The sequence below is a fragment of the Vidua chalybeata genome, chromosome 2 (genome assembly GCF_026979565.1).
Source record: "Vidua chalybeata isolate OUT-0048 chromosome 2, bVidCha1 merged haplotype, whole genome shotgun sequence".
Classification (NCBI taxonomy): Eukaryota; Metazoa; Chordata; class Aves; order Passeriformes; family Viduidae; genus Vidua; species Vidua chalybeata.
The window spans coordinates 75159104-75260435 of NC_071531.1; the positions used below are offsets into that span (position 1 = coordinate 75159104).

The window sequence follows — 101332 nt, forward strand, 5'->3', positions numbered from 1 at the left end:
GAATTGTCTGCTGCAATGGCATCCAGCCAGGATGGCTCCACAGCCAGAAGCCATCAAGAGATGACCCAGAGAGCCATCAACATGAAATCTAGCAAGCCTTGGAGAACTACAGGGAGAAGGAATGGGCTGGCACAGGGCTTAGGTCATGGCAATATTGGCAGAGTAGAAGGGGACAACCAGAAGGGTGAGCACCATCAGTTCTTAGCCAAACAACAGAGCAGGTAATTTGGGATTTCATCGACGAGTTTGCAATCTGGACATATGCCTATACACAGTCAGATGGCAGAGCAAGAAACCTTCATCAGCATTCATCACACTTCAGCCCCTGAGCCTCTGCTGATAAACGCAGCTGTGGCAATGTCATACCTTGCTGTTCCTCCAAGGTATTCTGCTCTTTTCTTCTAAACTGCATTAGATGAGATTAACAAAATATGCAATAAATGGTGTCAGAACTGGCCTCTTGACAGATCTTGAAACGTGTGTGTAAAGGGATCGGGTTGTAAACCTTTTCTTAGAGAGAAGGCTGAGTGTGGACAGCCATGGAGAAGCAGACAGAAGCAAGTCCAGGCATGGAGGATTAGAGGGTTCAAAGCCCAGAGGCAGGCTCAGGAAGATGGGTTGGAAAGGAGGCACTGAAAGGAAGTGCAGAAGCACTTTAAGGGGACTGAGAAGCAGGTGGGGTTTTAAGGAGCAGTTCAAAGGTCTGTGGGATTGGAAATGTACTGGGCTGATATATAGGTACATCCAGAGAAGGAGAGAGAGTCAATAGGATGTTAATCTAGGAGACAAATACCCTGACAGAGGCTACTTCATCCCTAAAGGGTGAGAAGCTGCCTTGAACTGCAGCAAGTTGGGGATGGATGTGTGCCAGCCAAACCGATGTGCCAGAAGAGGCTGACAAAGATCTTGGGGCATCCAAAACAAAGAAAGGTCTCACAGAAAGGACTCCTTCCTGCCTTAGTAGACAGCAGGCAAGGGCTGCTGGGATGTGATGGGTCAATTCTGCTGGCCACACACCAGGGGCTGGGGAACTTACAGAAGGCCAGAAATTAGCTGCACACATGTCAACATAAAGGTTTAGGAACATAACCTTATTCATCAAAGAGAAGGCTGAAAGGGATCACTACATATGGGTATTTACTTAGGGAAAAGCTGTTTGATAGTGAGGCAGAGAAGGGGAGGTTCTTCAGCTGTGCTGATAAAGGGAACAAGACTTGATAGGTGGAAGATAGAACAAGATTAATTCAGTCTTTGAAGTGGACACCAACTCACTGCTATGAAGGTAATTAAATATTGGAAAAGCTTATCAGGGAGGCTGCCAAGTCACCAGGGCTTCCTATGTTGAAATAAAGATTAGATATCTACAAAAGGAGATGCTCTAATCCAATTTCTGAGAAAAGTCTATTTTCTGTATACATAAGGTCAGATAAGATGATCCTCGTGGTGCCTTTTGAAAGTGCAGTCTGTGAATTCAGGAAGCATAAATTCCCCTGTGTGAGGAGCCATCTTCATCTGGTACATGACGTGTCAGGCCAAGGGGAAATACATAACACAGGCTGAGATCCCAGCTCATAAAGCCAAGAGCGTACAGCCAATGGTGGGAAGAGAGCTCAGAAATTCCTGGCTCTTTTCCCATTAGCCTACTGGAAGACAGATAAGCCTCCACATTTCTTCAAACCTCATATGAATTGCAGAACTACTTAGAAGGGGTTGGTTTTGCCTGGTATATATACATTGCAACAGCAACAAAGAGATGCAGTCTGACTGTGCTGAATTGATAAAGGCTGGAAAGGGTCCTCTACCTCAAAAAAAAAAAAAAAATTAAAATCTTGATGAGGATATGAGCAAAAAAGACCTCACCTGCCTCTTGGTAGGACAGCACCAAAACACAGACCACAGGGAGTCAGGGGTGGTCGCCACACAGGGTGACATTAACACATGAGACCTTGGAGGTCAGGTGAGATGAACTCCAAAGAGCCAGAAGAGGCTCAGACTGAAGCAGACATGGGAGATAGATGTTTTTCTAAGACAAAGGAAACTTCAGGGAGGCTGAAACTGCCTGCAAAATCAGGTTGTTGTATGGTCTTCTACACTGTCTGACTGGAAAGGATGCTAAAAAATCCCAATTCAGCAGTCACAGATGAAGTGTGGTAGCCAGAAGTCCAGACTGGTGTTTTTCCCTTTTTGTTGTTTCTTTTAATGATATATCTCAGAAAGAAAAATAAAAAACACAGGGGGAAAGGTAAAGATAATACAGGCTAAACAATGCAAATTAAAGCCAAAATGTTTCATTATGGTCAGAAAGTGAATACCAAGCATTAAGCCACAATTAAGTCACTTCCACTGGTTTCTATTATTTGGTAGATTTTTTTCAATCATATCACCGAAACCCCTTTAGAAGACCCCTCTTGCTTCAAACAGAAGGGAATTTTTAAAAATCTTTTTGATATCAGTCAGTGAAGCACAAAATCCAATTTCATTTCAGGTCTCCCAGACAGCCCTGGGCACTGGTGGTGCAGAGGCCCCTCTTCACTACACAGCCCTGTGCAGGCAGAAGCAGAGAGGGGATGGAGCCATCCTAGTGAGCACACACACTGCAGGACTGGGTTTGCAAGGGGCAAATCAGGCAGGGCTTCAACCTTTCCCTCCTCTTCTGCTGTCTCAGGTCCCTGCTCCCAGTGGGAGCAGGATTCTTTCAACCCTCTCTGGCATGATTCCACACAGATCTTTCTCCCATGGGCTGAACAGACTGCAAGGTGACCCTGCTGCCAGTAGGGCCTGATCCAGCTCTGCAGTGACAGGACAAAAGGGACCCTGCAATTGTCAAGGGCTGACCATGACAGATCCCCAGGGGTGGGCCAAGCAGGAGCAAAGGACAAATAAGAACACATATTGGCCAGATCAAAAGTCCCCTCCTACCCACCCGGAAATGCCCCAGAAGAGGATAAGTGCTGTTTCCCAGAGTGATTTCTTTGACTCCAGACATACTCCTGGATTCTGACCAGTTTCCCATGGAATTTATGTGATTTTGTCACATTGCCATGGTTCTTCAGCAAGGAATCACTCACTGCATGAAGAACCACCTGTGTATGGGAGGGAGGGAGGGAGGGAGGGAGGGAGGAAGGAAGGAAGGAAGGAAGGAAGGAAGGAAGGAAGGAAGGAAGGAAGGAAGGAAGGAAGGAAGGAAGGAAGGAAGGAAGGAAGGAAGGAAGGAAGGAAGGAAGGAAGGAAGGAAGGAAGGAAGGAAGGAAGGAAGGAAGGAAGGAAGGAAGGAAGGAAGGAAGGAAGGAAGGAAGGAAGGAAGGAAGGAAGGAAGGAAGGAAGGAAGGAAGGAAGGAAGGAAGGAAGGAAGGAAGGAAGGAAGGAAGGAAGGAAGGAAGGAAGGAAGGAAGGAAGGAAGGAAGGAAGGAAGGAAGGAAGGAAGGAAGGAAGGAAGGAAGGAAGGAAGGAAGGAAGGAAGGAAGGAAGGAAGGGAGGGAGGGAGGGAGGGAGGGAGGGAGGGAGAGAAAGAGAGAGAGAGAGAGAGAGAGAGAGAGAGAGAGAGAAAGAGAAGAAAGCAAGCCCCTGTCACTCTCTCTCTGTCCAGGGCTTTCTGCCACAGCAGAGATGGAATTACAGTGCTGGAGGAAACTCAATGAAATAATGATTACCCTTTGGATTTAATTAGCACAGAGCTGAGGCGGTGTTGAACAAGCATGTCTGTACATCAAAACATTCCTCGTGGCGCCAGGGAGCTCAGACCCAAACCACTCATGCCTGCCAGGCTCAAACCAGGAATGGAGGGCAGAGACCTGGCTGTTTGTTCCCTACCCATGGTGCCAAGTCAGGCCAGGGCACAATGCCTTGCCAAGGACATGGGGTCAGGGGTAGCCCTTCACCCTCCAGATGGGTCTGTGGCTGGAGGACCATGGCTGATCCTCCAGGAGCACTTCATCATGCTGTGCACTACACAAACTTATCAAGGGTGCCATCTCCACTCCCAAAAGACTGGGTGGTGCTGAAGGGAAGACCACCTTATGTTAGGGCTTCATGTCTCCTATCCTTCAAGGTTCAACTCCCACAGAGATATAAATTCCCCTCCCCGCCCCATGTCAAAAATCCACCTGTTACTGACACTTCACAGGGAATTAGTAAGTACAGAAGTATTTCCATGCCTGAGATATGGGAAAAGCATCTCTGAGACATCCAACCATCTCCAGCAACCAGGTGGGGAAAGGACAGAGGGACTGGGAGGGCTGGAAGAAAGCCTCAGACATGGAGCAAGGCTGTAATGGAGGCTCAAGAGGTGATTACAAACTCACCTTCTGTCTGAGCATCCTTTTACGATTTGATTCCAAGAAAAACACTACTTGAAAAGCTGATTTCCCTCTTCTTTTGGCTACAGGCTTTGTTTCTGGTGCAGGACAAGAGCTCAAGTGAAGAGTGCTCAGGGAGGCTGAGAAAACTCAGCATGACCAGGGAGTTCACTAAAGCTGTTATCCCCAGGTGCTTCATACCCCACGTTTTCCAAAGCCACTCTCTTCCTTTTCCCTCTAGGGAAACAAAGGCAGAAAGCACAGAGCTAGGATCATCATGCACCCATAAGACTTCCCACTACACCAAACAGCAGCAGGAATAAGATCCTACCTGTTCATTCACAATGGACACCTTGCAAGACCAACCCTGTAATTATAAGGGCCAGTAATGGGAAGGCGTTGGAGGTGAGTAAATTAAGGCAGCTTTGATTCACTTGCAGACAGAATACAAACACTCAGAGGGAACAGCAGGTCTTGAGTTTCTCAGCAAGGTTGCTGAGATCAAGAGAAACACAGCTCTTTTAATTTTAATTAACGCTTTTAATTTTTAAAGATTTCATGTTAATAGGTATACTTACATCAAGAGCTTCTGCTCAGCCACAGTCAGGGAGATGTTAGAAATTGCTCCTTTCATACCTGTGGAACAGGAGCTCATCAGTGATGTGTGAGCAGCACTTGACCACTTCTATCCTGATTTCTATCCAGTCCCCGTATCATAGAATCACAGAATCATAGAATGGTTTGTGTTGGAAAGGATCTTAAAGATAATCTTGTTTGAACACCTCTGCCATGTGCAGGGACACCTTCCACTAGACCAGGTCACTCAGGGCCTCATTCAGCCTGGCCTTGAACACTTCCAGGGATGAGGCTTCCACACCTTCTCTGGGCACCTTCCTCTTCCTTTTTATTACAGCTACATTTACTTTGCATGTGTTTTACTTTAATTCTGCAGGTATTTGTGATGATTTGGGCAGCAGTGTACAAGCACCATCCCCTAAATCCAAAACTTCCCCCTCATCCTTCCATCACCTGGACATATTTCCTAACAGCATGGCAAGGTCATTACAGTATAAATTATGCTGCTTAGCTATATGTGCAGTCCCTGAGATCCTTACACTATGATCACAACAACAGACAAAATCCATAGGACCCTGAAGCTACTTCTTCATCCCTCTTACCACAAGGGATTTTCTTAAGATAGGCAGAAAAGTAATTAGGTGGTTCCCACAGCTGGTTACCAGGGGGCTTATAGTAACAAGAGACACACTATTAAGTCTAAATGAATAACATTGTTGGTTAAAGGGTCTGCTGAGTACTGGCAGCTGATCTCAAATAGTGTGTAGCTGTGGTCTTAGGAAATACCATTTAAAAAGTGTGAAAAAAATTACAGCTAAATGCATTGTCACAACATTAGCGCTGTAGTTTCCAAACACATAAAACTGAAGGCTATTGTCACTTCTGGCAGCATCCAGCACCATCAGACAGGGCAGAAATTTCCAAATTTTCCCATTTAATGGGGCTCTATAGAGTGTTTTTTCATAGCCTGGGCAAGCATGACTCCTGCTGGCTTGGAATAGCCAGGGGCCAAGTGTGATTTCTTGGTCTTTGTTGCCAGGGAAGACATGCAGCCTTACCAGAAGGAAGACAGCCAAACTCAGTTCCGGAGAGATTAAATGAGCCAAAATTACTGACTTTTTGGTGGGTAGGAAACTAACAGATTAAGGAACTCACTCCATTGTCCTCTCATCTGCATGTCCAAGAGATGAGCCAGTCTCTATTAAACTCTTCTATATACAGATTATTTTTCCTCTGTCCCATGGTCTGTAAGCAGAGGACTTGGAGCTGGAGCTGTTTCTCCTCCTTCAGCCAAGAGAAGGATTTTATTCCTTTAAAACAAACAGCTGTCTGCCCTATTTTCCAGCTTGCTATGCTCCCCCTTTTAGAATAAATAGGAATCCATCCTTATCCAGGATGGATCTAAATATGCTACTCCTAATTAGAAATGTGTTCAAGATAAAAGAGGAGGCATTAACTTCCTCATAAATCATTTGCAATGAAAGGGGTGGGGAGGCTAACAATTTTAAATGGATATTTTGTCAATTCCTTTAATGAGAAGGAAGAGGTAATTACGTTGACCTTGAAGACCACATTCTTCTCCTTGAGCCAGAGGAAAGAAGATATGAAGGATTGCCTCAGCCTCAGTTCTTGCTAAGCAAGGGATGAAATTACTGAAGACTGACACGGTCAATAGCTAAATAGGTATTTAATAATAGGTAATATCTAAATGAGGCATTTGCTGTGTTGTCTGACTCATTTGCTACCACCTAAGTGAAACATAGAGTCATAGAATATGCTGAGTTGAAAGGGAACCACAAGGATCATCAAGCCCAGCTCCTGGTCCTGCATAGGACACCCCAAGAATCACACCATGGGCCCGAGCGCATTGTCCAGACAGTTCTTGAACTCTGTCAGGAAAGTGAGGAAAGTGTTTGTTCTTGTGCCTGGTTTTCCTTGTCTTTTATTTTATGGATAGGTTAGGGCCCTTGGGTTTGATTACCATTCCTTCTTGTGAAGGCAAATGCATTGGATTTGAGGTAGGGATCTGAGCTGTCTTTGCACCCAGAATTTTATCCAGAAGCCAGTGGGCCTTGGTGAGAACTGCACAATGCATAGCCACAGGAGTTATGCCCTCAAACCAAGATGGTCCTAGAAAGCAGCCTTCTGTATTTTCCCAATGGAGCAAAGTAGAGAGGTCCTCCAAGGTTTCCCCCTCAGCCTGATCCGACGCTTCATGTAATCCCAAAGCTGAGTTACACAGAGCAGAAGTGTTTCTGATTTAAAGCCATTCTCAGTTATTTGAGAAGACATCCTAATATAACTGTTGAGGATCTCTATATCATGAGAGAGCTGAGCATGTTGGACCAAAAATAGAGACAGCTCAGGAGTTGGGATAAGAAGTAATGGCAGAAGGCAGGGATTTGTTTTATCCTATGTAGGTATGCCCATTCAAGCTGGCAGCCCAGACTCAAGGGAAGGGACTGCTGCGTGTGAATTAGTTCATCCAGGGTTGAAGATCTGGAGGGAGGATCATACCAGAGAAGTATTTTTTTCTCTCCACTGACTATTAAGGAAAGCAATGGTGACCAGCTCCATGATGATCCAGAGAGATGAATCAAGTCTCAGCATGTGGCTGTTCAGAGAAACAATTTCTTTCAGAGCAAGTGCAACAAGAAATTACTCCCATTGTCCTTCTGATTCCACATAGTTTCCAGACTTTTCACTGTTCTACCTGCTTTTCCCTGTGGAGAAAAGGCACAGGAAAAGATGGTAATGGGAATAAAACTATGAACAAAGCCAATCTGTTCTGTCCCTAATTGGTCTCTGCCAACAGTTGCCAAAGATGGCAGACTGGAGAAAGAGCAATTTAAGAATTGAAGGCAAACTGTTCAGAATCTCACTGAATGATTGACTGTTTTGGAGACTGATACTCTGGGCAGGTGCTGTCAGATGTGTCTTAAAGGTTAGGACTGAAATTCTCCTCCAGAAGAGCTGATTTACAACTTGTCACACTGAGTTCTGCTCTTTCCCCTATCACCTGGAAAAGGAGACACACATCAGCATCATCTGTCACCTTTGCTCATTAAAATAGCATCCAAATGAGTTGGAATATTTGGGCAGCAGTAAGGTCACTTGTAAAAGGCTGAGGCTCTGATGGAAACAGTATCTGCTACAAGACAGTAGAGCTTGTCACACAGACGCTTGAATGCCAGATACAATTGAGTTGTAAGAAAGTCTGCTGTTAAATGTATGTGAGAAGAAGTAGATCCTTGCTCTTCTGCCATTTATTTTCTCCCAGGTTGCCCCATTTATGCCAGAAACTTCCTAGAGAAAAATCCAGTTTGGTCTGGTACAGACAAATGCTATGATGGTCCACCCAACATTTGAGCTTTGTCTAAATTTGCCTTCTGACCCTTCATAGCTCCATCCAAACAAATGAAATCCTTGCTTGGCAACATCCCAGTGGGAACCACTGCTTGGTATAAATAAAGCCCAAAGGAAGTTGTTTAAGAACTGGAAAGGGAAGGTTAAACAAAACTATGCCATTTGAAGCTTGTGAAGGAGATTGTGGGTTTGATGGGATAAGGAGCTGCTGTTCTGCAGTGCAGGTGGAAAAGAAGACTTGGATCCGTGGGAATGTGAGCTTGCCTCTTTTCTTTTTCATTCACACCAACCAAAGCTCAGAGATCTTGCTGTGGGAAGATCCCCGCTGCCAGCTGTCAAAATATTGAGCACTGAAGACCCAGTAAGACTGTGCTCAGGTCTTTGTCCAAAATATGGTCTCTGAGAGGTCCACAGAAGAAAGAGGGGGCAGAAAAACTGTGATTAGCTAAAGCATAGGAGCCTGAAGCAGAGAGAACTGTAAGCACACAATTCATTCATACTGTCCAGCTTCCTTCCTTCTGGGCTGGACATACTCTAAAGAATGTCTTTGCTGACCCTGGCCATAGTCCAAGGTAATTTAATTGACTGTTAACACAATTGCAACTGATAGCAGAAGGCATTTTTTGGTCTCCTCTGAAGGTCCTATGGCTCTCACCCATCTTCACCTACCTACTGCTGTATCTGGGTGGTCACACTAGCCTGCAGCCCCCCTCCAGAGGTCTCTTGCAGCAGAGCTTGGAACAAGAGAAATTTCCCCATAAATCTCCTTGTTTGCAAGTGTTCCGATGATCAGATTTTGTCCTAACAGGAAAAGAGCCCAAATATGTGAGGGAGTCAAACTGGCGGGGGGGGGGGGGGGGGGGGGGGCAGGCTGTGAGCAAGAGAACAGAGCAAGGCTCAAGAGTTGTAAGAGAGGAGCAGAAATAGGGTATGCAAAGGTGTGATTTGTGTATGGTAGGAGGGAAAGGAAAAGAAGAGTGAGAGCAAACACATGACTGTGGGAAGGAACAGCATAGAAACATGTGTTTGAAGGAAAGCAATCCCCAAACCCCATCCCAATTTGTTTAACACAATTTTCTCCCCACGCTTGTTAGAAGGGAGTTGCCCTCCAGGACATGGTGGCAACCAGCCACTTACACTGAATTTGTTCAGCAAGCCACCAAACAACTCCCCCAGGGAGGACAATCATTGTGGATCTAATTAAAGCTTGTCACGCTGCTCTGCTCTGCTGACCAGCCTCTGTGTGAATGAGATGACCTCCATTAATCTTATCTGACAATGATCATTGCATCAGGGCCAAATCCCTACATGGGACTTGACACCTGCCAAGAGATGGACAAAACAGCCAGAGCTCTGGAGGTTCAGGAGGGAAGAGGGACATGGATACCCCAGTTATGCACTGGATAGGTCTGGCTGTCTCCTGTCCCAGTGGGCTGAGGACACTCCTGATGCCACATTGGTGAGACAGCAGGCTGCCGGAGCAGAGCAGGCAGAAATGTCTGGAAAATTGGGTCTTCTCTACAAAAAAGCATCATCAGCCCTCCTCTAGGAACATGGGACCAGCTCACACTGTCATTCACCTCCACCAGAGCAGTCTTTCAGAGAGTAGATGATCAGTATTAAATGATAAATCTACTTAGATGTGGAACAAAAATCTTAAGGTATTACCTACACTTTGTTAATAATCACTGGGCAGATGTTTCTATCTCCTACTAGCTTTGGGAAAGGATTTTGAGGCAGATCTTCTCCATCCATGCTCCAGGGACTCAAGGAGTATAGACAGCTGTGTTCCTGTACCTATCCCCAGCACAGAGTTGTGTCAGGGCTCAGTGCTGTGCTAACCATGTCCTGGTGACAGCTGGGAGCACCAGTAAAATAGGAAAAAGGCTGGCCTAGGAAGAGCTGTCCATCATGACAGGCTGATAAAGAGACACTGTGCTACTGCCCCTGCGTCTGCTGGTGCTCCCTGATGGTCAGCAACTGGAAGGTTGAATATCACTGCCCTCATCTGCCTATTGGGAATGGTTTCTGCCCCTTGCTATCTCTTGAAACCTGCTCAGAAACTGAGTAGAGATATGAGCCAAGCCACAGCCCAATCTGGCAGCACAGCAATAGATAACTGAATAGTGGCCCAGGCCCCAGAACTGGTTAATTGATTAACATGGAAAAATGGGAGCAGATTTTTGATCAACTTGTCCTTCATAACATCTCTGAAGGAATAAGTCTTGTGAGAATGAGAGAGGAATCTCATTAACCAATGTTGTTTATTAGTAGCATTTAAATAATCCCTCTGAAGACACATACACCCCTTCGGAAAATCAAGGAACCGGGAAACTGCTGTGGATTTTCAGGTGGTGAACATGGGCCTGGGTGACTGCTGGGAATTTGATTGTTCCATGGTGCATCTAAGATTGAATCAGTGTGATTGACTTTAAACTGCTGTAAATTCACAGATAAATAACCAGGAACACACACACACAGACACACAAATTGCTCTGTGTGGCAGCAAGACCAGAACAGTACACCTGACAACATGAGATCTCAGCTTGTCACTCTCTTGTTAGAATCTAATTCCCTTTTTAATATAAAAGCTTTTAAAATAATTTTTGTAGTCACAAATTGAAGCCCCTGTAACTCTCTCAGGATCATCCTCCACATCACAATCCACAACTCTCTCCAATCAAAAAAAGAATATGCATTGCCAAAATCCAACATTCTCATTAGTGTGAGCAGTTAATCAGCACTTATGTCTCTGTGACTAATTTAACAAGTGCCTGTTGCACAGCAAACATTCCGTCTGCACTGATTCCTCTCTGCTTTCAAGGTCCCATTTGTGGAGGGGCTGGGCATGAGGGCCATGAGCTGCTCTCCTGGCTCACAGGCTTCATCTCTGAGCCATCATGCCAGGTGGGTGCTCAGATGATTTGTGTGACTTCCTTGGCCTGGGGATTTTCAGCGCAGCTTTAAGTATGAGAAATTGCAGCTGAAGCTTGATTGAATTTGCTTGTTTCTTCTCTGTGTCCATCTCTGCTCTCATCACTGAGGGAAACAATTTGATGCTATGGCATATGGGGTCATTATAGGTATCTAGTCTTGGAATCCAGAATCTGTGGAGAAACTGTGGGGGCTTTTCCTTTCCTTTTGAGCAGACACTCAGAGCAATTTGGTGTCAGAATCCACGTTTCATCTGGTGAAGCAGCAACTGATCTCATCAAGACATAGGCATCAAACAGTGGGGTCTGGCCCATCTAGGATGTGAGTGGGTGATTCCTTGAGCTCATTTAAGACGGTACAGGAAGATGAGCGCCATGTGAATCCCTCAGGAATTACCTGAAGACCAGAATTATATGAATAAGACCTTGGAAAACCACAAAAACCACAAGGTGAGAGGCAATATTCTAGTCGCTCAATTCAGTCAAAGTCACTTGACTATAGCAAGAGCTTTCAGACTCCTGATAGTCTATCTGAGAGTGAAATAATAAAATATTTCAGAGTCAACAAATCTGAGATGATCCTTATGCAGCCATACAAATCCAGGTATTTGTGAGGCAGAGAACAACTATTAGTGGGTGCTTTGATGCTTCTGAAAGGCATTTTAAGAAGGCATGAAAAACCTGTTATTGAAGAAAGTTTCCTGAGAAGCCAGCTTCCAAGAAGGTAGACTTAAAGCTCATTTCTTGGTGATGGTGATAACCAAGACAGAAGACACCCAAGTTGAGTGTTTGATATGAAAACAAGTAAACAATAATAAAAGGAAAGAATTTATGAGGGAGGCAGAGGGTTGTTTTGTCTCTTTCAGGCTGCTGACTAGGAGTTGGTCTCAGGCAGGAGATTCAGGGTTGCCACATTTTTAGTGTAAAGACTGACTCTGTTCAATACCACCTTGTCTAGTAGCATCACTGAATCTTTGTTTGCCTCCCTGAACCTGAGGAATCTGGTTGTTTTTCCTTGGGCTACTCTTTTTTCCCCAGCACCTCTGCATTGTTTATTGCACTAATTGTCTCCGATGTCAGGCAATTTGATTCTAACACTGATGATGTGTTGCATCACCTCAAGATAACTTTACCAAAAACAATGGGCAGATTCTTTGTTTAATGAGAGCAAGAGACCCAGTTAAACTAACAGCTGTAACTTTTACCTTAGTGGTAAATCAACCAACTTACCCCATGTGCAGATCCAGCCATATGATGCTACATGAGGCAGCAAGCCACAATACAGCAATGGAAAATCAAGGCCACTTAATACTATCAGGTTTTATTACAAAAAACAAAAAAAAAAAAAAAAAAAAAAAAAAAAAAAAAAAAAACCAAAAAAAAACCAAAAAAAAAAAAACAAACCTCCTTTGAGTTGGAATTACAACAAAGATATTCATGTTCTGATCTGACTCCTCCAGCTCAATGTATTATCTCTGGAAGATAGAAAGATAATAATTCTGTGTGTAAAGAATGTCTGGCAAACTGCCAGGGTTTTTTTGGGTTGGCTTTTTTTTCCTTTTAATTACTGGAAAGTAAGATGGGGCTCCTAAGAACTGGAGCTAAAAGCATTTCATGATGAGAAATAACTTAAGCAAACATCCTTCCCCTATCTCTCACAGTTTCTTTACACTCATTTTGATTTATTTTTCTTCTTAAGACCAAATTCTGTATCGTTAATAAGCAGAGTGATAAAAAGAAAGCAATGCTCCATATCCAAAGTGCTGTATTTCTGCTCTGAGCACAATTTTACTAGCATATCTCTTAAGGTGTCATTCAACTTCTCTCTCTGATTTTTACTTCCTTTGGTGGTTGCACATCAAATAAAAAGGATAAAAAAGAAAATCAGGCTGAAAGGTGGGATGTCAGATGTGAAGATGTAGAGAACGAAGGGTACATGGTATGGTCCCTGTAGACAGGCTGAGAGAGAGGCAGCAGTGGTCTGCAATTGGCATTGGTTTGACTGTGTAAGAATTTTACAGTCACTGCACTTACCTCCTATCTCAGTCCTGTCCCAGTTTTAAGGTCTCAACCTGCCATGAGTCTGCCCTTGGGGTGAAGAGGCGCTTTATATCATTATTGATGCTATTGATTGAGCCCTGCACATTTCAGCTTTGAGTTCCTCTGTTTTATCAGTGCTTGCATGAATAATACTTCCTCTAGGAGCAGAAAAAATGTCCAGGCTCCTACATGGTGTGAGGAGATCACCCAATTTGCTGCTGTATCTGTCTACCATGAAGGCTACCACGAAGTAGTTATTGGTCTCAGAGCACATGAGCTAGGACCCTTTACATGAGGACTTAGACTCCTTCTTTGCTGTAGCTTTCAATACCCAAATAAACAAGCAGCACAGATGTCATGTTCCTAATGCCTCAAGACACAAACACAAGGTCACATTACACTGTCTTGAGATACTGCTCATCAGCAGCCTGCAGATAATGAGAGGTAATCTAGTTGAGGCTCATCCCCTCCACTCGTGAGCTAAACTGAGACCAATAATAGTGCTTTTGCCTGGCAATGAGTTTACATCCAAGAAATTGCTGTGGCTCAGCTCATTTGTTGTAATCTGCTCATGCAACAAACACCAACCATTTCCAAGGCTGCTGCAACAGCTTGCTCCAAGGACAGCAGTCACAGCTTGGCAGTGAAACCATTTAGCTTTAAAGCAAAGACACCTTGAAGAGCACCACTGCCTTTAAGGCTGGAAGCAATAGGCTCTTGACCTCCATTTGGTTCAACAGCTATTGCTGAGAAGAAATAGGACTCTGTAGCAGGGATGTTTATTAAGCAGGGGGTAACAAGTGGAAATGTCACCTCTAGTTCAATTCAGACCATAAAACCAGCAGATTCCTGCTTGCCTTTTCCTGAGTAGGCATTCCTGACAGAATTAATGAGTTTCATATAGTTCTCCTGCATACTTGATATTCCACTGTCCTAGGGCATTTAAAGGAACTAGATTGGGTGCTTGGTTTCGTGTAATCCACAATATTTTCTTTATATTTCTTTATTTTAGATTTCACCAAAGGTCTCCATTTGTTCAGCCTATTAAACCCACCAAAGGGAGACATTTAAAAATGCTCTTGTGCCTTGCAGAGCTCAGTCACAATGGATTTCACAGGCCATGATGCCCCTATTACAGAGGAACAGGATCTGGTCTCACAAGACCTTGCTGAAATACATCCATTTAATTAGGTAATATTTTGCAAGGGTGGAAAATAATTATTCTGCATACAAAGTAGAAATGACTAAAACTTGCCTCATTAATGTTGATTCACTGTAGCCAGCACACAGTGAGTAGAGACTGGAGCTCCCTGATGAATGGGACTCCCTTTATGCCAACGTATTCCGCATCCATAATAGCTGAACAAGGCTCATTTTATGGGAGCAATGGTGTGGAGAGGAGGCAGGTCCATGGGCACACAACCTGTACAAGGACCAACACCTGTGCAACCCCAGAGGCTGGAGCTTGGGGCGCCCCTGAGGAGATGGCACTTCCTACTCACTGCCCTCAAGCCCTTCCTGGATTCTGTTCTGGGAATCAGGCAAGAATGGCAAACTAAGGGAAGGGAAAAATTTGTGATTAAAATTGGGAATTGTCTTCAGTGAGGGCCTGGCTGCCCTTTTATCGCCACTGGTCTCAGATAGAGCCTTTCCCTAGATCAGGTGTCTCCCATCACGCTGTGAGTCTGGGCCTCTGTTTCAGGGATGGCACATGATCCACAGCACCTTTCAGCAGCAGACACAGGGCACACATGGGAGGACACAACCCCACCCCAAACATGCTTCTCCCAAATGGACAAATCAGTGTGTCCTGGGTACATACCTGCAATGAGAGGGAGAACCGACATCACAGAATCTGAATCCTACGGAGGAGAGTGTTTGCTGTCATCAACTGACTTTCATGCATATGTCAGGACAGCGCAGAACGGGACACCTCTGACAGAGGTGTTCGACCTGTACCAGACAAATTCTTTCATGGAGCTACAGACCCATGTACAACAGTTGAGATGGCTAAGCCTGCTGTTTCTGCTCTCCACCAGCCCTTTGGGGAGGTCACATGAACTCACAAACATCAGTAGGCCAGATGATTAAATTATTCTTCTTGTATACCACACAGAGGTGTGCAGAGAGAACCAAAACACTGCCCAGTACCTCTGGGGTTCATTGTTGTGCTAAACTGATTTTTGTCTACATTCTTAAATACTTGGGAGAAAATCCTCTTGCTGCTTCGGTACATGAGGCTTGGAGGGGTTGTATCTCAATCCTTTATAACTGGCATAGGCAATCCAAGTCAGCGAGGGGTTATCTCATTTTATTTAGAGCCACAATACATCATCTGAAATATCCTAAGGCAGGCACCTAAAATGGGTCAGGAAATTACATTAGCAGTGGCCATTTCTTTTCTGTGACTAAAAATGGGAGCTGAGGATGGCTCAATCAAATGGAGGGGGGATGTTTGCATTTAGATGTGTGAAGGAAATTGAAGTTAATCCCACCCAGTGATGGATGTGGCTTGCATATAGTTGCATGAGGATGCAGGAAAAGGAGACTCCTGTATTGTATGTATACATCACAGAAAAAGATGGAGATTGTGTCAAGAAAGCAGAGGAAGAAGCAGGAAAGAAGACAGGAGCAAAGCCCATGCTATAGGTGACCCAATGAGCTAATGGATCATTTTTGGAGTCCTTTGCCATTCAAATAATTGCATTTGAAATTCAGTCTTAATAACAACCATGGCATCTTTATGACCCTTAATCAGTGGTTGCTCCTTTATTCTATGAAATAGTGTCACCTTCTGCTGCACCACAGAAGGAAACATCTCTATTGCAAACTGATTTACTGGGTACCAGTTTTCCTCCTTCTTTCTCCTGAATTTAATTCAGCAAGAGACATCCCAAATAAAGACTTGCACAAGTCTTGAGGACAACTGAAATAAGCAGTGAATTGTATTCTCCTCTCAGTACCAAAGTTCATTATACTCAGAAAAGGCAAAACTGGAGGGCCATCTTTTCCTAGGGACTGAGTGTGATCTGAAAGACTGGATCCTTCACAAACCCAAGTAAATGCCAGTCTGTTCTGACAAAGAAATCTTTAGTAGTAAAATAAAATCTTCCCTGAGAAAATGTTCCCTATCCAAGGAGAGAACCACTCATTTTCAGTCTAATGGTACCTTTTTTAGTGGGGTTTTTTTGGTTTTGTTTTTGGTTTTTTTTGTTTGGTTTTTTTTTTTTTTTTTTTTGTGGTTTTTTTTTTTTTTTTTTTGGATATATGTAATGGCAAAGAAGAATAAAAATAGGGAGAGCTTGGTGGCTGCACTTAGAGTGAGAAGTTTCTGATCAGCTCTCTGTCTGATGACCTCTTCAGATGGATATGCCCTTTTGGAAAAAACTACTTTTTCACTTACTCCAAGGAATGAATCAGAACAGAAACTCCACTTTAAATCAAGTTCTTTCTAACTTCCTTCCTCTGGAGAAAAGGAAACCAAATTCTTTGTGTAGGCCGTGATTTATATACACAGAGACATCCAAAGCAACAAACAATAACCCAAATATCTCTAGTTTTCAGGCTCCAGACATCACGGTCATGTGTTCAAAGATATCCATGAAAAAGAACAATTTTCCATCTTAGAAAAGAGCTCTCTTTCTGACCTGTTAGGAGTCACATAGTGCGGGCAGGCCAGCAAGGTTCTTTTCATCTCAAACATCTACGTTTCCATCTCTTTGCACATGTAATTTTGCACCTCATTGCTCCTAATTGAGTGGTTTTGAAAACCCACCCCATAGAGCTATAATTCTCTGCCATGACCACAGTGTGAGAGAAAATAAGTTCTCAGACACTTCTTTCTATAAATAATTCTGCTGCCGTGAGGTTATCCACAGGGAGTGTTGACAACTATCTCATTACTAGTGTATTTCTCCCTTTTCAATCAAATTGCTTGTTTCTTCCCCCAGCCTCTTCCCAAAAGCAAAGGTGCAGGATTGCAGGGCTTCCTAAACACCATTTTCAGCATCTTCTCCCTCCCTCAATGAATGCCACAGCTGTCATGGGAGCTGTCATCTCCAGGATGGGACTCAGGAATGAGATTCATATTAACCTGAAATTTTTCACAGCCGTTTTCTGGAATGAAAGGATGTCAGGTCTAGGTCTAGTCACAAAGCCAAACTCTAGCTCGGGTAATTATATCTTGCTAACCCGAAGTCCCTCTTATAGTTTCAGCAGGACATGAGTCTCCTTGCTAACACTCTGCTGTGGTTTATCTCAGAGACAGGTGCCTTTTGGTGGGGAAAGTGATTTATGTAGATCTGGCCATCAAAACCAGTTGTGAATTTTGAAGCAAACACCATCATGTCTGTTTTTCTCAGGTGAGAATCACCTGAGGCTTCCAGCAAGGAAGAATTGTTACTGAAATGGGAGCTTGAAGCAACAAATAATTCAGGTATTCATAGCAACTACTGAAGAGGAAGCTGAAAGTAGATAGATTTGGATTGGATATTAGGAAGAAATTCTTTACTGTGAGAGTGGTGAGGCACTGGCACAGGTTGTTCAGAGAAGTTTGTGGATGATCCATCCTTGGAAGTGCTCAAGGTCAGGTTGGATAGGACTCTGAGGTCTAGTTGGCAGGATGGTGTTCCTACCAGTGGCAGGGGGGTTGAAGCTAGACAACATTTAAGGTCATTTCCAGACCAAACCACTCTATGAATCTATGATGCTAGGCTTCAAGGTCACAGTTATTACTGTCTGACCCAAGCAACCATGCCCCAGGCACTGCAGGCAAACCTTCACCTCTTGCTGTCACTTCCTCATAAACCATCACCCTGAAGCAAATAGTAGTGCAGCACAGATTTAAAGGTTCTACCCTGCTTTTGTGACAAGTTATCAAGTACTTGCATGCTCTGGTTTCTACCATCTTTATATTTAGTCCATAATTAAACAAGCAAGGGACATAAATAGCTGACAGCTTAAAAGCACCATCTTATATTTTTCCTTGCTTTGTAAACACAGACCTTACTTCCCACATAAACTACAGAGCACAGCTATAATTCACTCTCCCCAGCACTGATGGCTTTTGCCTGAGTCCAGGGTATATTGTAATAGCTGAAATGCTTTTATTTTTTTGCCTTGGAATTCATCTTTTTGAGCCAAAGAAAGTGGCTTTGCCCATCCTTAGGATTGCTGGGTACATACATCTCTGAGCTGGAACAGAGTCTCATCAAAGCACTATGCTAAGGTCAAGGCAGTACAAGAATTTTTATTCCAATATTATGTGAGCCACAGTTTTTTATGAGTAAGTTAAAGGAAAGAACTAATTGACCTTCTCCAGAGCAGACCTGCTCTGATGAAAGAAGTTAGTATGTTTGTCTTAGCTTGGACATCCCCCCTGCCAAGGAAAAATTCTGCTGATACAAAAGGCCCTGGAGGATGGAGGGAGGGGTGAATGGAGCTGAAAGATGTCAAAGTGAACATCTAACTTTGCAACACGGTCTTGAGCACTTGGCTCTACAGAAGATTCAAGGTGCAGTGCCTAGAGTGGGAAAGCCGTGACTAACGAAGTGTTTGTGCCAAGGTGCCCCTGACCTGGGATATAGGGCAGAAAGCTAAATTTGGGATCTTTGAGCACCATCTGCTGGCACATTCCCCAAGAAGGAGCTGAGGCGGGATTGGAGATTTCACCATGGCCAAGTCTGGGAGCAGAAAGAGGCTGCTGAAGGAACCCCAAGGTCTCCTTTGAGCCCCCATGGGGGAATGGAATAAGGGATTCCAGGATTTAGATATCTAAATTACCTGCCTACATGTGCTGTGTTGGCCTTTAGGTGCGTCATAGCAGCTCATTCTCCACAGGGCATTCTCAGTACCTCAACAATCTTTTCGCTCCTTTGTTGCCTTTCCATGCATCTTTCACCTGTATCCTATTTTTAAAATCACAAACCCAGAGGCCATAGTGGCCTTGAACAGCAGCTTGGCTCTTAAGTCCTGAAATAGTCTCCTTTGTGGCAGATCAGATAGGAGAGAACTGTATAGGGGATTCTTGGCAGCTGGATCCCACCTTGTCCCCAGTCATGGATCTCACCTGTTCTACCACACCTCCAGGACAGAGGTCCAGCAACACCTTATAACTGAGCTGTGCAGTCAAAATTTTGTTCTCTGTACAATCACAGAATCATAGAATCATGGAATATCCTGAGTTGAAAGGAAACCACAAGGATCATCAAGTCCAACTCTTGGCCCTAGACAGGACAACCCCAAGATCACAGCATGTGCCTGAGAGCATGAACCAAGTGCTTCTCAAACTCTGTCAGGCTTGGTGCTGTGACCACCTCCCTGGGGAGCCCGTTACAGTGCCCAAACACCCTCTGGATAAAGAATCTTTTCCTGATATCCAACCTATACTTCCCCTGACACAGCTTGATGCCATTCCCTCTGGTCCCATCATTGGTCACCAGAGAGAAGTCTGTGGAACTAGAAAGGATATCTTTGTCCATGGGGACCAGTACTATCTTTTCTTTCATAAATCCTTTCCTTGCACCTATAATTTAGACTGGGACACAATATTGGAGCTTTTCTCATACTCATGCAGAAAACCTCCTTTGCTGGAAGGATGTAAACGATCTGCATATAATAGCAGAGCAGAAGTGACTGAGATGACAGTCAGAGATATGTAAGTCTCATATTGAATTTTATGTGCTGCAAATAGCAAAAGGCACTTGTCTCTTGATACGCTTGGATTAACGAAGTGCAGCATTTGGCACTGGAAGTCTTGCTGCCACAAAGCAGAAGATGGGACCATAGTTTCTCAGACTTAGACACAAAGCAGGCTGAAGGAGCTAAATGCCTACAGTCCTATGGAAAGCTGACTGTGAGGCATTCATCAAATGAGAGCCACCAAATCATCCTCTATTGAGCCTTTCACTGTTTTCAGTTTTCTCTGTTCTACCATGAATCTAACTCTGTGGGAAGGTTAGGAAGCAGTGCTGGAATTCGGGTGAGTCCCAGCTCTTGGGATTGTTCAATAAGGGGATTCTTAGTCTGAAGTTTTAAGCACATTTCTAACTGTCTTAACTTGGAAAAAAATTAAAGAAATTCAAGAACTTGAAATACCTCTTTCAGGGAAAAGAAAAAGGAAGAAAAGTCCCAAATAGTTTATTGGCCCTAAACCAGAAAGGGATAATGAGCAGCAGGAGGAATGCAGGGTGGAAACCACAGCTTCAATAGAGAATCACAAAATCACAAAAAATGGCAGGGGTTGGAAGGGATGTTTGGAGTCCAACCTTGCTGCTGAAGCAGCCAAGAAAAGAAAGTTCTAGAGATGCAGAAGACATGTCAGAATGTCAAAGATGCCCTGAGATGCAGAAGATGCCAGGATTCAGAACCTGATGTCTGAGATGAACCAGCCCTACTGTAACATATACATGTTACAGGATCCTCCTGCAATATGGATAAGATACTTGGAGTTCCATTGAAACAAAAGCCCCATACAATAGGAACCTATTGTCCCAGGTACCAAGCAATAGGACATGAGTAAACGGTCTCAAATTGTGCCAGGAGAGGTTTAAATTTGATATCAGGAACAATTTCTTCAGTGAAAGAGTTGTCAAGCATTAGAACAGGTTGCCCTGGGATGTGGTGGAGTTAGCATCCCTGGAGGGATTTAAAAGATGTGTGGATGTGGCACTTGGATAGATTGTTTAGTGCTGGGTTAACAGCTGGACTTCATCTTAGAGGTATTTTCCAACCTTAATGATTCTATGGAAATAAAGATCCCCTGTGGCAGCTCCTTGTTAGCAACAGCATGTGCAGCAAAAGGAGGAAATTGCAGGGCATTGCTCTTAATTTTAGACACCCACACGGCACAGAAAAGAAGCTTGAACTAACTACATTTTCAAGAACTTTATGTAGGAGCTAGTGACCCTACAAAGAACCATAAAGACACAGGTGAGCAGAGGGACCTGGCAGTGCTGGATTAGCAGTTGGAATTGATGACCTTAAAGGTCTTTCACAACCGAAATATTTCTATGATTCTATTATTTGAGATCTCTTTTCAGACAGCAAGCACAGCTTAGAAACTGCTTCAGTCTTGGAGCCAGATCTGTTGAGCACCTCTCAGCACTGCTAAAATGAATGCAATCATAAGACAGGTATGAAATAGAAGGGGGCCAGTTTGGGGTGTGAAGCACAATGGTACCTCTTTGGTCTGTGCAGTGTTGTCCCACCTTTGAAAAAGAAGTAGGTCTGCTCATTTGGGCCCATGAGCAACCTGGTCTAATGGAAGGTGTTCCTGTCCATGGCTGTAGAGTTGGAATATGATCTTTAAGGTCAATTCCAACTCCATCCATTCTTCCAGTCTATGATTAAGGAGCACATTATCTTTTTGAAGGGGCCACTGCAAACTGCAAGATAATCTATTTTCTTATCTTCCCAGAACCCCTAGAGAATAAATCTTGCATCCCAGATTGCTGAAACAGGAGGTTTCCTGCCTGCTGGCAGCTATCTCCTCCCTCCCTCCCTCCCTCTCACGACCAGTCTCTCTGGGATAAGAAGTCAGTCCCACTAAGAAAATCCCCAGACTCTGCTTCCTTGAGTCCTACTTGGTCATATAGATGAGCTCTAAGTCCCAACCTCTACCTGCTCAGTTGAGGGCAAACCCTACTGTCCATGATCTAAGGCAAAAATAAAAACTAGTTTTTATACCACAGTTTCACCTTTCCTCTCCCTCCCTGTACCCACGGTTCCTCTCTGCACTTTCAAATCAGGAGGTATGTCAGGCTTGTGGAACCAAGCCCAAACTTTCTTGAGAAAACACACCAGAGTCAAAGGCATGTTTTGAAAATAAATAGCAAAGCTGGCAAGCAAGGGTGATGGAAGACGGAACCGACATTGTTAGAAGCTGGTAGGAGTAAACTAAGAGGGCTCTGCATGGCAGTTTCACACAGGACTAAGCCTCCTGCCAACAATATCTGGGGAATATTGCTCAAGGACCAAAAGAATGAGCATTGAGTCTTGTGAAGAAATTAGAAGTACCTGTCCTGGCCACTCCAATAATATGAGGAATAATAGTAGAGTGGGAGAAATAAGTGTGGAGTGAGGGTTGAAAAAAAATACAAGGAGAAACTGGGCAAGAGAAAAGCACATCAGAGTTATAAAAAGAGACAGAGAAGGGAATTTTATTCATGAGCTTTCCAAACACATTTGCCATTATTGCAGGCATGAGAATATTATTCTGCTGCTGTCAGGGGGCATGTGATGGGGCTCCAGCCATCAGAAAATCATTGCCAGCTGTCAGAGAGCCAAGCCATTAAGGGCCATGGGCCAACACCAATCACACTGTCAAGAAATACACTTGCCTGTCAAGGGATTAGCAGACTGGCCTCCAAAACCTTCAGAGAGCATTGGCTTCAAAACTGGAGACAGTCATGTGAATAGCACAGTCCCTGACAATGGAAGCAGTGGGTAGAAACGTTCCTTTTAAGTACAGGGGTAAGTAGTACAAGGAGGAAGGTGTTCAGCTCTTTCTGGTTGGCTCTGGTACGTAAAGAACTCCGGGTAGTAGAGAGGATCTTTGATTTGACAGCATAAACAAAAAAAACAATTAAATTCATCCAGAAGCACTGCTTAGCCTTTGACCAAATGGGCTGATGCATGACAGTGACCTCTGAGTGCACTGCAGCTTTCTTTGGGAAGACTGGCATGAGAGACCAGCAAATCTGTGCTGGAGTCTCACTTAATTTTATTCCTCTTTCATTCAAGCATCAGCACTACTCTAACCCATGACAGCTGTGTCTGTATGCGAGCAAGGTACTGGGTTTGAGTAGCAAAACAGATGCAGACAATTCAGTCCCCATCCTTGTTCAGCAATGGTCCCAGAGAAAAGCCAGTCCTAGAATCAGCAGGGCTTATTCTGTGGGTGCTTTTCTTACTTTACAGATGATGAGACTAGACTTGGCTTTTGAAGCCTAGCCTGCAAAAAAGTCACTGTATCCATTTCCCTGAGACAGTCACACTCAAGGTTCTACCAAAAAGCTACAAAGCTATATTAATATAGATCACAGAAATCACACAGTGTTTATGGAGGGTGTTCTACGGTTTGTGTTAAGCATATTGGGTAAAGTTTAAATCATATACAAGCATTGCCTAACTTTTAGGTCCCACCTACTGTGGCATTTGAACTCAACCACTGAGTGATTCAGACTGTCCACAGCTGCCATGCTCAGCAAACAATTCAAGGAGAAGCTGCCCAAGACAGGAATTCAGTATTATATCATATTGACTTACCATTGCTGTCATAATGGTTTAACACAGGCAGAATTCAGTATATTATTCATGCCCATTATATAACTTCATATGTTATAATCAGGTAATTCACATCGCAATGAAATAATTATGTCACACTTCTGGATGAAACTTTTCATAAAAGTGTGTCATGATGGACCCACTCTCTCCTGAAGTTTTTATGTGATACACCTATGAATTTTGGTGTGTCATAGAATCAAAAAATTATTTAGGTTGGAAAAGACCTCCAAGATCATTGAGTCCAACCTTTGACCAAACATCACCACATCCACTAAACCATAGCACTGTGTGCCACATCTTGTGGTTTCTTGAACACTTCCAGGGATGGTGACTCAACCACATACCCTGGACAGCCCATTCCAATGACTGACAACCTTTTCAGTGAAGAAATTCTTCCTGATGTCCAAAATGAACCTCCTCTGGCACAGCTTAAGGCTATACCCTCTTGTCCTGTCACTAGTTGCCTGGGAGAAGGGGCTGACCCCCACCTGGCTACAACCTCTTTCAGGTAGTTGTAGAGAGCATAAGGTCTTTCCTGAACCTCCTTTTCTGCACGCTCCCTTAGCCACGCCTCACATGACTCATTCTCTAGACCAAAGATTCACTGCCCTTCCCTGGACACATTCCAGCATCTTAATGTCTTGTCCTGAGGGCTTCAGGACTGAACACAGGATCTGAGGTGCGCACAAGTTCACGGGGGTAATCACTGCCCTGGTCCTGCCACTGGTCTTCTTGGTCACCCAGGCACATGCTGGCTCATGTTCAGCCAGCTGGCTGTCAAACAGCAGCTGCACATCCTTTTTCACTGGGCAGTTTTTCAGCCACTCTGTCCCCAGCCTGTAGCCCTGCTGGTGGTTGTTGTGATCCAAGGGCAGGACTCAGCGCTTGGCCTGGACCCATGGATCCAGCTGGTCCAGATGCCTCTGCAGAGCCCTCCTATCCTCCAGCAGATCAACACTCCCACCCAGCTTGGTGTCATCTGTGATTTTACAGAGGATGCCCTCGATGCCCTCATCCAGAACTTCAGTAAAGGTATTAAACAGGACTCTCCCCAGCCCTTTCCCCTGGCTTACTGGGAGTCTCTTCTGTTTCCTGTCCCTATCTATCAGGTCAGGGGGCCAGTTGTCCTAAAGATAATTGGCCTTTCCATTAAAGACTGAGGTGAAGAAGGTATTAGGCACCTCAGTCTTACTCTCATTCTTGGTGACAATATCCCTCCCCGCATCCAATAAAGAATGGACATTTTCCTTGGCCCTCCTTTTGTTGTCAATATCTTTATAAAAACACTTTTTATTATCTTTCACAACAGTGGCCAGATTGAATTCTAGCTGAGTTTTTGCTTTTCTGATTTTCTTTCTTCATGACCTAATGGCATTCTGGTACTCTTCCTGAGTAGCCTGCCCCTTCTTCCAAAGGTCATAAACTCTCCCAGAGTCCCAGTGAGAGCTCCCTGTTCAGTCAGGCCGGTCTTCTTCCCCAGTTTAGATTAGATATCAGGAAAAATTTCTTCACCAAAATGATTGTCAAGCTTTGGAACAGGCTACCCTGTTCCATCACAGGGAAGTGATGGAGTAACCATCTCTGGAAGGATTTAAAAGACATATAGGTGTGGCACTTAGGGACGCAGTTGATTGGTGGGCTTGGAAGTACTGGGTTAGTGGTTGGGTTTGGTGATCTTAATAGGTCTTTCCTAGATCATTCTGTAATTCTATGATTCACTTCTGTGACATCAGCTCCGCTTCTTGATAGCTGATGCCACAATAAAGTAGGGTCCTTAGTAGAAAAGCTCCAGAAAATGTCCTTCTTTCTCTTTCTAGTAATGAGCTCTCTTACTGAGGCAGCTCATCAACAATTTACTGTGGAAATGGAGGGACACAAGTCACCCCAGAAGAAAGTGGGAAGTGGAAATGTATTTCTTTGTGTTTCCTTTTATCCCCCTTTAGTTCATAGGTCTAAAATACCCAAGTAAATTTGAATCGTCTAAGCAGCCTCTTTTATTAACGACTTGCTAAAGAAAAGAGTTTGGCTGAGGTGTAAGTTGATTAGCTCACTGGTAATTAACTGATACCCAGAAAAGTAACAAAGGATTTTGTCAAGTAAATAATGACTTGATCTTTCCTCTCCTCCTCCTTCCTGCAGTAAATGAAAGAAATATCACATTACACAAGCAGGCTAAATAGAAAAATTTGCATATGCTTGAGGTAAATATGCCATTTTCCTAGAGATCAAAGAAAAGAATAGCAGCTGCCTTCCCCACTGCTGGTGCAGTACAACTGAAGATATTTCAAATTTTAATTTTTTTTTAACATCTGACATTTTAATATACGTGCATCTGCTTACCACTGAGACTTCATTTGTTCCTAGTGGTTTCCTCCTTTTGTTCCAGAGATTTTTTTGAGAGTAGCAATATAAGAAAATTGCTTTTGCTGTCCATGAGACCAAGTGACAAGCAGTGCACAATTGAATAGACAGGGCTTATAGAGTATGATAAATCACCTTCCATGTTCAGACACTAACTAATTCATTATACAAAATACAGGTAATGAATGGTTTATGGGTGCTTTCTTCCTTAAACTGAAAATTATAAGAAAAGTGGAAACACTGGCAACAGCTAATTATTCCAAATCCATTCCTACTGCTGCTTTCTGATAAAAAAACTTTCAGCCCTTCTTCCTCACAGACCAGATTAGCCTGTCTTCCAGACAGTTTCTCGCTTCTTGACAGTATTTTTCCTTTCAAATTTGTCTTAACTAACCCTTATATCATTGTGACTTCCATTTCTGAAGTAGGTGATCACTGAGCTGTCCTTGACCAATCTCCAACTGATCACAAGACAGCTGGGCAGGGACTTTTTACACGGGCATGCGGTGATAGGACAATGGGAGATGGTTTTAAACTGGAAGAGAGTAGGCATAAATGCATAGTAAGAAAAAATTCTTTAATGTGAGAGTGGTGAGGCACTGGAACAGGTTCCCCAGAGAAGCTGTAGATGCCCCATCCCTGGAAGTGTTCAAGGCCAGTATGGAGGGGGCTTTGAGAAACCTGGTCTAGTGGAAGGTGACCCTGTCTCCCATGGCGGGGATGTTGGAACGAGATGATCTTTAAGGTAACCATTCTATGATTCTAAGATTCTGTGATCATACACTCAAATCGTATGACTGGGAAGGACAGATACACACCAGGAGTTCACACTTGAAATCAGTGATACCAGAAACTTTAGCAGTATGAATGTAGATGGGAGAAGGCCTCAGTTTGAAGAGCCTTGGCAGGACAAGTTAACAAACTGATGTTGACACCCCAAAGCTTGCTACTCATGGCAACCTGCCTGCACAAGGTAGCTGCTTTCACCAGGAAATTTCTGCCTAATCCACCCAATGGCTTTGAACACTGTCAAGTCACATAAAACATGAACATTACAGAATATTTCCTGCAGGGTTGAAAACACGTTTGTTTTAAGCTTGAAAACAACTCTCTTACCTCTGTGCCACAGCAATATCATGATACTATGTGTAGATTCCTACCTCAACTGCAAGCTGCTGGTGCCCTCCCTTCTCTTCCCCAAGAGGAGCTGATTGCAGGACAGAACTAGTGATGTGTTCTCTTCCACACTCCTTCTTGTCTCTGTTCATGGCAAGGGAGCTAGGATAGGAACAAAAAAAGAGAAGCGCTGCTCCTGTTCTTTCCTTCCAAAAAGTGCTACTGTCATTTTGTGTCCCAAATGGACTCAGTGCTGCCTGTTCATGCACTGTAGAGAGCCCATGTTTCATGGCTCTTGTCCTCCAGGATATCTCTCCTCCCAGATTTCAAATAGGGAATTTATAATTTTTCCTAACGACAGGCAACTCCAATGAATGGTATAATATACAGACGCAACAGGCTGCCCAGGGAAGTGGTGGAATCACCATCTCTGGAAGTGTTCAAAAAACCTGTGGATGTGGCACTGGGGGACATGGCTTAGTGGTGAGCATGGTGTTGGTAGATTAACAGCTGGACTCAGCGATCTTAGAGGTTTTTTCAAACCTTAATGATTCCATGATTCTATGATTCTAAGTGAGATTGCTTCCCTTAAATGCCTCAATTCCAGCCAGCTGAGGTCAAAGCAAGTCCAAGAGTCAATTAGGTATGCACCTTACATGGATGCTGTGAGTACAGAAAACCTAATAGGAGTTTCATAGCTCTCAAACCAAAGCAGTTCTTTTTCAGAAGAGAGTAAGGACCTGGGATTCATGACCTTACCTAACCTCAGCCAAAAAAGCCAGACATCTAAGCTTAATTCAGTTCATAAAATCAGACATTTAGTGCTCTTGGAGACAAAGCACCTGAGCACCATACAGGATACGACACTGGATGTAGAGAAGTTCCAGTTATCCCAGGGCATCCTGCCTGGCCTTCAGCTGTTGATCTGAAAGAATCTCCAATGACACAACATGCCAGCATTTATGAAAGTGAACTGAGCCTGTAAAGCAAGATTCAAACTGAAATAAACACACTTAAATATTGTTACAAACTTTGTGTGAGTCTCTTCATTTTGAGATATGTGTATGTAAATTAGCAGGCAGAAAAAGACAGCTTGCTATGCTTTTTCCTATAGAGAAAGCTGTTTACAAGTGTAAACAATGAACTGTTATGGCATTTGCTTTTGCTATTTTAAAGCACTAGAAGAATTCCAAAGCACAAAGGCAAACCAATTCCCAGACTCCTTTGAGAGTCAATGAGATTGAGGCACATGCCATTTGTGCTTTTGAAAAGTCTCCTTCCCTTGACAGATTTTCATTTGATGTTTCCGTTTAAACCAGTGTACATTTACCATAGACATTTTACAGCTGGCAAGGGCTCTGATTCACATATAAGGGTGAATTAAGCTCTGATAAGTGGAGAAGAACTCTCCTTTCACAATTCTCCCTTGGGAATGGATTAACAGCAGGTTTCTCTCCTCCCTTACCAATTTCAACCCTGAAAATTAGTGCAAAGTGACATGAATTTTACTCCATACTAGTACAATGGGTTGAAAGCTGCAGGTGCTTGGAGACACCTACACAGGCTGTGTGCTTGCAGAGCAGTAACCACCAGGTGCAGAAAAGCTTCAGCTTAATCCACTGCTACAAGAAAGCAAACATTCTCATTTTGGTAAAATAAGGTCTGCTGTGCATGGTATCACCTGCCTCAGCTTTTGGGTTTGGGATACATCTTGATAGAACTGAGCAGACAGGCTTTTGCTGAAAAAGGGTGGAGAGGAGAAAATACCTCCCTAAAATCTGCTTTGAGGATCAGTTCTAGGGCTGAACCATCCTCTGGGAATGAGAATCCTGAGGGTATGTTCTGTCGCTTGTAAGTCACACCTCCTTCCCTAAAATCTGCACTCAGGAGCCCCTGTTTCCATCAATCCTTTATAACACTCTTCAGATGGTTGCATTAATATCTGAGCCCATCAGTGCTGGGTGCTCACAGCATCTACAGAGCTGCAATCTGTGATCCTGTCATTCACCACAGCAATCAGTTGCCAAAATGCAACAATAACCTTGAGAACATGACTAAGAACATCCATATTACACTGGGGAAATTGTGAATATTTATATGGCTCTAAGGCATGAGTCCCGTTCATGATAATTTACATCCATCTAACTCCAGCATAGGCATTTCTGCTTTACCTAGCAATGAGCAGGCAGTCAGATCTGTTAAAGTCCATTAGAGTTTCTTGGATCAGATCTTTCTTCATGTCAGGAAACAACTTCTCTTTTTCACTCATTCAGGTGCCAAATAACTTACCATGATATTACTCCAGGTGTAATTATAATCATCTCAGCACCAGTGCTCATAAAGAGCCCTCAAACTTCAGGGCACATTACTAAGAGTCTGATTCAACCTCTTATAATCCTATTTTTAGCACCTTACTCATGATATTTGCATATAAATCAATGGGATAAATTACATGTTACACAGGATTGGGCTTGCAGAATCTAGAGGTGTTGATGCCCTTTTCCTCTAACTGGTATAGACTAGGCAATTCAGAAAGCTGTCAAAAATGCAGTATTTAGAAACCAACCTTATCGTGGAAAGTAAGACTTTTGAGCTGAGAGTCATGACTCAGGATTCTATACCTAAGATGGTGTAAATACTACAACCCAATTAAAAAAAGGCCTTAGAAGAGGGACAAGGTCATAAGATGCTTAGAGGGCTGGAGCACCTCTTCTAGGGATTGTTCAGCTTGGAGAAGACTCCAGGGAGACTTTATTGCTCCTTCCAGTACCTAGAGGGGCTCCAAGAGAGCTGGAGAGGGTCTTTTGACAAGGGCATGGAGTCTTAGGACAAGTCAAAATGGTTTGAACTGGCAGAAGGCAGACTCAGATTAGCTACTATGAAGAAATTCTTTTATGTGAGGGTGGTGAGGCACTGGAACAGGTTGTCCAGTTAAACTGTGGATGACCTGGAATTGTTCAAGGCTTTGAGCAACTTGGTCTTTTAGAAGGTGTCCCTGCATACAGTGGGAGTGGGGGGTTGGAACTAGAGGATCCTTAAGATCCCGTTCAACCCAAACCATTCTGGGATAATTATCTGTAAAATATGAGCAAGCAATATGTAGGAAAAAATTCCGTTTTATTTTTGTGACTGATATCTTTATTTTAACATCATGAGAACCAAGCAGTGAAAACACCTTCGGGATTTTATATCAATTTTATCTTCCCCTTTGTACACATACTCTGATGAGAGGGAATAAGTACAATCTTCCCCAACATGTGTCTCCATAATGAGTTCAAAACAATCTGCTTATTAGGTCTCATTTTATGCAGAAATAAAACAACCAGCAGCACAAGCCATGATAAAGTGTTTGCACAGAGCAGAGAGAGATAAAAGTGTTCCTCAGGTGTCATTCCCTGAATTTACCTGATCACAAGGAGCTAACCACGTGCTATTCTTGAACAGCAGTCTTTCCCCATTGCCAAGCAAAATACTACTGGATCCACACACTGAAGTGACAGGACGTATCCCTCTAGTGGTGTAAATTGACATGATTCAATTACCCAGGGATCAGTTAAGCCATAAGGTTTCAAGGCAACATTAAACTGTATGGAAAGAGGATCCTTTGCCACAGGCAACCTGAGGCCACAGCAAAATATTCCATCAGCATGACAAACACGTTTTTAGTAATACTGAAAATAGGCATTTCAGCAGCTCTGCTTGGTTTTTGCTATTTGAGAAACAAGACATTCCCTCCATAGGTTGTACAGATCAGACAAAGAAAACCCAATGCCTGGACAGAGGTAGGTTTGATCCTTTAATCAGGCAGACCACATTTAGATGCAAAGAACTTCAGGCTGTCACATTATATCCAGTGGAGTATTGGACAGGACAAGGCATAGCTCAAGGTTACAGAGGAAAAGTTCTGATTTTAATATGTACTCTTGTAACAGCTGAAGCAGTCAAAGTTGGTTTTGTGGAAATCAAGTTTACCTCTACAAAACATTCTCAGGAGGAAAGAAAACCATCTATTGTAATAGTTTGAGGCTGCCTCTTCAATACTATCCTTCTGAGTGCAATGACTGAAAGGTTTGTCAGAGTTCAAAAGCAGAGAACCAAGCCACAGAACAAGTCGGAAGTAAATGCATTTTGTGATGAAGAATACTCTAGAAAAGTGCCAAATAAATAAAAATTCCCTAGTGATTGGCCAGAATCCTCCTCACTGTTTACAACCAGTTTTATGCACCTTGATCAGTCTGGTACTCTTCCAGACCCAATCTTGAAAGTCTAAATCTGTGGAAGTAATCTAGGTCTGAAAAATATAGGAAGAGAAGTCTGCATATAAAAATCCACAGGGATTTTGATGATGTTTTGACAATTTAGGTGTATTGTCATTGCATCACTAAAAGAATTTATTTTAGTGCTTTATAGCATGATGAAAAATAGTGATATATGTCAAATACATCTCTACCTGATGCTGGAAGCAATTATATACAAACAACTTCAGAAGGTAAGATGCTCTTGAAGATAGATGTATACATTCTGCCATGTATGTACAGTCAGAAAGGTCTGTGTTTAGACTGGCATTTCTTAGCTTACAGAAGGAAAGGTGAGAAGAAATAAGATGTGGAAAAAGAAGTCTGTGTGTTTATATGCAGGTATAATAAATTCTGCTGGCCAGCAGGGTATAAGCACTGCATACAGTCCCCAAGGTCTGCCTGAAGCTTCTCCTCAAGTCTTTGGATCACCTTCTGAAAAACAAAACACACGCAGCATTATCAGGCCTTTACTGGTACACTTTATTCTTTTCTCTTACGTCTCAAGTCTTTCCATTTTTAGATTGTACTTGCCTCTGGATACCAACTGTGCTTGAAAAGCAGTTTGCATATTATGGGTGTAAGTATAGTACATGTAGTAAGCACTGAGGAGACTAAATAAGGCATCAGAGAAGAGGAAAACCCCCGTTTAGTAGGCAGTGCTATAAAAAATCTCCTTCCTTCTCCCAGCCCACGAGTATGAGGAACACTTGCCTCTTCATTGCTTTCAGGAAGAAATTCTTCAATGTGAAGGCAGTGAGGCACTGGCACAGGCTGCCCAGAGAAGCTGTGGCTGCCCCATCCCTGGGAGTGCTCAAGGCCAGGCTGGATGGGGCTTTGAGCAACCTGCTCTAGTGGAAGGTGTCCTTGCCCACAGCAGGGGGTTGGAACTGGATGGTCCTTAAGGTCCCCTCCAACCCAAATCATTCTAGAATGCTGTGAAGCCGTGTTTCAACAACATGAAGGCAGCACGCTGCCCTGCTCGCCTTACAAACCTCCCACGAAGTGTATAAGGAAAACCGGAGTGGAAAGCTGAGTGAGGAAACATCCTCACTGCCCCCAGACCGGCTTGAAAAGTGGGTGAAGAGAGCGCCGTGATGTTGCACATCCCGCCTTATCCTCACAGGGACATCGCGCGGGTTCCCTGAGAGCCAAACACGCTCCGCACCGGTGCTTCACCACAGACTCTCCCCACATCCACGTTTTTTACCACAAGGTGTTTCTCCGCCCCCATTTGCTCCGTCCGACAGGCCGCAGCCCGTCCCCATGGCGACCGCGGCTCCGCCCCTCGGGGCGGGCCCAGCGCCGGCCCCGCCCGCTCTCCCGCCGCCGCCGCCGCCGCCGCTGCGCTCCGGGCCCGGCGCCCTTCTCTCTCCGCTGCCCCCGTGCCCTGGCTCCGCTCTAGCCTGCAGCGGGCGCCGCGATGGCTCCGGCCGCCGACCGGGAGGGTTACTGGGGTCCGCCGACCTCCACCCTGGAGTGGTGCGAGGAGAACTACGCCGTCTCCTACTACATCGCCGAGTTCTGTGAGTGGCCGCCCCGGCCCCGGTTCCTGCCCCGGCCCCGGGTGCCGCGTCCCACCGCCACCTCCTTCTCCCTCTCCGCAGCTCTTCGTGCTCTCTCCCCGCAGCGGGGGAATCCCTCCCCCTCCTTGGCCCCTCTTTCCTGCGGGGTGCCGGTGCCGCTGCCCCTCAGCCAACCCTGGTGGGTGGCAATGGGTGGTTTTTACCGCCTTCCCCCACAAATACGTGTCGGAAGCGCGGGATGGTGTAGCCCCTCTCTCCCCAGCGTGTTGTTTGGGCCCCCATCCCAAGCGTGTCCTTTCGGCCTGTGTCCATAGGGATGGCAGGGCTGGAGCGGGGGCGCCGGGGGCCTGCGGCGGTGCCTGGGATGGAATGGCCCGTGAGGTGTGTCCTGGGGGTTATCACGGGAGCTGGGCTGGCCGTGTGGCCCCGCAGGCACGGGTGTAGAGAGGGGCTCTCGCTGGAGTCGTGCTTGGGGTGCCACGCTATGCCCACCGCACCCTTGAGGCGGAACCATCTGCCCAGCCTGGACGGTCAAACCAAGTGAAACTGCTCAGGGAGAGAAAAGGTTATCTTCCTTTGCAAAATACGGCTTCATCCGTGGATGACACCTTTGCCCAGCTGGTCTTTGGTGCCTCGTGATGACCATCATGTATTAGGTGGCTCTGCTGCCGGTGGTGGGAGTTAAACGAGGCTTGAAGGGTCGCTCTGTTTAATGTGATTGTCTTTTAGGATAGCTCAGAGCATTGGCAAGACAACAGGCTATTGGTTTGACCTTGAAACTCTGTTATTCAGAAACAGTCATGATTTAGCATGTTTTAGGGAAAGAAGGGGCTCCAACTACAAGCTCATCCATCAGGTGCTTGAGAAAAGAGTGTCTTGCAGATGATAAAAGATCAAGCCCTATGTCAGAGGTTTTGTTGAAAAACTAAATATTTTTGTGTCCTGGGCAGCAACTTTAAAGGGTGTAGTAGTTATAATTATGTGCTGCTGCCTGGCATACGCCCTGTACTACAAAAAACTTTCATACACATAAGGTAGGTACTGCCTTTGAAGTGTTAGGGCCCTGGGTGCTGAAGTGACCAGGCTCACCTACCCTGAAGTGCTTGAAGTGGGCAATCTGCAGAGGCCTTTCACATAACTAGGATGCTTCAGCGGTGGTTTGGAAGAGCTTGGCATGCAGAAGATGGAGGGTTCTGGGTGTCCATGCCAAGCTGTAACTCCTGGTTGCAAACACTGACATAGGTGAGGATCCAAAATGAATAATTGTGAAAGAGGCTTCAGAGTGTAGGAATAGGAAGGAGAACCAGCTCTGAAATGAACAGCAGCATAAGCAGCTTAGAAGCTCAGAGGAAAAAGGAAGTTAGTGTGTAGATTTATGGCTGAGAAGAGACAGGCTGGCTGAAAAGGAAACAAAATTAAATACTCTTAAAAAGGAACAAACTTAGAAGTTTAAATAGAATGAGACTTTTGCCAAGTATGTATATTTGGGTTTTCCTTTTTGTCAAGCATAATTTGTGAGATAATTCTCATAGGGAAGAGGAAGTTCTGTTCCTTCACTAATGTAAAAATTAATTTGACTAGCATGTAATTTTTTAAAATAATCCCTCATTGTTTGCCTTGTTAACTGATACTTTTTGTCTACTTTTGGATTATTCAGGAGAAGGAAGATGATGATGAGAGTAATGGGAGGCAGAAAGGCTTGTGTTCTGAAGAAAAAGGGAGTAGCTATACAAGGTCTGGTCCCTCCTTATGGTTTTGGTATTTGGGACCACAGTTTGTTGCTCTGTCAGTTGCACTGGAAAAAACTGTATGTAAGGGCTGTGCTGTAATATAAAGCATTTAAATCGTCTAAGTTTAAAATGCAAAACAGTAAGTAAGCCTGCTGTGGTGTAGGGTTAGCTTAACAGCAGCTAATTTCAGTCCAGATGCCAAGATGGGTTAGATTGTCTTCAGCAGTGGTTCTGTAACAATGCTTTCAGGGTCTGAGGCAATAAGTGTTCTGGGGGTATTATTTGCAGTTTTACCTTACAGAAGAGTGAAAATCCGTTTCTGACTTGGTACCACTCAGGTACAGCTGACTGTATGTAAAAATTTTCACGTTAAATGTTTGTTGCTAATAATTTATAAGAAACTTTGGAGGCCCAAAGATTGAAGAATATTGGCAGGTCCAAACCAAATAGGTTGCAGGCTGAAGAACCAAACAGAAAGCTTGTGCAAATTACATTTTTGTGCCATTTAGCAATTTGGCTTTCACATGCTACTTTTAGTACAAAATTGCTACATTGTGTTCCAAAAGCCCACATGCAGTTCCTTGCTCTTCACTCCTTAAAGAACTAGTGTAAATGATAGCAGCTTATCAATTGTATGTAGTGAGAGATGTGGAAGTGAGGTAAGGTGATGGTGTAGCATTTGATACTTGAATTCCCTTGATGTATCCCAAACACAATGGCATGTATTCAGAAGGTCATTTTTTTAATAATGAAAAATGCTTTTTCTTGCCTTTCTGAGTCTGCACCTAGTCAGTTTTTCTCCCCTGTGGAGGTGGATGACTAACTGCTCTTCATCCGTCTGTAGAATATTAAACCAATTGAAATGGTAAACCAGTTGAAAAGAATTGTTTTGCGAGCTTAACTCTGTTAAGCCTTAAAATGAGTCTTATATCCCCCAGTGATCAAACCTATTGTATGATGTAGTAATTCCTTTTTCAGGGTTTCTCATTGATTGACTCCTGTGTGCTGGAGGGCACATGGGACTTTTTTTCTTCTTTAAAACTAAACCTTTCCAGGTCCTGGTGCTTGAAAGCTGAATTATCCAGACTTTTGTACACTTGATTAAGAAAAATAGTAAAGGATAAACCCACCATCTTCCCACATAAGTAAATAGAAAAAGGGCAAATATAAGTTCTGGTTTTTAGCACTTATCACTCAAATGCTACAGCTTACTCCTTATTTTAGCCCATGTAGCACTGAGTTTTGGGGGTCTGTTTTGATGTGAATGTCTATGACAGGAGCCTTACCCTTCTTGTATTCAGTCATCCCTGTAAGAAGAGTTTCTCTTGTACAATATGATGAATGAATATAACTAATCTTCACATGTTCCCTTTGCTGAGAGCATGTAGAGTAGTAATAATTCAAACAAATATTTTAGATTCAAAGCAGCCCTGTGTGGTACATGAGGGCTTATAATTCTCAGTCAGGAGAATTGTGGGAGTGAATTTGTTGTTGTTATCAACAGAATGCTGTGTTCCAGTTTGGATCAAATTTGAGTCATGTTTCCAGTTATGTTGCTTTGAGCTATCATTGTCCATGAGTAATATGCATCATCTACAACATGACAGGTTTAGAGATAGTATATCCTTATGCTGGCATTTACAGCAGCAAGCGTCTAGAACATCGCTTCAGGCTTCTCAAGGAATTGGTCAAATTATTTCTTTCTTGGCTTCTGGTTTTGTCTAAGCATGTTCTGATATCTTCATATAAGATTTTTTTTTTATTATTATTATCATTACCAGAGTTAAATCCATTAGTTTTTGTTTTCATTAGAGAGCTGGTAAGTGACTTCTTGTAACTGGGAATTCCTTATGGGACTCTTATTTAGGAAAAAAACGTACCCATGTCATGAGAATCTGCCCATGTTTCTAGCTATTTTTGTTCCGTTTCCTTCAAGCCTCTGATTTTTGCCTCAGACAAGAGATTGAGATAAGATTATGGTGACTTGTGTTGTTCAATGTGAGATATCTCTTTATCTCACATCTTGGATGGCATAGAGTACTGTCCAAGCATTCTTGACATTGTGAACAGTGACAGGAAAATACTCGTTTCCTTTTAGGCATTGCTCAGAGAATACGGCTGCCAAAGATGCACAGATCTCTATTTTCCATGGGGATCATTGCTTTAAAACATAAAAACTGCAAAATTTACTTAAGCTTTGAATAATGTCATTAATGTTGAATTTGTACTGCCACGTATGGATTGTCACTTGTTCCTCGTGGGTGTCCTGTTGCATATTGCCTTTTTTGCCAGAGGCTTTGGAAAGCAGCCAGGGACTGTTGGGCTAGGTACTCTCTAAGTGAGAGTAAGAAAACTAAAATAAAGCCAACTGTCTGCCTTCAAGAACTCTTCCTGTCCTTTCCGTGATAAAGTGGCAGATGAAGGAAACATCATCAAGTTTAATTGGGTGGGATCAGCCCAGCTGCCTGGCTGCGATGGAGCAATTTAAAGATGAGTTCTAAAGAGTGCTTTAACAGAAGACAATGTCACAGACCTGTAGACTTTAAGACTGAAAGGGATTTTAGTGTGTAAATTTAATGACATCATTGGAAGAAACCACATCACAACTTTCCTCTGGAAATTTATTTGGCTTCTTGAGGGAGCTCCCTGAACTGAGGAGACATTCTGCAAGCAAAAAGGTAAAGGAAGCATTAAACTAATTGATGATGAGTGTAAAGTCAAGTGGAATGTGCAGAACAGTGCTCAGCTGTGCAGTGCATTTTTGGATGAACACTTCTAGCTTGCTTTTTGTGCTGCAGACAAAAAGAAGTTGAAAGAGGGGTTCCTTTCTCCAAAAAATAATATAGCAGAAGCAAAATCATAAGCCAGATGGTCTCTGCTGTCACTTTTTTTTATTTCTTTCTATTTGGTTTTGAATCAGTGGCAAATACTGTTGCATTAACTTATTTCCTTTCCTAGACTGTAAAACTTATTTCCTTTCCTAGATCTTGTCACACAGTTTTGATGCATTTTGACACCACTAATGATTTATATAGTATTTTTAATTCCTCCTTGTTTTTTATCTTCCATCCATGATGCAACTCTACCTTTGATCTCATGACAGCTTAATTTTCAGTTTTCCCATCAGCCTTTGTTGAAAGATGAGGTCAAAGGCTCTTGGAAAGTTGATTTCTCCAGTCATCAGTTCTTATGTATCCATCATGTTATGGATATGCTTAAAACCTGGCAGATGCTGTGCTAATGGACCACATGTGTGTTTATCTATTAATATGTGTGTAGTTATTAAGCTACAGTAAAATTCTTAAATATGGTTTAACAAAGCATTTGATGACTCTATAATTAGTGTTTCACATTCAGTACTTGTACAGCTGGCAGTTGGACATCTGCCACTCCAAATGGTAACAGAGCAGTGACATTTGTACAATTTAATTTTTCTTATGTGCAAACTGAGGCAGACAGGTTTATTAACTGCATGATATGAATTTACAGAATATATATTTGTAGATAGAAATAGGAAGATTAATGTAAAAGAAATGATTGTAAGGGAACACTGTTGATTTTAAAGTTACTTTTAATGAGCTTTTAGTCACAGGTTAAAACGTTTGTCATAATTGAAAGACAAAAAGTATTCAGTCTGGGGTTTGTTATGTCTTGTGTGTGTGAAACTGCTATTTATGTAATGCATTTTCTATATTTGCTGGTGCCTTTCACAGATAAGTAGGATTTTTTTTTTTAAAAGAAGAAAGATTTAATTATTGATGCAAAAATGTTCAAAGAAAGTCTGGGAATTGTCTCCAGTCCCAAGAGCTCAGCAGAGTATGGTTTTTTTGTCTTGCAACATGTGCGAGTACTCACACACTTGGCTGTTTCTCCGATCCTCCAGAGGATCATGGAAAGGTTTGTGGCTCATGAAAGGTTATAAAATGCAAAGAGTTCTTTTAGTCCAAAGTGTTATCTAAACGTGACATTATTATGCTAGAAGAGAACCCACTTGCAAGTTACCAGGGCAAAGCTATCTGTCTTAGATTGCCTTCTAGCTGGGAGGCTCTTTGTACCTGCCTCATTAATTACACTCATTCTTCTGTCCATTAACAGAGAAGCTGAGCTGCTGCATGAATTAAAGGTGCTTGGTTATTCTGTCTTTGTGGAATTACTACAAAGAGCAAAAGAATGTGTCAGGAAAATAGAAATTCTAGAGAATGTTGCAATTAAAAAAAACCCAGAGCAACCCTGCTTTAGTGTCAGTCATTTACCATTAATTGATCTGAATATGCCCATATAGGCAAGCTCAGTGTAGAGGCTCAGTGACTTTGCTGGGTACTGTTTAGATTTAAGCTTTCAGGCACAGACCCTTCTTTGTACTTGAAAATGCAATTATAAATTTTCAGAGTTTTTGTGATAGCTCAAAAAAATGGAGTGTCTAACCATGATTTTTTTTTCTGTTTCTAAAAATTAATTTCCTTGAAGAAATATGCTGCATGTGCACTGTGACCAGTGACTAAAAAACTGATGTCTCTAAATGATCACTACAGTCAGCATCTCCAGGATCATTATCTCCTTTACAGTCAGGTCCATCATCCTCTGGCAGAGTACACACTTCAGTGTGTCTGGACTTCAGGAGACATAAGTCATTCTCTCTGTCAATCTCAGTGGAGTGATTGCACCCTTTGGGCCCCTTCCTCAGCCTTACAAGATTCCTCTTCAATTCTTTGCTTCTTCACCAACTGGTGACTCAACCTGCCCTGCACATTGCAGCACTTTCCTGAAGGAAATTCCAAACTTTATTTCAAATTTGAGATTAGTGTCCAGCAGTGTGTCTATTTCCCAGTTGTGTCCTGGGGCTTTAGTTTCTTATATTCTGTTTTACATTGTTCCTTGATTCATTTTGATGTATTTTCTGAATGCAGTGTCCTTGGAGTGACCCTGAAATGGTATGTACAGAGCGTGTGTCTCTTAAAGAATCTCTGGCTGGCTTTGTGAACAGGAAGGTATTTTTCCTTAGCCAACTCCAGGTAATACTGCAATTCTCCTCTCTAAGCAGAGGAACTGGAGAAGGGGACAAGAGTGTGGCCTGATAGAGCTGGGCAAGGCTCAGGATGTTAGTTTGAGACTTAACTTTTACATCTGAGAAGGTGAGATTTAGGCTTCTTCAGACAAGAAAGCAGACAAGCAGAATTAGGAAAAGATGTGGTGTTAGGGGTGAGCTGAACATCTGTATGTTTTGTATGAATTTGATATTAATATATTATATGTATTCCAACTAGCAGGATTTCAAGGTATCAACTGAATAGTCGTAAGACATGACCCTAGAAGCTCTTGATTTATACAATGCTTTAATGAGTTCATTATTTGCAGTAAGCTCATGATGCCACTGCTTTGTAGGCTGGATTTTTAGTAATTGCTAATTCCTGTTGGATAAGGATTTTCATTTGAACAAGAATCAGCATCTGGGAAACAGACACAGTATTAGCTCAAAGAAGTCCTTTAGAGCACTGAGCATTAAAATTAGTCTGGACACTTTCAGTCTTGAGACAGAGGTATTTCTGTGTTAACCTGAGGAACAAATGACATCTCTTTCTTCATCCTGCCTGGTCAACACCATTTGTTTGTTCAAGCAAAGACCTGCTTCCTGACTGGAAAGCATGCTATTGTGATCCCTTCAAATGAGTATTTTAAGCTTCATTGAGGAAACCCAGGGATAACTGAAAATTTACTTGTATGTCTTTGAGAAAGAGGATTTGCAGATCTGGCTTGCTCTGAAATCAAATGGGTTATCTGCAACAGGAAGCTGAAATGACCAACATAACTGATGAACTGATTTTGTCGCAGAGAGGACTTTACAATACTTCTAAGTAAAATGGGTGTATTTTTCTTCTACAAGTACTTAGCCTTTCTTGCACAGCAAACCTTTTCATGTTTGTGTGAGTCTCATTACAGATTTGATTGTTCTTGGAGGGAGTTTGTAGAGCTGCTCTCCTGCCAGAGACTTCCAGGTCTGGTGCTGACACCAGACTGCAGCAGCCAAGCTGCTTTGGGGGTTATTGCATGCAGGTGCAGGGTGTATTTCTACAGATATTCCTGCATTCTTTCCACAGGATAGAGACAGTTGTCATTTTTTTTAGATTTTAAATCCTATAGAATTAAGAAAAAATCCACAAATATATAAACTCAGAGTTGCTCCAGGTGATATTTTGTTCATGAATGAAAACTGATGTCTTCGTCTTTTTTTTTTTTATTTTCTTTTTTTCTAAGTCTTTTTCACAGCTGTGAAAATGAGCTGTATAAGCAGAAAGAATAAACTATACACAATTTGCTGACCCCACTGTATGAGTAAACTGCCTGGAAAATCAGAGAAATAAATTTTTTTGCTTTATTTTTTCAACTTAGTAGCAAAAATGTAGAAAAAGTGTTGGCAATGCACTTCTGTTCATACCAGTTTAATGCCATCTCCATAAGCTGCTGCTAGCAGTAGCAGTGTGGAAGTTCAGGGCTTTCTTTAGCAGAGCAAAAACCAGAAGATCCTTGCTGGTTTGTGCTACTCTTGAGCACAGTGTCTCTCTAAGAATCGGTTCAATTGAATTGTGTCAATGCCTTGGAAGGCAGCAGAGAAATGCACTGTGGTAGTGAAATCATACAGCAGATGTTGTTTTCATTCACTTAAACAAACTGCTATGCCTTTGTGATCTGTGATACCACAGTTGCTTTTCACTCAGAGTTTTGGTGGCTGTTAAATCTTTCAAGGCCCAAGTTTTATAATCCTGCAAGGCTCCTCACAATACATTCTTCTGCACAATGCATAACATCAGTGCAGTACTGAAATGCTGAGACTCTTAAGTCTATCCCAATTTAATGTTTCATGTCCTTTTTTCCTCCTCTATTCTGCGCTGCAGAGAAATACTGTAAAGCAATTTCCGTTTCTTAAACACATTTCCTTCCAAGCTCTTCCATGCTGATTTCCACTTGACTTCTGTATTATTTTTTTTTTTTCTACAATTGTCTCAAGCATTTCCTCTGAAAGATTTCCTCTGCCAGCTTTTGGGCCACATTTTGTTGGGAACATGTTTAATTTGTATATGGTTTTCAACTATTTTGTATCTTATTCAGTAAATCAGATTTCTGCCTAAATTCCTGCCACCCACCTTACAAACTATTATTGAGCAGGTACTATATTAATTTATATTTATTTAAAAAAATAGTGTTTAAAGTTTGAACCTTCAATGTGTTTTATATCTCTTCCTTTATTTGGCTTAGACTGTGAGATACTTAAAATATGGTCTTTGACCTTACTGTCTCTGTGGAGAAGCTTAATTTTCCCTCCAGAAAAATAGCTTTTGCCAAGATTTGTGGATCATAGATGATTGTTAATCTTTTTTTTTTTTTTTTCATTTTTCAAGCATGAACAAGAAGGTTGTCTTGAAATGACAATTGGACAGTGACTAAAGAATACAGTTGGAGTTACTTGTAGACTAGGAGTGACAACCTTTGATTCTTGCATTATTGAATTAATTGGGTACTATTGAAAGTTTTTGCTGGAGGTTGTTATATTAACTGGAAAAGGTTATGAAAACTTTGGAGAAATGAAGTACCTACGTAAAAGAGATAAAATTAGATATTTAGGAGTGAAGATGATGATACCATGTCATTTCTGTGATCAGTTGCCTGTCATCACATGTTCCAGATAGCCTTAGGGTTTTTCATTTATGGCAGCCCTGAAAAAAAAAAAAAAAACCAAGAAAAAATATGGTGATTTGCAGAAGGAATTTTTTACTACTACTGATGATAAGAGGGTGAATGTCACCAATCAGTATTTGAGCGGCTGCGGTGTGTCTGAATAAGGCTGTGGTTGCTGACCAGTTTCATTATCCTCATGTGTTCTCCTACACTGGTCACATAATATTTCACCTTTAATTTCCTGCCATCCAAGTAGGGCAGAAGAATGGCAGGAGTCATTAGTAGAAGAGGCTTTAATTGTTCTGGACACCCCAGGGAAATCCGTATTGATAGTAAGAAAGGGAAAAAAGTGAAAGCGAGAGAATTTGGATTTTGAACATGGACTACCCAAGCTAAAGCTACAAATACCCGGACAGAAGCACTGGTGCACATTATTTTCTGCAACTCACCATCCAGTGAGCATGTTGGACTCTCCTAAGGCTCAGCTCTTCTCTGTCACTGCATAGTGCCTGGGACAGTCCTACCAGAGCCTCTGGGCTGATACCCACAGCTTCCATACCTCAAGTTGGTTTTTCCATTGTAGTGGGGACTGACAGATTTTGAGTTGGATGTACTTGGTAGCTCAAAGATATCAGCTGCTACAATCTGTGCTTTCTGCTCTGGACAGACTCTTTGACTTAGAAGAGTTGGTGCAGACACTGAACAGGAAGCCAGGATGCTGATGCCACCATAGGAGAAGAATGGCTGGAAGGAGTTAAGAATGATGAAAATTACATGGATGATCAGTGTAATATGCTGGTCACTGCTTAGTTTTAGCAGGGGCTGAACAGTAATCTCCATGTCTGTTATTTTCTTCCAGTCTGACATCATCAACTTGCCTTAAAATAACATTTAAAATAATGTTTTATTTTGTTTTCCAGTAAAGGATATAAAAGAAGTGAATCTGCCCTTCAGCAACAAGCTTATTGCATGTAATATTCTAACTTTACATCGTCTCAGCCTAATCTCTTTAGACTTTGATTGCATTTTCCAGATATAAGCACTTGCTTTTAGCGAGCTTTCTAGATTGGTATTTCAAATGATCTGCCTATGTCAACTGTTTTTACTTTAAATTTGCTTTCAAAATCCTTCCAGGTGTACTTCAAAGTAATTGGTGTGCTTACTATCATCTTAGATTCACGTTTATTAGAGAAATTATGCTTTCTTTTCCACGTGGTTTCCCATACCCTAGGAAATCAATATTAAAATATGACAGGATGGCATAGTATCTGGCTGTAATGCACGTTTATTCCTTGCAGTCTGGTTAATTGTGAATTTCTTGGATTGAGAATAAAATGTCCCGTAAAGAAGGTGTGTACTATCATATTTGTCCAAGCTGCTTCCTGCAGTCTCAAAAAAATGGTCATTAATAGATTCTTGCATCTTTATTATTACAATTCTAAATACTGTCACTTCTCATGTTATGGTACATTCAAAATGCAAAAACCATTTATTAACGTTCCACCGTGCCCTGCACTTGTGACAGGCATTGGTATGATAAACATACAACTACAGTAAGATAATAGGCTTCAAAAGAGAAGACAGTATTTGGCTTTTTAATTTAAGTGTTGTAGGTACCCTTATTCTGGCCTATCACCTCAGAATATTTTCATTGCAAGTGCTTTCGTAATTATCTGTTAAACTTCACAGCTGGTCCTCCACATTTTAATCTGCCCTTCTAATGCTCTTCTGGGGAAGAGAAGTTCATGCTGGTCTCAAACTTCACTCATAAAATGTTTTGAGACAGATTGCTTGGAAAAAATCAACAGTTACCCTTCCTCAAGAAAAAAAAATCAATACAAGTTCTGGGGCTTTAGGCACTTTTTCTTCACTTGTGGTAGCCTTTAAGAATTCCAGGAGGAGAAGTTCATTATGCTAAATATGAGAATTGGCAACAAAAACATTGTTTCTGGAAAGTACTCAGCTCTTATTGTGACCGTAATTTCTACTTTGAAGCTTTACTTATGAGAAGCGGTGTCGTGAACTCATTCATTTTTATTGTGGCAGCTAAGGATAGTCAAGTGGCTAGAGGAACACTTTGGTGTTTGAAGGCCCTGACTTCAGTTTTATGCAGGTTTCTTTGTGACTCAGGCAGCTTTATCCAGCCTGTCTTGCAGGGATATTGAGATAGAAGACTGGGGTTGCTTAGACTCTGCAGTAAAGGAGACTAAATAGGTGCCCAATGTATTTTAGATTTGAGGGGAAAGAGCAAAAATTTCTTTGTCCCTGCAATAAATGTTTCACTGTCTAAATCAAAATTTGCACTATAAACACAAATGTTGTATTTCTGGGATTGCAAGGGTATCTCCAAGTGTATTGATTTCTTATGAAGAAATAAGTGGAGCTTTAAAATGTGAATTTGTTAAGTATTAGCTTTCATTTATTTTTACAAGAAGCAAGGTCAATGTTAGTATAGTCTTCTGTTAGGTTGTAGTTTTTGAATGCCTTTACTATACAGTAAAAGCAGATTGCAGAGATGAGGGTAAGGAAAAGGATAGCTTAATTGTAACCTAGGGCAATTCAGAAGCAGTTTATAATAACGGCTTTTGTAGGTTGTGCATTCCAAAGAGGCTTGTGCATAAGAAAATACACCCACACTTTACAGGTTTGAACTGAGCTTACTTGTGTGTATTTTGTTAGTCAGAACTGTTGAGAGCTTTCTATTCTAAGTACTTTTTGATTGTTTTGAAGAACACAAGTGTAACATGAAATAGTGTAATCAGACTAAAACCATCTGAAAATATTAGCTGGACTAGTATTATGAATGTCAAGGGAATGAATTCTGCAGCTGGAATATAAAGTGTGTAAAACCATAAATCAGAATGTATCACTTGACACAGCATGTTGGAACCACTTAGAAATGTACACTGGAAAGAAAAATCAAACTGTGTTGTTAATAATGACTTTTTTTCCTAAAATTTCCTCTTTACCCTTCCCCAATCCAATATATCACTGAAATGGTTTACCTCTTCAAAAGGATATCAACTTGCATATCTGTGCTGTGCTATCCTGGAGAAATAGAGGCCCAGCAAGGGAGAAGCAGCCTAGAAGGTCTAGAAGTGCTGTCCTGCATGCCGACTTTAATCACTTAAACCTTCCAGCTGGCCATCAGCTCTGCAGCAGCAATGTTGCCTTCAGTTTTTTTGGTCTTGTCCCAGCACTTGGACTTATTGGAAGCAGCTCTGCTGCTGCTGGGGCTGAGACACGTGCGACTGGAATGCAGTGTGCTCACACCAGTGGTATGCATCTGAGCTGGTGCTGGCCTTGGGAAGGAGCCTGTGTTCCTGCCTCATTTGCCACCTTTCTTCACCCACAGTGTGCTGTTTTCTTCATGTGTCTTGCAGTGAGTTGTCCATTCTGTTTGAAACTCTCCCAGGATTCATGGTTTCTTTTGGGAGACGTTGATGCTGCCAGATGCTAGATTTCTAGATGTCCTACTGAAACTTCCCTTTTCCTTGGCTCAGCCTATTAGTGCTCATCAGAATGCTCTTCTTTAGTAATTAAAATAATATTTCCTTTCAATCCTTTCCCTGTGTAAATCCTTTGGATTCCACATTGCTTTCTGGTAGCTTTTGTCTGGCTGAGATTTAGGTAGCTGTTCTTTCCCTTTTCAAGTCTTCCTTTTCCTGTGTAGTACTCCTAGTTGCTGTATCTACTCCCTCCCTCTCATTTGTGCCTTACAGTTTTTCTCCTAATAGTATGACAATTTCTATCCAGAGCTAGATTAATGCAGCATTGCTCTGTAATGTACTTCATTACGTCTTTCTGTGCTGTTTTATCTGTCTTTTAATTTTATGATTCCTATGATCTATGTGAACTTGCTCTATAGATTTCTGATATTATTTTAAATACCTAGGAAGATCTAGTAGTCTCAGTAAAGATCCATTTATTTGAATTGTTATTTATGTGTACTCATTTTTATAGTTCCTCAGGAAGCCTTGATACACCACTTATGCAGTTCACTAGTTCCTTCAGTATTTGGTCTCTTCTGTATGTTTCCCATTTTGTTATTAGAAATGTGGTGGCCAGTACAAGTTGCAGCTAAATTGCTGAAGTTGTAACTTCAATTAATGTCCCAGTAATCAAAATCAAGGGCTAGTTTAGTATTTGGAAAGGAGAATAATAGATTGTAAGAAATGGATCTTGCAGCTTAAAAACAAACACCCCACACTTCAATTTTTTAAATTTTTATTTCATAATTTTTTTAAAGTCAGCATTGGTCCTGTATTCCATCCTGCAGTAAAACTGTATTGTATTTCAGTAAGTGATAGGAAGTTTATATTGATCCTTCATGCACATTAGCAAGTAGGGAGTCCAGTAATTACATATTGGCAAAATTCCTGTTGGGATGACTTGGTTTTCTCCCCTTGAGGTCCTTCTGAAATATCAAATGGAAACAGGAGTTTTCATTTCCTGCCACTCTGATGTGCAGTTATTGTAGACTTTGAAGTGGAATATATTAAATCTGGCTGGTGGAAGTGAAAATCTAATTGCTGCTCTGCCCTCCTGGTGATAAGCTGTAAGCGAAAACAGCACAAGGCTGAAGTTAGTGGCCAAACCAGGTGATTCTGTGTAGTTGGCTCTTCTGAGCAAGAGAGCATACCTAATGGTAGATGGTTATGTTCTCAAATGTGCATGAATTGCATTGCTTTGCAAATCCTTGAAACTTGGTAAACTCTCTAATAATGAGCTGTAGTTTGCACCAGAACTGCATGAGGTGATTTCAGAAACAAAACCATGAAATAGAATTCCTTATATCTGAAAGCAGATAGAAGGATGAATCAAGTTCTGCATGATGCCATCTGACAGGCTTTGTTTTTTATAATTATTTTTAATTTCTTCCTGCAGTGATGTAAAAAGATAAAGCTACATGATCCAGGAATTGACTGTGCAGAGCACCATGATATCCAGACAATGAAATGGATGTTTTCAGCCCCAAAACTTTGTTTGCTTGTGTGTTTTACTTAAAGGGATACTTTGACTCTATTACAACTTAGAAAAGTGGCTGCTATTTTCTTAAATATATACCTTTCTCCTCTTTCATAGTGGGATGCAAAAATCTTACTATAATGAAAAAATCTTACTGTGGTGAATGTTGTGTTTGTTAGACCTGATATTAAATTAGCTCCTTATGTATAGTCGACTTTTTAAACAACAAATGTTTTCTTCTTTTCTCTCAGAGGGTAACATTTATTTCTATTGGTTTGAGTCTTTTAAAAACCATAAGAGAGTGAACAGTCTTAATTTGTTTGACAGAGAGAGCAAGAACATTTTAAAATCTGAAAAGATCTTTGTGCTTGGTCAATCTTGCTGTCATTCTGTATACAAACATAGGAGAAAGAATCTCTTGACACAGGGTAAATCACACTGATCACCTTGTCAAAAGTTGAACTAATTTTTTGCTTCTTTTTTATGATAGCACTTTTCCTCCCTCACCAAAACCACCATCTTTATTCTAGCTCCTAGCATTTTTCCTTATCTTTTTGCATCCTGTTTATTATTCCTTTATGACCATGTTCTTTTACAACTTATTTACAACTTTACTTTTTTTTTCTCTTTTGACTCTTCATCCAAATTTATTGTAGCACTTACTTTCTAGTGTGGAATTAACTACATATTTGGAAAAATGGGAATTTTATGAAAGGCACTTCAAATTTGTGTCCTTCCCAACTGTTTGCAATGTCTGTGCAACAGTAAGCTGTATATTGTATCTGTGTCTGCCTGTAGAAACTCTTTTCCCTTTTAAGTTATTTTTGTTTGTATTTGTAGTCAGTCTTTGTATGGATCTTTGTGTGTTGATGATAATACACATAATTTTTAGGGCTTGAAGATGACTGTGAATGTACATGCATTAGAAAAAGACTTTTCAGGTTTTGCTGCTGTATTTGTAGAACGGGAAACAGATGTGGTTTAACACTCATACTGTTCTTCCTACAGACAGAAGCTTGTTGAAAAGATGTTTTGCATAAATTTGATTTTGTTCTTGTACCTTATCGCATTCTCTCAATAAAGAAAACATTACTTTGAAACAATGATTTGCATTAAAACAGTCTTGAAAGACTTCTATGGAAATTTGTGCAGTCAGTCACATTGTCATAATTAGACCTTAATTTAGCCCTGTACCAAGTACCATGTGCAGTCTTTGTGGATGTGCTCTGGTTTAGTCCTCTGGTAGGCTGCTGCATCATGTAATCTGATTGTGGAGCTTCCTGAGCTCCACTCTGAAAGCAGGTTCATCACGCTGCTCATTTCTGTTGGGGAAGCACTTGTAAATATTTCCTCTCTAATGGGAAGCTTTCCTCTTTATTCTAGCCTGCATTTATTTGGGGTTAGTTTATACTATTTAGTCATTGTCAGTATTATCCTTCAGTTCAAACAGGTCCCTTTTGTCATTGGCTTTGACACACGATGTCTTTACAGAGCACAGTCTTGTTCTATCCAGCCGTTGCTTTGTTCAGTGAGCTGAGCAATTTTTGTCCCTTCTGAAATTATAGGCTCCCATTCATCACTCCCATCTGAGGGGAGCTTCTCTGCACCTGATGAGCTTTCTTTTTTCTTTTATCAACAACTAGAGAACAGTGTATTCCACTGTTGACTTGCATGAAGACATAACTATTTTCACTGCTTCTATTGGAAATAAATTTCAGGGGTTTGGTGCGTACAGTGATGGTTTTTGGTCAGTTACCATACAGTCTAAATTCACTTTTCTGCCTCTTCAAATAGATTAATTCTACATATGGAGTAAGGATTCATATTCATATTCATATTGAAAGGTGTGTTCATGGCTGTCATATTTAATCCTGTTCTTGTCATTTCAGTCTGTAAATTCATTCATTTCTCCCTCAGATAATGTGATTTGCTTTTCTTTTGATGGACATGTTGAAGATAAAATGTTGAGTAGCAGTCTTTGGTCACTAACAGAGTTAGGTCACTCCCTGGACCAGTATTCAAGGAATCCAGTAGTCAAATATAAGAATGCTGTACAGAGTTAAGCCCAGGTCTATCCATGTGCATTCGTCAACTTTCTGATGTACCCTATTTCTTACAGGCATAACCAATAATTTGGTCTTTAATTATTTTACATATCTTTTGCCTCATGCCTTAGTTGCAATTTCTCTATTCACTAGTTTTTCCATAGGAAAATGGGAATTCTGCTGCATTGTCTCTCACCTTTTAAAAAAAGGAAATTCAGTGAATAAAGATGAGAATTTTTTTTGACTTTTTGAACTGTTTTCCCATTTTCAGCTTCCATATTTATTCCCTTCAAAGCTTGTTTCACTTCCTTGTTTGTTAAATAACTTTAGAGTTGTGGGTCTGCATTTTGTCACCGTTTTTTTCTTTCTTGGTATTCTTTGCTAATCTCTGTGCATATCCCACTGCCATTTTTTGATGGAATTAGTGAAAATCCCTTTTAATGAATTTATGAGCTATTCTGTGTGAGGATAATCCTATAAAGACTAGACTTTTATGAAATATGCATTCCTGGGGACCTTGGGTTTGCAAGAGGCCTTGGAGTTTTGTTCTTAAAAAAAGTAATTTTGCTAGCAGCATGCCAGAGGACTTTATTGTTCCCCTGCCCCCATTTCCTCTTCTAAAAAAAATGTACACTACTTTCAATAAGTATGTTTGCAGATAGGCTTGCCTAATCCATGCTGCAAATGTTCTGAATAATATGGGCCAAAAAGTGCAGAGAAGGAGTGGCAGGAATGTACAGCTAGATTAGGTCTATGGTATTTCCTCTCTCAGCAAGATGTTCCCAGATTAAATGCTCATAAATTTTCAATAATTTAATGTAATTATAGCTTTACAGGAAGTGTTCAAACCTTCCCTTCCCTTTCCTACAGAAGAATCTGTTTTCTGCATTCTTACACGCATCTGAAGTTTGTTATCCTACTGCAACTCTCTTCCACAGTCATGTGCCTTCCCAATTGTGGATAAACATGATGGTATTTCTTTTGTTTGGCATTTTCATATTTGAATTTTTGCCAGGCTTTTGACAGTTTCATAATCAAGTGACCTTGAACAGTGACATTTATATAATGTCTACTGACTTCTCTTAAAAATGGGCATAGTTGAACACTGCTTTAGAAAGCAGAAGTTTTGCAATCCAGACTATGTAACCTTTATTCTACTTTTCAAGGCTCAATGACATGTTTGCATGGTTTACAGGACGACATGGCAATGGTCAGTGTGTCACACAACAGCGTTTTTGAGTGAATTTCTTCCAAACGTGGTCTCTGTTGAAAGTGAATCACTACCCATTGCAACACTGTGGGAATGTGGTAAAAGAGTAATGATTCCACCAAGAATTTAAACACAAAAAAGGCCTTTTATATTGGTATAAGCTTGTATATCCTTACAGAAGGTTTTTTGTTTTCAGCTGGGCTTCTTTTACATGGAGAAACTTACTTCAGAGCTGACTAGAAGAGTGAGATCTCTGGCACATTTGATTTGACTTGTTAAAACTTGGTGAAATTCATGGTTGGCCAGGATATGATGTTAAATCAGTAAGGAAGTGATTTAAAGAAGTTCTGATAAAAATCAGATGAGATTTTTAACTGGTTGAGAAGGCTGTTTCAAAGTGAGATTTGTATGTACTTTGTGAGAATATAGAAGAGCTACCTTGTTCAAGGGAACTAGGTACACTTCTGCTACATGTGTTCTGAAATAACCTTTTTTCCATTTGAATTTTCTTTAAAACTGTGAAGTATGGATTTTTGTTTTTAGAGGTGCTGCAATACCTTCGGGTTATATGAATATATTTTGGTATGTTTTGCTTTTCTTTTGGATGGAGCTTGGCAAGTAGGACTCCTGAAAAATAGCTGATTGAATTAGGTGTGTGATTCAAAAAGGACCTGTTCACTCTTGTTCCTTGTTCTAGAATGTGAAATGCTTTTGGGATTTTCTGCTGAATAAAAAAATACAGAAAAAGGGTTTTTTTGGTGTCTTAATAGCCTCATAAATTGTATATTTCATTGGGATATTTGCAAATTAGATTTCAGTTTTATATATATTTAACTGATGGTGTGTGAAAATGTGCAGTTTATTTTGTATAAGCCTTTTTTTAACAGATTTGCTCATTTCCCCAAATTGTATGGCATTTAATTCCCATAACATAACCTCTATTCTCAAAATTATAATTTGTGGTTAAGTGAAAAAGCTGAATCTGCATCCCTTCTGTTGAGAGATGCACCATTTCCTTTTGTTTCACTTAAACTTTGCAGGATTTCATTGCACTTTTGCTTAGGTCAGCACAGTTGGGAAAAGAAAAGCCAAATCTAAATCAGTGTACAAGAGCTGGGCTCTTGGCTTGTATTGCTTTCTCTGGTCTCTGCAGCACATGTCATTTCTTTGCATTGGGTAGAATGTAGGATAGAGTCCTAGAAAGGTTTGGGTTGGAAGGGACCTTCAAGAACATCTAGTTCCAAGCCCCTTGCTGGAGGCAGGGACACGTTCTGCTGGACCAGGGATGGAGAGCAGTGGTGTTTTGCTGAGTCACTTTCTGGATGAAAACTGTTTAACCTGTCTCTAATGAATGAATATAATTTTGTTAGATTTAGTTAAAATGCATAGTACCCAATTCTAAATCTCTGCTTTGTGTTTCTGTCCTACAGGGAACACAGTGAGTAACCTGATTTTCATTCTACCTCCAATCTATGGTGCGATTCAGACCTATAAAGATGGCCTTGAAAAACGGTATTTAGCTGCATATTTGTGTCTTACAGGTATGTGTAAAACTTAATTTGCTCTTTCATTACAAAGAGAGCTCAGCTATACAATGGAAAATATGTCTAGATATTAATAAATCCAGTAGTTAAATCCAAATACTATGTGTGTGAAAAGTAGACCTCAATTTGCTACACTTGTTAATGTTTACAGAAAATTTCTATCTGTTGGAGGAACATGAAATTAGAATTCACTAAATAATTTGATCAGATTTTAAAGTGATCCTTTTCTGGCTTTGGGTCCTGCTCAGTGCATCTTAGCTTGCTCTGTACTTTTCTGATGATTACAGAAAGAGTCTTGTGTATTCTACTTGTAAACAGTTTCACACTATATTAATATTTTTATGACATTTGTATGGGAGAGTAATATAAGAAGTTGCCAAGATGTAGAGGGAACTGGAAAGGCATTCTTTCATAACTTCAAATTTGTTTCCAGTTCCTCTTTGGCATATATCACCTAGCCATCATGTCTGGGAAGTTTTGCAAGAATGGAAGAACAACATGATATTCATGTTTCAAAAGGCAACTCAAGGGAAGTCTGTCCATTCTAAAATAACATAATTCAGAAAAGAACCAACTTCCTTTTAAATGTTAATTGTGTGACTAGAAGTCTTGTTCTTTATGAGAAAAGATGTTTGAAGATGGTTCAGATGCGGCAGTTGGGTCTCAAAACTAGATTTCAGAGAATTTCTGTGTTTCACAGGATTTCTGTATTTGCTATAGCTCCTGTCTTTATGGAGATTTTTCCCAGTCTTTGGAGTGGTAAGGGATTGATAAATGTGACTTTTAAGATTGGCATGTTATGCATTTAGGCGGATGTTGTTGAAAAACAAATATCCACATGCTAAATGTATCCTAGATACCAGTTAAGCTGTAACATACACAAGGTGCAAATGGACAAGTTTTCAGTTATATCAGCTTTGCTGATCTATTTGAAAGATAGGCAGCAACAATGCACGGCTTTGCATATTGTCTGAGCACTTTCTAATAAGCCATTTATAGGCTTTCTATGGTTTCACGTAATTACTAATTTTTGTCTCAGTATGAAACAGAGAGAATTGTTAAATGTCGGGGTTTACTTTTAAAAAGATATTTACACATCATTAAGAAATGATGTGTAAATGTTTGCTGAAGTTGACTTTGGGTGTTCTTGAATCAGTGTCCCATACTGCAATTCTTTTAAACTATGAAAAGGAACCCCTTAAATTAAAACTCAGTTTGAAACTGTCTTCACCATGATTTGTGGCTACCTCTGTCAGTGGCAGTTTATGATGGACAGAATGTGCGGTCACTATCTGACAAGAATGCCAGGCTGTCACACCAGATGGGCATTTCTCATATCCCATTTAATGTTTAAAATATTAAAAAAACAAGAACACACAAACCAAACAATAACCAAAAACCACCAAAAAAACAAAAAAACAAAAAAAACAAAACATACCCACTGTCTTTGATCACAGTAAATACCTTGGATTTCAGTTTTTCCTCTCTGGTGTTGCTGAAGGGGAGCTCAGCCTGTATTTAGACAGCAGTGCTGGAAGGCAGTCCTGAGTTCCATCTAGGCTCATCTGCGACTGAGTTGGCTTTGATTCCTGTGTCAAGTGATAGATGGCTTGATTTTTATCTCATATGCTGGAACCTAATATTAAAGGTCTCTCCCAAAAGTGTTTCCCTTCTGCTTTGTGTCTGCTTCAATATTTGTAACCCTGTTTTACAGCAGTTGAAAGATGTAAAGAAATGTAGAAGACTTTATAGTTTGCAGTGAAAAACAGGAATAAGATTTGGAATTTGGAATCACAAACCACTTAACATTTGCTCTACTACAGGATAAAAGTAGTGAATGAGAACATAAAAAGAATCTTAAATATGGTTGAAATATGTCCGGAACATTGCCATTCTCTCTGTGCATGTGGCTGAACAAGAGGCATACTGAAGTGGAGATAGAATAAGTGTACAGAAAATTATTTTTGTAAGAAGTACCAGACAGAATTCTTTCCATCATATGAATTTTGTTTATTAATAGGTTTCAATCCATTTATTTAATTTGTAGCAAATAAATGTAAACTTAACCTGTGAAAAGACAGTGAATTTAACAAACTTGTGATTTCACTTGAGGCAGCATGCTTCATTAAATTTCATGCAGCAGAGCTTCTAAGTGAGGGTTGTTTTGTCAAAGTAGAAATTCTTTAACTGTTCTGCTGTGAAGATGGGGGTGGAAGGGAGGGTACTTTAGTTCGGTTTTAACAATTTTGAATAGTTACTGAGATTTTACAAGATACTAAAAGACAGCTGTCAAAGCCAACGTTAAAATTAAATCTGTTAGCATTTGAGAACATGAGGTGTTGTTTCTAGACATTATTTTGATCCAAATCAGCTGCTTCTTTTGCATGCTTCCAGACATTTAGCTGATTATCAGTTTCTTTGTGTTTTACCACGCCGTGTTCAGTGCTTGCCTTTTATACCCACAATCTCTTTGGTTGACATTTATTTCGTTTTTGAAGTACATGCATTTTCCATTATGGAAGCTCTGTTTCACGTACATGGTAAGATCATGGCAGCACAACAAGGGGTATTTCGAAATAATTGTTCAAATAAATTTCTTGTTCATACTGGTGCCAATACTGAGTTACATTTTTCAACAAGGCCTTTGCGATAAAGCACACTGTTCTCATTCCTTTTTTCTGCTGCCTTTCAGCATAAAGTGCATGCTCTCAATTAACTCAATAGGAACTGGATATGATTTTTAAGCTCTGGAGAACCATTTAACCAACATAGAAATGATGAAGAATAATTTTAAGCCAATCTTAATCTTAGTATGTTGCATCACCTGAAGTAGGTGGAACAAATCATCAGACCATTACTACCTCAAGGAATAAGCAGTTGGTTTTGAGTAGTTCCTTATGATTCTGGAGTGTTGTATCAGGTTCTACACATGCCAGTTCCTCATACATCTTGGGGAACTGTAATTCTGAAGTGGTTCATATTCTGGAAGGGTCTTGATTTTTTTAAAAATATATATTTTTTTAAAAAATATATTTTTTAAAATAGTGTGTGTATATATATATACATATATATATATATAAAGAAGTGTAACTTCTGGACCTGAGGAAATAAGAAAACATTCAATTAAGTAATGTTTGTTAGATACTTCACTTGAAATTTGGAAGGATTGTTCTGATTTGTATTTCTTTGGCCTGTTTAATAAGGGCTCAGTCATTCAAGCAGTGCCAAAGTGGAGGAAAGATAAAAGATGTAAAAATTTTTCTGTATTAGGCATAGCCATAGGAGCTCTTTAGCAACTTACTAAATCTAATTTCCAGTGAAACTCTGTGTCTGTGAAAAGAACCTCTTCAGTCAGAGTTAATTCCCTTCCTCTTACCTAACACCTGTAGAGAAGCTCCCAGGGCTGTGTTAGTGGTGGTAAATCAGCTGTGGTTGGGAACATTCCCGAGTGCTGAAGCCAAGCAGTGTGGAACAGCCTGTGTCTGTTCCTCTTAGCCTCCAAAACAAGGTGACCGCATACAGATTCCCTGCTGAGCATGGGCCCCAGACTCTGCCAGCTGCTGGGCTGTGCCTGGAAGCTGCTTGGGGAAAGTGTTCATTGGAACAGGCCAGATTCATACCACAGACTGTTCCAAGAACTCACTAGTGCAGACACTTGTACCGCAGTGTCTGGGAATAGTACCAGCCAGGCTGGAGGTTAATTGTAGAGCTGTACCTCTGGAGTAACCAGTGTCTCTCCTGTTTCTTAAGCTGTGGTGGGAAACCATTACAACACAAAATAATCCATTAAAAATAGTTAATTTAATTCTTCTTCTTTTTAATCTTGTTTCATTCTTTAACTTTTAATGACACAGTGTGTTGTTGGTTATCTTTAATTAAGTTCTAGCATTGTAAAAAAAATAGAATGGAATTCAGCTCCAAATTTAAACACCTAAACATATGTGTCTAGCTGTGCAGAGGGTTCTGTCTGCCAGTGCAGTCAATAAAGCCAGGAGAATAATTTGACTTTTTCTAAAATACCCATTTGGCCAGCTGCATTGCTCTTAATAATGGCATTCTCTTAGTGGAAGCTTTGACACCTAGTTCATGTGTAGATACCTAAATAATGGTGTTTATATCTGGAGCATCCTTCCTTCAGAATATTTTCAAACAGTGTCTATATAGTTACCATTTCTGTGAAATCCTAATAAACTGTTTTTTCTGTAAAGAATTTAGGCTCATAACAAGAATTTTGAGTGCTGATGGAATAGTTACATCAAACTAAATTATCATTGCTTATATGATGCTTCTGATGCTTCCTAAAACTATTGAAAAAATCCCTCTAGAATTCAAATCTTGGAGGTTTATAGGGTTCATATGTAGAGCTGGATCTGTTGTATAATATTCAATTATTTCTAGCCATAGGTATTGCCCATAAGTTTTTTGACAGTATGTGTATGAAGTTAAGTTTGTAGATGCATTGTTTTTACATCACTATTTTATCCACTGGCAGTAACCACACAGGGTGTTTGCTGCAGGGCAGAAAAAGACCCTGTTAGTCTACATAGAGCAGCAGCCCTGACTTTGCATTTCTAGTCTTCTGAAGTGCCATTTTGATCTCATAATATTGTGATTTAATGTGTATTCTGTGCTTAGTACATAATTTATATACATCCCACATAACTTGGGAGGTTCACTGATGTAAAAATGCCAAGTGACTTGTAGTATTTATGAAAAGTGAGTAACAGTAGTTAGAGAGGAAATGGAACTTACTGCTTCAGATGGTGTTAAAGCTTCCCAACCAATATGCAGCTTTTAGTCAGTTAAGCTCCTTTGCAAAAGGAAACACCTAAAATATGAAAATTGCTTATAAGGTAAGGAGCAAATTTATTGTTCAGTGTGTCAGTGGCTGTATGGGAGAGTTGCTTGAAAACTTGTGTCATTGCAGTGATTGTGATCGCTCATATTTTGAAAAGTACCAAGCTGGCAGAAGGTCTCATTGCAGATGGTTTTTGTGAAGTAAATATTTTTTAAAAATGTCTTGAGCCTGGAACCATAAGATTTATCCCTGTAAGCCTTTCTTCTTCCAGATACCTATTTCATATAGATACTATGAATAAAACATTGTTCTACAATGCATAGTAAAATTTCATAATCAGAGAAACTCCTGGAGTGATTATTGCGCAGGAGAAAGAGGGATTCTATCAATTTTAACTGTAGAAATTAACTATAGTCATGGAATTAATGACTTGAAAAACTAATATATGCAGCATTCTAGATTTTTTCAAAGACTGAAGAAGAATTAGTTTAGAAATAATTGCTTCTTACTGTATAGGAGGAAGGAAAGAAGCTCAGTTGCTGATTGTTGAGATTTATTAACCCAAATAACATTAACAAAAACAAACAAGAAAACCCCAACCACATATTTAGTTAATTTAAATTCTGTTGAAATTTCTTATGCAGTGATTTTGCTCATACTTGAAAATTACATTTGTTACAAATTGTAAGAGTTTGTATTCTGTGACAGGATAATGGATGGCACTATTTTAATGATTATCTTAATGGGTTTTTTCCTCCAGAATGAACAGTTGTTGTCATATATTCTGTATACATAGAAAAATGGCTATGAGAATTTCTCATTAGAATCTCAATGAAGGTGAAAGCAATTGTGGATTGCTGTTTGGAAATTTTTTTCAGAAGCAAACTAATGTGATCAAAGTTTACAGAAGTGCATGTGGTTGTTTATTTTCTGGTAGGAACTCTGCTTAATTTTCCCAGAGAAATAATGACATTGAAGTGTGTGGTAATACATTTTGAAATGATTCTGTATTACAGTTTTGTATTTCAGTAAAGCTACATGCTTAGGTATTTAATTTCCTTGAGTAAGTGTAATAATCACAGTTCTACTTAATAACATCTAAGGAAGCATCTCCAGACATGTCTCTTGACTGTCTTGGCAATCCTTTACAGAGTGCACAGAGATAGAATTGTTTTTTATGCATCAGTGAAACTTGACTGGTGTGTGTAGACAAGGTGATACTCTAGCCACAAAATATGGCAGCACTACTTGGTGATCAAGGCTCGAGTGCAAAATACTTGGCTTTCTCTGAAACTACAGTCTGAAGTAAAACATAATTTCTTGAAGGAAGACAAGACATTACATTACTGTACTTGTTTTTGCAGTATAAAACTGAGCTAGTGCTTGATGTGAGTGTTTTACTGATAATATTTCAAAGTAATGAATGATGCATTAAATACTTTACCAGCTTTGCTCTAAACAGAGAAATCTAACTTCCAAGAAGCATTATTCATGCCTAACTGAAAAAACTGTATAGGCAAAGCATATGTCTCAAAGTAATTTCTGAAGTAAATTTGAAATGTGTGAAGAAAGTATTTCAAATAAATAGAAATAATTTCTTAGAAGCTCATCTTTCTATAGAGAAGGCCCAGAAATGGTGATCTCATTTCGCAAAACAAATCCATCCTATGTGGGGTTGGTTTGTTTACCTTGAATTTCTAGTTCTGAATTCTAGTAGCGAATTCACTTCTGCTTTTGAATCACAGAATTGACTTGAGTTGGAATCACAGAATTGACTTGAGAATCATTGAGTCTAGCTCTTTAATGACTAGCCTCTGTGGGTGTCAAACCCCAAATACTGGTGTTATTAGTGCTGTGTTTTATGGAGACAACAAAAAGCTTTTGGTAAAATACATGTTTTAAAACTGGAGTGTAAACAGAAATATTGAGAGGCTTTCAGGAGTACTAGTTATTGAATGATGCTTTGCCTTATAGAAGGGTTGGAACAGAGAAATCTTAATTCACTTAAAATTAAAAAAGGAAAAAGATAAATTGATATATAATATTCCATTTATTCTGGTTCTCTCTGCTCGTCTCCTCTTTGAGGTTATGCCCAATTCATAGGACACCGTATTAAGAGGAGTTAAAGAGGACACTTACACCCAAAGCCCCATAAATTCAGAGATTTCATTGGTGACTATATATAAAGTAGAAGGCTGTGGGAAAATGGGGGTTTGTCCCTGCTGTAGAATGCTGGTGTTCTAATTTATTTCTCACTGTTAAGCATGCATTTCATAAATTTAAGTTAATGTACCTGAAAATTTTACATAGATACCATTATGCTGATGATAGTTTTGATTTGTTTTCAGCTGTGGGATTGGGATCTTGGTGCTTCCACATGACCCTGAAGTATGAAATGCAGGTGAGTACTGATAAGTAGCTGTGAATCATTTTCTGTGTGTATCTTGCTGTACAGTCATTTTTCCATTTCTTGGCTCGATGAAACTTGTATAAAATGAGTTAATCTACCTTAAGTATCATTGTGCATGACTCCTGCTCTCAACAAGGCAGTAATGCAGGTCTTGTTTCAGTAGGTATTATCCACTGATTATATACAGAAATATATACTTGTGTCTAAAATAAGAGCTATCATCAATTGCTTGTGGTGGTAGAGGACACTTTATCCTTTTGGGAAATCATGTTATCTTTTTACACGAGATGTTATTTTAAAATTCTCACAGCTTTGGCATAATAGCAAGCAGTATAAAGTATAGTTATTACTATTTATTGTAACTTTTCTCACCTTTATGTTTCTGTTTATCTAGATGTACCTGTAGCATTAATTCTGAAATCAGTATCTTCTGAGTAGTGGTAATTGAGTCATTTTCTCTCTATTTTCAAGTAGACAGCATTCTGTAACAAATCACAGGACATAGGGATTGTCCTGGTATTTCCTGTTTTCTAAAGGGACACAGGAAGTCTTGTCTTGTTGTCCTCTTTTAGCTCTGTAAAGAGTAAGGAAATGCATCTTTGAATTAAAGTCAGGGTGAAGTGGGATGTTGTTCAGGTTTAAGAAACCTACATTTAGAAGTCTGTGCTGGAAGTCTGTGTTCCCACCACTGTCAATGGAAATACAGTTTAATCAGTGGAGTGGAGAGAGGCTGAGCTGAATCATTCTCTAGACTCCACTGGCAATCTTTGCACAAAAAAATATTCATTTGTCTAAACAGAGATGTTTAGTGTTATATTAGACCCTGTGAGTGTTCTCTCAAACCTTCAGTTTCCATCCCACAGAGGTGCAGGTTTCTTAGACTCCCTTCACATGTGCCAGTCTTGGATGGGTGTATTGGGAGTGACAGAGCATCTCAGGTGGCATTAGACAACTATGCTGTGGCAGCTGAATTGAGTCTTGCATTTCTGCTGATCACAGTGGGACCTACATATTGCTGATTGTTTGATGTTTGCTCCATAATGCTCTGTTTTGTATATCTGGCATGTGGTGGAGACTGTCAGCTTCCACAAAGCATACTGTTGGCACCATGCAAGAATATTTGGTGCTTTTCTTGGCATGAAAAAAGTGGTTTGTAGAACCATTTCACCACTCTCTCCCAAATTAGGGTGCCATTTTCCTGTATTTGGTGGTGAAACTGCCTTGAATTTCCACCTTTTTCGTATTACTTCCCTCAGCTGCTTGTTCCTATCATGGCCAGTATTTCAAATTCTCTTTCTCACACTGTTGCAGAGGTGAGCAAGGGCACCCTGAAATCACAATTATTAAAATGATCCAGACTTAAAACCTTTTATGAAGGGGGAGATTGTGTGTTTTTGTTTGTTTTGTTTCGGGTGGGGTTTTTTTGGGGTGTTTTTGGTTTTGGTTTGAGTTATTTTTCAGTTGTTGTTGGAGGTTTTGTGTGTGTGTACAGAAGCTTTATTTTAATCCAAGTCACTTTGCTGCTACTTGCCCAATAGTTCTGGTGTTGCATCAGAACAACTAATGGGCCTATGAACTGTGGTAAATAAAGTGGGGCAGAAGCAGATGAGAGGGAGGCAGGAATGTCTTGCATCATCTTGTCAACTGATGTAAAAGGCTTCATGTGAGGCAGAGAAAGTACATTTATTTTGGCAGCCAAGTGAAATCCACAAGTGGGCCATAATTATTCCAGTTGTTTGCTTACTGATCACCATGGAGGAAGCAGTTCAACCAGTAAATAAACTTTCCTCATTCACTTTATCTCTTGTTAGGGTTAAAAATCAGCATAGCTATTAAAGGAGACTTTTTTTTACATTTGTTTTGTACTCTTAATACTGTAAATGATCGATTCAATTTGCTGAATTAAAATAAATGTGAACACTTCTGTTATTGAAATCAGGTGTTTAGAATACTTCTGAGCAGTTCTCCCCTTTCCTGTTATTTTTATGGGAATTTGCTTGATTGGATTCTTGAGGAACACACAAAATGCTTATTTAGCCAGTGAAATCAGCTCCCTCAGTTCCCTTCTTTCCATAGTTCTTCATTGTCCAGGCATGCCTTTGACAGTACTCCTAGAAGCATTAATTCCTTTGGATACAGAAGTCATTGTCTTCTGCATGCAAATTCTAGTTAAGATCTTTTGAGAGGCTCTTTGTTGCTAATGTCCCTGAGATACTGCCAGCATATGAACTTGAGTGTAAGCACCTGTCCAAATTTGAAAGATTTTCCTGTATTTTATTTCTTGTTCTTCCCCCACCTTTTTCTTTAATGAGGTGTTAAATGACTCACACTCTTGAACAGCCACATGAATTAATCCTGTAGTTAATTCCTATCAGACTTGGAAAAGTACATCTCTGAATTTGTAAAATATATTACTATAAAGCTGAATTCAGCTATTGCTTCTATTTTGTCCCCTCTAAGGCATCACAACAATGCCACCGAACATGCCTGCTAGCTTCAGCTGCTACCAAAGTTCCTGATACTGTCTTTGTGCTGCTTGTTGTGGTACCTGACCATGTAATGCACAGGTCCTGGGATTTAAACCCTGCTCTGCAAGGTTGGTTGTGTGCTGACTCAGCACCTGGATTTGGCTCCCTGTAAGTCAGACCAGCCTGACCTCCCACTGGAGAGAAGCAGTGGCAGTCTGGGGGAAGAAGCAACATCTGCCCTATCTATCAGTGGTAGCTGGGCAGAGAACTGTTTAGCACTCTTGTGAAACAGTTCCTGAGCTTTATATGACGAAAATCACAACAAGCTAATACTTCACACTCAAGATAATACATCTTTCTCCTTCTGTAAAGAATTAGATCCACTTTTTTTTTTTTTCCCCACAATAGGAAATTCCAAAGCTAAAATGAAGTTTTTGACTGTGCAGTTAGAAAATTATCCCAAACCAGGCAGAATCAGGCTGGCTTTATAAAAGAGTTTGGGCAAGCTGCTTACTGCTCTTAACAAGTCTTGTTGCTCAGAATAACATGGTTATGAACTTGTTAAGTACCCTGTAGCAGTAGTAGGAAAGCAATTTATTTACAAGCACAGCCACCAAGAACTTTGAGTGATGATGGAAAAAGGTCAAAATCTTTTTTTGCATCTAGTTCTTGTTTTTCTTAGAAGTCAAGCTCTAAAAGTTCTAAAAGCCCTAACTATTAATGTTTGCTTAACATATTAGAAATCAGAGGCTGTGGATCTTCATTGATCCATTTGTATCCTTTTTCATTTCCATTATTTTCAGTCTTTCTTAGGAGGAGGTAAGTTTAACTGTATATTTATAATCAGAAATTCATGAAAATTCTTTTGTGAGAAGTTTTACAAGAAAATGATGCTATAATTCTTTTTCTTTCTAATGATAAATGGCAATTTTGAGTTTATCTGCTATTAAGAAATCAACTCTCTTGTGATTACCATTTTAATTCCACTCATTAAGGTGGCAAGTTCCTGGAGAAATAACTGTTTTAGCTGTAACACACCAGTCCTCTCCCAAAGTATAAAAATTATTTAAGATAAAAAAACATTATATGCTGCCATAATTTCTGGGGGAAAACCCAACAAAACAGCCCACAAGATTCCCACATAAACCAACAAAAAAACTTGTCTCTGAATTAAGACAATGTAAGAAATTTCGAAAATTAGGAAGTAAACATGCGAGCATATTGCCCATCCTAATAAGCTAAAATTGTATTTTATGCTATGGAAAAATACAACATTTCAAGTTCTCTGTCAAGTCAGAAGATGCTACTGACTGTAAGGCCACATATGGGATGGTCTTCTTCAGCCTGGCTTTACAGAACTAATTCTTACAAATATTTTAAGAGGTGTGAGCAGCAAAAATGTCAAGATTCTTTGAAGGTGTGGGCGTTTATGAAGCATAATATTCAAAAGATTCTGAGTTACAAGCTTTTAATGCAGCAGCTTTGGTAGCTGAACAGGGTTTGACAGTACTACGTGTCAGAGTACAGTCAAGAAGATGGATATCCAAATGACTTAAAAACTCCTGTTTATTAAAACTTACCCTTTCCTTAATTAACTTAGACAAGCTTGTGAGTTAAAAGTAGCTTTCATGTTTTGATGTCTTTGCTTTTTATAGCTGTTGGATGAACTGCCAATGATATACAGTTGTTGTGTGTTTGTCTACTGCCTGTAAGTATTTGTTAATTTTTTCCTTGAATATTTATGAAATGTTAACTTTTGAAATGTAGAGTCTCTGAAGCCAAATTTAGCATATATAGAGAGAGAGCTTCTACGGCTTTCAGGGAGATCTGTTTTTGTACAGCATTATGATATTAGAGTACTAGGCTGGCTTTAGTCCTAGTTTTTGCTAATTTAGATATGTTTTACCAGTGTTTTTTTTAGTAAGGAAAAAAATCTACTCATTAAAGGCTTGGTGTAGTATACAATCAGGGCTCAGTGCTACTTGTATAAAAACAGCAGACATAATAAAATCAACTAACTTCAGTAATGCCTACAAAATTAGCAACGTTATAGTTTATTTGACTGGATTTCTATGATGTAGTCTGGCTCAAAATGAAAATTTCAGATTTCTGGCTAAACCTGCTTTTCACTCATCTGTAAAATTAAAGGGACAAGATTTTATGAGGAGTTGAATGCATATTTTGGGGAGAGTGTCTTGGAACATGCATGACAGCTTAATGCGAAGCCAGGATATGTTCTCCCGTTTAATTGTGGGAGCAATGTAACATTTGACAACTGTAAAGATACCCTAAGTTGGCTTTTTCTTGCCTGTTGCTGCAAGGCCTGAATTCAATATAATTTGTTCTGTCACTTGGCAAATCCAAATAATAGATCAACTTGTTGCAGACTAAAAGAGAAAAAAAAAGTATTTTTGCTTTTGAATATGTCAAATACTCAGCTGTTGAAAATTGTGATGTCTTGGTGAAGATTATGGTAGCTTGCAATGCAGATGGGATGCTTTAGGACTAAACCCCTATCTATGGAAATTGCCCTCAGTTTGTGACTCATACATTAGTGTGATTTGTACAAACTCAGGACCAGAATCATAATGCCTCTTTTAGTGCAAATATTTCCATTGTAGCTCCTTATCTCCTTGAAATTGCCTTTGCATTTGTCTGATATGAATGTGATTGGAAAACAGGATGAGAAGTGGCTATAAAAATCTATCTGAATTTTTTTTTAGTGCAGTGGTTACTTTATCTTCAAAAGCACTGAAGTCTGTTGCTGCATTTATAATTTCAGTAAGATTCTGTGCATGTATGTCTAGTAGCAATTAAAATGCTCAAAAAAATGAGCTAATGTGTAGTTTAGGAGGCCTTTAATAATTGTTTTGGTTTGCCCAGGACATTCCCTTATACATCATTCAGTTCTGCTGATTCTCAAACTGTGTAATTACTTCAGCAAGCCATTTTGCAATGTAGCACATTGTGCTGCCTTTAGACTTTTTGTTTCCCAGATGTGTTTTTATTTTATTTCCTTTTATCAATTCATGATGGTGTCTATTTCTCCAAGTTTATAAACAAAGGAGCTAGACAGATTTAATTTGGATTTATATAGACAGCTTCCTCCTGACAATAATGGGCTTCTCAAAATTCATTTTTGTTGGGGTTTATTAGACCTTTTTTCTGATGTAGATACAGTCTGGGTTGTGTGTGTATTTCCATCACAGCTGAGACTGAGGTGTAGTGTAGAGATTGTGAAGTTAATTTTAATTGTTTGTTTTACATACTGGGAACAGTCAGGTACTTTTACCTTCCACTTTTACCAGTACCCAATCTAGCAAATGTTCTGCACTGCAACTGTAGTGAAGCCATAAACAATCTACATTTTAACAAATCTGAGTTCAGTGTTTTGTAAGGCAGTCCTTTTCCGACACCGCTGCTTGCTCAGTAATGTTTTTGACAGCTGTGTTGCATTTTAAACTAATTTCTAATTTGCCACCCATTATCACCCTGTAAGCACCATCTGAAAACACTTCTGCTTCACAAACTCTTTTCTTAGAGTGGGTTACTTCTTGACATATGCTTGAGCTTATTGATGTCAGGGGTTTTTTGCCTTAGATTAAAAAAAAAACATTTATTGGCAAGAGCATGATTTTTCTTCTTAAAATAATGCATCTTTATTTAAGGAGTTAGAATTTCTTGGGGGGCCTAAGACTAATTTGGATCAATTTTCTGACAAATTTTTTAATATTATACCATGGAAATTGCATCCATGATATGGTACATGATGAATGTTATCTCTCTCCTTTATCCTCTCTTCCAGGTATGAATGTTTCAAGTACAAGAATACAGTCAATTATGCACTGCTTTTCTTGTTAATAACATACAGCGTCGTAGTCAGCATAGTAAGTAACTTTTCTAATATGGCATTTTCACCCTTAAGTTGGCAGTTTTTCTGACAGTGGAGAAATGTTGTAGAGGCAACACTAAATCTCTGTCACTTCCAGTCAAGAAAGACAAATTATTCTTTTGTTGGGAAAATTACGTTGCTGGCCAGAGAAACCTAAAACCTTTCTATCTAAACCACTGTATAGAATAAATAAGGAAGAAAAGCAATAATCCAGTTGCTAGAACAGGAATGTGAGAAAAACAGTTGCCATTGACTTGATATGAGACCTTGGATAAGCTGTGTTCCTCACCTTCTCTCACTTTAATTCATCTGTAGAAATAAGAATAATTCTGTCTGACTGCAAAAAAAAATGAACTGTTATATCCAGTCCAGAATGCAGACTGGTGTTCTAAAACAGGCAGAATAAGAGAAGAACTTAGTTGTTAGTTAAAATGCTTCTAATTTTTTTTTTTTGTGTCACAGCTAACTTGACTCCCTATGTCAACGGAGTATTCTTCCTTTATGAATAAATTCAGTTTCATGCTGTCAACCACAGATGGAATTTGCTATGTAATTTTTATTGATAATCATTTCTTTAAAAATTAAAGTATTATTGTAAGTTATCTTCAGCTGCCAAAATACTTGCCTCTTCTCTTCTATTTCTCCTGAAATTTTTTACACTTGTGGCACATTATGCCTGAGGTCTAGGGCCCTTCTCTCTTAAGAACATAAATTAGCTGTATTACAAATAGGAAGAACTACTAGCTTTTCGTAAAATGAATTGAAACATTAAATTATTGTCAAAAACAATAAAAGCAAATCAGAGTTGAGTATGTTTTCTTCTTGCAATGTGTATTGAGAACATCTGGTAACTTCAGCAGCTTAATTAGTTTTGTGTGTAGTCAACTCTACTAAATTAGAAGCCTTATGTTAGTTGTTAATATTTGATATTTGTGCTTCTTAGTTTAAAATAATTCCACAGTTAAAACCTCAGGTTCTGCCAGAGGAAACTTCAAATATTTGATCAATTCTAATGGTGCATGGATAGGTACTCATGGCTTGATTCTAACAGGAGACACCTTGGCAATATTTAGATTAATAATATTATGATGGTTCTGATGCAAATTATTTCTCCTTTTGAATCTTTCCAGGTTTACCTAGATTTGAAAGAGCCTGTATTCCATCAGGTAAATCTTGTTCTCTTGGAGCAACTAATTTTGGTTTTCAACTATGCTATTTTAGTGGAATACATTACGGTATTTTACTGCTAGAAGAAAGATGGAGGGGAAGCGCAATTTGCTATTTGCTTTTTCTTTGAGCAGTATTCCTGCCTGTCATGTCACCATCCTCTTACTTAGTGACCTGAAAAACTAGAATTCTTCAATGTGTGTTGTCTTTTAGCTTGTGACCTAATATTTCCCATGTTTTTCATCAGTGGCAAGTGTAATGAGGTGACCCTAAGGTGTGTGAGAGAGGAACAGTTAAATGAGTCTTTCTGCTGCTTTCCATTAGCAGCTGCTTTGAAACTATGACCTTACATCATAAGACGTCTTGATTGACTTAGCACCACATTCTTCTCTCTGCCTTTACACACTTGTTTATTGGGTTTTTTAACTACTCAGTTTTACTTTGTGGAAATTCAAGGTGAGTTGAAGCACAGAGTGCCTTCCGGGGTTATGTAGCAGACTGCTTTGTAGAGGCTTAATGGAATATTTGGTACAGGCTTCTTTTGTAGCAGTCCAGGAGTATTAATATGCATCCCCTGGCTGTGGAGATAGGACTTGCATTGCTTACCTCTTCACAGGAGGTTAGAAATTATGCTCATTTCTGTATGTCATGGCTAGTTTTCCCTCATTTATGATTTTTTTGATTAGGAATAACAGCTGAAAAATTGCCAAGCAAAAAGCACAGAGCTCTTTGCAGGACATAGCTTTAAAGTCTTAATTTTTAAATTGTTAGTGCCACTGCTTGTCAAAATGTGCCTGCTGCATCAGCAGTTGTAAAAATGATAACTGGCTCCTGTTGGTGGATTAGTGAAGTGCTGATCAAGAGAATAAATTTTCATCTGTTCCAAATAGTCTCCTCTAGAAACATGAATTGTTACCATACCTGTAGATAAAATAGAAAATTGCAGTGTGGGGTTTTTTGATTATATCAATTAAATCCTTTCCTTTTTTTCCCGATTTACATTTCCAGCCGAAAGATACTGCCTGGGATTAAAGTGACAATTTTTGGTGCTTTTAGTGAGCTGGTCATAATTGGTTTTGAATGAAGCGTCTTAGAGTAGTTTTGTTAACAACAGTGGCAAAATTTACTATTTATAATGAACCTTTATCTCTTTAATCAATTATTTGCCCAAGCTGCATTTATTGGAACAAATACATCACAGTTTCACTGTAGTCCAGTTTGATGCATTGACATAGGTGTTGCCCCATTTCACAAAAACTAAAACAATAGCTATTACAACATTTTGGGAAAGAGGGTAATAGAGAAAGTTTAAACTGTTGTCCCAGACCTTTAATTTTCTGCATCTGGTTTCTCTTAGGTTCAGAATATGATTTCCCTGTTATAATTCATACATGAGGAATCAATGTAGAAAATATTTAGATCCCATAAAAGTGTTGGACTTTTTACAACAATTCTTTGCAAATTGATTTTTATGGAGAACATACATTTATGGCCATATTCAAAATGTTCAAGTACTGTACTTATTTTTTCACAGTCTATGCCAAATATGTAGTAAATCCTGAGGAAATATTTCCCTGACTGCACAACTAAACAAGGTTTTTTCCTTGATACTTATACATTATTTTATTATTTAAATTATTAAATTAAATTTAAATGTGCATTTAAAAAAGTTAAATAATTTCTGTAAGCATTTTCAAGCTGCTTTTCAAGTCACTTAGACTTGAAATAAAATTAAATATGTTAATGTAATCATAGTTTAAATCACAATCTTTCTGATTGGGTTAGAAAGTAGCATCAGGAGATAAAGCAGTATTTGGTTCCTCTAGGTGTTTGTCTATGATAATTTTAAGTTGTCAGCCTTGGAAAAAGAGGAAGAACTACAAGGATAACTTTTTATTGTTCATTGGTTCATTGTTGCAGTATGGATTGTGAGTTTTTTGGGGTTTTTTTCCCTCTGGAAGAAAGCCAGTAAGAATGGAAAAAAGGAACGTATTATATTTAGCAACCAAGATCCAGTCCTCATTTTTCCCCAAATTACTTTCTGTTTGTTTTTCCAATTTAGGCTCATAAATTGCCAGCTGCCAGCAGGGCACAGAGGTGATTTCAGTTTGTTATCCATGGCACAGTAGCAATAGAGACCAACTTCTTTTTCTGCATCCACATATTAAGGGAGATCTTTAAGTATTTTAGTGCTTCAACTGTAGGAGGAATGAGATGCGTGTTTTGGGCGGTTGGAGGTAGCACATCATTAGAAAGAAAAAAACAATTCCTGTTTGACAAGTGGTCTAGTATTTTTTGCCACGTCATCAATTAAATAAAATATATTAATGGCCTTTACAGGCATATATTGTCTTGTTTATGTTCAAATATCTCAGGTTAGAGTACTACTAGTCCTAATTTTCAAGGTGCTAAACAACCTTAGTTCCCAGCTGCCTGGTTGTTTTTAAGGCAGATCATTGTCACAGAAAACAGCTGTGCCTCTCCCCTCTTTTCCATCTGGCACACAAATTTATTTTCTGATGTGAATTTGATTGGGGAACTCAACAGGTTAAAACTCTCCTCGGAATTAATTTTAAATCAGATTAGTTCTTTATCCCTGTTTGCCACATGTATACAAGGAAAGGGGCAGGAGAAGAATGGCTGCTAGTGTGAAATGATCCACAGACATACAGAGAGAGCCCTGGAAGTAGAAGTAGTTACTCTGGAAGTTAAACTTTCAACTCAAGTCTTACATGTAGCCTTCTTCCTAATATGATGAGGTCTAGGAACCTGTCACATACTAAGCAACATGTTCCATCCTGATGAGGTTGCTTGCTGCATGCCATATCTGATCACTTGGAGTGATCAAAACTCTCGTTCGGCTAGTGGGCCAAGCTATGTGAATAGGGAAATAGTTCTAAAAACCTTTTTATTTGCGTGATGGTTTGAGGCAAATTTTAACAAATAGTTAAAAGATTAATGGAAAACTAGATTAAATAGCTGTTTCTTCTACATTAGGAAATGTGATGTAAAAAAACCAGGCATTCTAGAATGTTCTTGTAGTGTCCCATGAGAAACCAAGCCAGCTAAAGGAATAGATCAGTAGGAGAGTTGCAAATAGGGTAAGGTAGTGACTAGTGAAAAATGACTGAAGGAGATTATGAAAAAGCCTGGATTTTCTTAGAATCAGTCATGGAACTGTTTTGTTTGGTTGGTTTGTTTTTTTAACAACCTGTAGCAGGAAAAAGAAGAGTGTACTGCTGGTATTTGTGATGATACAAAGTTCACTGAGTACTGGGGAAAATGAAGCAATAACTGGGATACCTGGGGGACAACGATGAGGACTGATTCAAAATGGAGGACAAATGGACAAATACAAGCTATTCTTGTTCCAAACTGTTCACAGATCACCAAAGGAGGGGAGGGAGTGCCTGGATGTGTTCACTGTTTACAGCATAACAGCTTACCCAGAGATTTTTTTTTTTGCTTTTGGTAGATGTAAAATACAAGTATCTTATAATACAAGTATTGGATTTACTTCTTCTGGTGACTTTGTGTAAGAGGAAGAAAGTAAACATGGCAGGAAAAGGCATTTCATTTGCCTTAATTAAAAAAAAATATATATATATTTTTAATAGAGGTATTTTAAATATACAAGTGCAAGGAAGAAGGTGAAATCAAGATGAAACGTGTAGGAGTATGGAAGTACGTAAGGGAGCCTGAAACTGCATGAAGAATATATTGTGTCTGGGCACAACCTGTTCAGACTTGAAGGATTCACCATTTTGGGGAATCTGTGTGTACCCACTGGATATCTTACAGTTCTCCAGAGTTCCTCCTGCTGCTAAGGCAATAGTTAATAATTAGCTTGTGGCTAATATATTGTGCCTTTTGGTGGAATGTGTTCTTACTTTCTGTACGTTCAGGTTCCCCAGTATTCTGTTCAAAATAACCTTTTCAGGCATGTCTTTACCACAGAGCTTTTTCTGTCTGTCATTGTCCTGCTGATGAGCACATATAAAACTAACTTGAGTGACATTTCACTCTTACACAGTCTTGTGGGGTGTCTTCCTAAGCAAGTACAGCCTTCATTCTGGCTGGTGCTTCTACCTGCACAGTAGCTTAGGGAATGAGGAAGGATATTCTGACTCTCCAAAGGTTCAGCTCTACAAGTTGTTGGAGGGGAAGCTTGACTTTCTGTGGCAGACAGTGTACCAGAAGTTCTACAGCAGCAGTGACTTGTGTGTCATTTTGCTATCACATACATACATCTAAACAGGACCAAACCCAGTGAATCTGAGTTAGTTAATTCGGGAGCTGTCGAGGCAGCCTGTGGTACTACACAGTTGTAACTATGCTGAGTTTCTTGGTGTTTCAGTGTCATCTTGGGGTTGTCCTTCCTTTTTCTCTCAGCTCAGATTTCTTCTCCAGAAATCCAAGCCCATGTAGAATTCAGTTTTCTTTGTTGCAAATTGCAAATACAACTTCCACATTAAAGTATTTAAGTAACTATCTTTTAATAGCTGGTTAGAGTATTAGATAAGCTGGTTGCCAAGAACCCAAAATCTCTCAGTACAGTGCCCAATGTGTATACTAGTATTTGAAGCTGATAAATTGACTTTATTAACTAAAGATGGGTAGAAAGCCAGGAGCAGAGGAAACAGAGAAGTGGAAATAGCAGGCTATTGCTGCTTTCTGTACTAGAAGGGTAGATGAAGAGCCAGTTTTTTATGCTCCCCCTCTCAGTATGGAGTACCAGCCTTGCTTCTAACTTACGTAAGTGAATTTATGTATGATTTGCTTAATTGCCTCCACATTAAAAATGCTGCCAGACATGGATCCCATGCTTACTTCCCATTTGTGAATTAGGAAGTTCTTCATATTTCACCTTCTTATGAGGTAATCCACTCTGTCTTCATCAGACTTTGGGTTTTTCCCTCAATTGCAACGATACCTCCAAAGCTGAGATAAGCAGAGCTTTATTTGCATCTGAAACAGCAAAGAGGGAACTGTCTAGTAACAGAGGATTGAGATTGTGATCTTTCCTTTTGTTTCAATTGCAGTAAAATGATGTTCTTTGGCTTACAGTTTAAAGGTGGTGTGAGACAAAATAGCAGAAAACTTGCTTGGGCTGTCATCTGTCACTTAAATGATGTCTTAGTTAAAGAAAAGAAGGACAAAGGAAGTTAAAAGAATGGGAAAATTTGAGCTAATTTGAAGAAGGCAGATTTTTCTTTTTTTATATAATATTGGACTTTGTCCTTCTCTAGATGGATGGGTAATACCTAACAAAGTTTTACCATAATAAAAATAGTAAAGCCATGGATGGTAAACGAGATAAAGTAAGCACTGCTGCTTGACATTTGAACTAAGTTGTGCAGTTTGGTATGTAGCCCTCTAAGTAAGAAAGAGCTGAGGGAGGTGAGCAGGTACAGTCTCTGTATATCACATCAGCAGCTCCTGGGTGCTCACCTTCAGCAAGGAGGATTGGAGCATGCAGAGCAGAACAGTTTGTTGTTCCGGCTTTCACAGGCTTTTGAACACAAATGTGTTTTACTGCTAACAACCTGTTTGGGTGGGGAAGCAGAAAAGGCAAGAAATTGAAGTGTCAACGATGGGCATATTTTTCTTCAGTCACTTCAAGGTTCTCTTCCTTTTTTTTCCCCCCTTCCTTCCTCCATTAATACTCTCTTCTTCTACAAGCCATTAACTCAGCAGGAAATATCAAGCTAGAACCTCTGCAAACAAAGCTTTTCTTAGCTTTTGCTCTTTCCTGCTTTTAACAACCGCTGAAAAAGGTAACATTGTACCTGGGCTTTGGGCTGCCTGTAAGATCTGTTTCTCTAGGCAGAGTCTGACACTATCGAACTCCCTGTACAAAGAATCCAAAAGCAATTTGTGTACAGGCGTAAGGGTGGTCACAACCCCTAATGTGCATGACAGAAATTGCTCTTAATGGATAGGTTTTTCCCATATCTCTACTGCAAATGAGTATTTTAGTGATGGAAATTTTAAGAAGAAGATCAGCAAATCAAACTGTAATTTGGATCCTGGAGGAGCCTTTCTATGAATACCATCCCTCTCTTAGAATAAATTGCTGAATTTTATTAGAAAAAAAATGGAAAGGGCTGTTTTAAATGAGGCTGATACTGGTGGGATCTTTTTAGCCAAAATGTCAGTAATGAAAAATTGTACCAGCAAGCAGCAACCAAGCACACCTGAGCACTCCCCTTCCTACCCTTACCTTGAGACTGATAAGCACTTGATACTCAGGCTATGTCTAGCAGGTTGTATTGGTTTTCTTTTTTTCCTGGTTTACATGCTGTACCCCAACAAGGGGACTGGAAATAACTAACAGCTTTGTATAAATTATAAGGCAGAACCAATTAGCCTTGCAAATACTTTTGCTTTGTTTAGTTCTACAGAGCAGAACATACAGTAGTAGTAGCTTATTTACTGAAGTTCTTTAATCTTGTTCTGAATGCAAATGAAGAGCTGCTGTGCTGACTGACTTTGAATAGTCAGTATTGGAGCTCACTTCTACCTGTTGTTAGACATAAGGGCTCTCTGTTTTGTCCTGTATACGTGCCCTGATAATACAGTGTGTGCTACTAACCTCATCCTTTAAGCTAAAGGGAGTTTGCAAATTTGCTTTTACGGACTTTTGGAAGGAAGGTTTCACTTTGCATTATTACAGTAACCTGTTTTATGTGAGATGACTAGACATGCTTTCAGGATAGTAGGATCTGAATGCCCCAGTTACAGCAGAGTAAGAGGCAGTCCCTGTCTCAAAGACAATCAAAAAAAGGAGGGGTATGAGGAGGTCACTAGAACATGGTAAGGACATCCGTTTGTATGCACACTTATTTCTGTGAGGTTTAGTGGCTTTTGAAAAAAGACAGCAAAGGTTTATAATTTTTCTGTTTCATGTTAAACAAAGGCAGAATTAGATAGTAGCTAGAAACAAGATGAGAAAGTTAAGTCAGTGAACAAGGAAGAAAAAATACTGGGAGGCCTGTGGGCCACGGGAGAGAGGCAAAAAGAGCAAGGCACAGCTGCTTGGAACAAACTGCCTTTTGGCAGGGGGAAACCAGTGTCCAGAATAAAAAATATAGAAAGTAATTGAATGTCACCAGTGTCTAAAAATCCTCCCTGCTGCAGTGACTTCTGCACTACTCTCAGGCATGATTGGCCACATTTTTTCTCTTCTTTAATCTGCACATCTTGGAGGTGGTGTTACATGGATTTTAAGTTTGTGAATTAAAAAAAAGAGAGTGATTTAAAGATCACTCTTTAAAAGATCACTCTTTTGCCTTTTAGAAGGCAAAAAATAAATTATTACTTTGACTTTTTATAAGTCAGGTGATTGCATTCAAATTCATCAAGCCTACAGTGAGTCAGATTTTGCTCTTGGATCTTTTCAGACTGTGCAGCCTTCCCACTATATAATTAGATTGAATCCAAATAATTTGTAATAGTTGTTTGAAATGCTTCCTGGAAAGTTTTTCCCAATAGTGATGCTCAATGTGGGAATAGCGCATAGTCTGTTCTGGTATTTGCTTTCAAGAAAACATATTAATCAAGTATCAATGAAAGAACCATAGCTTTCAAAAACAGCTTTAGCTGATGCTTGTACAATCCTGGGCTAAAATGCACAGAGAGAAGAGATAATTGGGGTTAGTTACTGTTTTTTATTTCAGGATGCTTTCTGAGTGCCATCTAGTGTTTGCTTTCTGATTCAGAACAGTAGAACATTGGTTTTACACAACTGATGTTTCCTGTAATTGTATAAAGGACATGCTTTATAATCATAGTTTTATTCAAAGCTTTAACAGAAGGCTTTCTGGAGATGAAGTTAGAAGGAATGCTATTTTCCTGAGACATAAAAATAAAATAAAAAAAAACAAACAGAAGTTACAAAAGATTTTTACTCCTGTAGTATTTTATATGATCACTTGAACCCAACTGCTGAATTTTATCTCTTTTTTTATTTTCAGATCATGTATGGAACACTAGTTTCCATCATAGTTCTAAGATCTGTTTATATAGTATTATGGTAAGTAACCATTTAATTCAGCATTGTAAGTTACAACATAACATTTGCAGTTTTGGGGTTTTTTTTTGGTCTGCCTAGCATAAGAAATTGGCAATGGGAGAATTTCTTTAACTAGCTACATAATGTTAGCCCTGGGCTCCCCTGGGTTGAAAGGGATTAGCTCATCACCTTGTACTTTTTTGAAGCCACTGGGATAACATTAAACTAAACTGAGATTTCTACATTTATGATCAGTGTTTACTGTCAGGTGTTCTGCTGGTGGCTTCAGCTGTTAGACTGGGATTTAAACAGAAATGGAGTTTGTCTTCATGTTGCTGGGTAGTGTGAAATCTGTTGCTAGTGTCGAAACTCTAATGATAATACTGGGAGAGTGCTAAGAGTAAGACTGCAGAGTGGAATCATCACTTAGTAATTTCCTTTCCTCTTCCCTGCTCAAGTATTCAAAAAATAATAACATATGATAGTTTTTCTTACAGATTTGATGGATAAAGTTAGGCATAATGCTATGGAAATGGAAATTAAAACTGTAACAAACAAAAGGTATTAAAAGCTCTAGTAGGAGACATTGAGAAGCATTACAATCATTAGAGCACAGACTTGGTAGGTAAAAGGGAGGAAAATGGAATTTAATCAGTATTGGAGTAAACACATACCTTTAGCTCTCAGAGGCTCAGTTGGTTGCCCACTTCTGTCTATCTCCTGTGAATATTTGGAGTTCTCATGCCTTTGGGGATTGCTTCTGAAAAGAACTTATTTCTTTCTTCTGTCATCATTTTAAATGTGCTTTTTGTCAAACTTTGATTCAAGTTCCACATGTGTCTGTTCAGGAACACCAGGAAGAATTTAACAAAATGTGAATTTGAAGTATTATAGAATCCTTGAATTATTTGAATTATTGAATTATAGAATCCTATAGAATTATTTGAAGTATTATAGAATATTCTGAGTTGGAAGAGACCCACAAGGATCGAGTACATTCATTGAATCACCTTCCAATTGCCATTTCAGTTCACGTGGTTTGGCTTTCCCCAAGGAATTCCCACAGACCAAGTGCAAATGTTCACAGACTTTTTTATTAAGCAAGAACTTAAAACTGATAGTGTGTTGCAGCTTCAGAAACAATCGTCAATTTAAAGGCACTTTTTAAACCTATGGACTGGAAATTTTAATCCTCGCCTAGAGATCATAAGTGACACTATGTTAATTCACCTCCAAAGGGAACTAAACTGAATCAAATTGAAGTCATTTTAGTTTTGTTCTTAGTCAAGGATTTAAGACAGTTCTAGTCTTTTAGATTAAATTTCTTTTTGTCTATGTAGACAGACTCTTGGGCCTGCTATTTTTCTACTTCTGCAAATTCCACACAGTTATGCATTTTCATTATTTCTGAAGCATTTCATAGTCTTCTGTCTTTATCAATAACATCACCACCTTCCCTCCCAAAGTATCATTGATTATTTTGCTCCAGCAAAGTCTGTCTCTGAAGTCCCACCTACTTTTTCACTTCAGTTTTAAGAGGCTTGGAGTGTATATTCTTAATTAGCTTGATCACTTCATTGCATCAGAGCCCTACAAAGACTTCTTTCCCCTGTTGGTGTTACTATGCAAACTGGGTAGAAAGTTGGGATGGGAAGAGAAGTACGTTTAAACTACTTCTAAATTTTAACTAAACTACTACTAATTTTAAATTAGTTCTGCTAGAGAACCTCTGCCAACCTGAAGAAGGTACCCTTTCTTTTCTCTAAAATTTGTCCCCAAGCACAATTTTGGGTTTGTTTTCTCTGCATGGCTAGAACATACTCCTGTATATCCATCAGCAGTGAATATTTCCATCACTTGGCCAAGCCTTTTCCAGCTTATATACTGACCCTGATTTCTGCTTGTTTTTTGTTACTTCACTTCCTATCACTCACATTTCTTAGTGTGAACCTTGAAGTCACTCTGAGATTAGAGTGAAAATTCCAAAGAACAGCATGTTATTCCTTCCAGGCTACTACCTCATCCTATCCTCACCAGTTGTTCCTCTTCCTGCCTCTTTCCCCAATACTTTTCATCTCTTTCTTAGTTATGTTTCCTCCCAAGATTACAACTGGGCAAATGTTGTTCTCTGTTCACAAAGCATGTTCCCTTTTAATAGGTGATGCCAGTTGATTCCTTCACAAAACACCACTGTTTATTCCTCAATAATTCCAGCTATAATTACCTAATTACCAGCATGTTTAATATACCATTTAGTGCTCTGTCATGTCATGATCTTGCTTATGTCTCTGGAGCACTGAGGGGGTAATATTACAATGTAGTCTTTGCCATGTACTGCATGGTGCTCCACACATTTATTAGACTAAACAAATAATAATTTTGCTAGTTTATATTGACAGTCAATTTGTGAATATGTACAACTTGTATCTGCTTAGAGCTTCTTCCACAGGGCAGGCTACTTGTTGTGTTTTGCACATTTTGGTTCCCAGTGTTCACAGCTCTGAAATGTGCTGTAACACACACAGTGGAGGAAAAGGCAGCTCAAGAATGTGTTTTAACCCAGAATCTCAACTGTGCGTTAATAATGTTTAAAAATAACTTGAACTGTATTTCATGGTAACCTTTCAGGGTTGGATTCGGTTTTGCTCTTAGACTTGTCTTATTGGTAGGAAAGGAGCCTTCCATGTAGGAAGTTTACAATTTCATGGTCCAACCTGAATGTAGCTAGGGACAGTAAATTTATTAATGATGCACTTTCTTGCATCTGATTATTCAGTGTGTTTTCCATATCTTAAAGAATATTTTTTTTCTGCCAAAATTAAATTGACATTTTTCTATTCCCAGTACCATTCAACTCAAAGATGAACATAAAAGTACTGGGGTTTAATACCATTCATTTGGTTAGTTGTTGGTCATGGTGGTCTACATTTACAAAAGAGTAATTTTGAAAGACCATATTTATACAAATTCCCTAATATAGAGATATCTCTTGGCAAAGACCCTCTTCTTTTGGGAAAGAGAGTCTTACTTGGTAACAGGGCTTTTTTTTTTTTTCTTTTTTCTTTCTCTTTCTTTTTTTTTTTTTTTTTTTTTTTAATAAAAGAACATACACGAGACTGAAGAATTAGTACCTTTTAGCCAACTTTAGTTTTCCCACTTTTTGGTTTCACTCAGAGAGTGCAGTATTTAGGAAAACAATTATAGTTATAGAAGTAAAAGAACAGTCTTAGGGAATATGAGATCAGGAGAGAGGAGTAAAATACAATATTTAAACAGATGAAATTTGAAGTTGGTATTTGTTTCTTTTGAGGGAAAAACCAAATTAATAAAGAATTTTATTTACATATAACAGCATTTCTGTATTTACACATATTCAGTGTAGTATATAGTAGTATATTTCTGTATTTTAAAGCATTCTGAACTAAACTTTCCATTATTTCCCTCCATAGGGTATACCCATGGCTTAGAGGTCTAGGCTATACATCTTTAACTGTATTTTTAATGGGATTTTTTCTCTGGAATGTGGACAACATTTTCTGTGATAAGTTGAGGTGAGTTTTTTCACTTGTCTGGATAGCTCTTAATAGCCTTTAAGTATAAAGACTGGATTATTTCTGAGGTGCATATTCAAGTCCATCTCATTGTATGTATGGTATGCTGCCTACAAAACATCCATGAGATTTTATGCAGATTGCTCATGACTAGAGTCAGCACTCAACAGGGGTTTTTAAATTTCTTTTAACCATTTATAGATTTGTTTTGTTATTTCTCTTTTAACTTCAAATTAAATTGAGAGAAGTAATGTTATGTAATTTTGAGGACCTGTGGCTGACTAAAGCTACACTTGATTTCATCTGAATGTGTTTTTATCCTGCTCGTTTGGTTGGGGTTTTTTTCCCTGCTCTTCCATTTCCTACGAAAATAAAAAATGGTAGTTCTGCATGTTAAAGAAGACATGCAGAACTATTGCTACTACTGTTAAAGAATTACCTATTTCAATATCCATGTTACCAATAAACAGCACTTAGTTGCAATTCATGTGTTGTTCAGCAAGCTGGAGGAGATGGAAAGGTTAATTCCAGCATCAAGAAAAATACATTTTTGACAATTTGAATCACTGTTATGCCATGGAGTCTGTGTTGTACAGAATTGTCCTAGTAGGCTGGTTTGTCAGAGCCAAATAACAGTGTGCTATGAAGAAGTCTGAAGTTTTCCATCTCTTCTGGCTCTTCAATCCCTGTGCTAGGTTAAGCCAATTGAAAGTTAATTCCAACAGAGTATTTGTGAAACTTTTTTAAAATTAATATAATACATGATCTTCATCCCTGGGAGCACTTGATACAGATGGGATAGAGTAATTATTTGGCAGCACAAGTGGCCTGGGTTTACAGTTACTTTGCAAATATTGGCATCAGGGTTGATTTTTGCAGCTGCTTCACATCACTGGTGAGATCACAACCCTCAATTCACCAAACCTGCTGAGCTGCTGTGGGTCCATGGGGCTTTTGAACTGTTTTCTAGACCCAAAAATGACACCAGCTGCTGAGGCACTTTTTTCCATCCTCATTTCATAAGGGGAAAAAATGTTAGTGTCTTTCCTGTAATGCTTGTGTGGTTATGGTGCTAGAAAAAAAATATGCTTGTTTACTAGCTTTAATCAGACATCTGCAGAGCCTTGGATTTATCCAGGAGGTATTATAATTTGAACCTTTGGAGAAAATACATTTGAATAGATTGAAATTCTTTATTCTCTGAATGTCGAACTTGTGAATCATCCACCTACCTGTTCTGTTTAGTTTTAAAGTTCAAAACTGGGTTTTGTTTCAGGGTTTTTTGTTCTATATTTCAGTAAATCTACAGCTTATTAAAAAAAAAAAAAAAAGAAACAAAATAACAAAAAGTGTAGCACTCAGTTTCTCTTATTGGAACTACACAATTTGAATTTGAGCTTTGAAATTTCCTACCATCCAAAGGCTCAAAGGTTGTGCTGGGCTGCCAGGCTGCACGTTACACTGTGTCATTGCTGGGCTGACTCAGTTGGAGCTTTGTGCTAATATTTGTGACTGAACAGCTTTGGACCAAGCACTGTAATACCAAGCAGTAAGGACTTATTACAGGAGCTGCAGATTTTTCTTCCTTAACACATGCAATGGTTGTTTCCCATTTTTTACTTTGACAAGTGAAATTAAAGTGAAAAAAAAAAGACCAGCAGATGAAAACAGTTTCTCCACCATCAACAAAAATAGGCATTATCTGCAGAAGCCTAGTGAGCAGGAGAAATAAGAGCAATGTAGCTCCTTTTCTTCATTTCTTTATCTCCATCACTTAGCCCCTTCCCAAGTTGCTCATACCCCATAACTACAAAATGCAAAGCATGTTCGTGGAGTATTTCAGACCCTCTACTTTAATTGCTTCCTCACTAAACACCCATTTTGTCCCTGTTTTAGAGTCCAACAGAGAAAGGCAAGTTGAGCTTCCATGGACCTGCAGAATAGGTGGTGTGATTGCCAGATTTAAAGTGATGATGTCTGATAAATCTCATTTTCTCTCTTGGACCTTAAACTCAACATTTCATCCTATCGACAGTAGTTTGCAGGGTTTTGGGGAGGAGAATGGTAGAATTCATTTGGGACTGTGGGATGCCATAAATATATTCCCTGAAATTTGAGTCCAGAAGTAATTGGTCACTCATCATATGAAGAAATATCTGTTTTCTTTAAATGTATAAGAAAGTCAGTTTGCTGATATTTCTTTGTACTGGCAGTATAAACTATAACTGCTACTCCTCACCTGCTGAAAGCCTGACTTCATGAAGCCTCACCTGTCCAGCACATGCCTGAGATATGGAAACAATAATATGTGATCTGATAATCCAGCATTGTGATTTGAGATTGCTTAGCTGGGAAAAAATATTCCATTGCATGATATTTCTTTCTTTCAGAGCATTACGAGAGAAGATGCCTCCCGTGGTGGGAGCTGTAACACAGTTTCATGCATGGTGGCATATTCTCACAGGCCTGGGTTCTTACCTTCATATCCTGCTCAGGTAGGAAATGTTTTCTAAACTGGATGTTCACAGAGATCTTATGAGTTTTCTCAGGTTCAGATGTACTTCAGAATGTTGTACCATCCAGAAGAGCAGGAAAATGACTTACTAAACTGGTGTGTGGTTTTCTTTCTTCTTTGTAACTGATGTAAAAACTCTCTAAAACTAATCTATATTTTTCAAAATGTAATCATTAGTCTTTAAATAGTCATGGTTCTTCAAGAAAATTTAATTCAGAAATGGGAACCCCGTGGCAGTTAAACCAAAACTATTTGAGAGTATATTAATTTCAGAATGTAAGCCATTAATACTTGCCTGTTCCTGAGCAGCAATCCTGAAGTACTTAAACATGTTTAAATTTAGGAGCTTAACAAATCTTTTGATAGGCACTGTCGCTCCTGAAAACCAGCAGGCATCCTGCTGTAGTGCAGAAAGGTGATGGCTAAAGTAGTTGCAGAGGAGCTGTTCCCAAAAGGGCCGGGTATTAGTTTGAGGAAGAGACTTAAACAAGAATGTAAATTAGCAAGTCTGGAGCCAGCAGATTTTTGTCTTATTTTTGCTCTGTACCACCATCTAGTGGAACCAGACGCAAGAATAGAATACAAGCTGAAATCTGAAGAATTTCTGCAGTTTGTTCATCATCTAATGAATTCATATTTTACCACTTAACCCATAACAAAGAGAATGTCTGTCTTATGTTTATATCCTATGCAGTCAAGAACTTGCTTATATATTACTTTTTCTACATCTAACATGGTATTCACCTTTCTTGTCAGATGTTAAAATACCTAATAAAGGAAAAATGCAAGGAAAATAAGTACATTTCCATTAGATGATCTGATAGCTCATCGTTACATTTATGCGTATATATATGCAAACATATTTACTAACACATATGTAAATGTAGATATACATAGAAACATGGGTATATGGAAAACAGTTGCTCCGTTTTGGTTTACAGGTTGTCTGCTACCCTAAAGAGCTTGGGGTAATTTTTTTAAAGAAAATTCCTTGCAGGAAGCAAGCATAGGCAAGGTTTTCCAACATGCCACAAAGTGGCATTACTACTTAAAAAAGTGTGAGGTTGTTCACAGGAAAAGATCTACTGAGAGGAGAAAGCGTGTAAGAACAAAAATAAGATATAGAATCAAGCTATGCTGCTTTTGCCCCCCTTTAACATCTGCTATATTTTGTGGTACACTGATAGGGTAACTTATTTTGTTGATTAGTCTACTACAGGGGGATTTACTGGAAGTTAACGTCTCCTATATTGACTAAATCTAGGCAGAATGGGTAGCTTTGTAATCACAGAAACAATTCTTCTATAGTTGGAATATAGAACTGGGATCAGGACATCCTTATTTTATATGCTGTCTTATAATTGAAATTTTAAGCATACTTTTTCCTTCTCCTTAGTTTATATACAAGGACACTTTTCCTGAAACACAGGCCAAAGGTGAAGGTAAGAAAGCAGTATTTTGTATTTATTAATGTATATTTGGATATCTTGTGCTTTGAACTGTTGGTGGGGCTCAGTAATTATGCCTGTTAGGGTACTGTCTGTGACTTCTGCTTACATCCCAAGGAATGCAGTTGAAATTTTCTTAGAATCACCGAATGGTTTGGGGTGGAAGGGACCTCAATGATTATCTAGTTTCAACCCCCCTGCCATGGGAAGGACACTTTCCACTAAATTAGGCTACTCAGAGCCCCCAGGTTACTCTAACCTGGCCTTAAATATTTCCAGGGGTGGGACATCCACAACTTCTCTAGGCAACCTGTGCCAGTGTTCCAACACCCTCAAAGTAAAGAATTTCTTCTTAATATCCAATCTGAATTTACTCTCTTTCATTTTAAAGTGCTTCCCCTTTCATCCTATCATTAGATTAGGTTTAATAGTGTTTGGTTTCTGTTCCAAGAAACATAATATTCCAAGGAATCTTTCCCCTATTCCTATTTTTCTTTTGGCAGTTTGTTTTTGGAATATGGCCTGTTCTTCTTGTGGAGCCACCCAAGAACCTTTGACAGAGCCCTGGGCAGCCACACGCGATCACCTGGCCTGGCTGAATTAAGCATTTCAACAGTTACTCTGGCTGAAGTGTCAAAATTATGGATCAATCCAAGTACCATTGCTATTAAAGGACTTCTCTGTGCTACGAGGCCAGTCGGCCGGAACAGAGCAAAGAGCTGGCACACTAGGGAAATAGCACTTAGTACAGCTTTATTTTAAGTTGTTAAAACAAAGATTAAGACACAAGGATTTTATGTATATATTGTATAGCTGATGATATTGAGGTAATATTTCGTGCTGGTCACAAAAAACTAACCATTTTTGAAGTGGATTGCATACGTTTTTTCATTCAGTTTTTGTTCTTTCTGTGGTCTAAACTAATATTAGTAACTGAATGACAAAACTAGGCCATTGATGGCCAAGCTAAGCATCTGTGTGGCCTATAGTGAACTGAATGCTTAACCCAAACTACTTTAACCTTGCACTTTTATACAATTAATGAAGTATGTAATGGTTGATTTAGGCCTTTATTCTACCTTGCTTTTCCACAGCCTCCTTTGCAATTTATATTTTAAGCAAAATGGTTGGGATACCTGTGCCATTTAGCTCATTTAGTACCAAGCGTCCATTTTCTCTTTAGTCCAACTGAGAGGTTCATCATGGAGGATGTTCCAAAGTGTGACCAGCAGAAGACACTGAAATGGTGAAGCTTTATAGGTGTTCCTATTTGTGTCTGGGAGCTCAGTTCCTAATTTTTTTGACCAGTGATTTATCGCAAAACTGTGGAGTGACTGTAGAATCATAAGAAACACTCTTTTTAAATTTTTTGTAATTGTTATTTACATACCTAACTATTCTATCCCTTTCTTTAACTCTCCATTTCCCATTCATACTACAGATTGACAAACACCTTAGATGTGCTCTAGTTCAGCTTTGAATTAATCTTTCTCTTACTTTACAAGTCTTAAATATTGGTGTGACTTTCAGAAGCATCTTATTCAGAAACTTTGAAGGAGGAGTAAAGAACAAGACTGAGGCTGAGGATATGCCCAGATACAAGGGGCAGTGCTTTGCTTGCTTTTAATCTATCACCTGCTTGGTCTGTGAGAAAGCTGATCACCTTTTAAAACCAGACTTAGGGGATTAATGAGGGAGACAAACCCTGTTTTCTGCAATTTTTATCTACCCAACTGATGAAAGTTAATAAGTAAATTTAAAGAAAATATTAAACCAACACAGTTTTTCAAAATATACCTCATATGTAGGCTGTGGTTTTGATGCTTTTGATTTTGGGGCAACAGAGTCTCTGTGCCTACTTGCTGCCATTCTATGCAATTTTTGTCTGCTTTTGATGCTCTGAGGGATTTATCCTTGTTGCCATGAAGAAAAAAAAGGGAAACGCTCAGACTGATCCAGAATCCCATTTTGTACTGATTTACAACATGCTCACAGCAGCAAAGCATGGTAATGTAGCTGTAAAGCTGTCTCCCAGGTCTCAGAGTCCTGACTATTGAACAATCAGTGCTGCCTAAAATGGTCTCCTCCCTTTTCACTGTTTGCAGTTTCTCTGCATCTTTCACATCCATCAGTAACTGATGTGAACCTCCATATAAAAATTTGGCTTCTGTTATGTGACAACCTTGGACCCTTGAGATCAAATAACCCCAAACTGCATTGGAAAAAGATACTTAACCTTGCGTGAGTTCAATGAGGTTTAAGCATGTGCTGATAGCAGTGCATTTCAACCTGTACACCCCTATAAAGACACCTAAAGGGTAATATTAGAACAGCTTTGGTATCAGGAGGCTCCAGTTCCATAGACAAGGTCAGCATCTGTGCTGGGAAATTTCAGTGCTCTTCAGACTGAAGGGAGTTAGCATAACTAGCACAGAGGTAGGAAAAAGCTGTTATGGATCAGGTGTCTTTAATTATCCAGAAGACATATTTTTTGTAAAGAGATTTGAGAAGTCTTTCAAAAATGTAGCTTGAAAAATAAGTGCCTGCCTGTTCACCTCCAGGCTTTCTCAAGCATTTTTCTGCACACTGTATCCCATTTTCTTATTTAGTATGTTTACATGTGTTCATAAGTTAGGGAAGGAGTCTCATAAGAGAAGCAGTGCAGCAGCAAGACATATCAACAGTCACTTGTGACATCTGCTAGGTATGATACTATTTTTATGGAAATGGAAAGAAACTTTCTTTTAGTGGCCTTAGTTTTGTTACTGAAGGATTTGGGGGCTCTGTTTAGTTAATTAATTGCAAGAACCAGAGTGTCTTGAAAAGCCACTTTCTTATTGATCAGGCATCTCTACAATGGCATATTTTAAAGAAATTTGTTGAATCTTCTACACATTTGCAACTAGGAAGTCTATGATGCGGGGGGTTCAGATCTTGTTGGATTTGTCAGGATTTTAAAAAAATGGAAAAGCTTATATTTTAATTTTATAGTGCTGTTAGTTTTTCATTTATGTATTGTTTGTTGTTGATTTTTTTCTTTAAAAAAAATGCAAATTGGCTTCTTCTGACATTCCAAATGAGCAAAAACATGCACACTTATACCACCCTGGCAGCAGCCTTTCTTTCAACAGGCTATATTAGACCCTGAGGAATGTAATTCACCTGTGTATCCTTCTTAGCATAAATAATCTAAAATCATGGGTGCTTTGGTTTGACTGCCTTACTGATCTTGTGAGTGATATTGAAAATGACAAGCCAGTTTTAACTGTATGTCACTGAAATTCAGACTGCCTTTTCTAGTGCCTGGAAAGACATACATTCTTACTCCTGTAATGTGTTAAATGTCTGTTAATTGCTTTTTATTTATATTGCTTGTATGACAATGTCAATTTTTTTTTTCTACAGACCTTAGAGCAGTATATCACAAACTTTTCCTGCACTACATCTTAGCAACTCATGTGTGATCCTGTTTTTTGAGTAGGATTCAGACAGCAGCTACTTTAAAGAGATTTCTGGAATTCTCTTTAAAGAGAATTCTGGAAGTCGCTGTCATTTGATATGAATTCTACAGGATGTGTTGGACATACTTGATAACAATGAAATCTTCTATTCCTTAACATCTATGAAGAACCAGGAAATCTGCCACCATACAACCATCAATTTGACACAGATGAGCAGTAAGTAGCTCTGCAGTCCATGAGCTGAAAAATTCTTTCTTGGAAATAAGAGGAAAAACTTCAAAATTACTCTCACTGTACAGATCAAACCCATACCTTATTCTGGGACTTTAGATTTCTTAGATACAGCTCAAGATATGCATACTCCAGTAAGGAGGAATCTCATCTGTGTTTCAGCATCCATCCATGCTGTTGGCTAGCAGTATTAGTTATCTCTAAACTTCATCTTAAAGCTTTTCTGTTAGCACAGGGCTGCTGTGCTGCCCATGAGTGTTTAGAAACTCCCCCCAGTCAGAGCTGGAATATGCAGTGTTACCACTTGCCGGTCTACCTCTGTCATGTATTGTACCATACCTGTGCCCTTAATTACATTTGCCTGAATGTGTGCACATCAGAGCAGCCTGACTTAGACCATGCATCCCCTGGGGGTGGGAACAGTGTTGTATTGATTTGTGGCTGACTCTGTTCACTGCCTGTAAACATTCTCACTTGTTTGGTGTCTGTCACTTACAGCTTCTGCTCATCTGCCCTCTTCTTTGTGCAAGTCTGGCTGCTTTAGAGAGAGATTCGAGTAGGAGGACTTCAATTCAGACAAGTGTAGTGAAATCTTTTGGGAGGGATATAGTAGAAAATATTGCTCTATAATTAGTTTTAATTCTCTTTTAATTGTGTTCTGTGCTGTCTTGCTTGGCTAAAGCTGAATTGTATGATTTGAAATGCAGTTGATTCTTTTCACCATCATGGTTTGCTTCTAACACCTCATTTCAAGCAGCTCAATGTCTTTTTCATTAAACACTTCCATGTGAATCTCAGCAACAGAAAATCCTTCTAATACTACCAGTGTTTCTCACAGTCACTATCACCTTGTTTAATCTGCATTCAAGAATTTCAGTAATACTGTTTTTTAAAACCTGTTTCTCTCTGTGGATATATTACAGCATTTTAATAGCAGGTGGTGAAACAATTCAGTACAGAGGAGCTGTAACAGAGCAGCAATGCTGTTTTCTTTAGTAGACATCAAAATTCAGGAACACACATCCATTTTGGGGGATTGTGTGCCCTGTAATTTAGATTAACATATTCAGGTAAAACTTTCAGTTTACTTAAAACCCCATCTGCACTTTTTAACTGCAAAGTGCTGTTTGACTGTGAGACTTTACCATGAAGACAGATAAATGATGGTGTCTTTATTATACATGAGCAGAGCAAAGCCAGAAGGAGATTATGAAATCTTACATGAAAAGAAAATAACAAAAGATTAAGCACAGAACCCCATAGTATTATGTCAACCACCCTCCTGGTATCTGCACTTTAGATACTTGAATGTTTTCCTATTTATACATTTAACTTTCCATGTTGACTACTGCTCTCTTCACCACAGAAATGATGTAGTTTCTGTTACATTCAGTTCATTGTAGATTACTTAGAGGCTGTTTTATGAGGATGGAACATGACATATGTTTTGAAATGTTTTATACATGAATGAATGCATTTCTGACGTATCTGGAATGTCTTTTGCCAGCTTTGTTTGAGAGTCTGTAACCTAAAGACAGAGAACATTCTATGTAACTATTAAAATTGGGTTTGGGTTTCTTTATTCAGTTTCTCACACACAACTGCCTACCACTGCCAAGTGCCTGATCTCATTGTTACAAGGCTTTTCTGAGAGCTGGGGCTATGTTTTCTTCTGAAATTCTTTGGTAGGTGAGGGTCAATATTTTTTAAAAATCCTCCTTCTGCGGGAATCCCAGCACTATTTTTAGAGGCTTTCCTGTTAGTTATCCAATACATGTCTGCCTCTGACTCAAACTTGAGCCTGGCTACCCACCTTCCTGATGCCATTGCATCTTTCCAGGCTTTGAATGCTGGATGAGGGATTTAACCGTACAGGAGGTGTTTATTTCGGGTTTTGTAGTTCAGTGACAGGCAGTGTGAGGGCACAGCAGCAAGCACTTTATATGGAGCCCCCTTATTGGAGTTCACAGCCAGATGCTCTAAACAGGACTGGGGACAGGGGGATTTGTATGTACAGTTTGAGAGGCAGGTTTAATGCCTGAACCTCTTACTTTACTGCAGAACTCTCCCATTTTACTTCTTGAAAATTTTTAGGTTTGAATAAGTATGTAGTTGTAGATTTAAGAAGAACCAAGTTCAGAGTTAATGGGAGACCCTAAAACAGTGCCTGCAATTTTGTTTTTTTTTTTGCACATGTATCACACACATTGATAAGAGCAGATTGTTAAGATTTTTAAAAATGCAAACATAAAGGGTCTTTTGTTTATTTGTCCACAGGAATAGCTATAAGCACAATCTTAGATTCCTTCTTCTGTCCCCAAAGCTCTGGAACATATATATGTTTCTCCAAAGACAGTGCTGACTAAAATGGCTCATAGCAAGTGATATACCAAAATGTCTTCCACATTAAAGGTGTGGAAGAACTTTGTTTGTGTATCCTACTGTTCCCTGGATTTTGGAAGAGAGGGTTTCAAGCAGCATAAGCAGTAGTTACTCCTTAGACTGAACAGAAACTAGTTTTTCTCTTGATTTTCCAAATTGATGTTGACTGTTTCATGTTGATTGTTGATCTCAGCGTAATGCACAGATAATATTATAGTCTGATCAAACACCATCTGTCCACCTGGAGTGGACATGAAATCTCCTGTTCATTACCTGACCAAACTTTCTAACATTGACACTGAGTTCTAACTTGTGGGTTTCTCTTCCTGAAATTCAGTACATTGTTGCAGATAGATAATAACACTGTGACAGATGAGTAGCAGTTGACTTGTAGAACACAGCTACACTGACAAATGTTTATTGAAAATTTTGATACACCAAACTGATTCTTCCTACCAAACCAGCTGGTAACCAACATTAGGCTTATATGTATCAGCATATCTTGTTTTCCAAAGCACAGTAGCTTTGAAATACTTAATACGTTTCATTTGTTATTCATGCTGCAGTCAAGCACTAATTTGTCTTTATAGTACAAACTATTAAAGAATTTTGTTTTAAATACAACATTTCCCAGGTGGTTCTTGGCGTCTGTGTTGTACAGGGCTTGTTGGTTCATCTGGATGCTGTTCAGTAGATGGGTGGTTGTACATCTTGGCCAGTGGTGTGCAAGCAGAACACCGCTGGATTTATGTGTCCTGCATGGATGGGGAAGCTGCCTGCCTTCAGCCAAGAGCCTCCATGGCAGTAGAGGTCCCCAGTCTTTCTGCCTTGTGCTGGGGCCCTTTGAGCACTGGGCCTTGCTTGGGGGTGTAGTGTTGGCTGTAAACACTGCAGGACCATCTTCCCTTCAAAGGCCTTACCCAGCACACACCAGTTCGAAGGGACTGCAGGGTGGGAGAGGAAAAGGCAGGAGTCAGGTGAACATGCAGGCAGCCCAGAGCGTGCAATTTGCACACCCTTTGCTTCAGCCTTTTCCTATTCCTTTCAGTGAGAGAGGAGGATAATCACTGCAGGGCAGAACATTTCCAAGCAGGAATGTGGACAACCAGGCACTAACCCAGTCAGTGTCATCACACCCCTGCAGCCAGAGTCTGGTAATGATCATAAGGTGTTTTCCCCACTTCTGGCTGCTCTCCCAGGTGCTCAGAGACCCCATTTTCTCCTGCTTATCTCTCTCGAATAGTATGTCTGCAGGGACAACCTGGAGTTAACTATTCAGGAGCCAAGACACAGGGCAGCAAACCTCAGAGCCAGTGGTATAAATGGCAGGGGCAAGCTGTGCCATCTCCCCTCAGTGGTGCTGCATACAGAGGCACATCCAGACTCTGCAGACAAGCGTTGCCAGGACTTTGAGGCTGGGTGAAATCCAGCTTTGCATATTGAGCTTGTGGCTGGTCTAGAGCTGAGTAATACTTTGAAATTTCCCTGGGGATAAAAACATTGTGGTTCTCTCAAAGCCCTCATTCCAAACAGAAAATTGAATTTTGAGCTTGATGAGCTCCCTTTCAAGACTGCCAATTTACCTGCAGCTTTATTAATTTCTCTCTTTCCCCCCATTTCAACTCCCCCCTTGTTTTTTGTTTTTTTTTTGGTTTTGTTTTTTGTTTGTTGTTGTTTTGGTTTGTTGTTTGGTTTTTTTATTCAGCCTGTTCAAAGGCTAAAAGTGAAGGTCTGTACTTGTACCACTTAAATCCCAGTGGCTCTAATCATAGATTTGGCTGTTCATGGTGCTGTATGGAGAGAGTTGCTGCCAGTTAGCAGAGGAGCTGACTATCCAGCCTGGATATTTGTTCCTAGGTTCATGGAGATGGACAAGACAATGGAGTCACTAATGAAGCCATGGTGGCTCTGTCTCTTCTGTGGCTCACTTTTGAGGTATTCTCTCATGAGTCCCTATGGAGACATGGACCATGGTTGTGCTGGCATGGGAGAGGATCAACAGAAGAAGGACAAGGACAAATGTCTGGATTCAAACTTGGTCACCCAAGAGGAGATAATGTGATGAACTCAAGAAGAGGTCCCTTGCACCCTCAGCAGGAACAGAGCTGGGATGTCCTCATTCACCTTTTGTATGTGAGGGACACCATAAAACTCTGTATTTGCCAAGACAGAACTAATGTTGTGTGAAGCACTCTGTGCAATGGATAAAACATGCCAACCTACAAGCAGAAACTTTGTGGATTTACTTTAGACCTATTTTGCAATCACTATAGTTAATTTAGCATCCTGGCTCCTAAACTCCTTTCCAAGGTGAGTCACCCCCAAGCTGGATATCTCACCTGGCTCACATGCAACACCCAAGGCTCTCAGTGCATGACACTTTCCAGCTGCTACAGCAATACAAATAGATACTAAAAACATCCAACCTCATTAATCACCTTCACTCAGACTGACTTTATAATGCATGCAAGAGGCACACACCAACTTAATGAAATTAGCAGTAATTAGTGGCCCTGACACACGTGTAGAGCGAACACAGGGACCAGCTGGAGTGTGTGCAGGTCCTGTGGACCTTGTGCCCATGGCACAGCATCCAGCAACACCCTGGGACATCGAAGGTGCTGATCATCTCTCATCCTGGAGATCAGGTAGGTGAATGCTAATCAACAGCAGCTCACATGATCCCACAGAAATGGAATTAAGCAAGTTACTCTGCTGATGTCAAACCCCTAATATTTATAGGCTGGTCGAGTATCAGAGCTGCAGTGATTTATGTGGATGTCTAACCTCAGCACTGCTTTTTCCTCATAGCTGGTGTGTTGACTCAGTGCCGAACAGGAGAACGGAGTACATTTGTTAAAATATTGCAGTATTGTAGAAGCCTGGGGACAAATCCAACTTCTCAGGTAGGAGAAGCGATGAACAGAACAACCAGATCCCTCTGCAGCCAGGCAAACCTGTCCAGGCACTTCTGAGTCATTGCTTCACAGGGTTTTATTGCTTAACAGGGTTTTGTTAATTTAGAGTCCTCTGAGGGTTCATTTGTTTTGAGGTTTTTTTCTTCTATTTGTTTGGGATTTTTTTTTTAATCATCTCATTTTTAACATCCCACCTCAGCTGAAATGAAAGCAAGATTAAGTGCTAGTTACAAAATGAAAAACAACAATGAATGTGCAAGCCACAGCATGAAAACAGAACTGCTACAGAAGGGATATTTTTATACAGGTTATCTGAAAAGCAAACAAACTCCAGCTGTTTTCTTGCTGCTGACATTAATTAAAGCAGGAGGGCTGATTAATGCTGTGGACTTGTTTCTGCTGAAAATCTTTCTGCCACATCCCCCTGGATTTGACAGTTCACTATCAATTTGCTTTGCAACCGAGGCACTCATGCACATCCCTCCAGAGTGACTGTGGCTCTTCAGTAACACCCAGGACATCTGATACTAAGTGGCTTTGTCCATATGCTCACATCATGTGGTGTTCATGCTCAGGGTGGAGTAAAAAGCCTTTTTCCCATGCCATGAGCTGTGTTACATCCCAGCAGATCCCTACCTCTCCAGTAAGCATCACAGGGCACATCAGCAACCCCTTGTCCAGTTTGTACAACCATGACAGCAACAACCCCAGGTCAAACTTATGACGATCAGGCTTTAGGGGAAATCAATGTTTAAACATATTAAGGGCAGAACCCTAAATCAAAATAAACCCCTGGCCATTCTTGCCTTAATTAGGTTCAACAGTGCTAAACACAGTACTGGAGGCAATTACCTCCAGCAAGGGTGGTGATTTATATCTGGAGTGGAAATATCATCATGTTGGAAGGCCGGAGGTAAAGAACATCTCTTTACAACCTCTGATTTCAAAGGAAACCCTGGTGTTATTCTGCCTGAATCCATGCCCAGCTTGGCTGTCTCTTCTTAGAGAGCCGTAGTTTCATTGTATATATATACTGTCTGATAATATCAGAGATGGCAGCTTGAAGCTTCAAGATCGTGAAGCTTGAAGTTGGAAGTCAGCAAATTAGAGAGGGCAGAAGGAGTCTTATTTTATTCATTAAGGTGTGACAGCAGTTTTAAGTCTCATACATGGGTCCTGGAAAAGAATATATATCTGTGTGAGCTGTGAAGGTATGGTTCATGTCAATATGAAGATTAAAATTCTACTGCTCTTGCATTAAAAGGACTTTTTTTTTTCCCTTGGCTTAGCTGATGAGAAGTGACTGATTCTTGCAACCACTTGCACTCATCCAGATATGAGGCTGTGGGACCTCTGCTGACAGAGACCTCAGGCTGACAGCATTAATCTGTGGGTGTGACTGGAGCAATGTCTCTTCAATTAAGGTGCCCAGAGGAAAGGACAAGCCCTGTGTCCCTGGCTGAAGTGTCTCACTGGTTAACTCACCTCCAGATCAAAACTGGCACACAGCCACACTGTGGCAGTGGCAACTGTACCAAAAGCACTGGGGTGTTTGTGCCTGGGACTTACCCTGTTTCCCCTTGGGGGAATGAGATGAGCCAGAGAGGGCTGACACCATGCTCCATCCCTACAGCTGCCATGCCCTAGCACAGCTCAGCCTCTGTGAACCCTCTGGTGACAGGGATCCTACAGCATCCGCTGCCTGCTCACTCCAAAGCTAGACTTGGAAAGTATTCCCCAATAGCTCAATTAGATACAAACCTTGTCCCTCCTTTGGGCTTTTTACCTTGTAAGAAGCTGAATGTGAAGGAGAATTTCATCTTTCTTTTTTTCTCTAAATTATTGATGTCACTAAACTGGTTGTTTTGTTGGTTTTTTTAGAATATTTTTCCAGTCTTCAGAGTTGAATTAGAAACTTTAGAAACATTTTTCCTTTGTCTCTTTTTGGCTTTATTGCCTCCTTTTTGGCAAAGACATCTAACAATGAAAAGACATTAACAATGAAAAGACATTCTACTTGCTGTGTGTATCATTAGCCATTAAAACACCATATGCAAAGATGAAGTAATCTGGGTGCTTTGAGATGGATTTATATACTTGGGCAGTAAGATTTCCCAGCCTCATACAAGGTGATTGGTCTTTCTGTGCTATATGACTATTGCTGGGTCTGCTTTTTCTCTCTTTTTCCCTTTTAAAATACAGAGATGTGCATATTAATTATTTTTCTGCTGATTAAGAGGGAAGATAGCCAAGCTGTGAATCAGCCCTGCCTCCTCTTGCAATACCCATCATTTCCCTAGATCTCCTCTCCAAATCCCAGCCAGGTCTGGCAGCGCTTTGTTAATGAGATCAGTAATTGCAGCACGAGCCGTACAGATGCAGAGTCAGGAGACAACTGGAGTAACTCTGCTTCTTCCACATTGCAAGGAAAATGCTAACTGTGAGCAGGACATAATTTTCTCCAGAAGATGGATTGATATTTATTTTTTCGCAGGATCAGAGGGTTCTTTGCCATGATTTCTTTGCCATTGCATCTGACAGACTGTGCAACACCAACTCCTTTAAAAAAAAAAAAACACTGAGAATCCAAAACACAAAAAAATCCTAAATTCCCAGCTCCTGACCACTACCCAGCAGCCAATAAATGCCTCCTTGTGTTAGTGAAAGTAGATATGACACAGATTTAATGAGGCAACTGCTTCTTGGCAGCACCACAGCTAAGAGCTCTGTGGTCTCCTCAGAAACAGTATTGTTATTCATTTACTTGACTAATGCAGTTGTGTTGTGCAAAAAAACTGGGAGAAAGCTATTTGGAGGGCCAAGTAAATAAGGTTTGAAAAATAACCCCATAGCTAAATCATCAGGGTTTGCTGAAGTTTAGGCAGGCCTTGGACACATCATAGTTTTCAAGGTTGTGGAGAAGCATTTCTGGGAACTCTCTGAAAACTTAGGGGGCCTTGTCACCATGTCTGCAATGCCTGAGGCTGCACTGGTGATACAGAGCATCTAAAATTAGAATCATGGAATGAGTGTAAGGCACCTTCAGGATCATCTAGTTGCAACCCTGATGCCATGGGCAGGGACATCTCCCACTAGAGCAGGTTGCTCAGAGCCCCATCCAACCTGGCCTTGAACACTTCCAGGAATGGGGCAGCCACAGCTTCTCTGGGCAAATATTATTGTCATATTCTCCTCAAGACTGAAACATGCCCATTCTCTAAAACTTTGTATAAGAGGGAAATGGAGATATATAAGATGTCATTGGTTTAATTAGCATCCAGATTACGGGTGTGTGAGGGGACTGTCTGCTGGTAAGCACCAGTCTCATCAGCTGTGCTGGATAATTGCTGCTTTCCCCAGTGCATTTTTAAAAAGCATATCCGGAGCTTTTAAAATTATGCTTGAGTTCATTTCTCAGGCTGGCAGCAATGAAAGACTATTGGTGTCAAAGATCTCTGAAAAAAGTACATTTGGGAACTTCTTCTTCTACATAGTCTTTTTGGCTACAGTACAGTATTTTTCCCCTGAAACATAAAGCTTGGAGGGGAGGACATGGCAGAAGTCAATCAGACACTGCAAGAAGTGAGGATGATTTCTCAGCAAATGTTGAGTACCCACGTCAAGGCTCTTGTGAACTCCCAAGCACAGCATCTCAGTTACAGTTCAGAGCTTAGATGAGGATGTTAAGAAGTGCCTTGCTCCTGGGGTTTTCACGAAGAATTACATCACTATTGTTTTTCCCCCACAGCCTACTTTTCTAGCCTGTCTGTACTGCAGCAAATAAATCTTAACTGCACTGATGGTTTTATGCTTGCCTTGTGTTTGAAGCTCAGCCCCGATGAAGCTGAGGTGTGGAGGTGACCTCTCCAATTAATACCCAAGCAATTTCACCTGAGCTCTGTAATCACAGACACCTGGGAGCAGATTTTGGAGTTGGTTTCCTCACCAACTGCAGGAGTCAGCATAAGTACTAGAGTTGGCTGCACACTGATGTTAGGTCAAGGTCAGGCTGATAAACAATACATAGAAGGAAGTACCCTACAAGCCCCCAGGACATGTCCTACAGATGTTCCTTGCTGAAGAGAAGAAGGTTGTGGAATGAAAATATCTGCCTTGGAAGTGGCGGGGAAACTCACAAGTGTCAAGTTTCCGTGGATGACAGTGATGAAACCAGGAGGGTATGGTTCCTGGTGCAGGGGAAAAAAGGGACTGTTGGAACACATGGCCACCATGACAAAGTATCCTCAGCCACTCCAAAACATCCATTTCCTTGAAGTGCAATGGATGTGAGTGTCCAGTCCATGGGTTCTGGAGTATGTTGGAGGTAGCTCAGTAAGAAATATATTGCACAAAATTAATAAATTCTTGGGGAAATTTGTCCTTTCAGATCCATTGGCTACTCATCTTACTGTCTTGTCTTGCAGGGAATCATCTGAGTCACATTTGTCTTTTGGCAGCTTTGCTCTGCATTAGTGGTAGCAAGGACTTGGTCAAGGTGTTCCCATGAGATCCAGCATTTGCCTACTCCTCCTCCCAGGTATGGCCACTCCAAAAGCCAAGGAGGGCAGTCCAAAAGTAACAGCTGAGGATCACTGCCTGGAAGGACAAAGTCTTCTGCCACAGGAACCAGGCAGCGCTTTGATGTATCTACACCTTATAAATGGGCAATATTGCTAGGCAGCTGGGAAAGAAGGGGAAACTCAAAACACAGCAGGGTTTTCCAGAATTTCCTTAGGAAAAGCAAATTCTGCCTTTCTGCGAGTCCTTCAGGAACAAGCCACTGCTTTTGCACAGAGAGCATGTCTGCTAGGAGAGGGAAGCTTTTATCAAGCAAAACGGAATCTCTGTTACACCAGTGTAAATCCAAAGCAATTCAAGTGATTCCAGGGATGACTTAGGCTTGTCAAGCCAAGATCTTATTTGATCTTATATCAAAACAAGCTACTTATCTGTAAGATGAGTTTTGTGGAAGAGCCTTGATATGCAGCTCTGCCTTGCCAGCTGAGGAGCTGCTGGAATGAGGAGTTTCCATGTCTCTCTGCAGGGAGGTGAAGGAAGAGATGGTGGCAGAAGGGAAAAAAAAATTTTTTTTTTTTTTTTTTTTTTTGGTGAAGAATAGGAAGGGCAGGCAAATTGCCTGGAAAATGCTTGTCAGGACTGTTTGGAGTCAGCATTTTTTAGGGTGGCTTCTGACCTGTCATAAACAAAGAGCAGTTGAGAGGACAGCAGTGCCATTTTCTCCTTTCATTCCTCTCTATTCTAGGGAATGTAGGATTGCAGGCAACCTGCTTGTTTTCCAAACAGTCTTGCTTCTCGCTGTGGAAAATCCTGTGTAAAAATCAAGGTAATTGACTGAACTTCTATAACACTGTCTGCTCTCAGGCAGAGGTGCACTCCTGCCAAAACAGCTGAGCCCTGGCCCCTTCCATGAGGGTGGTCATGGCTGAATGATGACCAAAGTCCTGGAGGGTTTGTGGCCAGGAATTGTAGAATTTGTGCTGGCAGGGAACTAAACAGCCATTTAGTTCCAAATCCCTGCCATGGACAGAACACTTTTCACTAGACCAGGTTGTTCCAGGCCCTCATCCAGCCTGGCCTTGAACACTTCCAGGGATGGAGCAGCCATAGCTTCTCTGGGTGACCTGTGCCAGTGCCTCAACCTCCTCACAGGAACTAATTTCTTGCTGATATCTAATCTAAACCTTCCCTGTCACTCTGAAGACATTCTACCTTATCCTATCACTCCATGTCCTTGTTTAAAATCCCTCTGCAGCTCTCTTGTAGCTCCTTTAGGCACTGGAAGCTGCTCTAAGGTCTCCCTGAAGCCTCCCCTTTCCAGGCTGAACAACACTAACTCTCTCAGCTTGTCTCTGTAACAGAGGTCCTACTCATCCCAGGGTGTGTTCAAGGGCAGGTTGGATAGGGCTTAGAGCAACCTGGTCTAGCAAAAGATGTTCCTGTCCATGGAAGAGGGGCTGTTATTAGGTGATCTTCAAGGTCCCTTCCAACCGAAACAAACCTGTGGTTCTGTGAAGCACTCACGTGGGAGACCAGAGCAATGAAGAGTAGGAAAGGTGTCAGAGTAAGTCCAGCTTTCTTCTGATCATGCAGTGCTAAGCAAAAGGCTGCTCACATGGCCATGGGACTGGGGACCTCAACCCCATTTCCCATGTTTGTGTCACCTGGTGTCACCTCTAAGGAGAAGAATTCAAGGAGGATTCAGGATAGAGAAGATGAAATGCTTAAGCAGCCAGGTGCTGCCAAAGCTTGGTTTGTGTTACCGAGTTACCTTCTTTAGATACAATCCCAGATAACCTTTCCTCTGCTGATTTACTCACTAGATTTTCAGGGAAAGGCCAGTCTCAGCATCTCTCAGGGTTACACCTCCCACCCTGATCTCAGGTGCAGCATCAACCCTCTCCTCCACTACAACCCCGATGCCATGATTTCATTCCTCTAATTAAGGAGCTTCTTGCTGTCTGCCTTTCACATTGCTTTACAGCCCATCAGAGAGCTGCTTGATTTGTGACTGTGCAGAAGTGAGTGCTGATAAAGACAATTAATTAATGGTATGGATTTCCCAGCAGAGTTCTCAATTAGCATGATCTGTTTGCCAGCCAGCCATGGTGCAGATCAAGTGTGTGCGCACCCCAAACCGCGGCCGATGTAATCAGTGGGGCAGATGGTGGGTTTCATCAGGCCTTATGGTTTCCACCTTGCACTGCATGCAGAAACTGGGAAAATAGGGGTCTTTTCATTATTACAATATGGATCTTAGGGTAGAGATGTCATTACTGCCATTAAATACTTGGCTGTCATGTTTGTGCTGCTCTCCTGGGCATGGTTGTGCAACAAGTTACAAAGTGAGGATCTTCTGGCTGCCATGACCCCAGGTTATTCCTACCTAGTTTATGAACTGAATTTCCTACTTAAACTGGTCATAGACTTATCTAAGTTGAACAAGTGCTCTCAGGTCATTGAGCCCAGCCATTAACCCAGCATTGCCAGTCCACCACTAAAATCATGTTCCTAGCAGGGCATGGTAGAGGAGAATGGAAAAGGAGGAGAGGCCTGACCCTAGGCAGTCTTAAACTAGGAGGAAAAGGGCATTATGAGTTCCCGTAATAGCAAGAAGATGCTGATGAAGTTTGAATGGGAAATGAAGTACAAGTATTAGCAGAATGGATATGCAGCTTATGAACTGTCTGCCAAGACAGGCGGCCAAATCTCGGGCAAGGGCCTGTCTGCATGAGTGACCAAAGATATCCCCAAGTATCTCAGGTGCCCTCTGAGACCTCCCCTCTGCTAAGCACCTCCCCAGCCTCTGGCAAAGGTTTTTTGTGGAAGGAGCATTGCTGAGCTCAGCCCTGAGACAGGCTTTGAAAGGGGAAAGTCCCCCACCCATGCTTTGTGGGGCTCCACAGGGTCTTGCTGAACATCACAACATTGCCTTTCAAGAGCCTCAACTTCTCCAATATGGTCAAGGGCAGCAACTGGGCTTCTCATACAAGAGCTGCTTCTGCCAAAATTACGAGGAGATGCTACAGTTTGCCTTTTTGTTACAGCTGCTGGTCCTTTGGTCAAGATGACCCCCATAAATAAAAGAGCTAATTAATGGCCATCTCCTCCCTCTGGTGATTGACTGTGACCTTGAGTGACCTTGCTTAATTTAACTTTCTCAACCAGCTATTTTTGACAGCGAATAATTTAACATCCTTGTGACCCCAGTCTTGTGTCTCTCCTGCCAACTGGCTCTGCAGTTTAAATGAACAGCAATAAATAAATACATATCTGCAGAGGGACCTAAATGACTCCCATTACTGGAGCATCTGAAGGCCTGCTTAAATAAATCAAGTGAGTAGGAGATTATGCTGCAATCATGTGGAGAGGGAAAGGAGAGAATACATTACTGGTATTCCAGAGGCTGCAACTCAGGAGTGAAAAACTTTGCAGAATTCAGAACAATGAGGTTTAATTCAAGTGCAGATGGACAACCAGAGGCTCATTTTGTGATGTCTTCAAAGAGGAGCAGCAGATTGCAATCTGATGGGATCACCAGTACTTAGAATTCTCACCAGGCAGCTCCTGCCTTGAGGATGGGGCTGTTGGAGGTTGCTCCCTGTATCTCCATGGCATAAAAGTGAGGATACAGGCACCAAGCGCCCATCTGCAGTCGTCATCTCACTGTCTCACTTTTCTCACCCAAACATGTCCTCAGGAGAGGAAAGCTGCCCTTGTAAGAGCAGGGATGGCAAGACTGAGCAGCTCTTCAACTCTCACTGCTTTGGACAGGCAGACATTCACTCCAAACGATCCTGGGATGAAATCTCACCTTGAGGTCCCCTGCATGAGAAGGAACAAGAAATATTCCTGGTAGGAAGGAAAACCTCATGAAGTCATCTCCTTTGAAATCCCAGAGTGAATCATGATATTCTATTTGTTGGAGGAATCACTGGCTGCAGCTTTCCTCATCCACTTTGCCTTTTACCTTATTCCTACTTATTTTTGGGGTCTGGTTTTAAAGAATCATTATTTGTTCTTTTCCCCTGCACAGCCTTAATGGGAGCCCTGTCACTGTGGCTTCATTTGCATGACACTGAGGACACGTGAAGTGTCTTTATAAATTGTATTTACATAATTTTCCTTCCCCTGCTGGGGCTGAAATTGAAAATGCAGCTAAGTTAATCAGGAAGATCTGGGCCTGCCACGAGTGTAGGCTGGGGCTCCACTTCCCTGTGGGGCAAAAGGAATGCCTGGGGACCCACTTGCTGCTTAAATGCAGTGGAAGAACTTCTCCCTAATGTTTTCCAGCTTTTCCCTAGTGCTTTCCAGCCTGCTAACAAAATAAAAGCCAGGCTCCTGCTGTTGATTTGTCTCAAGGGTGAGTCCTTTTTATCTTTTCATTTTTCCTCTTTTTAATCCTTTCATCCAGCTCTGCACAGCATCACTTATCACCCTTGTGGGTGACAAACTCCACCTTATTCCCCTCTGTCCCCATGTCCCCAATAGTGAGATCCTCCCCTTCAGCAGCTATGGGGTCAAATTGGTGAAACAGCTCAGTAGGAAATTACTTTTTATTAAAGCAAGCCCACAATGGCTAACTGGGCAAGAGGTACTTCTACTGGTGAGAGGAAGGATGGATGGCATTAATTAATTTACACTGATGGAGTGTCTCTCAATTAAAACACATCACAAATTAAAAGAGGCTCTATGCTCTCCTTGCCCTCCCAGGGGGCAGCAGCAGCACCTTCCATCCCTGCCCTAGTCTGCCTGTCAGCTGGTTTTAAGGCTATTAGGGGGATTCTGGGGTTGGAGACCTGTTTAGGGTCTACTCTTCCCCCTTAAAAATCTTCAGAGACTGAGGGTTTGTCTTTTATTTTGGTCTTTGCCTTTTGCTGCTGGAGTTTTCCACCATGGAGGGGTGATGGTTCAGCACTGCGCATGGACAGACTTGAGAGCTAAATACAGCAGGGGTTAGGGTTATTTTCTTGGGTGATTTTGATGAGGGGAGAGAACATAGGTATATGAAACATCTGGTTTTGAGCAGCCCTGAGATCTGTGGGGGAGAGGGGAAAACAAGCAAAGAGCAGGAAGATGTTAGAAAACAGCTTTTGCTGCCAAACAAAGCCTTTGTGGAACTGCAAAGTTTTGGCTTTCCTAATCATTCAACTAATAAATGAATTGAAATAATTGTAGCACAAATATTGCATGAATTGAATAAGTAATGAAATTACAAAACTAACAGGAAAATACCTTAATATGAAAAGTTCAGGAGAGTTTCAGATAATGAGAAACTGGAGGAAATGGCTGGTCCTAGAGGAGGTGAATAACTCATGTGATTTGTAGTGACCACGTACAACTGCAGGTGACACCTCAATGGGAACAGAAGCCTGTGCCAGGCCGTGCTGCTCTGGGCACAGCCTCCTTTCTAATTTTATCACCAAAATTTCACTGCATTACCACTAAAGTGGCAAGCAGATGTCCTTAAGCATTCACACTGTCACTGCCAGACAGCAGCTAACTGTTTTTTTGTTGTTTAGAAGAGTCTAACCACCCATGATTTTAAATGTGAGAAGTTTATTCTTGTCACTTCCAAATGTTTTAATTGTTCTTTCCT

The 101332-nt window shown here is 40.3% G+C and overlaps 1 protein-coding gene across 2 annotated transcripts; it reads left to right on the plus strand.

The window, feature by feature from the left end:
* The first annotated feature begins 32617 nt into the window (after positions 1 to 32617).
* On the plus strand, positions 32618 to 88921 carry ACER3 (alkaline ceramidase 3). 2 transcript variants are annotated; one of them, XR_008429357.1, is made up of 12 exons: positions 32618 to 32792; positions 51847 to 51957; positions 59107 to 59159; positions 63292 to 63344; positions 65442 to 65523; positions 66659 to 66694; positions 74672 to 74730; positions 78159 to 78260; positions 80651 to 80755; positions 82172 to 82217; positions 82727 to 85900; positions 86414 to 88921. XR_008429357.1 is itself a non-coding variant. In XM_053935391.1 (11 exons), the coding sequence occupies exons 1-11, from the start codon at positions 32690 to 32692 to the stop codon at positions 82778 to 82780; spliced, it is 804 nt and encodes a 267-aa protein (XP_053791366.1). In that variant the 5' UTR covers positions 32618 to 32689; the 3' UTR covers positions 82781 to 88921. The 2 variants fall into 2 exon arrangements, 1 of the variants encoding a protein (XP_053791366.1); XM_053935391.1 differs by having other exon boundaries at positions 82727 to 88921.
* The last annotated feature ends 12411 nt before the right edge of the window (positions 88922 to 101332 follow it).

Excerpts from the sequence above, each read along its gene's own strand:
- ACER3 (XM_053935391.1), top strand. The coding sequence starts at position 32,690 with ATGGCTCCGGCCGCCGACCGGGAGGGTTACTGGGGTCCGCCGACCTCC. Across the intron at positions 65,524-66,658 it reads ACAGCGTCGTAGTCAGCATA|GTTTACCTAGATTTGAAAGA; the intron begins GTAAGTAACTTT and ends GAATCTTTCCAG. Across the intron at positions 74,731-78,158 it reads TCTGTTTATATAGTATTATG|GGTATACCCATGGCTTAGAG; the intron begins GTAAGTAACCAT and ends TTCCCTCCATAG.